General features: G+C 53.8%; 38 protein-coding genes across 38 annotated transcripts in view; 19 read left to right on the forward strand and 19 right to left on the reverse strand.

The window, feature by feature from the left end:
• Window positions 1-1,296: 1,296 nt before the first annotated feature.
• Window positions 1,297-2,902, reverse strand: CORC01_01590 (uncharacterized protein; the record flags this gene model as incomplete). Its single annotated transcript, XM_022613244.1, has 2 exons — window positions 1,297-2,613; window positions 2,687-2,902. The coding sequence occupies 2 exons, from the start codon at window positions 2,900-2,902 to the stop codon at window positions 1,297-1,299; spliced, it is 1,533 nt and encodes a 510-aa protein (XP_022480343.1).
• Window positions 2,903-3,896: 994 nt separating this feature from the next.
• On the reverse strand, window positions 3,897-4,978 carry CORC01_01591 (uncharacterized protein; the record flags this gene model as incomplete). Its single annotated transcript, XM_022613245.1, has 4 exons — window positions 3,897-4,105; window positions 4,158-4,225; window positions 4,276-4,772; window positions 4,829-4,978. 4 exons carry the CDS (start codon window positions 4,976-4,978, stop codon window positions 3,897-3,899), a joined length of 924 nt encoding a protein of 307 aa, XP_022480344.1.
• Window positions 4,979-6,833: 1,855 nt separating this feature from the next.
• On the reverse strand, window positions 6,834-7,688 carry CORC01_01592 (esterase/lipase; the record flags this gene model as incomplete). Its single annotated transcript, XM_022613246.1, has 1 exon — window positions 6,834-7,688. The coding sequence occupies one exon, from the start codon at window positions 7,686-7,688 to the stop codon at window positions 6,834-6,836; it is 855 nt and encodes a 284-aa protein (XP_022480345.1).
• Window positions 7,689-8,976: 1,288 nt separating this feature from the next.
• On the forward strand, window positions 8,977-9,879 carry CORC01_01593 (uncharacterized protein; the record flags this gene model as incomplete). The annotated part of the gene is made up of 1 exon (XM_022613247.1): window positions 8,977-9,879. One exon carries the CDS (start codon window positions 8,977-8,979, stop codon window positions 9,877-9,879), a length of 903 nt encoding a protein of 300 aa, XP_022480346.1.
• Window positions 9,880-10,194: 315 nt separating this feature from the next.
• On the reverse strand, window positions 10,195-12,982 carry CORC01_01594 (uncharacterized protein; the record flags this gene model as incomplete). The annotated part of the gene is made up of 4 exons (XM_022613248.1): window positions 10,195-11,754; window positions 12,176-12,484; window positions 12,555-12,684; window positions 12,810-12,982. The coding sequence occupies 4 exons, from the start codon at window positions 12,980-12,982 to the stop codon at window positions 10,195-10,197; spliced, it is 2,172 nt and encodes a 723-aa protein (XP_022480347.1).
• A 2,311-nt stretch (window positions 12,983-15,293) lies between these two features.
• CORC01_01595 (fungal specific transcription factor domain-containing protein) lies at window positions 15,294-17,942 on the forward strand (the record flags this gene model as incomplete). Its single annotated transcript, XM_022613249.1, has 4 exons — window positions 15,294-15,439; window positions 15,766-16,564; window positions 16,620-16,871; window positions 16,935-17,942. 4 exons carry the CDS (start codon window positions 15,294-15,296, stop codon window positions 17,940-17,942), a joined length of 2,205 nt encoding a protein of 734 aa, XP_022480348.1.
• Window positions 17,943-18,623: 681 nt separating this feature from the next.
• Window positions 18,624-20,383, forward strand: CORC01_01596 (cytochrome P450; the record flags this gene model as incomplete). The annotated part of the gene is made up of 4 exons (XM_022613250.1): window positions 18,624-18,992; window positions 19,057-19,814; window positions 19,885-20,003; window positions 20,064-20,383. The coding sequence occupies 4 exons, from the start codon at window positions 18,624-18,626 to the stop codon at window positions 20,381-20,383; spliced, it is 1,566 nt and encodes a 521-aa protein (XP_022480349.1).
• A 1,972-nt stretch (window positions 20,384-22,355) lies between these two features.
• CORC01_01597 (dynamin family protein) lies at window positions 22,356-24,799 on the reverse strand (the record flags this gene model as incomplete). The annotated part of the gene is made up of 4 exons (XM_022613251.1): window positions 22,356-22,434; window positions 22,501-22,563; window positions 22,647-22,864; window positions 22,925-24,799. The coding sequence occupies 4 exons, from the start codon at window positions 24,797-24,799 to the stop codon at window positions 22,356-22,358; spliced, it is 2,235 nt and encodes a 744-aa protein (XP_022480350.1).
• A 1,003-nt stretch (window positions 24,800-25,802) lies between these two features.
• Window positions 25,803-26,981, forward strand: CORC01_01598 (uncharacterized protein; the record flags this gene model as incomplete). The annotated part of the gene is made up of 4 exons (XM_022613252.1): window positions 25,803-25,852; window positions 25,987-26,238; window positions 26,289-26,654; window positions 26,879-26,981. 4 exons carry the CDS (start codon window positions 25,803-25,805, stop codon window positions 26,979-26,981), a joined length of 771 nt encoding a protein of 256 aa, XP_022480351.1.
• A 704-nt stretch (window positions 26,982-27,685) lies between these two features.
• CORC01_01599 (PrBiP) lies at window positions 27,686-29,435 on the reverse strand (the record flags this gene model as incomplete). The annotated part of the gene is made up of 3 exons (XM_022613253.1): window positions 27,686-29,018; window positions 29,074-29,155; window positions 29,312-29,435. The coding sequence occupies 3 exons, from the start codon at window positions 29,433-29,435 to the stop codon at window positions 27,686-27,688; spliced, it is 1,539 nt and encodes a 512-aa protein (XP_022480352.1).
• Window positions 29,436-30,694: 1,259 nt separating this feature from the next.
• Window positions 30,695-32,117, forward strand: CORC01_01600 (uncharacterized protein; the record flags this gene model as incomplete). The annotated part of the gene is made up of 5 exons (XM_022613254.1): window positions 30,695-30,766; window positions 30,850-30,922; window positions 30,978-30,987; window positions 31,042-31,934; window positions 31,987-32,117. 5 exons carry the CDS (start codon window positions 30,695-30,697, stop codon window positions 32,115-32,117), a joined length of 1,179 nt encoding a protein of 392 aa, XP_022480353.1.
• Window positions 32,118-32,638: 521 nt separating this feature from the next.
• On the reverse strand, window positions 32,639-33,092 carry CORC01_01601 (uncharacterized protein; the record flags this gene model as incomplete). Its single annotated transcript, XM_022613255.1, has 2 exons — window positions 32,639-32,685; window positions 32,741-33,092. The coding sequence occupies 2 exons, from the start codon at window positions 33,090-33,092 to the stop codon at window positions 32,639-32,641; spliced, it is 399 nt and encodes a 132-aa protein (XP_022480354.1).
• A 2,805-nt stretch (window positions 33,093-35,897) lies between these two features.
• On the reverse strand, window positions 35,898-37,829 carry CORC01_01602 (cytochrome P450; the record flags this gene model as incomplete). Its single annotated transcript, XM_022613256.1, has 4 exons — window positions 35,898-36,099; window positions 36,253-36,469; window positions 36,572-37,059; window positions 37,138-37,829. The coding sequence occupies 4 exons, from the start codon at window positions 37,827-37,829 to the stop codon at window positions 35,898-35,900; spliced, it is 1,599 nt and encodes a 532-aa protein (XP_022480355.1).
• Window positions 37,830-39,820: 1,991 nt separating this feature from the next.
• On the reverse strand, window positions 39,821-41,706 carry CORC01_01603 (glycosyl hydrolase family 76; the record flags this gene model as incomplete). Its single annotated transcript, XM_022613257.1, has 3 exons — window positions 39,821-41,385; window positions 41,436-41,540; window positions 41,595-41,706. 3 exons carry the CDS (start codon window positions 41,704-41,706, stop codon window positions 39,821-39,823), a joined length of 1,782 nt encoding a protein of 593 aa, XP_022480356.1.
• A 4,458-nt stretch (window positions 41,707-46,164) lies between these two features.
• On the forward strand, window positions 46,165-47,160 carry CORC01_01604 (synaptobrevin; the record flags this gene model as incomplete). Its single annotated transcript, XM_022613258.1, has 3 exons — window positions 46,165-46,281; window positions 46,787-47,018; window positions 47,141-47,160. The coding sequence occupies 3 exons, from the start codon at window positions 46,165-46,167 to the stop codon at window positions 47,158-47,160; spliced, it is 369 nt and encodes a 122-aa protein (XP_022480357.1).
• A 2,579-nt stretch (window positions 47,161-49,739) lies between these two features.
• Window positions 49,740-52,494, forward strand: CORC01_01605 (N-acetyl-gamma-glutamyl-phosphate reductase; the record flags this gene model as incomplete). The annotated part of the gene is made up of 2 exons (XM_022613259.1): window positions 49,740-52,371; window positions 52,439-52,494. 2 exons carry the CDS (start codon window positions 49,740-49,742, stop codon window positions 52,492-52,494), a joined length of 2,688 nt encoding a protein of 895 aa, XP_022480358.1.
• A 416-nt stretch (window positions 52,495-52,910) lies between these two features.
• On the reverse strand, window positions 52,911-54,680 carry CORC01_01606 (uncharacterized protein; the record flags this gene model as incomplete). Its single annotated transcript, XM_022613260.1, has 1 exon — window positions 52,911-54,680. The coding sequence occupies one exon, from the start codon at window positions 54,678-54,680 to the stop codon at window positions 52,911-52,913; it is 1,770 nt and encodes a 589-aa protein (XP_022480359.1).
• Window positions 54,681-55,303: 623 nt separating this feature from the next.
• Window positions 55,304-56,537, reverse strand: CORC01_01607 (fasciclin domain-containing protein; the record flags this gene model as incomplete). Its single annotated transcript, XM_022613261.1, has 3 exons — window positions 55,304-55,514; window positions 55,587-56,361; window positions 56,429-56,537. The coding sequence occupies 3 exons, from the start codon at window positions 56,535-56,537 to the stop codon at window positions 55,304-55,306; spliced, it is 1,095 nt and encodes a 364-aa protein (XP_022480360.1).
• A 2,963-nt stretch (window positions 56,538-59,500) lies between these two features.
• On the forward strand, window positions 59,501-62,193 carry CORC01_01608 (uncharacterized protein; the record flags this gene model as incomplete). Its single annotated transcript, XM_022613262.1, has 3 exons — window positions 59,501-61,613; window positions 61,673-61,925; window positions 62,007-62,193. The coding sequence occupies 3 exons, from the start codon at window positions 59,501-59,503 to the stop codon at window positions 62,191-62,193; spliced, it is 2,553 nt and encodes an 850-aa protein (XP_022480361.1).
• Window positions 62,194-64,100: 1,907 nt separating this feature from the next.
• Window positions 64,101-65,649, forward strand: CORC01_01609 (beta-1,6-galactanase; the record flags this gene model as incomplete). Its single annotated transcript, XM_022613263.1, has 3 exons — window positions 64,101-64,329; window positions 64,388-64,478; window positions 64,560-65,649. The coding sequence occupies 3 exons, from the start codon at window positions 64,101-64,103 to the stop codon at window positions 65,647-65,649; spliced, it is 1,410 nt and encodes a 469-aa protein (XP_022480362.1).
• An 815-nt stretch (window positions 65,650-66,464) lies between these two features.
• On the reverse strand, window positions 66,465-67,033 carry CORC01_01610 (FAD binding domain-containing protein; the record flags this gene model as incomplete). Its single annotated transcript, XM_022613264.1, has 2 exons — window positions 66,465-66,691; window positions 66,916-67,033. The coding sequence occupies 2 exons, from the start codon at window positions 67,031-67,033 to the stop codon at window positions 66,465-66,467; spliced, it is 345 nt and encodes a 114-aa protein (XP_022480363.1).
• Window positions 67,034-68,159: 1,126 nt separating this feature from the next.
• CORC01_01611 (uncharacterized protein) lies at window positions 68,160-68,908 on the reverse strand (the record flags this gene model as incomplete). The annotated part of the gene is made up of 2 exons (XM_022613265.1): window positions 68,160-68,186; window positions 68,498-68,908. 2 exons carry the CDS (start codon window positions 68,906-68,908, stop codon window positions 68,160-68,162), a joined length of 438 nt encoding a protein of 145 aa, XP_022480364.1.
• Window positions 68,909-72,097: 3,189 nt separating this feature from the next.
• On the forward strand, window positions 72,098-73,552 carry CORC01_01612 (calcineurin-like phosphoesterase; the record flags this gene model as incomplete). The annotated part of the gene is made up of 1 exon (XM_022613266.1): window positions 72,098-73,552. One exon carries the CDS (start codon window positions 72,098-72,100, stop codon window positions 73,550-73,552), a length of 1,455 nt encoding a protein of 484 aa, XP_022480365.1.
• Window positions 73,553-74,228: 676 nt separating this feature from the next.
• Window positions 74,229-75,511, reverse strand: CORC01_01613 (transaldolase; the record flags this gene model as incomplete). Its single annotated transcript, XM_022613267.1, has 4 exons — window positions 74,229-74,465; window positions 74,537-74,920; window positions 74,990-75,273; window positions 75,442-75,511. 4 exons carry the CDS (start codon window positions 75,509-75,511, stop codon window positions 74,229-74,231), a joined length of 975 nt encoding a protein of 324 aa, XP_022480366.1.
• Window positions 75,512-78,231: 2,720 nt separating this feature from the next.
• Window positions 78,232-80,895, reverse strand: CORC01_01614 (tudor domain-containing protein; the record flags this gene model as incomplete). Its single annotated transcript, XM_022613268.1, has 1 exon — window positions 78,232-80,895. One exon carries the CDS (start codon window positions 80,893-80,895, stop codon window positions 78,232-78,234), a length of 2,664 nt encoding a protein of 887 aa, XP_022480367.1.
• A 1,283-nt stretch (window positions 80,896-82,178) lies between these two features.
• Window positions 82,179-83,197, reverse strand: CORC01_01615 (superoxide dismutase; the record flags this gene model as incomplete). Its single annotated transcript, XM_022613269.1, has 4 exons — window positions 82,179-82,201; window positions 82,257-82,505; window positions 82,598-82,777; window positions 83,185-83,197. 4 exons carry the CDS (start codon window positions 83,195-83,197, stop codon window positions 82,179-82,181), a joined length of 465 nt encoding a protein of 154 aa, XP_022480368.1.
• A 4,662-nt stretch (window positions 83,198-87,859) lies between these two features.
• On the forward strand, window positions 87,860-93,044 carry CORC01_01616 (CNH domain-containing protein; the record flags this gene model as incomplete). Its single annotated transcript, XM_022613270.1, has 3 exons — window positions 87,860-91,300; window positions 91,351-92,016; window positions 92,070-93,044. 3 exons carry the CDS (start codon window positions 87,860-87,862, stop codon window positions 93,042-93,044), a joined length of 5,082 nt encoding a protein of 1,693 aa, XP_022480369.1.
• Window positions 93,045-94,776: 1,732 nt separating this feature from the next.
• Window positions 94,777-96,774, forward strand: CORC01_01617 (uncharacterized protein; the record flags this gene model as incomplete). The annotated part of the gene is made up of 4 exons (XM_022613271.1): window positions 94,777-95,293; window positions 95,387-95,506; window positions 95,606-95,861; window positions 95,928-96,774. The coding sequence occupies 4 exons, from the start codon at window positions 94,777-94,779 to the stop codon at window positions 96,772-96,774; spliced, it is 1,740 nt and encodes a 579-aa protein (XP_022480370.1).
• Window positions 96,775-99,256: 2,482 nt separating this feature from the next.
• On the forward strand, window positions 99,257-101,479 carry CORC01_01618 (uncharacterized protein; the record flags this gene model as incomplete). The annotated part of the gene is made up of 1 exon (XM_022613272.1): window positions 99,257-101,479. One exon carries the CDS (start codon window positions 99,257-99,259, stop codon window positions 101,477-101,479), a length of 2,223 nt encoding a protein of 740 aa, XP_022480371.1.
• Window positions 101,480-105,688: 4,209 nt separating this feature from the next.
• Window positions 105,689-105,988, reverse strand: CORC01_01619 (uncharacterized protein; the record flags this gene model as incomplete). Its single annotated transcript, XM_022613273.1, has 1 exon — window positions 105,689-105,988. A coding segment is annotated over one exon (300 nt), but the record flags the coding sequence as incomplete, so codon positions are not given.
• Window positions 105,989-106,611: 623 nt separating this feature from the next.
• CORC01_01620 (uncharacterized protein) lies at window positions 106,612-106,809 on the reverse strand (the record flags this gene model as incomplete). The annotated part of the gene is made up of 1 exon (XM_022613274.1): window positions 106,612-106,809. A coding segment is annotated over one exon (198 nt), but the record flags the coding sequence as incomplete, so codon positions are not given.
• A 1,625-nt stretch (window positions 106,810-108,434) lies between these two features.
• On the forward strand, window positions 108,435-109,971 carry CORC01_01621 (casein kinase I hhp1; the record flags this gene model as incomplete). Its single annotated transcript, XM_022613275.1, has 4 exons — window positions 108,435-108,446; window positions 108,594-109,155; window positions 109,220-109,749; window positions 109,858-109,971. 4 exons carry the CDS (start codon window positions 108,435-108,437, stop codon window positions 109,969-109,971), a joined length of 1,218 nt encoding a protein of 405 aa, XP_022480374.1.
• A 2,213-nt stretch (window positions 109,972-112,184) lies between these two features.
• Window positions 112,185-113,770, forward strand: CORC01_01622 (endonuclease/Exonuclease/phosphatase; the record flags this gene model as incomplete). Its single annotated transcript, XM_022613276.1, has 2 exons — window positions 112,185-112,366; window positions 112,426-113,770. The coding sequence occupies 2 exons, from the start codon at window positions 112,185-112,187 to the stop codon at window positions 113,768-113,770; spliced, it is 1,527 nt and encodes a 508-aa protein (XP_022480375.1).
• A 7,324-nt stretch (window positions 113,771-121,094) lies between these two features.
• Window positions 121,095-124,545, forward strand: CORC01_01623 (TBC domain-containing protein; the record flags this gene model as incomplete). Its single annotated transcript, XM_022613277.1, has 2 exons — window positions 121,095-121,517; window positions 121,612-124,545. 2 exons carry the CDS (start codon window positions 121,095-121,097, stop codon window positions 124,543-124,545), a joined length of 3,357 nt encoding a protein of 1,118 aa, XP_022480376.1.
• A 3,045-nt stretch (window positions 124,546-127,590) lies between these two features.
• Window positions 127,591-129,528, reverse strand: CORC01_01624 (uncharacterized protein; the record flags this gene model as incomplete). Its single annotated transcript, XM_022613278.1, has 1 exon — window positions 127,591-129,528. The coding sequence occupies one exon, from the start codon at window positions 129,526-129,528 to the stop codon at window positions 127,591-127,593; it is 1,938 nt and encodes a 645-aa protein (XP_022480377.1).
• Window positions 129,529-129,710: 182 nt separating this feature from the next.
• CORC01_01625 (uncharacterized protein) lies at window positions 129,711-132,107 on the forward strand (the record flags this gene model as incomplete). The annotated part of the gene is made up of 3 exons (XM_022613279.1): window positions 129,711-129,736; window positions 130,369-131,099; window positions 131,152-132,107. The coding sequence occupies 3 exons, from the start codon at window positions 129,711-129,713 to the stop codon at window positions 132,105-132,107; spliced, it is 1,713 nt and encodes a 570-aa protein (XP_022480378.1).
• Window positions 132,108-134,077: 1,970 nt separating this feature from the next.
• Window positions 134,078-134,233, forward strand: CORC01_01626 (uncharacterized protein; the record flags this gene model as incomplete). Its single annotated transcript, XM_022613280.1, has 1 exon — window positions 134,078-134,233. The coding sequence occupies one exon, from the start codon at window positions 134,078-134,080 to the stop codon at window positions 134,231-134,233; it is 156 nt and encodes a 51-aa protein (XP_022480379.1).
• A 188-nt stretch (window positions 134,234-134,421) lies between these two features.
• CORC01_01627 (uncharacterized protein) overlaps window positions 134,422-134,736 on the forward strand; it is a gene marked incomplete at both ends in the record, with an annotated part of 1,800 nt that continues 1,485 nt past the window's right edge. Inside the window, one exon of the mRNA XM_022613281.1 lies at window positions 134,422-134,736. This exon is cut by the window's right edge and continues 332 nt beyond it. Within this exon, the coding sequence (XP_022480380.1) occupies window positions 134,422-134,736 (315 nt within the window).

Below are 134,736 nucleotides of genomic sequence, written 5' to 3' on the forward strand. Positions count from 1 at the left end.
ACCGATGCCTGATAAGTCTTCAAGGCTTACTAAGGTGGACGTTGGACTCTGTTCGTGTCATTGCTTCCCTAATTGTCAAAGTTCTCGGTGCTAAATCTTCGCGATAACGCATTCGGTCTACAGCTTTCTTTTTAAGGTAGGATGGGGCTCACAGCATCCTTGAAGAAATGCCTGATCTAAGCGATCTGGGGACTGGCTCTGCCGAATGCGTCGAGAGATCCATTCCTAGAGTTGTCGATCTTAGTGTCTCGACTCTTCAACGTCTGTTCGGAATGGATGTGCACGGATTCCCAGTTACCGCAGGGCGTTTAAGAATGTGTTATTGAGCGCCGGCTTATCGGATCCGGACCTCCTCGGCGCAGAGTCAGAATTCTGCATGAACCAGGTTCCGTCAGCCAGGGAGGGCAAAGATCTGCGCTCTGTCCCTTATGACAACGTAGGAGAAGCTGCAATCTGACTCTACCGTTAATCCCATTGAAGTCAGGCCGGTTTCCATTATTTGGCCTAATTTATGCGGAAGAAGAGGTCCCATATTGATGAGTTTGCAGTTTGGTTACCCTAGATAAAACATTTTTTTCGATTGGCCGAATGGTGTCTCCCAGCCATATTTGGGTAAAACTGCCTCACTTGCCGTTAGAAACGGAAATCGGGGGAGCAAAGATTCATGTTCAACACAGTCGATGACTTAAAAGGGACGGTCCTCCTGGAGACGGTTGAGCTTAGCTTCTAAATGTAATCATGTATTCCCCCTCGCAGGGCCTGAATTTTTGAGCGGCATTGGAGGTCAACCGAGCTTACTAAAGCAGACTGCTAGAGTGTTCGGTAGAGATCGTTGCATGTGATCCTGTTGAAGGCCAGCCCACAGGTTGAAAGTGTCGACAGACGGCAGGCAGCCGGTTTCCTGAAAAGCGAACTTCCGAATCATTCCCAACCTCACAGTCATGAGAACAGGGCGTGGGGGCCATGAGCTGAGCGGAGGGTTTCCGCCGCATGTCGGCTGTGTTTACGTCCGTAGCTATGCCGCCCATGTGCATTGGAAGTTCTTCTTATCTTCGGCAGTTCCAATCAAGATACTCTGCAAACACGGAGTCTCCCCTTTCCGTGCTCGTTCCATGGAATTGGTGTGCCGTTGTTGTTGCCTCCAAATACCAGCGGTCTCCCGCACATGGGGCCCCCGCAGCTACAGGAATAACGAAAATTGAGCAGAGTGGGTATGTGAAACAATTGGGGATATGTCTTTCGCTAGCTCATATCTGATTGTGGCTCAGTCGTCGCGTTGGTAAGATATAACCCAAGTCAGATAGATTCCTTCGACTCCTTTCCATACTGCCGCAGTTCCTCCCGAATCAAATCCCAGGTTTCCTGCCTTAAGAAACCCTGAACCCAGTAGTTTCCAAGTTCGTCTTTACCATAGATCATAAATGCGTCGCGGGTCTTGTCATTGGCGTTGAGGGTGGTACCCCAAAACATGACTGGTCTATCCCCTTGCGCCGCACTCGCCGCAGAGTGCCCCACCCTAGCGCAGACCTTGTCTTTGCCCACGTCGCCCGAGGCAGCAGAGCTGCTATCGGCGGCATCCAGAAACTTGGCCTTGGTCCAGTTCGAGCAGGCAATCATTCGGGAATCCCACCTCGCGAACAGGGGTATCGTGCCCAGAGTCGAGAACCACTTGCGTGCGAGGCGCATGAGTCTGCGCGTTTGCACGTCGCCAGCCTGCTCCGTGATGGCTTGGCGAAGACGTTGAGCGATCTGTGCCGTTGTGGCAGTGGCTGCCTCCTGCCTGGATAGGATTGTCGTTGCTGGCAGCATCAGATTTTGTAGGTATGGGCCCGCGGGAGTGAACGTGTTTTCCAACCGCCGACGGACGTCAAAGACGTTGCAAATCACTGCACTGCCCCTCTTCCATGATCGTGATGACATGACAAGGCGAGAGCCCCAGGCTGTGATGAGGTCCCCGTCGCTGATGAACGGAACGACTCCACCGTTGTGTTCCTTGAGATCCTGCTCGACGCCTTGGCGCAAGTGCATCAGATAGTTGGCGGGCAGATAGATGTGCCGAGACTGTACATTCCGGCGAGTCAATATATCCCATACATAGCGAGCGATGAAAGATATCAAAGACAGACCACGGGTTTGCTGGCCTTCGAGAACGAAGTTCCCCTGTGAGACTTTCTTGTCAAGGTCTGTTCCGACGCTATCAAGCACATCGTAATGAATGCCCTGAAGAGGCTTGACGAGATGGCTTTTGCCCATCACGATGTTGGACCACGCCTTCAGCAGCTCTGATGTGCCCATGGCATCCGCAAGCGAGTGTGGAAAGGTGAACGCCACCAATGTAGCGTCTGCAAAGGACGTGATCTGGAGACATAGCAGAGGCTCGTCACTCTTCAAGTAGTGGCCGACATCTTTGGGCAGGTTCTCGGGCGCAGCGAAGACCTTGAAAGCGTGACTGCCCTCGTGCAGAGATGGTTTAGAACCTGTTGGTTTGGGCAATCTCGATGCTAGAGAGTGAGAATCGATGTCGATGTCGAGATAATCAATGTGGGAAAATCTCACAGCCGGGCGCGTTTTGCTGAAGGAGCGTGGCACATGAATCTCTAGCTTTCCTCCACTCTTTAATGTTGTAATCAGCACTGGAAAGGGGACAGTTTCTCATGACTGCCTCAATAATGGATGGAGCACTTACGGTAGCTCGGAGCCGACCTCCAAGTTTCTTCCATCCAGGCATATGAATCAGCTGGAGCAGACTTTCATGAAGCTTCCCTGCATCGAGAACTTTGTTGTAGCGAAATGTGAAGTTGAAGAGAAGATTTCGGACGATGGCAGCTTGGTCTATGAAGTGAATGGGCAGGACTTCATCTTCAACCTCGTCTCTTGCCAATTTAAGAGCTTCTTCTCTCATGATTCTTTCGTAGTTTCCCCTGCTAAATGAACTCTAGCTCTCGGAATCCTGTGAACACAATACTTTAAACCTGCAAAGCGGTATGATGGTCGTATTGGATGAAAGCAGCTTTTGTTCGTGGAAGAATGGACAGATATAGCAATGTATAGTTTCATTGTAAGCCAGACCTGGTTTGAGAAGGCCCTGCGATTTATATTGCCTCTTCGGGGTCCATGGGGGACTTTGGCATCCCCCGTGATCCATCCTCGGGCGGGCTGACTCTGGGGGCCAAAAGTCCAGCCTTGATACCATGTGGATATTCGACAGTAAAGTATCTTGACGCCATTTATGGAAAATGTCAGCCTTCCTTGGCCACATGTAATTTTTTCCGGAACCAATGGAGAACGAGATACGAGATGGGGCCTCTGGATGTGATGGTGTGATGGAGAGAATCCTTATTGGCGTTGCTACGAATTCCTCAATCAGATACATTCACAGGGCAAGGAATGTCTCTCCGAGCCTGATTCTGGTGTGTCTTTCCAATGCGATACCCCACCGACAGACACCACCTATTTGTTCTGCGCCGCATTCATTGCTCATCGATCATGCCAATGATTGCTCGGGTTTGCGAGTCACACTTTGGAGACTTCGGCCTCAGTTGAATCGGGAAAGAGAAGACAACATTTGCAACACTCTTCAGGAATAGACCCCATTTCACTATGACTGGCCTTGAAGGCGGAAATGAAGGCAGAAATGACGGCAGCCTCTGATGTCTCTTTTTCACGGATTTCAACGGGAATAATTTGGATCATTTCATTCTCAATACCACGGTAATACCTATCAATACTCACGAGGTACATTTTGAAAAGGGGAAGCCAGCCTTCGATGCGCCGGCACTTTGTCTCTGGCCATGGTCGTCAAAGGGAGTCCTACCAGAGAACGCTGCCCCCAAACTTTCCGTTGCCAACGCTTTTCTTGTTTCTTGCACATCCTAGATACTGTGTCTTTCTCTGTTTCACATCTTCCGTGTCTCCATTTCGTAATCATCTACCCTTAATTCATGAGTTGTTGGCTTCGTCAGAAGTATAGTGTCGTCGCCAGCGTAGGACTCGAAGCCCTTGATATTGTACTTGGCTGCAAGCGGGCCAAGCTCGATAAGCCCAGCAATAATGATACCGATGCTGACCTCAATTGCAGACCAGTTGAATACGGGGGCTGCGTCAACTGTAGTGTCTTATTAGCTTGTATCACGAACAGTGAAAACGTTGCCACTCACGGAGCATATCCTTCGATCCCTTGAGTTTGACCAGTGCCACAAGACGGATGATATTCGCAATCGTCGCGCTAGAATTTTGGTAAGCAGGCATATTATGGTAACCGCGGGAAGGACTTACAGTATCCCCAAGCCGAAGATCCCGTAAATGTAAATCTTCAGTCTCGAGTTCAGCCCTCGGCCTCTCATCATGATCCACGGTGAGACCATTAAAAGACCATCCAGGGTCGCCGTCACAATAGACAATGCGTATCCCATGTAAAGCTGACCCGAAAGTGGCAGGCAATGTCCCTGCGCTCCCGCGTCCAGCAACCTCCATGCGAAATCAATCGGCTGGCACTGCACGAGCAAGTAGATAATGAAGGCAAGGCTGATTGCCACATCCAAACCAATTGAGACCCAAAACAGAGAAGTTAGGATCCTCGAGCGCGATAGTCGAATAAAAGTCAGGGCAATGCTCCCTTTCATCGCAGAGGTGAGCACTACGTAGATGATTTCCAGGAAGAAGAGTACTTTTAGAGATTGGGCGATTCCGGGGAGTGTTGCTTGGGATAAGCTACCGCCGATGCCGCCCTGGACACCTAGAACCAGAAGAGCGTAAAGTGCTGCAAACGCGGCCTGCGGATGTCTTGTCAGTTGAGACGAATCGATACACGGGACAATGATGTACGGACCAGGGCAGTGAGGAGAAGATAGTCATTCGGTCGAACAGCTTTCGTGATGAAGACGCGAGTATACAGACGTAGACCGACGAAGAAGGTGTTGAGAGCCATCAATATCGCCCCCACCACGATCATAACGAGGCCCTGTTCCGAGGTCGCCATCTTGACGGTAGGGAGTAGGTGTACTGAGAAGAAAGGGAGCGAATGGTGAATGGTTTAGCGATTGTGACCGGCACACATGAATGTCTGGCTTGCTGATAAAATCAGTAGACTGCCGATACGAGGGATGAATTGTATAAGACTGATCGAAGTGCCGATGCTTTCGCGAAAAGGCGAACGGACAGATTTTCAGTGGCGATAGTTCGAAAAGGCAGTTTCTGACATGAATCCACAGCACCAAATACGAATCACGGCTACAGCACAGACCAAGGATGTGGCACACAAAGGGTCCCTTCCAAGATCAGCAATCTGGGGCTGAATAGCATTCGTATTAAAGTATCGGAGCTCGCATGGTTTCGTGTGGTGTTTCAAGACCTGAAGAAATGGGAAACCAAGAAGCTTCCAATCAACGTCTGACCGAAGCTGACACAAGCTAGATGCTAGGCCGAAAGCAACCGTCGTCCCCTGCTGAACACTGAGCAAAATGAGTAAGCCGATCGCATTGGTAGTAAAGATGGGATGAAAGAAATGCCGGTGTACGAAAACCTCATACCGAAAACGGGGACAGGATGTGCGGGCCGATGCCGTTCTGCCTCGAGGGTGTCGATCCGTTCGCATTGTCTGCCAGTGACAGGCAGCGGCACGGTGATGGGCGCCAACGATGGGCAACCACCAGAAACGCTTATCCAATCTTCTCAGAGACGTCGGAAAGTCCAAAACACACATTTGTTATATCGCGAGCCATCGTGACCTAATATTGAGTCGCTGAGACGGGCTTCCCCAATGCCATGGCCTCTTCAAAGGTCGTCTGAATGGCGAGTGTTGCGAGAGCTCGAAGAGCAATTTCACTCAAACACTTTTCATGTTCCGTGAAAACTGTGAGGCCAAACTTCATTGAACTGCAAAAGGTTACATTCCAGTTTCTTTGTTAACTCGTCTCCAGTGGACTCGGATCGATTCACACCTCTCCATCGCTAATAATACGGATGGATTGATCATAACACTCGAATACGGGACCCAATTTCTTGATTTCAACCTTAAGGCACTGCATCTCGGCAAAATATCCGTTCATAGGAACTTTGATGGGTTCCGTTGCTGACCCTCGTCCGGAGCCATGACGAAACGAGAACGTCTGATAGACTCCCTCCATGGTAAACCCGAATGGTAGCTTCATTTTGAAAATTTGTAGTGCCTTTACAATGTACATGTAGTTTGCACTTGTCTCGCTCTGTGGCATCGCTGGAGTGCTGACGTTGAACGAGTTTGGGATATGGACATCGACGGGCTGCACAGCTTGGAAGCTGACCTGGCCGTTTAAAGTAGAAGCAAGAACAATCTGGATCTTGATAAAAAGAGACACAATAGCGATTATGAAGACAAGATAGTGTACTTTTCCCAAGGATTGGTAAAGGATTGAGGGCGACAGCATGGCTGTGCAGTCGAGGGCGTATCCATCCCTGCCGATTGGTGGGTTGTCGCGGTAAGCGATCCAAGGCATATACCAGATAGCTTGCAACTCGAATCTTGACCAAAAGATTGATAACAGAGTAATGGATTGAAAGTTGGAATATCAGTTTTTACAAAAGCAGAATCTTTGTTGGGTTTCCTTCCTTGCTGTTGGGCCACACCGCCACAGATACACAAAGCTTTGTCGTGCGGTGACCAGACCATAATTCTGCTGGGGAAAGCTCGAGAAGCTTTGCGATGACTGCATGATCCCGTGAGGGGCGCGGATATGGTAAATGTCTGTCCGAACGGCTTACTCGGTCTGATGCAAACCAAGGTAAATCAGAGAAGAGTGCCAGGGAATAGTCCCGAAAGACCGCAGAAGTTGATATTGTATTACATCGTCATTAGCTTATTCCAGATATCCTGCCTGCCGCAACCACGCCTCAGCCAAAGAGGGCCATTTCGAGACTGGCAAGCCCTTGGTGTCCAACGCAAAACCGTGGGGCGCGTCAGCAAAAACGTGGAGCTCAACGGAGCCATCCGCTGCTTGTAACCCCTGCGCGAGCCGGTATGCGTTCACCACCGGCACCACGGGATCGCTCGCAGAATACATAATGAAAGTCGGCGGTGCCGGGCACGAGATCTGCTGGTCGGGTATAACAACGTCGTAAAGTTCCTGCTTCGCCGGCGGGTCGAGGGGAGCCTTGTTGGGGACGATAGTGTGCCCTTTAGCATTGGTGGAAATGGGTCCGTATCCGATGATGGCGAACTCCGGCTTGGGTACCGGTGCCCCGGAAGCAGACGCCCACGGAGCCGGGTACTCGGCCAGCAGCGCGGACGCGAGATGTCCGCCAGAGGAAAGGCCGCATACTCCCAGCCCAGCTGGCGCCGCTTTCTTCTCTTCGATGAGACGCAGTGCCTGCCTAGCATCATCGACTGGAGCCCGAGGTCCCGTTTCGGCCGTCGGGAACCGGTGGACGAGTACAAAGGCCTCGAAGCCGAGGGCGGCGAGCCAGCGTGCCACGGCGACACCCTCACGGCCCACCATGAGTTGAACGTACCCGCCGCCCCCTAGGATGAGTACTGCGCGTCCGTTGGGCTTCGTCGTCGGTTTATAGCCGAATACCCACGGTCGTGAGACTGTTTTGATGACTCCTTGGTCAATGCTTCCTTGCGGAAGATCTAGCTCGAATGCACCGTCAATAGGTTCATTGTCCCACAGCGACCATGAGGAGTCCGCCGCAAAGGATGTCGAAAGACTCATTTTCGTGGTAATACTCGGATTCAGAAGAGTTTTGGTGATTCAAGGATGGAAATAATAAGTCGAGAAATTTAGGCCCCCGCGTTTTGGCGTGGGTGAGTCTGCTTTTAAGAGATGGAGTGATGTGTCCACGATTTGCAAATGGGACTGAATCCTCACGTAATTTGAGCAGCCGCTCGGTTGGCTTTGCCCCGAGCAACCGAAATTCAACGCAATGAAGTATCACAAAATCAACAAAGACAGGTCAACCGATACTGAAACTCAGATGCCGAGCATTTCTCCTCGGTAACTCTCCTTAAAAGATTCTTTCAGAAGCACGAAAACTGTTGGGTATCATATCACAGATTATCCCCAGTCTGGCTCAAGCATTCCATTCCAGCAAGAATGCCTTCCCGCTACAATCGCGACCACCTAAAAGTTTAGGTTAAGCTAATTAATGTGAACAGGGCCTTACCCTTATATTATTCATCTTTGCTTTTATTATTAGTAAAACTATTAAAAGTTATGCTTATTAGAGGCTATAAAAAGGAGAGTATATTAGTCTCTTAGATAGCCCATTTGGATCTATTATAATGACTAGTATAGTTATTACTATTATCGACTTAAAGCGACTTGGGCTTATAGGTGTCATTCTCATTCTCGTCTGGTCACTATTGCCCCCGGGTGGATAGGTAATTCTCTGGGTTTATTGCAACGATCTAAGGCATTAATAACTTCTATTACATTACTATATCTAAACTTTAATGTTTATATCCCTCGCAGATATATGTTTATATACAGAGGAGTCGATATTGCCGTCAAGACGCTGTTTCTAGCATTAATCGGAGCACCTGATCAGATCAAGAATTCAAGCTTGGATTCCTGGGGGAACGTCAAAATCCCAAGGATCGAGTCGCTGGAAGAGTATAATCGTACAAAGAACCACGATTGGATTTCGTTAGACGAAGCCCGACAACAATTAGTATATTCCAGCCTTCTTGGAATACCTCTGGCCGGCATACCGCAGCGCCACAACACAACCTTCGCTTTGGAAACGTCATATCTAAGAACGGAATGTACCTCATGGTTCGAAGATTCTATGATGACCACTTCCGTCCACGACATCTTCACATGCACACCGGGATCTCCATGCAGTGTGAAATCAGTCTTTTCCCCATGGGGCGCATTCGGCCTAGTCGAGTGGCCGGAGGGCAGCATCCGGAAGAATACCACAATAACATTAGCGAATGGAACTGTGCTGGATACCAGACTCAATCGGTGCCAAGACCCTCAAGCACCCGCGGTCAAGCTGATGTATTACAATTTCGACGCTACCAAGGACCTGACTATCGCAAATTGTACTCTGAGCACGTCGCACGTCGAAGTCCGCGTTGCATGCTCGGGCTGGGATTGCAAACCGACGGCTATACGACGATCCACCTTGACGACGTACCGAAGCGAGAACTTTACCTTTTTGGACGGATGCGTCTATATCAAATCCTCAGTGCGCCCAGCCTACGAGTATTTTTTCAATCTTTTCAAAACTCTCACAGACAGTCAAGGAGTAGAAGGAAATCAACCATCTATCATCCAAGCGTATCTAGCTCAACCAGAGCTGGGTCTATCAGGCGGGGCATTCTGGGACTTTCCGCCGGTGCATACCGCAGATGACCAGTCGTTTTCAATTCGACTGGGGCATATCCTGAATACCTACTGGATGGCTGCGATAGGAATCGACCCGCTGCTCTTGGGTCAGACGGCAGACTATAGCAACACAACGTACTTTGAGTACGCCGTCAACAAGTCGGCACCGAAGCCGGACCCGTCCAACATGTACAACTTCTCGGAGACGCAGGCAACAGTTTCCACCCAAGTGCAGATTCTCCGATATAATAAGGGATGGATGGTCATTCTTATTATATCCACCCTCATCTTATTGGTTGCGGCAGGCATTGGTCTAGTATTGGATTTGCAGATCTGGGTTCCGCGGTTACTGATAAACGTGTCAACTCTGACTAGGTGCAACCCCAATTTTGGTGTCCCAGCTGGTGGTGGAGCATTATCAGACGAGGAGAGAGCTAAGCTCATGGCAGACATGAGAATCAGATTTGGTGATATAAAAACCGGAGACGATTCCGATGATCTGGTCATTGGGGATTGTGTAGAAACAGGAGGACATGTTTCAAGGTTTACGAAAGGGAAACTCTATATTTAATGTCATGGTGGGGTTTAGTTGTTGGGTATGCTTTGTCTTTACTCGGAGGCCTCGCCGTCGTAAAGCATTGGGTACTTTGGGTTCCATTTCAAATTAGGGCAGGTAGCTGGTGCAAGGAACGCTGTTTCGCAGGTCTCTCACCGCCTTTCACGTTGATATTATCTTTGTCGCAATTTGATTAAATGAGACGCATTTGTTAGTAAGACCGAAGCACAACTATCAAACACCCAGAGAATATGAATAATAATCATCTACGGAATTGAGACTCAACAGCAGTGCTCAGCATCTGGAAGCTCCATGTCCAGTGAGAATTACCTAGTCATCGTACAATCTAAGCCCATTCTCCTCCCGTGCCAGTCGCCTCATCTCCTCGCTCGAGCATATGAACAACTCCCAACTGGCCGCATTAGCCTGGCCCCCCACCGAATAGACATCGCCGTCGGGATTAGAGTCCATCAACGCATAATCATGCCCACAGATCACCGGGTCGAGCCACCTCGTCGTAGGCTCCTTATCGCGGACCGCCGCATCCTCACACTCGGAATTCGTTGGCATATCGACAATGTCGCGACCCAGCTCCTTGGCTCGTTGCTCCAGATAGTCGACGTAGTAGTTTCTGTTGGGACTGTTCTGCCAGTTGTGAGATTCTGTCTGCCGCGCCTGGTCCCAGAGCTCCGAACACGGCTGCGGCGCGAGATCCTCCCAGAGGACTCTGTAGTCACCCGCGATGCATGCCATGGCCACCTGCAGCTTCATATCCGGCCGGCGGCGGACGAGTTCCTTCAACGTCTCTTCCGCCGGGATCAAGGGCCACCAGATCATCGCGGGCATCTCGTATTTGCCGGGGCTGGAGGGCGTGATGTGTGACAGGTCGTTGACCATGATGGAGCGCGCCAAGATGGCGGTCTTGATGGCGCGGTTTCTCGGATCGATTTCCTGAAGCGACCACCACTTGGCAAACGTGGTGTTGTGGTAGATGCCGCGGATGACGGCCGCGTGCTCGTCGTGGAGCATCTTCGGCCGGCGGAGACGCACATAGCGTTCAATATTCCCTTCGTAAGCCGCCATCAGGATCAGCGGGTCCTTGTTGGTAGTCGGCAGATGCGAGAGGAGGGGCGTGTAGAAGAGTGCAATATGCTCAGGGGAGAGTTCCTCGTTGTTGGTCTTTTCCGATGAGGTTTCGTCGATATTGCAGTCTTCGGCGATATTGAAGTAGTGCTTGCCCCATTCCTGGTACTTGTCCAGCCCGAGTCGGACGTCCAATGAGGACCGCACAGCCGTGTCGCCGTTCATGAACGCGGGCGACGATGGGCTATCGGGGTGGGAAGACCGGGTGTAGTCGTCGAGGATTGCGTAACACACAGGCTGTCGCATTATGGTGTCGAATATGGCTTTAGATCCGTCCTTTGAAAAATTGTCTCTGGCCTCTTCCGCGATGGAGATTTCAGGCAGGAGCCCAAGTTCATCGTAGAGACCAGCATAGCCGGCGACGGCACAGGCCCGGCCGACCACATACCGCATGTCGGGGTAACGCTTTGCCAGTTCGCGGTAGGTTCCCTCGCTAGCCACGTCCGGATACCAAATGCAATACGGCTTGTCGTCGTCGGTCGTCATTTCCGGGATGGTGTTGCTCATGATAAGCCGGGCGTTGCGGGCGCGGGAAAAGGCGTTGTTGTCCGATTCTGAGCAGAGCCTCCGGACGGGCTCCGACATTGCAAAAGCTTCATTGTGCCGGATACCGTGTATCACGCACGCCGAGACCCAGTGGCCAAGGGCAGTCGGCAGCCGGTGGCCACGGAGTGCGTCCCGATGGTCGTCGCCGGGCGGCGGCCGTGTCATGAGCGCAGCGCCCATCTCTTCGAATGAAAACAGCATCTTGGTCGGAGGCACTAACAGCATTGAAGATGAAGAGAAGGATGGTTAAGTCCCTTTAAGCGTTCCAGTTCGCACATGTGTTAGTGTGAGTATCTGCAGTGCACCCTAGAAATTCAGGCGTGTGGATGCGCATGGGCGGGCCCTTAACTGGCGCGAACAACCCCTGTCGTTTCTCACGATGCCAACGGTCTTCTGTGAGTAAAGACAAGGTTTTCTAGGCACACAATATGCTCAACAAAACACCATAAAGGTATTATATGAACTGTCACGCTTATCAAAATCGCGTTCTTACTCCAAGATTCTACAGCACTGCCTAACGGCCTGACCGTCTTCAACCACCCCCATCACTCCCTGTTTAGCAAACCTGACAGGCACCGTCAGGACAGTATCCATGGCTACACGCAAAAGCGCACAAGTTTACAAAGTACTCGTAGTCGTAACTGTTCTTGTCCAGACCCGATCCCGGACACCCTTGCACGCCTGATCGCGTGGGCAACGCCGCTGCCGCCGAAGCGGACTTCGTGCAGACGCACGCGTTCTCTTCGCAGCGGTCATAGTCGCAGTTGAAGGAGCAGAGGCCCGTCAACCCACCTGACACGCCGTCTCTCACGGTGCCGCCTGTAATGGAGTTGGTAGCTGCTGTTGCCGGACACGAAGACAACGCCGAGGTCTTGCCCGTCTCGCTCTCGAAGGAGCCCCAAGACTTGACGAGACTGCTCTTCAAATCTTGCTGGCCATTCCGTCGGAAGAAACGAGCAGTCGTGCTCGACGTCAGCGGTGGGGTCGGAGACGGTGCTGACGTAGTAGTGCTGGCAGATGTACCACGACGGGTCCATGCGCTTGGGAAAGCCGTCGCTGTTCATCAGCGATGGCGGGACTCCGTATGAGATGGCTGCCACGTTGGTCTTGACGTCCTCCGTGGTCACCGAGCTGGGGAAAGCCAAGTCATCGACAATACGCAGGTGGGCCGAAAACCCAGAAAGGGGCGCTCCCGGATATGGTTGCGTCCAATCGAAGCCTGCGTAGGAAGCCACGTCTGAGCGGTTCAGAGACACAAAAGCAGCGCCTGTAGAGCAGGCCAAGAGATTTCTACGACATTGGATGCGTTGGCGAGGTATGCCGTGTTGTCCAGGTAAATGTATGACACGTCTTCCGTCCTGGCGACGTTGGCGAAGAGGGAGGCCAGTGGCAAAGCCCACGAGCTGGCCTTTACGAGATCATGCATCATGCTCAAATGCTCTGAATACGTGACAGAGGAGAATAATGAAGGCGGGGAAAAGGACGACGACTGGGAGAAGGATGAAGATGAGATGAAGGGGAATGAGGATGGGCAGAGGTGGAAAGACGCTCGGCGACCATCTTGCGGCCCTTGATATCAAAGCCTCGGGAACACTTGAATTGACAAACATCGGCCGAGGCTTTCAACTCCTAGACCTCGGAGAAATAGAACTCGGCCACAGTGAAACCCAACGTACCTTTCAAACATTAAGATAGCATGCGGTCTCCCTCAGACATCGGGATGACATGGGGTGGGGAAGGAGAATTCATCATGCTCGCAATAGAGGCGGTCAAAATGATCCCTCCAGATATCTTCAATACGACGCACAGTAACGAAGCTGTATCCATTATTCGCCGACTTGATGAACATCATCAGCGGTAGTTTATCAATCTACCAGTTGGATGAGATTTTGGCCAGCCTTGTGTCCTTGTCCCGAATGAAAGGTTTCATCCAGGTTTCATCCAGATTTTGGCCTTTAAGAATAGTCGATTTTGTTCCATGATTCCCCGTGGCCAGTTCCCAGTGGCCAGGAAGTAGGACTGGCAGCCATGATGTGCCATGCTATGATTGTAGTCGATACCGTCATCAAGGAGAAACTGAGCGCTTTCCGCTATAGTCCACTCACCAAGAGTATACTCAGTACAGCTTTACAGGGCTCTTAATCTTGACGCAGTTTATAGAGGTCTCTATTGAGATGAGTCGAAGGTAAATCTCCGAGTGCAATCAGTGTACCTAGTACAACCAATCTCATATCAAATACTTTTGGCCGGATCCCTTCAGTAACTCTAGTCTTGGCTTACTTTTAACAAATTAGCACCTTAACATGCTTTTAATTTGGAAGTATTCTCCAATATATGCACAATTATCTGTCGTGCATTCTGAAGAAGGCGTTTGGATCTTTCTTCGAGGAGTCTCAAACCCCAAGCCGCGAAAGAAGCCGACCACAAAAAGTCAATAGAGTATACAAAGCTGGGGAATTTGCAATACAGACACATGTATAAGGGACTTAGTTTAGTTAGATGCATGAATCTCTGGTCGCTCATCAGTGAAAGAATGCTTGCTCAAGGTAAGTATTCGGCCGTTTAGACCGGCTCAGCTTTCGAATGATGTCACTTGAAGCCGGAAATGAGGACTTCATGTGTAAAGGCATTCTTACAATGCCTAGAAAAAGTAGTCATACAAGCAACTTCAGGATATATTTGAAACCCCGCCACAGCTTTTCGTTTATAAACCAGATGTTTCAATGCCAGTTCTACGAGTACCGAACCTGTTCATGGAAAACGTAGGTGACAATGAAGCGTCGGAAATCTTTCCGCATTCCGCCCTGGGCCATTTCGCGTCTTCGGAACTACCGAAAATTCCGCCGCCAGCCCCGCCACCCAAAACAGTCACCAGCAGATCGTCCTGAGTAAGGGAAAAAGCTCTTCACCACGAGCTTATCTTGCTTTGAGAATTTCTCGATGCGATCGATTTGAGGTCATGTTTGACCTCTCCATGGCAATGATACCTGGCCCGGGCTGTTATTGCCCATAACCACACCTTGCTGGGCGTGTGCTATATCTGTCTAACAGGCTGCGAGAGGCATTGCCCTTGAAGAAAATGCAACCTATCATAGCCTAAAACTTTATAATACGAGAACTGAAGAAGATATGGCCAGGTTTTCCAACTTTCAATTTGCAAGAGTTTGGTTGGAAGAAACTTTGTGGACGCCTCCATGCCCGCAAATGTTAGCACAGAACCCCCTGTCCTCTCCAAGGTTAGTTCGATTAGCAACCGACACACATCGGTTCCTGCGCTTGATTCCATCCCCATACGACGTGGTGGATGGCTGCACAGCCAAGAAACTACAGTTTCTGAGTCTGTTTTTGCTCGCGGGACAACACTTATAGTTAAGGGATCAATGATAGCCTCCCACGTAGTCAACTGGTGTGACCGCAAGCCGGGAAGGATTTCGGGTGTGACGCCGGCTTTGACGGCGTAGTGGCCAAACCCCACCAAATGCCACCCTACCCCAGAGATTTAGCGGATTAAGTTTGCGGGGTGGCAGGGATTTATGTCAGCCAAGATCCTTCAAAACCCCCCGGAAACCCTCCCTCTCAATTCCGCCCCTTTCTTTCCTGACCTCTTTTATCGTTCGATTATCGTTCGATTATCATTCGATTGCCTCGCTCAAAGAAGCAGGTCCCAGGAACAGAAAAACAAGAAGACGAAGAGAGCGGAAAATAATCACGTGCTATTGCTTTTTATCTTTGATTGGAATATGGATTCTCCAGAATCTCCGCGCTCAGTCGGCGGCGGCGGTGACGGCCCGCATCCCGGATCCCCTGCTTCTCAGTCTCAGGGGAGCGGAATTGCGAGTGGCCCCAAGACCCGGACGACTCGAGGGAAATACATTTCCAAGGCCTGGTAAGAAGACCCGTGTTCGGGATTCCGACGCAAGCAAACGTTCGGCCTAAGACTGTACTGATTACGTTTTCGAAACCTTGCAGTCTTGAATGCCGGAAAAGAAAGAGCAAGTGCAATGGCAAAAGCCCTTGTTTCCGTTGCGCTCGTCAATCATTGACTTGTGGGTTGATCAATTCCATACACTGCCGACGCAAAGCGATGAAGACTAAGAGCCTCAGGTGCATACCCTGCCTCGAAGAAACCACGCAAGGACCAGGGAAGTAGCCCGTAAGTCTATTGTCTAAGATGAACATTGGGGGCAAGCGCGTTCTTTATTGACTTTCCAGTGGTACCGATGCTCAAGCTATCCAGTCCCTAAGGGATCAAGTGGCTTCTCTACAGGGAGGACTGGACCTCTTGCGTCGGCACCAGTCCCAACAGCCATCGGAAAACCAGTCGAGCCCACTGCAGACGCAGTCAGAGGTTGCACCCACAGTAATTCAGAATCTACAGGTTCCGTTAGGCAATCTGAGTGACGAAGTAGTGGACTCAGAACGTCAACCTGGCCCTATCGTCGTGGACGTGGAATCCTCCGCCAGCCAAGACGAGCCTCGGCCATCCGCCAGTTATACCTTCAACATCAGTCTCGCAAGAACACACCTACGGGCACGAGGTATCGGGACCGCCGACCACGAGCCTGGCGGGATGCCTGGATCCGTGAACCCAACTCGACCGCCATCGCCATCCATTCAAACAGCCTCCGGCTTAGATGTCGGATCAATAGATCCTTTGTGGCTCATCAACGAAGAGGAATCCGTGCGGTTATGCAATGTGTATGAAGAAGAGATTGGGATTCAGTACCCTTTTCTTGACATTCAGTGGCTTATCGAACGAGTCCGAAGCCTTTACCATGCTATGAACAGTGGCTCTCGCGTCGGGTTCGCCTTTGCTGCGATCCCGGGGCCGACAATCATAGATCCTCAGGATCTGGGTTTAGTCAAGATGGTCCTATCTACGGCTTTGACGGTGGAAGCAGGAGGCTCCAGTCAACTTGGCAAGTCCCTGTTCCTGGATGTGAGGAAATCATCACACGATAAGTTATGGGAATCGGCAAGCCTCAAGTCTACCATGCTTTACATTTTGCTAGTAGGTGGCGTTGAGTAGGGTCAGCTTGGTCAAACTTTCTAACATCAGAGTTTAGGCGGTGTACAGCTTCATGACTGGCGATGATTTACAAGCTTGGAGGCTGGTGGGTATTGTTGCCCGATGGTGTTTGGAAATGGGCCTTCACCAGTCTGCAACAATTAGCAAAACATTCAAGGATGCTGGAAAACGTAAGATGGTCATGCGGCTCTTTTGGTGTGTCTACACATTGGACCAGCGGTGGGGCTTCGGCGCGGGTCTGCCCTTCGTGATGCACAACTTTGATGTTGATCAGCAACTACCAGAGCCAGTAAGTACCTCAAAACTTGCAAATCATTGTAAGAGAGAGAATTATTGACCTCCTCAACTCCAGGATCAAGACGTGCCGTATCTCAGGGCCATGGTTGAGTACAGTCGAATCGGTGACAAGGTTTGGGCGACATCGTACAACTCCGCCAGAGCAACGGGCGCTATCCGAGACGACGAAATCTCCTACCTACTATATCGTATAGACCAATGGTATGAGGATCTTCCGGGAGACCTGAGACTTTCTCCAAACGAGCAGACTGCTAGTCCCAATATGACCTCTGCGACCTCTAGAGGCCTTCAGCGGCTGCAGCTTTTACTCCATCTACGGGCCAACCAGATGAAGATCCTTCTGCTTCAGCCATTCCTTCACTCGACATCCAGTCTCAAATCCAACAAATCCAAGATCCAGGCACTTGTCAACTTGGCCAAGGACACCATCCAGATGCTCGACTCTCTCAACAAATCAACAGACATCTACCAAAATCAACAAATGTGCTTCAACCATTTCCTCGTCTCCGCTCTAGGCGTCATCTTCCTCGTCGTGACTCTATCACCAATGGAACACGGCACTTCAGTCCGAGACGAGTTCCACATCGCACTCGATCTAATTCGTGGTCTCAGCGCCAGGTCGTATGTCTCTAGCCGGCTCTGGAGGAGGATCAGCGACCTACGACTCGCTTGGAGAAAGCTGGGATTGAACGGTCCGCAATCGAGAGAAGGCAGAGAACCTAGTTCCCAGGGCCACGCGCTAGTCACGCCACCCAACTCTTCCGGTGGTGCGGACATCCCGTCTGGGAACGTGCCGACAGCTGTCGATGATGCGTTGCGCAATCCAGAGCTTGATACATGGCAAACAGGCTCGGGTGAGCCTTTCACCGAGGCTCAGATGGCGCAGGAGTTGAATGATTTTTTCAATTCAATAGATGGCGGGGGAGACTTTGGGATTCCGTTACCCGTTCTTGGTACTGACCTTGATGGTGTTGATGCAGAGCGTGATCCCGAAGACTCATTTCTCGAGGATGATATGAACACCTCGATGGATGTGTCTCACTTATTTGTAGATATGCTATGAATTGAAGTATCTTGGACATGCAAATTCCAGCAATCCTTTTAAATCGTAGTTCCGTACTGAACATCAGTGCATCTGTCGACTGACTCTCATACCTTGTTTGAGGTAAGGACGCGCATGATATTGACAGGAGCTGATGATCGACCGGGCGTTGTATCAAAGAAGCAAATAGCATAACAGAGTCTTGCTCTTACAATATGTTCACGCCACTTTCTTTGCAGGGAAGACTGAGGGGCATGAGACTTTCCTTGAGAGCCTGATGCCGGCTAGGACAACACAGAGTTCATGCAAGATTATGAGTTTTGGCCAATTTCCTCAACTTGCAGCCTTCCCAACGTACGGAAGGCGTAATACGGTTCGTATAAAGACTAATTCCGACCAATAACCACCCCTCTTGCCCCCCCTGAAATACGCTGCCAGTCAAACCCCACGTCATAGTGTGACTTGCGCAGCCTCCGTGCAACGCCGGAATGCGACGGCGGAATTTGGAACTGCTTCTCCGACACCCAACGGAGATCTCGGCCCCCGCGATTTGTCTTGGCGCGGGGAACAAGGACGTCTAATATGATATTTCCGCCCAATGAATTATCTCTCATTATAAATGATTTTGTCAATCTAGTCTGTCGTTAACATCCGTACCCACGAAGCCGCCATCAGACTGCGCCCTGTACATCCCGCCCCATCATGTTCGTCGCAGAACTCGTGCAAGGCCTCGTTCACGAGGCGACTCACCGACCCACCGAGTTCCTCGCCAAAGCCCTCGGCGTCGCTGTGTTGGTGTATTTTATCGCAAATGAAGTCGTCAGATCCAAAGCCCGTCTACCCGCTTGGCACGGCCCAAAGGGACTCCCAGTTGTGGGGAACCTGCACCAGCTCGGCGGCAACGCCTCGCAAAAGTACAAGGACTGGGCCAAGGAGTTTGGTGCCGTTTACCAGGTCCAGCTGGGCAACCTTCCAGTCTTGGTTGTCAATACCGCTGCTGCGGCCAAGGTCATCTTCGGGAACAACTCGCAAGCTACCGCTTCACGACCTGAACTATACACTTTCCACAAGGTTTGTTTACATCGCTCCAGCAACCCGGCTTCACGATGGCAGTTTCTAATTTTTCGTGCTCCAGATCGTGGCCAACACTGCTGGCACTACCATTGGCACATCTCCCTACAATGAGTCGCTCAAGAGGAGAAGAAAGGGCGCAGCGTCCGCCCTTAACCGCCCGTCTATTGAAACGTACATTCCCCATCTAGATCTCGAGACGAGAGACTTCCTGAAAGACGTTCTCCACTACGGCAAAGCAGGCAAAGTCACCATCGACCCCTTACCCCTCGTCCAGAGACTCAGCTTGTCGCTGGCCGTCACACTCAACTGGGGAGCGCGGTTCCCCAGCCACGACGACGGCCTCTTCAAGGAAATCACCACGGTGGAGGGCGAGATCAGCCGCACGCGGAGCGTCACGGACAACATGCAGGACTACATCCCCCTCTTACGCTATAACCCCTTCTCAGCGGGGAAGCGCCACGCCGTGGAGATGAGAATCCGCCGTGATAAATACCTGTCCAAGCTCAACGGCGACCTCGAGGCGAAGATTCGCAACGGGACACACGAGCCGTGCATCCAGGCCAACGTCATGCTCGACGAGGAAGCCAAGCTCAACAATGTCGAGCTGACCTCCATCAGCCTCACCATGCTCTCGGCCGGATTCGAGACCTTCACCGCCGTCTCGACGTGGGGCATCGGGTTCCTGGCGACGCACCCCGCGATTCAGCAAAAGGCGTTTGATGCCATTCGGAAGTCGTATGACGAGGGGAACCCGTTGTGTGATGCACATGATGACCAGACGATTCCCTTCCTTCGCGCCCTGGTACGCGAGTGCTTGAGGTAAAGTTCTGATTCCATGTTGGCAAGCCAATTGACACCCCGCCACTGTGACTGACTTTTACCGGTACAGATTCTTCACTGTACTCCGACTTTCATTGCCTCGTGCTACGAACAAGGAATTCGTGTACGAGGGGAAGCTTGTACCAAAGGGTACGGTCGTCTTCCTGAACTCTTGGGCTTGCAACATGGGTGCGTATTTTTTTCTGGAATAGAGGACTCCTGAACTGGTTTATACTCACGCCTCGCTAGATGGCGAGCTCTGGCACGACCCCGAAGTCTTCCGCCCCGAGCGCTGGCTGGAGAACCCCGAGGCACCAATGTTCACCTACGGCGTCGGTTACCGCATGTGTGCCGGAACGATGCTGGCTAACCGCGAACTGTACATTACTTTCCTCCGCATGTTGGCCAGCTTTGAGCTGTCTTCGACGGACAAGATCGACAGTAATCCCATCACTGGGGCTGCTGATTTGACTAACCTTATTATTACGCCAAGCCACTACAAGGTCACCTTTACTCCTCGCAACGAAGCGGCTCTTAGAAGCGCTTTGGAGACGGCGGTCGAACATTGATGGACTTTATTTCGGTAAGTGAAACCTAGGTATGAGGGGGGCTAGGCGTTAGCCAGGCAAGAGGACGTACGTAGGAGGATGGCGAATGAACCTGCAACTCAAATTACAAACAGAGATTGGAATTGGCAGACGTCGTGGGATCCGAAAAGTACCGGTTTCGTCAAGGCACTTTTGGAGGCAAGGAAGGAGGATGTCCGTTAAGCAAGGTCTTGCTTACACAATTGAAGTCAAAAACAAAAAGAAGATATTATTTTCTAAAACCGAGAATCGAACTCGGGGCTACGCCTAACCTCTGAGAGATGAGAGGGCATCATGTTGGCCACTAGGAAACGTATTAGATTAGAGCCCCACTACCAAGACTTTTGTAGCTTTAAATGCTGAGGTTAATGTTGGTTTACGTATTACAGGATGATTTGTTCGATTGAACCGTGGTGACAAAAGGTTAATTAACTGTATATTGATCTCTGCGTGAAGTGGAAAAGAGAGGTTTTAACCGGAAGTTCGACCGTTGATTGAAAGCTGATTTAGAGGTCTGTAGATGGCCCCTGCGCTTGCGCTGACTCGAGGACGAATTGGGCTTCCAATCCGACAGAATAAAGTTAGGAGAGCCGGAAGATAGATGCAAGGGTTGACCGGCTTCTTCAACGTCGTGATGTCGTCTACACTCGTGAAATTTCCTACATCGACCAAAACAAGAAGTTTGAAAATTTCTGACCGCACCTCGTTAAGAAAGCGATGGGCATAGTCCCAAGAGTCGCATCCCCAGCCACAGTTCCGAAAGTTGCTCCAAAAGCACACAGTCACGCTTTAGACGTTTTCTACTTCTCCATGTAAACTAGCTGACATTACTAAATATTCTAAGCACTTTCACAAAGGATCTAGCTACAGAGTTTCTGTCTCGTCGAAAGTATCTGAGTGATATTTATTTCCCCGTTGAAGTATTCAAAATCTTAGACTGGAGTATTTCCAAACCCCGGAGGCTGATACTCGACTGCACAAGAGGCTATCTTGCCAATAAAAGGCGTGGCAGGAGACATCATACCACATTAGTGATCCGCTGCCGCAAGTCAACTAATACTATCTTAGTCACAATGGCCTCAGAAGGACCGGACATACAATTCTTACTCACGTTACCTTTTCTTCCTGTTTCTCTTTTCCTATGTCCATCATAATGCCGATGAGGTCGAATGTCAATTCCTGAATTAGCTAGCTCTGAATAACGGGTCTGATTCCTAAAATACACTGCGCGGCAGCCACTTACCAAGTGGCTAAGGATGCGAGACCATGTTATAAGTTGCCAGCCTAATCTCTTCAGGAGAAAATTTCTCAAATTTCTTCGAAGAACAAATGTGGCTATACCTATCTCTCGTGTTATACAGCATGCCAACACATTGATAACCTTCCCATGGAGCAAGGGGGTCAAGGAGCATTTCCGGGCTCTTGTTTACGACGGTTGCTGTCGTAAACTTTACGCGGTCTTTCTGTAGGTTAGCTGGAGAAGAAAGATTCTTATTGCCTTGATGCAATCAAAGTGCTGGTCTTCTCACCTTGGATTTCTGCATCGCTTAACCCGAACGGCCAAGTGGTCGCGGGGGTGCTTTTAGACCCAAAGGTTAAGGAACCACTTGTGCTGCCCTTTCCGAACCCACCAAAAACGGATTTGGTTTCTGTGATTCCCAGCCCTCTGAACCCCTTCTCATAACTGGATATTTCTAGCTGTTTTGAGGACCATCCCGATATCCCGTTCTTATTCCCGGAATTCGAATCAGGCTGACTTGGCTTTGGGCTAGGGGTGTAGCTGGTTCTGCCACCAAACCCGGCGGGTTCGCTAGATAAGTTGCTCCAGAGTCCGATGTTCTTTGTCGGAGAGATCTCCTCGGGCTTCGCGGCAGTTGGCGCATAGCATTCGGGAGGAGGCAATTTGACAACCACCTTAAATTTCTTCCGAAGTGGGGTAGACTTGGCCGACTGCTTAGTTTCTGTGGCTGATACGATTATAGGAGCTGTCTTTGGTGCGGATACTCGGCTCGTTTGTTGGCTGTGAGGTGTAGCTATAGTAGGTGAGCAGTGAGAAGAAAGGCTTTCATGTCAAAGCATTCAAATAATTCTATACGTACTGTTTGTGGACAATCCTCCAGTAATGTCCCGCTGATGGCTCTTCGTGGGAGTAGTGGGTTGAACTGAGGAAATGGTTATTGGGGCATGTTCTTTCGGTAGGAAAAGCGTGGAATTGTAATTACTCGTCGCAACTCTGGGTCTGTACCGGCGGCATTGATCCAGACCCTGCTTGAGCAGCTTGATATCGCTCTGCAGCTGTGTGCGTCGCGCCCGAATCTCCTCCGACTCGGCCGCGAGCTCCTCTAACCTTGCATCATCCATTGCGTTGACATCTTTCGGTGTCAGAATTCCTGGAAGCTCTTGTATGAGACAGCTCTCTAACGCCAGGTTGATCAGGTTATCAGTGAAAGTGCGCAACGCCATCTACGCCAAGTCAGTACTTGAGCTTACGGCTAATTCAGTCAATAAAACATCGATACTTACGTCGTAGAATGTTTGCATTGTTTCGATAGCCTGCCCGGTCCCAAACTCATTGCGTCGATGTGAGAGATCTGTTCCCGTGTGTTGCGAGCCTTCTGAGCTATCGTCACTCGCGTTGTTGCTGTCGGAGTCCCCCGAGGCATCCTCAAAGTCACGATCAGATTTTCTGCCGTCCATAGCTTCCTGGAAGTCAGCATCAAGAGGAAGCGCGTATCCCTCCTGAACAGGTCGAAGAAGCTCCCGCAACTTGTTCTCGAGAATCTCCTCCTTTGCATCGAAGAAAGGATCGACGCAGGTCGACAGGATGGTGGAAGTGGTACTGCAAGTGCCCAAGGGTCCAGCGACGTGCTCAAATGCCTGGTCTACGAATGCCTTCACCATGACGATGACCTTCTTCAAATGCAGCCTGGCGACGGCCTCCCAGGGTTTTGACTGTCTCTGAAACAGCGGCATAATCAAGTTCGTATTGGCATATCCGGGAAACTCGGTGCCCTGGTTCGCGGCCGCTTGCCGCTCCAATTGAGTGGTCATCTCTGACCAAGTAATTGGTTCTGGCATGGGAAGGTCGTATGGATGCTTGTAGAGGAACTCTGCAAGATGCGGTGGCATGGTCTTCTGTCTCCTACTACTAGGAACGCCAAGGGAAATTTTCTGCGATGACCCTTGCACAGTGAGAATGTGACGAATGGCTCGATTGAAATTTCGCAGGTGAGACCGCAACTTCCGATCAGTACCATCAAAGCCGCCGAAGAACGGATCATTGTAGTGGCCCTGTATGCCGTCGCGGACAAGTCTCTCAAATCCTCCTGCGATGTCCACGAGATATGCTCTCATGCTGGCAGGACTAGTCCTGGCCTGCCCTAAGCGTGCGAGCTCGGTCTCATTTTCAGCGAGCTTCCCTTGAATTTCTTCAAGAACACCTGGAAGATTCTTCTTGATTTGGTCATGAAGGACATGACTGAGACGTTTCCGTAGAGTAGATATGCCCCGATGGATTGCTGGTATAGAAGCCCAGGACCCGGATTCGAAGAACTTTCTTTCGACTACGTCCCGAGAGTCATGATCTACCTCGGATGTGCCGTAGTCTGGAAGGTTGCGTACCACATGCCATCCAAGCTGCAGGTTGTGCACTGCTTCGCGGCCCCTGATAATTTGAAGATACTCGAGTTCGTTGGGAGATCCTGGATGGAGAAGATCTGGCTTAGTAATGACCCCAAGCGTACGCTTTCTGGCGGGGTCGTGTTTTGCCGCCTCCTCCAGGACTCTCTGGTTGGCGAGCTGATTATTGGCTGAAATGACGGCGAGGATAATGCTGTTTTTCTTTTCCATATAGCTTTCTACCAGCTCCATGACGGTTGTCCTGCCCTCCGCCGACTGCTTTGCTGTCGCAGTATGGAAGATTCCGGGCAAATCGACCAGGGTCAGAGGGTATAGGTTTGGACCTTCGACCTCCAGACGAAGAACGTCCTTGCAAAATCCCCTGTTGGAGTCGGTGAGGCCCATGTGCTCTTTAGCGGCGGAGAAGACTTTGCTCATATCCTCTCCCTCAGAAAAATCGACCCTTATCTCCTGTGCAGGCTTAACATCGTTGTGGAACCGAATGGTGGCCTTGACGCGTCTTTGGGTGCCGTTTCGGAGAACCAGCTCTGTGGCAAAACGTGTGCACAAGCCCGAGCTAACGGGAAACTTGACATGGGAGATGGCTTCAAGGACAGATGACTTTCCGGATGACTGGTCCCCCACGACGATTATTTGAGGGAGATTGACGATCTTGCCAAGGCCGAGCGAAGAAAGCTTGTCGGTAGTGTCGAATAAGATGCGAGTCTCGACGGAGTTCAACTCATCGAGAGCTCCGGCATCGAGGGTAGCTTGAGACATGTTTGAGTCTACGCAAGTTGCCAAGCTGTGAGATACGGATGGCTTTGACCACTCCAAATAAAATTTCCGCGGCGACCAAGGAAATTATAAGAGTCCTCAAGAGTCAGCCCTCGTAATTGGGCTTGTTGGTTTGTTGTGTTGGTTCATTTTCGGAGGGGGCGGCGCAGCTCATGCATACCACCTAACCGCGCGCAACCTGACACAGCTGAAGTGCAGGAGATGCGGTCCAATATTTGGCCAACAAGATATAGAATCGGTCTTGAGTTGATGATCTGCTATCTCAGCCTGCAATCTTAATCGAGCAGGGTTCCGTATCCATCCCGGATCAGTCCCAGATACTCCATTCTTGATCCGTATGTTTCAATTCTGTGTGGACTGCAACCCCGGCGCCACTACACCATATCGGATGCTGTGATAACCACCGACCACCAGAGAATAATTCTAGCCCCCCAGAGTCCTCCGGAGAGGAAGCGGATTTGTGAGAGTGTGATGGGGCTGATATGAAAATTCAAATCGTTCCATTGGCTTGTGGGACAGTGGGTCAACTGCACGAAGGCGTTGCAGGGCGAGGCCTGTCTCTACACCGTCTCTATACTAGCAAGTCGGTGGGGAGGGGGGCAAAGACGTGGATAACCCAGAAGAGGAAAAAGTTGTGCATTTTGATGTCGGAGCAGATATTGGTGATAGTTGTTTGAGATCTGTCAATGTCAAGGGCCGTATTGACCTGTTGAGTGATACTTGGATCTGCGGACATTCTCAAGTATTTCTTCGACGTATGCCATGAAAGGTCAACATGCATAAACACGGAAGGCCAGCTGTCGATCTCGGGGGCCGTGTTTCCCGGCTCGTTGACACGCTGATGTCGGTGATGAATAGACAGATAACCACAACCCCAAATCTCACTAAGGTCTCCTTCACCTCACGAATGAACATATTCTCATGAGGCATCAAGGTACAGATTATATTCACTCGCGCCCGTCGCATAACATTGTGAAAGCGAAACATGAATCTCATAGCTAGCCCAATCATCACGTTGGCCCTCACTCCAGTAAGGTAGTTGACACCAACACGATATCTGGTCTCGATGTGGTTCTGCCCCTTCCGTCGCCGGATAAGAATGCTGGCGAGCCGATTTTTCTTTTCAGCAAACACGATAGTACATACGGCACGAAATGCCACGAATCCAGTGCGTCCAACGTCAAGGCCTACGACAGCCAAGGCCGCTTTCCGATCAAGATAATCGACAGCTTCAAAGACACAAACATCCAGGAATTGCACGGCCTGCGAAACGTGGTGGGCGCTTTATTGCTCCATCTCCATGTGCAGCCCATAGAGGTCACCGAAAAGCACCACAGGAGACCCATCGCTCCTCTCGGTGTGGACTCTGGAAGAACAGAGCTGCTGGAAGACCATGGCGGAATCATGGGTGCCAGAAGGTGGTTCAGCCCACGGCCGGCCGTTGACCCAAACAGCCTCCATCAGATTACAGTCCAGTGGGATCTCTCCTACTCTCCTTCGGCCACGCAAGCAATTTGGAGCCATTTCCGACCCGGCCCATCACCAAGGAAGTTACGATTGACACGATGCTCGATTCTATTGACATGGTCGGCCCGGTGAAGTGCATTCCCGCACATGCTGATGCCGCGACTGGAGATGCGTCTCCCAACGTCGGTGCGACTTTCTGGTTTGGCATACTTCCCTCGAACCTCCAAAAGTTGTCCGCGTACAGCAGCAACATTTTCCCACGCCTCTCTGCCTTTTTTCGGGACACTCAAGAGAGCTACTACCAAGCATCCATTCAAAACGTTCCCGTTGGCTTCGGCGAGACGGGATTGCAGTCCAGCAGCTTGGTCGAGTAAGACTCCCAAACAGAGACCGTGTCTGACTTTGATCTCGTGCGCCTCTTCAACAACTTGATGGTGTGAGCATGGGCTGAACTGGACCCGGAAAATGATGGGTTTGAGGCGGAGTGGTTCTCGAAAGGTCAGGCTCAACTTCTCCCTACGACCTGGAACTGGTCACCTAATAAACCATTCGCCTAAGTCTCTCTCAGATGTACACCATCTTCTTCCCTCACAGGTTCGGTCAGAGGGGTCCAGAGTACTTCCGTAACACGCCCAACGGGTTTCTGTCCCCGTACGACACCGGTCCTCATCTCAACACCGATAACACAGAACAATAATGCAGCCCAGGAGGGGGACTCTTACACCTCCTTCATTCCCTACAATTGTGGCTGGGTTTACATGGTGAAGATGGATTGCTACACCCGCCGCGCCTCTGTCTACACCGAAGCTGGCGTGTTGAGGCCTCTCGATGACGTTGTCGGAGACCTCGTTGAAAAATGTCGAAGCGGCCTGAAAATCCTGACAGAAGATTGGTTGAAAGGGATCGCACATTGGCTTTGTCAAATTAACATTGACGCAAAAAGTCATTTCCAGGATACTGTCGTACATGGGAACCCCATATGGCTTGATGACATGACGGAGGCTTTCGGTGCCAAAGAAGGTACAAGTCGCAGTGTCGAGGTTGACCAGGACATCTTGTGCTTTGGATTCGAGGTGGCAAGGAGCCTGAAGAGAGGAGTTGTTTCTGCGATTGAGCCCGGATCAAGAGTAGAGTTAAGTAGGCTTCAAAACGGGGACAGAGTCCTGCCGTTGGGGAGCTTTGAATTCTGCATGCTCGGCCCCGATCGTAAGGTTCATATTCTGGTAGAACGGGATAGTGAGACGCTCAGGTTTCGATGCGTGCCTGGGGTTTTTGTCAAGGTATCTTGTTGGCAGGTTCTGAAGGTGGAGCCTACGAACAAGTAAGAAGAGGCTGAAGCAATAGGCCGGCTTAGGACATGGTGATGCCCAAATGTCTTTGATCCGAAGTCGAAACTCGACCTTATTGAGGTAGCCGTTCAGCTGTCGCAACGTAATGTTGGTCAATCTCACTTCGACGGGTGATACATGTACCTGGCGGGCCTGGCTCTGCTCTTCCATACACATAGGCAGCCTCAAGTTCAATCTCTTCGTCACTCAGTGCGTCAACCGCGCCAAACTCATAGAGAACTCCGGAAGCACTGTCTGCACAGGACTCTATACCGTCTCTAAGACGAGCCGCCGTCTTGAGCAGAAGCCTGAACATATCGTTTGGTGCGTCCAAGAAGGCCTCCAGAACTACTTCGATCGTATGCGTTCCGCGAGGCGCAGGCGGGATGCAATCCAACCTGAGAGCGAGCAACTCGTCATTCTTTCTAGCATCTGCAAGCTCGCCTTGGAAGACTGTTATGACTATAGACGACTGTCCGTCGACAGTCGTGGTGAGATGCACGGTTCTAGTGGCCGGGAGCGACGTAAAGCGGGGGAACACCCGCAGCGCCTCGCCACCAATGGTCTCGACGAGGACTGATCGTGGGTTCAACATGAGTGCACCGACTAGGTCATCGAACCTTCCTTGTCCATAGAGATTCTCGGCAAAGACAGCGGTCCCAAAGGTTACAACTTCGTCATAGTCCAATGTGACTGGTACCCAACGAAAACTTCCTGGGTAGTCGAAAACAACACAGGATCCACTGCCGAAGTACGACCTCACCATGGATCGTACCTGTGATGCTCCTGTGTAGCCACCTACGACAACGACTTTCGCGATGTCGTCCCTAGACAGGTTGGCGGTTTTGATGACCTGGTCCATGAGGGGCAACGTCTGCTCGAATGCCTTCATCTCATTCGCATCGAACACCGAGATCCCTCGAAGCTGCTTTTGCTGTATCAATTGTCCTATCTCCTTGCCGAGGTGGCGGTCACTGATGCTAGCCAGGGATTCGAATACCCCCACGTCAAGCTCAAAGACAGATACGTCAAAGGTTTCTCGCCCGAGGTCATAAACAACGAAATGAAAATCATCATCCGACTTGTCTATGCCGTATGCAACCGCAGCAGCGGTAGGCAGTTTCATGATGCGAGGAACTTGTAATCCGATAGAACCGCCGGCTTCCGTGATGATTTTGCGCCCTTCCTTGGTGAAATAGAGCGGAACAGACACGACTGCCTGCTCAATGGGCCCAAGTGTCCAGGTTTCGGCCGTTTTCTTGAGTTCCTTGAGGATTTCCAATACCGATTCCATGAGTATGTGACCTTCGCGAGGGAGATGCGTGTTGAAATCTTCTTGCGAAATCTGATGCCTAAGAGCTCGGTGTAGAAAGTACTCGGGTTCGGTGGCGTCGCAGACCATATGACTGATTCAAGTCAGTACTTACCCTCATTAGAGAATACAGGCAACAATGATCTAACCTGGAATCGAAAAGAGCGCTTGAGACACTTGGATCAACCTGTTCGTGATGTCCCAAGTTATCTGACCACATGATTGTGGAGCCTGGTGTACATCAGTTTTGCGTTCTAGAGCCAGACTTGACGAGAAAGAAGCTTACTCTGGCCATCAAGCGGTATCCTCCTGGCGCCGCGTTGGATTTTGCCTACACTTGAGTATGAAGGCCCGAGGCTCTTCATTGTCCACCTTTCGTCAACCAACAGCGCCTGAAAACGCAGGAAACCTCGAGTGCGCCACTCACGATGGCGATGAAGTCAGATTCAAGCTCATCATCCCAACCGTTGACCTCGAATGCGAAGGCAGCAGGAAATCCTAGGGATAGCATTGAAACGAAAGCGACGAACAGACAGAAACGCGTGGCTCTGTGCCATCCTGCCAATGACGACATCTTGATCCTACCTTCATTTCGTTGTAATGTGTTGGACTTTCATAGATCATGCAGAGTCGAGAGATCACAAATGCCTCTATTAATGAAAGTGATCGTGATCCAACTTGGCTCCTCGCAAAGTCACAAGGTCAATGTAGTTTGTTCTGAACTTGCGGCGGTCAGCCGTCCTCTTTTTACGAGATGCGATGGGCGTTGTGGTCTGTTAATGGCGGTGGCAGCTGGGTGCTTAGTGAGCTGCCCGGAATGATCCACAATCAGCTCGAACTGGACAACAAAGCAACACAGGACCCAGTGATCGTACCAGTACCGTGTCTAAATATGACAGTGCTAATTGACTGACGGTCAAATGTTGCTGAGCTTCCTGCTTGACATTGGACACTGGGTCAACCAACTTTGACCGGTTCGTCTCCATCAACGTCAGTCAAATCTGTGATGCACGGTGGGCATCAGCTGTGACTTGGCCGCCGCGGAGGATACTAGTCAGGCAACACCACTGACTGCTGAGTGAGCCCGTAATCAGTCTTCCTTCTTTTCGCTGTGTGGGCGGTCTTTCTCGTGGACATGAAGTGATATAGATGGAGCTTTTCCTTCCAGAATATTGGCAACGTGCTTATTTCGGTACAGACTCACATTTGTAGCCTTGCTTGGCTTCGCAGTGGAGGCCTATAATACAACACGCAGGAAAGGCTTGTTCGTTCCGTAGAGGCTTTCAGAGATTGTCTTCCCCTTGAGGAATCTGAATCCGCAGACGGCAAGGCAACACAGCAGGGGTGTCCCGAAGTTGAAGACATCACGCTCGTAGAAAACGCTGCGGGAAGATGGATGCTCTGTTCTGTTGATGGTGTGGACGAGATTGATGATTTCCTCCCACTTGGCAAGGAACACCTTGCTGAGGCGGTTGCAGAAGGGACGACGCTGAGAACCTGAGACGAAAGCTAGCAGTCGCCCTGCCCCCGAAACGCTTACCTAGGTAGGTACCCAAAGAGTTGTTGCGGCCCACCCGGCCCCAGCCGTGCTCAGCCGCCCCACCACGGCGTCCTTATCGCTGCTGCCGCTGGTCCGATAAGGCTCTCAACGACGAGCCAGGCCTCTTCCGTCATCCTCGCTCCTGCAGGTCGCTCTCGTCCAAAGCTATCCCCCAAGGCTGTCACCATTCCCAGAGCTGAGCCAGCAAGCATGACGAACGCACGATCGGAATGACTGATCCCACGTACACAGTCTTCGTTCGACTGCCCATTCTGCGGGGCGAGTTCGTGGATCCCCCTCCGGTGAGTCCAAATGTCCATCCCGCCCGTAGCCGTCCGGGTGCCTATAGCCGCGGGACCGACGCTCATGCGAGTCCACGCTGCAGGTCAACTGGGATTCCGCCAAAGACGATGTGCTATGGAACATCCTTTCTGGCGCAGCTAAGCAGGAGATTGACTGTAAGTTGATTCTGCCATTCGACCTCGTGGAAATCGCTAACCTGTCCATGTCTAGGGAATGAACTGTAAGTCCTCCCAAGGAACCGGAACCACCCCCGTCGGGCTCACCCATCCTCCAGAGCCGCACATTTCGATGTGACTGTCGACTTCCTTCTTCAACAAGTAGCCTACTTGACCGAAAGACACACTGCGCAGCTTCGGGCTCAGGTCCGGAAAGCCACAGCTGCTGCAAAGGGCTCCTCTGCTCCCTCTCCCGTCCCCGGCGCCGAGCCACACCCGCACCAACGGACCGTCTCGGCGCTATCCATCCGCCGCGATTCGCCGCTTCCCCGGAATGATACCAGCACGCCAGCGACACCCATAACGAGCTCTCTCCGGCCAAATATCACACGAAATGCGTCCTCGGGTACGATAACACGCAACCTCGGCGGCGGCTCCTCGGCCCGCCAGAACAAGCCGGCCACCTCGCGGCCTTCTAACGACAACCAGCGACATCGCCTGTCATCGCTCCCCATCCAGACTACATCCCGAAGCCCCGAACCGACCTCGCCTGACGCAGGTGAGCTGAGCTCGCCCACCTCCTCGGATGACGAGTCCAGCCCAGCGCAATCGCGCATCATCCGTCGCCCACCTCGCTTCCAGCAGCGTGACGGAGCGGCCGATCTCGAAGATGAAGATGAGGACACCGAACCTGCCTTCCTTCAATACAAGCCGCAATCATCCAACACATCCGCACAAGACATGGGTTCGACTTTGCGGGGCGACCCCCGAAACGCCCGACGGACACCAAAAGGCAAGGAGAAGATACACCACTCGGAGACATCAGATTCGTCGACCAGTTCGCCCGCCATGGTCTCCAGGGGCCCCTCTACAGGAGATCGGCGCCCAGCTGGTCCCCTTTCTCCGCGGCGTCCAGCCGAATTGTCCGGCAAGAGTCCAAGTAGAAAAGGGTACTCGCGAGACGGGAGCGACGGCACGCCAAGTATGGGCAGCAGCTTCAGTGATTTGGATGGTAAGCTCCCCCGATGGAACCAGTATTGACGAACAATTCTAATAGACAGCAGACGCCTCGGTAACGCAGTCCGCTCTCGAGGAAGCCCTGGCGAGTAAGATGCAAGACGGCGCCATCGGGAGTAGATTCAGCATCAGCCAAGCGTTCAGAAGTCGTTACATGCCCAAGCCCGGTCAGCAGTAGCAGCATTGCGTGCATCGGAATTCCTTTTACGGTAGAACATGAATCGGCTGGGTTGAGAAGCATCTCTGGCGTTTAGGCAAGATCACGAAAGCGGGCCATAATGTCCATTTTGCTTGGTCTAGGTTAGTTATTGGAATAGGACTTGGCGTTTAATACAAATCAGCTTCCGGAAGTTTCAATTGGGTCAATTTTGGCCTCTTCGTGCTGACTAGCTATAAGGACGGCTCAAAAGACTAACAAGTCTAGGTCGAAACACACGCAGTACTAAAGTACTCTGGAGTTGGGACGGGAGTGGGATGACGTCCATCTTTCCATGTCCAAGTGAAAATCAAGCAGGCGCTATATGCTTCCAAGATCCCGATCCATTATACAGCTCATTCAAAAGCAGTCAAGGGCAAAGTCCAATCTCGGCCCAAATCCCGCGGTAGACCAAGGGCAACCAACTCATGTGTTGCTTGCTGCATCCAAACACCCAGCAATGGCGCAACGCCCAACGACTGTTTCTCGGCTTCTATACTAGCTCACACTTTGTCCCTGCTACGCAATTCGTGACTCTCGCCTCTTTCAGCTTCACAGCAGTCAGCATACGACACTGCGGGCCACCAGGGGCAATGACAACTTACCATCCGACTCATCCGTCTTCGCCCCTTCATAAGGGTCCCAAGTCTTCTTCCTCGCCGGGAGCGGTTTCGTCACCGGTCCTCCTCCTCTTCCTCCTCCTCCTCCTCGGAACAATCCCTCTTCATTTTTACGGTGCCTCGCATCGTGCAGCCGATGTTCATCATCGTCGACCCTCTCGCCGTGCTCTGCCCGGCGCCTCTTGGCCTTGTGCGCGCGGTAGAAGAACAGCGCCCCCACGACGCCGATGAAGATGGCGACGGTGCCGATGATGACGCCAATCTCAACGGGCGTGAGAGCTCGCGGCGGAGGTGCCGGCTGGGGGCCAGTACGGCTGTCTCCCTCGAAGAAAGACATGGCTTTGCGGCTAGAGAGTGAGGTGGGTGTGGTGTATTTTTCTCCCTGTGTTGCCCGTTACTGGCAGAGACCTTGGAAGGTGGTCTAGAGAGCGTTGTTTGCGGGTGAGGCGTTCGATAGCGGTCCGGGGGATGGAAGGGGGGGAGGAAGCAACCATGGATCGAGACGGGAGCTATCTCAAGGGCGGGCGTCCTGGGAGTGTTGCGCGCGCGCGGGTAGGTGAAGCAGGACCAGAGATCCGGGAACTATGTAGGAATGAAGGATGTCCCGGGAATACCAAGGCGCTTCTTCTGTCGTCCTACGACCTTTGAAATGTGATTCAAAAAGGAGTGACTGATCTCTGTTCTTGTGGAGGGAGACATGTTAAGTTGGACTAGCCGTCCGTGTCTCGACTCTGCTCAAGCTACCCCAGCTTTTTTGCTTTGCGCGGGAAGCCCCGTACGTGCCTCACCCCCCTTTCTCGAGAGAACGGGGTGGGAGTTTGGTCTTGATCCATCTACGGTTACCCCCTTCATCTTTGCTTCTGTCGCCAAAGACGGACGGCTTGGGGGAACCTCGCCAAATGGGGACCTGTCCTCCTGCGGCTAGCCGAAACGTCCCTCCCGTTTGGTGGTTTGTCGTTTGCTTGGCTTTAGATTACCTGTTAACCAACGGGACGTATCTACTCTCACCTGTCTAGTCAATCCACCGACTCCCCCCCTGGGAGCCCTGACGGAGAAAACGTGACAAACAGAAATGTAGATCGTGTTGGAAGAAGGAATATGTTGGTTTGTTTGTTTCCTAAATGGGCATGTAAGAGATGTTGGGACTTGGGTGTCCACCTACCTTTCCCCACCCAGCCATAACCTTGGATCTTACTCCCCTCGCTCGCACTCTCACCGGTCTTCAAAATCAAATGGTTCAGGACTGGTTCGTTGCGCCATTTACACCCTTTCCACGAAGCTCGATCATGTAAATCCCCTGGCTCTTTGTGTTCGCTAGCTTTAGTCGGTCCTTGCTTTCTCTTGTCTCGCTCCGGCGGGACGATGAAACTAACAGTCTTGAACGAGGGCCCTCCAAGTAGCCGAAAGACCTCCTCGAGAGACCTTGACCACAGACTCAGAAAGTTTTGAGCATAAATACAACCGAGACAGGCCTCTTTACAAAGAGTCAGTAATTGAGTAAATATTAGACGAGACACAAGTAGCTCCTGCTTGATGCCAGGCCGCTCAATATCGAATCACCTTCCCTCCGTTTCGTTGAACCCCCAGCTTGGAGAAGATCTGGTAGAGAGCTATCGAGTCGGCTACACGCATCGACTTTCCCGGTCCCACGAAATTGGTGAACGTCAAGAGACTACCTTCTCTGCTCCTCCTCCTCCTCCTCCTCTCCCAGAACGGGAGCCCTTACAGTCCAGATGCGAACCCCACTGCCGCTTGTCATCTCCCTCCAGCCCGTCACGCAACGAGACACAATCGGGTCTACTGAGCCCTTGCACGAATACGTCGGTCCCCGTCTTTGTCTAACATGAGCAACAAGTAGTCTTTTCCATGACTCGTTGGACGAGAGTTTCTCTTTGATCGTCATGGCCCCAGAAAAAAAGTTCGAAAGAGAAACGCTGGTTTAGAGAATGAGATTGAGATTGGCCATCAACGTTTTCTTATTCTCGACCAGGGGGCGGCGGCGGGTGGGCATGAGACATGGCTTCGGTTGCTGCAAGCCCTTGCGTCCGCAAACTCGCCGACCGCACATCCCGCCAAGGCATAACCAACATTAGCATGGGACCTTTTTTTCACCCGATCGTGCTGGGGGATAGATGACGAGGTGAGACTCTTTTCATTATTTCCTCGCTTCTAGAAGACATGCAATATGCACAATGGCTGCCACCAGAACCCCCACAACCCCCCCCCTCCTCATCGAGCGACGAGACTCGGCTCGCTGTCATCGCTCCTCATGAGATGAGAGGGAGAGATGTTTGAGAGATTCAGCATGTCACCGGTGCGTCCATCTGCGGGTGTGCGTGCAGAGGTTGGTGGTCTCTGGGGTCGAACCTGTCCGCGACGCATCAGTTCAGTCGGTTGGCTGCATCGCCGGGGTTGGGGATGCAGGTATCCTGCCTGCATGCCGCCTGCGCGACCCGCCGTCACGTTCGAGGCTCTTGGTGCTGCAAGATCTTTGGCAGATTGGACAGTAGGATCTTCTGGCCTTGCACAGACGAAGCCCGTTGGGCCGCGTTGACATCCTTGGCAGTCGTCTGGGTGGTACTTTGATGAGTCGAAAAGGTGTGGCATGATCAATGAAGCAAATGTTTGGTTCTTCTTGTGGCTACTCAAAGTCGAAACAAAAGCGTGCCATCTTCGAACAGCGAGATAATTAATCTAGCAAACTGCGATGGAAGTTCGGTATAGATGGAGGTGCCCTCAGGAGCAGAGCACATAATCCCAGTTAACGTACGAAGCAGAGATGGCTAGGATGAGAAAAAGGAGCATCAGAATTTCCAGCCCAAAGATTCGAGATCATACTTCAACTTGTCAATTCTGAGGGTAATGAGACAGTCTTCACAATGAGTCCTAACGCTGCTCTAGCCCTCATATCCGTGTACAACAAACACAGATGCAATCCGTGCTCAGGAACCAATACAACGGCGCTTCAAGCGTCCACATTGCAAAAAACTTCGTCTCGCACGTCCTGTTCATCATTTTGCACGCATGCAATCCGCACTGGGGTGATTAAAGCTGTAGCGCCGCGGCGGTCAACCGGCTGATCTTTACCAACATACCGAGTCCACAGCATCCCCAATAAATCCTGTGCATCGAGACGCGCGTTTTAAGCAGGCGTAAAGCTCAACAGGACGTCGTTGGCCAACTTAGTCGTGATTCCCACGGTCTGCAGCATAGGCCTCTCGTCCCTCGGTTGAATGTCTTTGAAAGTCTGCAAGATTCTCACCACAAAGTAGCTCATCTGCGTCAGGGCAAACTGCTGCCCGATACAGATCCGCGGACCGCCGGAGAAGGGGAGATAGTCCCACCTGCAACAGTTGAGTTTCCAACCAATCAGCAAAAGAAAACCTCTCATCATGGAACCAATTCCCAGGCATTGTTGTCAAGGGAGTCAAACTGGCGGAGAAATAGCAGAATGTGTGCAAAGGAGGTTGGAAGGGGGGCGGGGTTTCAAAACGTACGACGGCCGTATCTCCTCCCAGCGTTCAGGACGGAACTCGTCAGCGTCCTCTCCGTATAGATCCTTTCTCCGGTGAAGACAGTACAGGGGCCACCGCACGGGTGTGCCTTTCGGGACGAAGACGGGCGATTTCCCGTCGGGCCCCCCGCCCACGGGCAGCGTCGTATCCCGTGCTGTGCCGCGCGACATGCTCGCCACAGTCGGGTACAGCCTCAGGACTAGGTAAGCCGCAATCTCGTCAGCACTCTATTCCAAAGTTCTCCTCCCATCAGGTCTTTTCGTCGGGGAGATATTAAAAAAAAAAAAAAAAAAACTCTCACCTTCCTTGAGCACCATGTTCAGGTACTTCATATCCTTCATCTCCTCCCACGTAGGCCTCCGCCCCTCCAGCGCCTCCACCTCCACCCTCAACCTCTTCACGACGTCGGCCCGCCGGGGCAAGACCCAGAACAGCGCAGACAGCGTCGACGCCGTGGTGTCCCGCCCGGCGAGGATCATGGACAGCAGCTGCGCGCGAATGTAGTCGGGCGTCAGCCCGGGCTTCCCAATCATCTCATTGAGGAACACGTAGCCCCTCTCCGGGTCTTTCTCTGCCTCTTCGTCGGCAGACCGGACGTTGCGGATGTAGTTGTCGCAGAAGCGGTGGATCTTCTTGAGCCCCTCGTCCCATTTCTTGTCATTGTCGAGAAAGGTGAGCAGGCCGAGACGGGAGCGGATCGCGGAGCGGGTGGTGATGTACTCAAACGTCGACGTGAAGTCACGGGCTTCTGGCGAAGGTGTCGTGAGCATGTTGGTTGAATGTCCGAACCTGTAAAAGGCAGTGTTAGTACATCACTCCCTTCACTAGCCAACCCCCTTTCTTCTTTGTGAATATCCAAAAACTCACATAAAGTCAGTCGCCGAGTCCATGGTCATCATATACAACAACGCCTGCAAATCAACCGTGGCCCCGTCCTTGGGTATGTTCCCAATAAGATTACCAACATGCCTCTCAAAACACTTCAAATCCGCAAGCTGATTCCTCACAAAGCTCGGCCGCATCATCGCCCGGGCGCCGTGCCACACCTCCCCGTTGGCCGAAAAGATGGCGTCCTCCCCCAGAATCGGCACCACGGCCTCCCGCCGGGGCCCGACAATGATGAACGACTCAAACGACGTCACCAACATGGTCTTGAGGTTCTCGGGCTCGCTCGTCATGAGCACCCACCCGCCCGGCGTCTTGACCCACCACGTGTTGCCCAGCTTGCTAAAGACGTCCTGCCACCACTCGAGCAGGTTGTGCTCCTTTTGGCGGGCGAGCGAGGCGCGGGTCCAGTCGCTGCCCAGGATCGGGTCCTTGTGCGGGTACACGGGCGCCGCGCCGCAGTGGAGGGCTTTCATTTTGAAGAGGTACCATGCTTTTTTGTATAAGATGAGGGTCGGGAGGATGAGGATCGTGGCGAGGACCGGGCTGGTGAGGGCATGGTTTCCTGTGAGATGGGAGCCGTGGGCCCAGGAGAGGTACTTCTCTGCCAACGTCCACAGAATGTAAGTTCCAAGGGCAGCGGATGAAGCTGCATAGAGGTATGCTCGTGCCATGTTTGCGTCACTTTATTATTGGGTGGAAAAACCGCTCAGTCGTTGTGAGGGGGGTGAGATGAAGTGAGAGCAAAAGTCTGGTTTCGCGTCCAGCGTTCGTAGCTCTACGACCCCTCAGCAGTTATGAATGAAACTGAATTCGCAGTCAGACATTCGCTCACGTAATGTCCGTGCCGGTGTGTCCGACGAAGGCTGGTACAACATCAGACGGGGAGAGGTCTCCAATTAGCTGGCCCAAGGTTTTTGCTCCGAGTCGGGAGGGGTCCGGTTTGGTTGGATGTTCGCCTTCGATAGTCCACTGAATAAAGTAACGAGTAACCCATGAAATACGCTTTGCCTGCCATAACTGTATATCTTATAGAAAGTCTCCGTCAAGGACATGTTTGAGGTGTCCAGTCGATCACATGTGTGTGTGTGTGTGTGTGTGCACCCCCTCGGGGGGTGTCCGTCAAATGATGTAACATCGCCATCTCATAGCATCCCTGGGGGTTTCCCCTCACCTTCTCTCCAGGACTAAGCTAGCCCTCGACATATCGCCCCGTCTAAGAACGGCAGTTTGGCTACTAGTACCCAATAGACAAGCAGCCTTTACGGGAACGCTACGCTACGGCTTCCAAGCTAGTTCTCTACCCCCTCCAATCCGCCGGATATGTGGTCCTACTAGCCACCCAAGTTGCCGTCACACCCATGATTTTCCCCGCGAAAATACATCAGGAAGTTCGGCAGAAACCAGCCTAGGTACCGGGGAGCAGAACGACCGTGTAGGGCTGACCTCCAGGTTGTAAAGCCTCCTCAGCTTAGAATAAGTAAGCCAAAAAAGAAAAGGCGGCTGAAAGATCTGCCATGACGAGGAACAACAACCTCGGATATGATATTTGATCCCGCAAAGATCCCGCAAAGATCCCGCCAAGGCGACCATAATCGTTCCATCATCGTAATCTGACATGGTTACACCAACACCATCCTCGAGACATGCCCACCTCACCACCTTTTTCTCACCTTTCGTGCTCGGCATGTGAACGAATTACCTAGCCCACCATTGGCCGACTTTGGATCCTTGAGGCGGGGGGAAATAATACGACTGCTTGCGTGAGCGTGTGAGTGTGTCCGCGGTAGACCGATGGTTGCACATCCATGGGAAAAGTGTGATGTGCCAATGACAAGGGGATCAAATCTTACCAGTCGGTGAATCGAGTTGTCAAACTTCAAAGTGACAAGGCACGCTGGGAGGCCAAACCCGAGAAATGGAGCGAACAAAACCCATACAACTAACTACGTACACGTAGCTGTCTATCTGAATCCCTCTGGCTCCCTGGCTATTCTGCCATTCTAGGTTTTCCAGTGCTTTCTTGTGTAAATGAACCGCCGGAAGGCTTGGAAACTCTATCCTACGTTATTATTACCTCGTATTTGGGGCTCTCGCCTTGGAGCCAAGCTTTGTGTGGAGAGCTCCGCCTCGGATAACCGCCGCGACAAATGGCCCGACGGTCCGGCGGACGGAGTTGGATGCGGCGCCGTGCAGCCCCATCGAGGATGGCCGTCGGGGTAGCCGGGAAGTAACGCCCTTCGAAACCTAGACCGTTGAGAAGCATGAGGATCAGAGAAATATTCTCAGTTCTCATCGAGCATTGAAATCTCCCTCTCTGCCACCCATCTTCATGTATTTTTATTTTATTTTCCACTTCCTTCTTGTGTAAAATGGCTAGTAGCGGCTTCAATTACAATTGGCATCATCTATCTATATACAAGTCGTCATAATGTTGTGGGCTCTTCTGCGGCTGTAGATGCTCGAGAGCTGATTTTGTCGTTATAGCCGGCCATAGCTGTTGCGTTTTTCTCTCCAATGAATGCCAGTTGATGCCAACCCAATGCATATGTAAAATCCCAAGTATGTTCCAGAAGTCTACTCCTCCTCGCTATGAACGCCTTTGATGTTGAATGCAGTTTGCTCCTCTACCTGAATGAACCTCGACCGTATAGTGAGGCAGAACTTACTCAATCCGTGCCGATCGCTGGGATGCAATGCTGTTGCGTAACGCGGGATTTCGACTCTTCCTGCTCAATCTCTTCTCCCGAACCATGGGGATTCCTGACGGCGGGTCCGGGACTGCAGTCGTCCCGCTCATCTGAGAGAGCACGCTCCCTCGTTGCGGAAGGCCTTGGTGTCTGCTCATTATGTATCCTTTGGTCGGTAAAGGAGATAGTATTCCATTCTCACGCGAACTGCCACCGTCACTCGATGCATCGTTGTCGATCCCCTTGCCTTTCTCAATCATCTCTTCGTTCTTCCGCCTGGTAGCTAGTGCAGCAAGGCCACCGCCGCCGATGAGCGCGGAACGGAAGTCGAAGAATCGCTCCTTCATAGGCTTTTTAGACGTCTCGTCCATCATCATCCAAATAACACCCACAACCAGGAGTCCAAGCACAACCATCGTCAAGATTGCTGCACCGGCCGTGTCACCGCCGCCTAGTGGTGGTAAATTCGAGACCGCTGGGATCGTCCGGCCGATGTCGTTACCTCCAGCTCCAGGATCGCCTTGGGAAGTACCGCCAACGTCTGCAGTATGGGGTGCACTAGAAGTTTCGATGAGGTTGCCGAGCGTGATTTCGAGGGCGGCCATCTGTTGTCCAACACCCTGCATTCCATCCCAAGTACCGTTTTCGGTCCACTTCAAACCACACATGCGTCCGTTCGTGCCGCCCTTACACTGCGATGCAGCTGCGATAGATGAAGGGCGAATCTTGGCCATGATGCCGTCCGTCAAGTGCGGAGCCCATTTGGTGATGGCCGCTAGCCAGCGGCTTAGGTACGCCTTGAAGGATTGCTGGTCGAGGTTGCAGAGTCCAACCGTCTCGCATGCTACCTCCTGCATGATATTCTTTTCCTCGCCGACAAAGAAGACATCTGCGCCCTTGACCAGTCCGTCGAGTCGGTTCTTCCACACCTCGCTGCCAGTGTGGTTGTACATGGCGGCAGCACCAAGGATCATGCCGCCAGCGTTGTACGTCCATTGATACGGTACGATGTTGGTGCAGTTGTACTGAATGTGGCCACCGTCGTAGACATAATAATCGTCGGAGATGAAGTTGACCCCAACCATCCAATCCCAGGTTTTCTCTGCCCATTCGGAGTAGGACGAATTGCCGGTGTACACAGCCAGTCGCCCGGCGAGAGCGAAGAAGCAAGCTTGGGAAATGGTGTTCTTGTAGTCGTAGCCGTTGTTCCACTGGAAGATCTGCCATCTAAGTCCTCCTGCACAATGATCGGGGTCCCAGCGTGCGGCCTGGGTGTTGAAGACAGCCTGTGCCAATGCAAGCCATTGTGGCTGATCATCGGGGGGGTTGGGGAACCCATACTCGGCGGCGGACATCACAGCGAGTCCCCAAAATCCTTGATCATCGTTTCCCTCGGTACGGGTCTGGTTCTCTGGCATGTAATCGTTGTATTTACCGACTTGGTGGAGGAGACCCTGGGTGACGACATCATTCCAGGTGCTGTCGCCTGTGTAGTACCAGTAATCGATCATGGTACCCATCATAGCGCCGGCCTCCCACCCTGGCATGGTGTTAGTCGGGAGCAGGACAAGGATTCGGATATGCACTTACAGTAGTATGGATCGGGGAGAAGACCTGGGGTCTTGCCAGGTTTGTCTCCGTCGTAGAACGACATCAGATCTTCAGTCATCGATCTCGCGATGGTTTTGACATTGCCTGTGCACAACACTTGTAAGTCGAGGTCGTTCACAGATTTTCATTTGCGCTTACTGGCGTCACTTGTGTCCAGGTCGTATGCCGTGGTGAAATGGACGGTCGCCAGCAAGAAAGCCGGCAGAAGCCGGCTTACAGACCATGATGGCCGGCCCCGCAGTGCGGTCATGATGCGGGAGGTTGGAGTAGGAAGGATCGTTGGTTTCAATGAACGGACCGCATGAAAGACAGGACTGTAGGTTCAGAACCCGGGGAGGGGGGGGGGAGCGTCGATTAAGTGTCAAAAACAGAGAACGAGTGGATGCCGCAATGCTGGAATTAGCAAGCGGCCAAAACTTGAACAAGATCAAGACTTCCTGGCGTAGACCGGGCAGATGGTGCGCATGGAGTCGAGCCACGTTCGTGAGGTAATGGAATAGCTCCGATGATGTGAGCTAGGAACCGGCCGGCAAGGTCGGTTGGCGTTTTCCCCCTCCTCGGCGAGAAGTGAATTCGTATGGCGGCTAGTCTGTCCACACCACACCAAGACTTCACACCCTGGGAAAGTGCGTGTACTTGTATGCTGGTGTTGGCACGTACGTGCATGCAGGTTGAACGCCCCCCTCAAAGAAGCAGTACCACCTTGTCAGTTTCCGATGTGGTCAGGCAAGGTTTGCCAGGTTCGAAATCCAGATTCGCGCCGTCCAGGCCGAAGTAACGAGGAGGATGGAGGAGGAGCGATGACGGCGGTGGAGTTGCGCTCGCCTGCTGCTGCCTCTGCTGCCTCTGCTGCTTGACTGATGCTGCTGCTGCTGCTTCCAGGTCCGCGTCCGCCGTAGTCGCCCGAGAGAAATAGAGACGGAGGTGGGAGGAAAGAGCTGCTTCCAACCCCAAGTAAATACGAGTTTGGTCAGGAGCAGTACAGGACACCAGCAAAGACGGAACCGTTCCAGTCGAAGGACCACCAGAGGTAGAGAAGCGGCGAAGGCTCACTAAAATGGCTCCCCAGGAGCAATACGAACTTTGCCAAGAGGATCCAGCAAGACGAGATCCGCCTGCGTTTCTGGCCAAAGTTGGACTGGGGAACAACAAATAGGACAGACACCGAGGCATGAGAGCCGAGTGCATTTCGGGACTGGTAAGACTGGATAATCAGGCAATCGCGAAACCAGCTGGACAAGACCCAGTCTTACAATTGACAATGTCTCACCGTCGTGTATGCTTGTTGTGGTTTCATGATTTGATGCCGTAGGTATTTTGTGTCTTTCCCATTGCCAGTGTGCCAGTCTGCCCTGGGCTTTGGCTTTCCTCCATGCTTCTGTTCTAGCTTTAGCATTGGCAGCTGAGCTTGTTTGAACCTGATCGTGGTGCTTGTGCAACCGTCCCATCCACAGCGCGTCCGGCTGTAGTCTGAACCCTGCCATCCCATGAGCTTGGTGCTGCACCATGCTGACCCGTCGCTGGCATCCCCCCGCACTGCGGGAAGCAGGTGGGTGACGTTTCCGGACGCAGCTGGGCACCGCTGGGGCTGTTCGTTTCTGTACCGCTCTCGACCCAATGGCGAAGGTTCGTTTCGAGAAACACTAAATTATCGAGGTTTTCCGGCCTGCTTCTGCTTTCAGGGTCGGGCGGGCCCACTGGTTCGTCTTTTGATCAGTGACACTGTGGCTGCTATTGTTCGAATTATACTTTGCGCCTGGTCACACAGCCAGACGACACTTTGGTGGATTGACTTTGTGAACAGCATAGTGTATTCGTGGTGTTGGTTTACTACACTGGTTTCTTGACCGAGTGCGCTGCAACCTTGCGTGCTTGCCCAGCGAGACGGTGCGGTGCGGGCAGCTTCTGGGCGGTATGATGCCACTCGTTGGACTTCCGCTTGAATAACTTGAATGGATAACATGAATAAAACGGGGCCAGCTGACGTCGATGATCAGCAGAGCATCTGGGATGGCTAGGAAGCGACAGGGCCAATATGCCGCTGGTCACGGACTGCTGTAGACTTGGCCCAATCCGCACCCAAAGAACCCACCTAAAGAACCCACCAAAACAACCCAAAGCTGGCTGGGCCGCCGCCGCCCTGCTGCTAGAAGCCGGTTGTCGCAAGGAATAAAAATCGGTAGCGAGCGGGGAAATCGCCGTAGGCCGCTGCCAAGAATCTTGACACCGCCGAGAATAAGGTCTTGATTCCATCGGCTTCTGATGTTGTTTGCTTGGACTCTTGGAGCGATGTGATGCTTTCGGTGCAGACGATCCAAGTCATATGGATGACCGCTTTCCACTACGTTGTCGTGTCTTCTTGTCCCCTGCCGTTTAAAAGCCGTTCTGAAGCTCGTCGACCTGACGCTTGGCGGTTGCTCGAGCGAGTGACCCTATTTCCGCGAACGATTTAGCTTCATCACTTGGTCGTTCCATTCCACAAGTGCATCAGGCCAGCCGCCAGCGCGCGCCTATGGGCCATGAACTCGGAGCCGATCTTATGAAAAGGTTCGTTCATGGGCCCAGCCGTGAGTAAACCGTCGCATTGCGAACGCAGCCAGGCTCGCATTCTGAGAGGTCTTCCAAGCATTGCAGGCAAGAATGCGTGTCCATTCGACCTAGGCAACGGTAAAGCAGCATGCCAGCGAACATCGTGGTACGTGGTCCGCTTTGTCACCGGCTGCTTCGCTGGCATTGAGTCTCATCATTCCGCATTGCTGATTGCGAAAAGCGCAATTTGCCCTCGGAAAGTCCATTCCTCGGAACCAAGCCTTAGATTGTGATGTGTTCAAGCAAATTTGGCCATGCTAGCTTTCCAGTCGTGATTCGTGGATGCTCATGGAAATGAACCAGTCCGACCGGTAAGCCGATGAAACGACGTAGCGACCGTCTAGGGTTAGTTGGGATATCGCAAGCGGCAAGATCAGCTTCGCAACTTGCTTCATGGGAGGTGTTTCTGCAACGGCGACGTAGTACGTGCGGAAACGACACGGGTTCTAAGATGCGCATGAGGTTATATCGTTGCCGTCTTCGTGTTATCGACGATGGAACGTGTGCCGCAACGAGTGTTTTTTCCTGCATCCTCTTGGTCCCAGGAACAGCGGCAGACGCTTTCAACATCCACGGGGTGGTTTGAGTAGGTTGCTGTCGATGTTATTCAATTCTGTCTCCGTCCAGAGGCCAACGTCGGCTCTGACTGCGAAGGTATACCTCTTGGAATGACCGGCCGCTTTCCGTCTGTGATGTTCGCTTCTGGGATGTGACGCCACGCTGCTACGCCACAGTACTGGCCCAGATATTCTTTACGAAAGGTCCCCGCTTATAATCAAGCCACACGGAGCGGCAAATGAAGGGATCCGAGATCTCCATCGTGTTCGGGGAGAATACGAGCATCACATGGCTGGCTTTCACGTGCCGCCAAGAGGCGAAGTTGAGGATCGGATGAGATGGGATGGTGGCATGGTGCAAGTCATGGCTCCGGGGCAATTCAGTTCCGTCGGGTCCAGGCTGTGACGACCCTACAGTCCGTGGGCACCGGCTCCTTGGGAGGCGTCGAGAAACACCTTGCTGCGTACGTAGTAGAAAGGTGACGGAGCGGATGCCAAACCTTCTCAGCCCATCACATTGGGAAGGTCGGAGCAAGGTCTCCATGGAAATGGCCCTTCGGAAACAGCCTGCGTAACTACGATAATTGTCCTCTCAGTCGCAAGGGAAGCTGGAGAGGAAATGTCAGTGCTGACCCGGGGACGCTGGACGCTTCCAGATTCTTTCGTATTCAAGGAACAACCTTTGCTGGGCCTTTGTCATGTTCATGGACACCCGCAGGCAGGGAGAGTCAAATGAACAGCAGACTTTTTGAGTTGGAGGGGAGAGCCACGGCGTTCACGACGGGACTGACTGCGCATTTCCACTTTTTGCTAGGTTCCCCAGGCACCAGACCAAGGAACGTACCGCTCAGTCCGTCTCCGACCTGCTCGAAACGGCCGTTTTGATTGGTTCTCGTCAACCGTTCCACCATGCCTCTTCTTGAACCCCCCCGGTGCCCCGTCTCCGTCCAGGCGGCCGTGCTTCTCCCATCCCACCACTGGAATCACTCGTTTTGTCGCTATCGGTCGGGTCCATGGCCTTGTCGCGCGTCTCTGCGCCTCTTCCCGCCCTTTGGAGGTCCTGTTCCTAGTTTGTTCCTGTGGCTGGGTCGTTCCCAGCTCGACTAAAATTAGTGGTCCAGCATCCCCCAAGGTGGCCGTGGTTGTCCCCTTCCAACCGTCCTCCTCCCCCCCGTGCCCCCGTGCCACCCCCCAGCAAGAAACCGCAGCGCATCCCCCCCTAAATCCTCAGACGGACACCTTGTTTCGGCTGGGCTCTCGCCTCTTTTTCCAAGCCGGAGACGTCTCATCACCTGAACCTGAACTTAAGCACCTCATCAGCCCGCCTACACCCTCCAACCACTTTTTCTCCTCTTTCCCAACCACACTGCACTCTCCGACCACCGTCAATCAACAAATCGCGACCGATCTCCATCTGCATCCTCCAGCAAACTCCGAAAGTCGTTCACGTCAAACTTCAGTTTCGCTCGTCCGAAACAGGACTTAATCCACCAGCTGCAGCTGCGAGCTCCGCCAGCAAACCCCAACTTCACTCTTCTCACATCTCCGTCACCACAGCGACAATGCCCGAAGACGCCCCCTACGACCCGTACATCCCCAGCGGCCAGGCCGCAAACACGGCCAACACGCAACAGCAAGGAGGCGCTGGCGGCAATGCGAGGACTCAGGCTCTGCAAGCTGTAAGTTGCGCTGCGTTTCTTGTTCTTTCCATCGTGACGTGGTTTTCTTGGTTCGACTTTCTGCCCCGGATTGCCCGACGCCTGATGACGACGACCGACCGAGCTACCCGCCCGACCTAAGCTTTCGCCGACTACGCCAGATCGGGCTATCGCATCAATTATCCAGCTCGTCAGCCGGAGTATGACGAGAAAGGATATTGCACGCTGCCGAGCCGGAGATGCACAAATGTCCTGCTCTGCAATGCTCATCGCGTCGACGACGGTCGCCCGAAAGCCAACCGTGTTCCCTGGCCAACCCAATCGACAACAGCAACGGGGAAATCGTCAACAAATTGAAAACGATGCAATTCGACGACTCGTTATGATCGCCCAGCAAATGACCAGCAGGAACAACAATCGCTCGTAGTTTTCGTCGTGGGCGTCGCAATCAGGGGGCAAATTTGTTTCGCCTACTGCGCTCTCGGAACCGTGTCACCAGAGTCATGTGCTGATGATCTATTAATAGCAAATCGACGATACCGTCGGCGTGATGCGCGAGAACATCAACAAGGTCTCCCAACGAGGCGAGCGTCTGGATGCTCTGCAAGATAAGACCGACAACCTGGCTGTATCAGCCCAGGGCTTCCGTCGGGGCGCCAACCGCGTCCGCAAGCAGATGTGGTGGAAGGACGTCAAGATGCGCATGTGCCTGATTGCCGGCATCATCATCCTGATTCTCATCATTGTTATTCCAGCCGGTATGTCCATTCTCTATTCGAGCGCTTTTCTTTGGGATCGCGTCTCTCCATCTACTATGTGGCTCTCTAATCAATCGTCATCGTTGTAGTTGTTGCAACGCGCTAACGTAAACCCCCTTCAGTTGTTGCTACTCGCAAGTAACAGATACCACACTTTTTGCATTACACTATCCCCTTGGGATCATGGTTCGCCCTCATGATATGGAAATGAATTGTCAGACATCTCGCAGGCTTCGAGCAACCGTGGGAGACGAGGGGATGAGGCGGCACACAGGGCCACCTCTACGGGTTAATGACTTGGGAAGCGCGGAGGTTGTTCGAAATGGACTCCGATCTACTTCAACGGGTCTGCATGCAAAGGCCTGCAGCTGGCCGGCTACGGGACTCGTTCCGAGGAAGCTAGCCGCATCGGCCCCGGCTGCGGATCAACCGCATGTATGTATGAGGGATGGCAGGCGTTTGCGTAATTTGAATTCTTACTGGCCCTGGTTGCGATATCCAGTCTGGTCGCTTGTTGTATATGAATGAAGTGATGAGTCTTTTTGGACCAAAGTAACGCTGTGGGACGTTGTCTGCCAACGTACGAACTTCCCGTTAGAAGCTCAACTGCGACTACATATATTCTAGCTCATCGTTGATCACTGAACCCGGAATTCTGCGTTCGTATTCCGTTTTCTTGACGAGAGAGAAAAGCGAGACTCGACGTCGAATCCAAATGTGCAAAACTTGCTCGTTGAATCAAGAACCAAGGTTGCAGGAATCAGAATAATGGAATCATTCGTAGTCCTGCAACCGTGAGCCTTACCAGTCTAGCCTGGTCTGCCCGCTGGAGAACATGTTGAAGGGGGCTCGGCTGGGTCTGCAATCGCCTCCACGATCTCGAGCGGTGTGTACGTGTGTCGACGGTTGAAGAAGGGTCAAGGGCTACGGTAGCCAGTCGGTCTTGCATACTGCCCTGGGCCCTACGTGCTGAATAAGGTAGCAGCAATAAACCCGCGGCAGGTACGGATAAGGCGGTTCTTGAATAGTTCATCTCAAGCTCGGTGATCTCTGCACCGGTCCCCGGGATTGCATCGGAATTTGGGCCAGCTCTGGTACGGATCCGAGAAGGCGTTTAGAGTTGACAGTCCACTCTTTTTCGTTTCCACTTGGCTAAGAACGATTCAGTACCTTGGGTATGTTTTTTCATGTCTGGTACACACATTTGCCGAGCAACCTTACGTATGCACAGTCACGGTAAGGGTGTTAAGAAACAAGACACAGTCAGTGACGGTCCTTCCCCTTCCCTTCCGAACATCTACAACGGGAGCATTTGACAGATCACGGCTGTCTCGCCTGCCTCGGCTCGTGTCGGGCATGCAGCTTTTCTGCTTCGTCGCTCTTCCCCCATTGCTCCGCTAGCCCAGAGAATTGAAATTTTCAAGTAACTTTTTCCAGGGCCTGTTGGTACGGAAATGCCTCTTTTAGCTTGTGTGCAAGGGGTATAAAAAAAAAAAAAAAAAGGACATGCTGCTGCAGATCCCGGCGGCCTAGCATTTGGTGATCTGTACGTACCGGGGCGATTCCTTATCAGATCCGGCCAATAGCCGGGTGTCCACTCACAATGGGGCTCTTCCATTCCAAGGTGGACGAAGTGCCCTGTTGACAAGCGGAGATGCAGCGAGAGGGTAACGTCGTCGGGGATTGACCTTCTCGACGTTTTCTTACGTCTTGGGCGAGCTCCAAGGGGGAAGTAGTGTACAGGATATGAGAAACTACGTCAAGTAAGAAGACAACAGACAGCATTACAAAAGAGAGAAGAAGAGAATGCGCGCCGTTAATGCTCGTTAATGCTCCTCTTCCAGGGTGGGCCGCGATCGCATGTCACCGATCACCTGCCAGCTGTCAAAAAGGCGCTAATGTGCCGATGTGAGGTGCTGACGGCCGGCGACGGGCCGTCGCAGACTTCCAGTCGATGAGCAGAGCGGTACCGGTCGATTTTTTCCCTCTGGCTGGCGCTCGATCGCTCGCTCAGGTCTGCACAGTTGCTGGGTGCTCGGAGCCCCTGCCCCTCCTCCACACCTCCACCTGCATCATACCTTACCGGCTCGCTGCCCACGCACCACGCCCACCACACCACGCCCAGTCATAGTCTCGCAGGCCTCAAAAAGTAAAAAGCCTCGTCGCTCCAATTTCTGTTCCTATTTTTGCACTTTTCTCCCTCTCTCTGTCCCTTTCTGTCTTGCTCTCTCCCCTCTTCCTCGTACCCGTCACCACCCGTTATACCCCCCAGGGCCGTCAATTGACCTGGAATTTGACCATCTTGCCGGCCGCCAGAAGAGTGAGAGAGTCTCAGTCAAGTCAGACCAAGTTCGAAGCTAAACTGCCCGAGTCTGCTGTGAGGTGTTTGTGCGTGTGAGTCTTCCCTAGCCTCCCGAGGGGTCCAATGCTCTGTGAAGGAGCTCCTCGTCTTGAATTCTACCCGAACGTCTTCACTTCCCCATCTGTACCTTTCCTTGAGTCTGTCCTCCTCCACATTGCTCTCCCGCCGTTACTCGGGATGCGGACCGCAACGACAACGAGGACGAGGGAATACGATGGAGACGGAAGAGAGTGTGGACAGGAGCAGTGAACAACGGGTAGGAAAGGAACGGATTTGCACATGGACTTTTCAATTGCTGTTCTTCGCCATCGTCGCAAACCTAACTAACGATTCTACCCTCAAAAGTCCACACAGTCGCAATGCTCTCCGCAACCTCTGCCGTTTTTCGGGCTGGCGCCCGCCGCGCCGTGCCTCGTGTCGCTCGTCGCCAGAACATCGCAGTCACCAGAGTCAACAACCCCTTCCAACCCCTCAATGCCATCCGCGCCCTCTCCTCCACCGGCTCCCAATCCGAGCAGGCCAACCGCGACCGCACCCGGGCCATCATCATTCGCACACTGAGCCAGATCGGCAGCCGTCGCGAGGGCCAGCAATATCTCTCATACTTCACCTCCGTTTCATCCCAAAAGTTCGCTGTTATCAAGGTCGGCGGTGCCATTCTCACCGACTACATTGATGACCTCTGCGAGAACATCGCCTTCCTCTACGAGGTCGGCCTGTACCCCGTCATTGTCCATGGCGCGGGCCCTCAGCTGAACCGACTCCTTGAAGAGGCCGGTGTTGAGCCCCAGTTCGAGGAGGGCATCCGTGTCACCGACGGCAAGACCTTGACCGTTGCCCGCAAGCTCTTCCTCCAGGAGAACATGAAGCTCGTCGAGAAGCTCGAGAGCCTTGGCGTCCGCACTCGCCCTCTGACCACCGTCCTCACCGCCGACTACCTCGACAAGGAGAAGTGGAACCTGGTCGGCAAGATCACCAGCGTTGACAAGGCGCCCGTTGAGCTCGCCATCTCTCAGGGCTACGTCCCTATCCTCACCTCCATGGCCGAGACCACTGAGGGTCAGATCCTCAACGTCAACGCCGATGTCGCCGCGGCTGAGCTGGCCCGCGCGTTGGAACCCTTGAAGATTGTCTACCTTTCCGAGAAGGGCGGTCTGTTCAATGGCGAGACTGGCGACAAGATTTCTCACATCAACCTCGACGAGGAGTACGACCACCTCATGTCCCAGTCCTGGTGCCGCTACGGCACTCGCCTCAAGATCAAGGAGATCAAGGAGCTTTTGGAGACACTGCCACGCAGTTCCAGCGTTGCCATCATCCACCCCAGCGACCTGCAGAAGGAATTGTTCACCGATTCCGGCGCCGGCACCCTGATTCGCCGCGGAGACAAGATCGCCTTTGCCGACAGCATCGAATCGTTCCCCGACCTCACCAAGCTGAAGCAGACCCTCATCCGTGATCGCGAGGGCATGGACGCCGAGGCCACGGTCGACCGATACATTGAGTTCCTCAGGGGCACTCCCTTCAAGGCTTACTACGATGAGCCCTTGAACTGTCTCGCCATTGTTCTGCCCCCCAATGAGAACCGATCTCACCCGACTCTGGCTACCCTCACTGTCACCAAGGAGGGATGGTTGAGCAACGTCACTGAGAACGTATTCCACGCCATCAAGAAGGACCACCCCAAGCTCGTCTGGACCGTCAGTGAGGAAGACGAGAATCTCACCTGGTTCTTTGACAAGGCCGACGGAAGCTTCTCCAGTAAGGGCAACCAGCTCTTCTGGTACGGCATCGACAACCTCCAGGAGCTTGGCGTCTTGACCGACGAGTTCAACGCTCATGGCAGAGCCATGCTCGGCGACTCCAACTTGGAGGCCCGCCTCCGCCGCGCCGCCCAGACCTCAAGCCGGAACCTCAACCAGTCTTCCGCGCCTGCCCAGGCCCGCGGCTTCTCGACAATGGCTCGCCGTCCGACCTGGGCTCCGGCCGCCGCCACCCTTTCCGGCAAGCGTACCTTTGCCACTTACACCACCACCAACCCCAACCCTCCCCTGGGCAAGAAGAACGCCTCCAACGACGTCCCCTCGCGTGTCGCCTTGATCGGTGCCCGCGGTTACACCGGCCAGGCTCTCATTGAGATGCTCAACGCCCACCCCAACATGGACCTCAGACACGTCTCGTCTCGTGAACTCGCCGGCCAGAAGCTCGAGGGCTACACGAAGCGTGAAATCACCTACGAGAACTTGAGCCCTGACCAGGTCACCGAGCTCGAGAAGAAGGGCGCCATCGACTGCTGGGTCATGGCTCTTCCCAACGGCGTCTGCAAGCCCTACATTGAGGCCATTGCCGATGCCCGCAAGGCCGGCGCCGACCACCGCAGCGTCATCGTCGACCTGTCAGCCGACTACCGCTTCGACAACACTTGGACGTACGGTCTTCCCGAGTTGACCGGCCGCTCCGAGATCTACAAGGCGGATAAGATCTCCAACCCCGGCTGCTACGCTACTGCCGCCCAGCTCGGTATCGCTCCCCTTGTCGAGCACCTCGGCGGCTCCCCCTCCGTCTTCGGCATCTCCGGCTACTCGGGCGCCGGCACCAAGCCCTCCCCCAAGAACGACGTCAACCTGCTCAAGGACAACCTCATGCCCTACAGCTTGACGGACCACATCCACGAGCGCGAGATCAGCGCCAAGCTCGGCACCGACGTCGCCTTTTCCCCGCACGTCGCCTCCTGGTTCCGCGGCATCCAGGCCACCATCCACATCCCCCTCAACAAGACCATCACCTCGCGCGACATTCGCCAGATCTACCAGGACCGCTACGCCGGCGAGAAGCTCGTCAAGGTCATTGGCGACTCACCGCAGGTCAAGAACATTATGAACAAGCACGGTGTTGAGATTGGTGGCTTTGCTGTCCACAGCAGCGGCAAGCGCGTTGTTGTTTGCGCCACCATTGATAACCTGCTCAAGGGCGCGGCGACTCAATGTCTTCGTAAGTGGGATCCTTTTCACTCGTCAAGAATTCTAATGAGAGCACGTTTACTAATTTCCGCCTGCAGAGAACATGAACCTCGCTCTCGGCTACGCCGAGTACGAAGGTATTCCCACCATGTAAAGGGGATCGGCGTCCAATGATCAAGGGGGCGGATTAGATTCACAAGGCTCGGCGCGGACACTCAAACTTATCTGGAGTCAAACCGGTTCAAAAAGCATCTTGCCATTTACTTTTTTTATTCTTTTTCCAAGTAACTCTTTCCCTCTGGTTTCTCTTTCCTGCGTGGTTTTTTTTTTTTTTTTTTGGCCTCCACGTCCCTTTGGATCCAATGGGGGCTCTCAGACGTTTCTCTATCTTATCCTGCTTCTTCGGGGGACCCGGGGCGGGTCGTTCATCCGTGGACCCATCTCTCATGATGTGAGTTATGTATCCATGTATATACCGGGTTACGAGTTAAGAGGTAATTATACATATTTAAAGCATTGCTTCCTTGTCGCATTTCGTGATGAAGATGAGTGACCTTTTTTTCCCGAGTATTAAGATGTCGTATTCTCGCCATCGATTATATTTTCCTGGGAAGACGCTGCTCTGTCCCCCATCCAATTGATGTCAAATGCGACTTCCCACTCTTCTGTTCGAGCGCCAGATGTTACGGATTTATGTGTCCAACTGAACGATAACAACGCAGACGGGTTCGGTGATGGCAAATTAATGACAGCCTTGTCTGCCATAGGCAGGCCTACTCGCGTGACAACATCGTCAAAGACCGAGGAGCCAGGCCTCTGGGAATCCAAGTAGGAGTTGATATAATCCACCTTTGTCTGGAATACCCCGTATCTCTCGAGGAGGGTGCCCCTCATCAGAAAAGGGCTGAGACCGGTACGATTAGGCAAATTAGAGTCAAAAATGAAGACATAGTCTGTACTGTGGCTCCTCTGGAGGCCTACAGAGAAGGGTAAGAGCCACCTAATATGGAAGAGGACCGATCCGCAGAAAGCCCTGGGGTGCGCCACAAACTCGCATCCCTCATCGTTCCACTTCGACCAGGGTGAGGCCTCTGCTACACTCATATTCTCGGGGCACCGAAACTTCAACCTGGTTCGGAACCCTACGTTGTGACTAAAGAGGCGGATTGGGTAGGGTGAGAACTTGACCAGCAAATTCAGCTCCCGGCGGCGGAACCTGTCCCAGCGGAGATTGGGGATCGGGGCACGTTGGTCCATGTTCTCCCGGACAAAGGAGCCACCCACGACTTTGACGAGACGGACAATGATGATGTCTTCACCCTGATCACGGGATCCGCAGTATATGTAATAGCGGCGGCCGCCGGTCTCGGGCACTTCTTCCCAGGTGAGCTCGGTGAAGAGTTTAATGCTACTCTTCGTGACCTGGAGCGTCGGCCGCCTGCCAGACGTCGGGTCAATCCTCCCCTGGTGACGGTGGATGCCAAAATCGTCGGCGGACTCGGCAAGAAGACCGCTGAGAACCCTCTGGCCCTCGGTGTCACGGAACGACTGCGTCGGGGGCGGTCTATGCTCGCCCCTCTCCCAAGCAAAGATCGTCACGTCGTTGCTCTTCGCTAGGATCTCGTTCTGGAGCCTCTGAAACGCCTTTTCCTCCTCGCCGTAAAAGAGGGGCATGTTGATGTCAAAGATGCCCATCAGGCAATACGCGGCGTCCTCGATGCGGGTAGTGTCCCGTCCCGCAGCCCAGGACATCTTCTCCGCGACAGTTGTGTACGTCAGTGCGCGCTCGTCACCGCCGAGGACGTCGATGTCGATGGCTGTAACAGCATGAAGCTGCCGGAGGAGGCCGCTCTTGCTGCCGACGAGGGTCCAATCTTGGTCGTAGAACTGGACTGTCCTGGAAGCGATGAGTTCTTGCAGTGTCCAGCCACGTGTGAACCAGCGGCATGTACCTAGCTCTCTGGCACCGTCGTCACTGTAGATGTTGGTGGAAGGAATGAGGTCAGATAGCCAGACATAACAGACGTTGGCGCGCTGGTACCACTTGAACATTGAGTTTATCGCTTCTGTGAGCTCGGCGCTGCTCGACTTGTCGATGCAACAAGTGTCGATCCAGGCATACTGTAGGCCCTGTTGGCGGGCCAACGCGCAGGTACGTTGGATTTTTGCAAATCCGATCTTGTTGATGGCAGTGGGTTGTTGCCGCCCCGGGGACTGGCCCTGAATATCCTGGAAGGAAACCTCCTCTTCAGCCCATGTGTGCGAGAGGATTGCGTAGGAAGGTATGTTCCTTCCGATGAACTGTCCCAGTTTTAGGGTTTCTGTGTCGATGAGCCACATTGAGATGAGTCTGGTGTGAGGCTGACTTGTGCAAGGTGTTGAGGTATCGTTCAACTTTGGTGACGGAGAGTGTAGTCTGTGTGAGAGTAGCGGGCCGGCGAGTTAAAGTTTTCTTATTCTATGCGTAATTGAGGAAGTGAGGCGCCGAGTCGACCATCCCGAAAACGATGCCTCTTAAATATGGCCAGAGGGTGAGATGGACTTGCCATCAGGCTGAACATTGATGTGAGGGAAGTTGGTGTGCCATCCCTCTAACGCATGCTATCAGGCAATCACGCCAAGTACAGGGTAGTGGGTAAGCGCCATCCACATCTGGATCCTTTCGTGCATGCCGCCCAACGGGTGTGTTGGCCGCAAGGCTCCTTGATTGATTGGTTGGCCGATTTGGCCGATTGCCTCTTCCCAACACAGAGGTAAGGCATGGAGGAGGTGAGAAACGGGGTTTTTGGAAGCCAGATTCGAAAACCGAAGCCAAATCAATGGCGGAGCAAGGATCAATCATGGCATTATACCAGTCCAATTAAATGTAATTATGTGAGAAAAGGTAATTCTTCTCGTGGATAATATCTGCTGACCAGAGCTTCAAAGAATGAAAAGTCATGTAACGCGACGTCGCCTTGATTTTACAGGTATACCATCGCAAGGCAGCCCAAGAACCCAAACATAGCAAACTTGAGGGAGACGTCAAAACTCTTCGAACTCGACCCGGCCGGAGTAAAATTGGCAGTCGGCTTGACTCCGTCGGTGAAGGGGGCATTGGCAGCTTGGACGGCTCCGGGAAAGGCCGCCGTCGACGTGCCCGGGGCCAATTTGGGTGATGCCGGGTTGAGGACACTGTTTGTCTGTTAGAGAGTTGGGAAAAACCCTTGCCCGCGCAAGACGGGAGAGGTGTTGATACGGACGTACCTGTCCACGACGTGCATGACCCCGTCGCTGGTGATGATATCCTTGATGGTAACCTTGGCAGAGTTGGCAAAGACGGTGGTATCCTCCTTCCGCAGCGTGACCTTCTCGCCCATCAGGCTCTTGTATCCCATCTTTGTCGTGACGCCCGTGGTGAACCGGACCTGGTTCGTGAGGACGTGGTACTGCAGGATCCGAGCGAGGTCCGCGGGCTCCATCGACGCCGCCGTGGCGCCAATCGCCTGGAACGCGGCATTCGTCGGCGCGAAAATGGTGGCGACCTGCAACGAGTTGATCCCGTCGACGAGGCCGGCCTTGACCAGCGCACCCGCCATGCTCGTGAGACCCGTGTTCATGGCCGTGTCGGCGGGGGAACCGGGGACGGTCAGGACGGTGTCGATGATGTGCAGCACGCCGTTCTGGAAGGCGACGTCGGCCTTGTTGATGACGCTCATCTGCTTGTAGCCGCTAAAGACCCTGCCCTGGTCGCCCTTCCTGACGAGCTCGACCTTTTGGTTGCCCGTGACGTTGGCGGTGGGCGTCTGGAGGAGGGTCTGGGCGAATTTGGGCTGGTCATAGAACATGGCGGCCGTGGTCTTGCCGCTGGCGACGTGGTAGCTCAGGAGGTCGGTGAGGAAGGTTACGTTGGTCGCCTTTTGCGCAAACGTGGGGTCCATCTGCATCATCTTGGCAAAGGCGTCATTTGATGGGGCGAGGATGGTGATTTCTTTGGCTTTTATGAGAGTCTGGTTGAGGACTGGAACCTTTGCCAGGAGCGCTGCTTGGTGTTAGTGGTCCACTCTCTCGTCTACCTATCTCACGCAGAAGTTGGGAAGTTTCCGTACAGTTGAGAGTGCTCAAGGAATCACTGTTCGTCTTGAGCACATCGTTGAGAGGTGGAGCCGCTGCCGCCAGTGCAGCAAAGGCGAGCGTCAGGAAGCTCGTCGGCTGCATTGTGCGGGAGCGGGCGAAGGAAACGGGAAGCCAGCCCGGTAGATGAAGAAGAAGGACAGAAAGTTGACGGCTTTGATTTAGGTTCAGTCGAGGCGACGATCTCCGGGAACGAGCCGTCTAGTAATACTTATACTGACAAGTCTCAACCCAACCTTCCGGGTCCGAGAGGCGGGGGAGGCATGTCTCGACACTTTTTTCTTTTGCCAAGGTCAGACGGTTCGTATGCTTTCCCTTGGTTTACGAATACCTACCATCCTCAGCATTGCAATACGACTGCTAAAATAAGCATTCGAGGTGGGCCTTTATGGACCCGGTTTTGTTTTATGTCCTGATGCAATTCCGTCTTCTTTCATACTCTCGTTACAACCCGTTATCTGTGCTTGACTCGTAGGCCCTTGTAGATCGTGGGAGGACCCGTGGAAGCAAGCTTGACACTTCTCTCCGAGGCGCGGCCGTCCCGACGCATGGCGGACTCATCAGTCTTACTACCTACTACCTTTCATGACATCAGGCAAACAAGAGGAGAGAGACACACTGGGCTTTTGCGCCGGGAGAGAGAGGGGGGGGAGAGGCCAATACGTAGTGGGCGAATTAAAATACGTTGAAACACATCCTGACCATGCTTTTTTCTCCCCCCCTAACAAGATACGGTACGACGAAAGGTTGAGGGGAAGTGGTGGTGGATTCTCCTTCTCTCATTCGCCTGGGATGGTAGCAATTGCGGCGGTACGAAAGGTGCTGTGCGGGAGATCGACGAGTAGAAGCGGCGGGATGACGGTGAAACATGCCTCAGAGCAACAGGCGGAAACGCATCCATGCGGAGTGGGGGCTCTTCTCAGACGAAAGGGGAAAGTAGTTTTTGGGTGGGTTCTTCAGAAAGAGCGACGCGTGCTGTCGGTAGAGCCGCATCTTTTGGGAAGACTAAGAGAGGGAGGAAAGAGATTAATCAGGCCCTAAGCTGAGCTGCACCAACTTGGTAGAGGTCTTGGTAAAGGTAGTGCAAATCTAAGCCGGCGACATTGGCAAAGACCACGGGTGCTATCATATAACCCAGAAGAAGATAATTGAGTGACCTGAATCTGTAAAGAATGGAGCCAATGGAAATGGAACGCCACGGAAGAGTTCGAGGTGGTTGAGACATGCACTGACAGGTTCCAAAATGGAAAACCATGCTGGGGTTGAAGTTATTCGCGGATCGAAGCCCCGGGTGGAGATGACCGGAGTGGGTCCGGTTGGGCGCTCCCTGGTCCAAGAAGAAGCCGCGCTAGTGGTGGATGACTCAGCCAATTTTAGTGCAACTCCCAGGAACTCCTGAGTCCTGACAGACATACACCGCACCGCGCCGCACCGCCTGCAACGATCTTGTCTTGGACACCCAAACCTGCTTCCGCGGTAGCGCTGCCCGTTGTGCACCGCAGCAGCACAATGCACCGCAGCGATCCCATCTACCGCGCGCCTTGGGAGAGGCATGCCGGACTTTGGTTGACCGAGCGCATGGCTATCACGGCAGCGTCGGTAACTCTTTCAAGAAAGCTTAAACACGTTCCGTGGCCTGCAGCAGGGATCGCCCCTTCGCGTGCAGGACATTGTTGTTGCTGTCCGCCTCGCGTTGGGTTTTTTCTGCGCTGAACGTCGGTCTTCACTCTTCAGCCACGGCCGATGTCGAGACCATGACCTCTAGTCGCTTGATGAATGGCATGTTCGCACGGAAAGGAATAAGGTGCTGACTGGCACGGCGAGTTCTCGCCTTGATGAAATGAACTGCAATATTTGGTTATTCCTATACGCGGACGTGGCCTCGCCAGACCCTACCTACTCGAGGCCACGCGTATCGTTGCACTTCGAAGTCGGAACGACTTGAAAAGATGCACAAACCAGTCGGCGATAGGCACGGAGAATATCAGAGAGAAACTGCCGCTTCTTTTGGCTCTCTAAATACGATGCTTTGGCCTGGCCTTTTGTTTACAGATTTGAGCTGCCCGTTGCTAGAAGCAAAGGTGGTATCGCTATAAGCGCCGCCCTTACCTTTCCATCCTCAACTCATACCATACACTTTCGCCTTCATCTTGAGGCCTCACTATCTTCAATTGCAACTCTGGATCCTTTGAGGGATTGGGCTATTTTGCCTACACATGTTGCATCCCCACGGGGATTTTTGGCTTCGCCCACGTTTCCACCTAGCCCAGCCGTCGTATCACAACTCCCTCGAAACCCACCAAGACCTTGGCTGCTCTCTGGTGAACACGTCGCTATACTTACTCATTCTCAACAAAGCCGCCGGTTCGGCGGTGAAGCTTCCAGTTTATTCAGTAGTAGCATCACCAAGATCGACCTCGCGGACTCTCTGGATAGCTCTCATGAGCATTGATTGGCTTTAAACGGGATGCCCGATGGTGTTGACTCTATAAACCATCACGTGATGGTTTCTCGACGCTCGAGAATAGGCCGCCGCGAGATCCAAGTAAGCCCAGGATCACATCACTATGCCTCCCCCAGCAAACAATGAACAACGCATCGCCCCCTCTCCGGTCTGAAACGTCCTCTAGCCACAATTCTCGCTGCTTGTATCCTTGTTGTTTACAGTAAGCTCGTTTAAAAATCCCCATCGCCATCGTCTTCAATGCCTGGACAAAAGGGCAAAGCTGGGCCAGTGCCACAATCCATGGCACTGCGCCACACCCTCAATATCCGAAAACACGTCATCCGCACCCTTCCTCGCCCACGCCGCAGCGTGTTGCGCGTTCCCCAGGCGTGGAAAGCCTGAAAGTGTGTCCGCCTTCTTCATGGGAGGAGCAATATTAAGGTTCAGAGACGATTAGTGATGCGCCATTGTCGAGTGATCTAAAGTACTTTCATCATTTTCTCTTCTCATACTGCGAACCTCTGAGAAACCTCGACAGCTTGGGAGATCTCTTCAAACGTTCCGTCCACCTTGCGTCTGCATCGCCAAGTATTTTCCAATGATGGACACCACGCAGGAGCGGGAGCGTGAGCGTCACACAACGAGCTCCATCGCAGAGCAAGAACTGTTCTTTTCCCAATCGCCATCAGGCCAAGGCCAACCTCAGTCTGGGCAGCGGCAGCAGCAACAATCTCAGCCTCGATGGTATGATAATGCCAACGACGACTCGCCCGTCGAACCAAGGGGCGGGGTCCCGGCTGTGAACATCATTCCGGCCACGCCTTCCACCCTTCGCTCCAACAGCGTGCGCTCAAATCTCTCATGGCGGGACAGGGACGCCGAGAACCGGCAGGCGGCGGCGGCGGCGGCCGGGGCGCTCCCGGAGGTTGAGGAGGAAGACAGCATCTATGATCCACCGAGCACCAAAAGACCATCAACGCCACCTACTGAGTACAAGGTGCCCACTCACCACACGGCATCTACTTTTGACTCGCCGACTCAGACGAGGGTGGATGAAGATTACTATGTGTCGCCGATGACCGAGCCTGCTGTATTGCACAGGGACACGGGATTCACTCGTACAGACTCATTTGACAGTAAGCCAGCTGAGGTATCTTCTGAACGGTACTATAATGCGACATACTACCCTCAAAATGAGCAACCTTCTTCATTTGATAAAGGCAAAGCCGTTGAGACGCATCCGGAACCCGCGGTGCCGTATTATAGAACTGAGCACTCAAACGTCAATGAGCGCCGTTCATCATTCGATAAGGGCAAAGCCGCAGAAGCGCACCCACATTTTGAAGACCAGCCGCCTGTGCCGAACCCAAGACCAGTATCAGATATTCCCGACTTTTACGCTCAAGAACGTGGCGCCTACGGAACTACAGATCTGACAGTCCAAGAACAAGAGGACCGCGATTATGCAATGGCCCTGGCACTCCAGGAAGAGGAAGAAGACCAGTCGCCATCCCTTCCTCAACGGCACACCCAGCCGGCATGGAATAGCAACGGACCGCTCTCCTCCAATCCCTTCTCGTCACCCGAGGACCAGGATCGCGCCCTCGCGGAGCGTCTCCAAGAAGAGGAAGAGTCCGGGCCGCCGCCCCCCTTACCGGCCCGACCTCACCCCAAAGCCGTGGCGGAGCTCCTCGCCCAGAGCCAGGAACCTGCCCCATTCTCAAGAACGCCCTCTGTAGAAGGCATCATGCCGCCTCCCAAACGCCAAGGCTCGGACTTTGGCAACGACGACCCCTCCAACCCCATCCACTACAGCCGAGACCCTCACAAGCTCATCACCTATCTCGTCCCCTTCCCCAAGCCCTGGTTGGCCTCCAAAGCCCCCTCCGACACCGACGCCATGCCCACCCGCTTCCTCATCTACACGCCCCCTCCCCCGCCTCTCCAGGCGCCGCCCGAGGGTGTCAAGGAGGGCGTCAGCCACAAGGTACAGCGGAAGTGGCAGACCGAGGTCCGGCAGGCAAAGATGAGCGATGCAAAGACGACCAGCTGGGCGGGCTTCAAGGCCAAGTGTACGCGCGGTGTCGATAAGGCGATGCAGTATACCACCACGAGCAACTTGGACTACCTGGCGCGCGTCACGCCTCCGCCGAAGCCGCCCTCGGCTCTCTCGCGCAAGCTGTCCCTGAAGGGAAGGGTGAAGAAGGATAAAAAGGACAAGCAAGCTTCAGGCGATGAGAAGGAGACCAAAAAGAGCCTCGACGAGAAGAAGCGCGAGAGCTCCGACAACAGGGGTGACGCGGAAAAGCTCCTCCGCGACGACGAGAAGAAGTCGTCCGAGGATAAGGGCGCCGATGAGAGAGCGAGGGACGAGAAGAAGCGGGCCGAGGAGAAGGGCGACAGGGAGGAAGAAGAAGAGGACGGCTTTCAATCGCGGCAGGCGGAGAAGGACGAGCACGACGAGTCGATGGAAGACGATCCGGCTCACGCGTCACACGAGACCAAGAAGACGGTCGGCGTCGAGGAGATTGTCTTTGTGTACTCGCCCTCGATGAACATGACGCCCGAGGCGATGAGGGAGGAATTCATCAACTCCATGCTGCGGACAAAGTCCAAGGCGCAGCGCGACGCCATCATCGCGACCGGTCTGCTACCCGTTTCGCTGGCTATTGACACGGTCATGATTGCCGTCTCTGGACTCTTTGAGGTCAACGGTAAGCTGTCTTTACTTAACATCTAGTCTCTTGTGGCCCTTTTTACTGACTTTTCGCAGCCGTATGGGCATACTTCACCATCAAGGGCTCCAAGACGGCGCGGTCCGTCACCAAACGCATCGCCTCCTCCTCCAAGAGGCCCGAGTCCATCGACCCCGAAAAGTCCGAGGCCGAACTGGCCAAGGAGGACAAACTCCAGCTCAGCTTCAAGCCTGCTAATCGCATCGACGTACTGTCGCGGTACCTGGAGGCCGAGTGTCACCGCGTCGACTCGAAGTTGTTTCCCCGATACACCTCTTCGCCCACGGAAGCGTCAGTTCCCCCCCTCCCCCCCACACACACAGGCACCCACTTCAACCCATAGATATAAGGCAAGCTAACACACGAAAATAGGGAATGCCTAGAAGCGATCGGCTGGTCCCCGGCCCTGACGCGCGGTCAGAAGAACTGGGAAGACGAGGCGTGGGAGGTGAACGACGTCAAGGAGGATTTGAGGGTTGTGATGCACAAGGCTGCGAAGGAGTGGCGGAAGTGGTGCAATCGGTACGAGAAGAACCCGGAAAAGAGCTTGAGCAAGTGAATGAAGCATGCTTTGATTAGAAGCGCTGCATGATTTGAGCGAATACACAACATGTCCTTTTTGAGTTGGTGTGCGGCAAGATAAAGCACGTGTTATGCGTAGTTCAGCTATATATATCATCTGTCAACGGTGTGCTACGGCCGTAACTGAAGAAAGCCCGTATGCTCTCTGTTTAAACCTCCGCTTACCCATGACGCCGACTCACATGCCCAGAATCTTCTCATAACTTTTCCCATTCGCATTGGATTCAACTAAATCGGTTATTCAGCCCCATCCTACACTCAACTATACTTGTCCTGCTTTTGATCTCGGCCATAAACTTGCTTAGCTTACCACATGTTCCAGGTCCCAAGCTGCATAGTCGATATCAAGTTTCCAAACTCTACCTACGGGACGTCTATCAACGCCAGGTTTCTAATCTCGCCCGAAACAAGTCCATATGACTTGCTCCGCCTCTCACATAACACAGTCTGATATTCCCCGTCCAGACTTACGTATGCGCAGAAACGCAAGTATTTTGTTCATTCGTAGTTTTGCTGCTTCGCAAAATATTTCGAGGACATTTGAGATGGTCGCCGCCAGCCTGACGAGATGGATCCGGAATCGTTCGTTTCAGAGTAGACCACACAGTAGGGAAATGAAAGAATGTGTGATAAAGATTAGAGTGAACCGTACGTTCCTATCATTACCCGTAGGAGCCCTGGGAGGAGGTTGCGCTGTCTGCTTCCTCTCAATGCGGGAGATACGAAGCCTGAGCCTTCCAACGTGGAGGGGAAGCTCGCTGGCAACTCTTGCCCATGGTCTAGGAGTCAAGGCTAGAGCGTACCTCAGGGAGGTAAGCGATGGTTTTCATATTGCTTCACAGGCGCGGACTTTGGAGGTCAAGTTCGTTGACTCTGAAGGGGGACCAAAGCTGGTTCGCGTTAACAAGGACGGCATATCTTCTCAAGGTGATATTCGAAGCACTTCAACAGAGGCCTGCATGCGTTGTGGGAGTGAAACACCCATCACAGCTGGCTTGATTGCGAAGTAGGTAGAGGCGCGGGAAATTCGATGTTTTCAATTAATCGTGGTTGATGTCTAAGTACTTGTAGATGGGTGTATAGAAATAAACGTTATGAGCTCGAGCAACAAGAAGGGTCAACCTAATGTAAGGTACTCATCATGTCATGCGGTAGTTATTGGAGAGTATCGAGAGTAACTATCTGTGTGTGTGGATTCGGATAAGACTCACGATAATCATGGCTCTTGGACCAAAAGGTGGGAGATCAGATGACATCAGCTAGTCTCGGCAGACCACCCATTTCGGCCCGGCTCCGAAAAGCATCCTCGCCACCCGGGGAGACCGTTGGCGGGCAAAACCCTAGTGCCATCAAAGCCTCCTCTCGAGATCTTGCAATTCTTTTTTGCCCTTTCCCATCTCCACCATCCCCATGATTGAATGCGGGGTGAGCCCATGCTAGAGCTTTCTCCAAGACTCCACCAGTTCAAGCGACCCAATGCCGTCACCAGAAACACCTCGGGAAAGTCATCTCCATGTGGGGGAATCCTGGCCCTGACCAGCCCTCAAACCTTGTTTGAGATAGCTTCGGTAGAAAGACCACCGCCCCAGGGCCAGTACCAACCCAAACGTAACTTGAGAACCGTGTTGGTCGTGATCGGATCGGCGTCGACTGGCGATGCTCATTAAACACGAGGAAAACAACGTTGCGGGGGATGCGGAGCCGAAAGGCCAATGCCCCGTGGTTCCGAGCCATCCACAGTTGCACCAAGCATCTCCGATGGATGTAACGCACTTTTAAGAGAGTGCTTTCTCCTCTTCTTTTCGCCAGAGTGACCTTGTTTTCATTTTCATTCCAGCTCTGCTTCTCACGTGGGGGACTTGACGTGAGTCTCTATTTCCCGCAATGAAGGGTCTTGCCATCGCCTTTGCGGCATTCGTGTCGTCGACATGCGCGCAGTATATGAAGACACCCGCCTCGCCGCGTTATGGCTCTCACCAAGCCGTCCCGAGACAGGCTGGTAATCAGACTGGCGGCTCGTGGCCGTACGGTCCCTTTAGCACTCGCGGACGTGATATCGTCAATGCCCGCGGCGAGGTCGTGACATGGGCTGGTGTCAACTGGCCGATGAGTGGTAGGTTCAGCTTTCGAGTTGTGAGGAAGCCAGAAAGCCAGACTAACATACCATGAAGGAGAGACCATGGTTCCCGAAGGTCTGGAATGGGCCTCTGTCGATCAAATCCTCGACGACGTCGAGAGCGTCGGCTTCAACTACATCCGCATGTAAGTCCCTTTCATTCTTAGACGGGAATTACACACCACACTGCACATTCAGAATACCATCCCAACTCACACTCCTCTCAGGGGCTACTCCATCGAGATGGTTGACCAAATCTACGACCGCGCCGGCGAGGACGTCCCCCTCGAAGTCGCCATGATCACGGCCCTAGGCTTCGTCAACGGCACAAAGGTCACCAACGAAATCATCCGCCACAACCCCACCTGGACGCGTGAGACGACCCGCTTCGAGATCTGGTCCGCCGTCGTCGAGGCCGCCTACGAGCGCGGCATCTTCGTCTCCCCAGACGTCCACGTCGGAAAGGCCCAGTGGTGCTGCTCGCACACGGACGGCAACGCCTGGTTCGACGACGTCTACTTCAACACGACGCACTGGCGCCGCGGCCTGGGCTACGTCGCCAACTGGGCCAAATCCCACCCCAACATCGTCTCCCTCTCGCTCCGCAACGAGGTCCGCGAGTCGTGGAACGTGACGAACCTGTACTACAACTGGGAGACGCTCGTCGGCAACTTCTCGGCCGGCGCCGACGCCATCCACGAGGCGAACCCGGACGTCCTCATTCTCTGGGGCGGCATGCAGTACGGCCAGGACCTCTCCGCCCTCACCTCGGGCAAGAACTACCTGACGGCGCCGTGCTACAAGTGCACCGCCATCCGCGACGCCGCCCGCCGCGAGCCCAAGGTCTTTGACCTCGACAGCCACGCCTGGGCGGACAAGCTCGTCTGGGAGCTGCACCTCTACAAGATGAGCGAGGACCTCGACACGGGGACCTGCCCCATCATCGAGGCGGGCCTCTACCGCAGCGGCTTCAACGCGCTGGGCATCGACAAGCCCGCGGCCTGCAACGTCACCGACGACTGCCCCAAGGCAAGCCGGCTGACGCCCGTCATCTTCTCCGAGTTTGGCAACGCCCAAGATGATACTCTACGCAACGACACCCTGCAGGTGTGTCTGAGGGAGTACACCGTCAAGCACAAGGTCAGCTGGATGGTCTGGGGTCTCGCCGGCAGCTACCGCGTGCGGTCCGGCGCGCAGGGTGTCCCGGATACGTGGGGTCTGACAAACTATGAGTGGAACGGGTGGAACTCTCCCGAGACGATCGAGGATATCTGGAAGCCGTGGGTGAAGGCTATGAACCCGACAAGGAAGCCATGAAGCATGGCTATAGAGTACGAGTAGATCATAATGCGAATTATAATTTAATTTCAGGTTCTTGAGCGTGAGTTTCATTCAAGGGGCCTATTCTAAGAGGCAACAATAGTCAGGATGGTTTGCAAGTGCGGTGACATATACTACACGATAACAGACCACAGCCATACATTTCAACATCTGTAGAATGACTTAGTACAGATTCATGACGTTATCAGGCAATTTTACGTCAAAATATCCGCGACCAGGAAAGCAACCTAGATTTTGCAGAGTCGCCCGTCCCTTCTCTCCTTTCATCCCTTGTTTCTGACACATGGCTGGCGCCAGAAGACATCGTCTAAATCAACAGCTTTCTTAATCCTCAAAAGACGCTCGTAATTGCTGCCCCAAAAGGTATGCTGCGAGTCTTCCTCGTATGAAAGGCCCTGTACCATGTTAGCGGTAGTCTGAAAACTGCTGGTTTGGAACACCATATGGCTGCCTTACCTCGTTTAAGTAGGATCCTCCGCCCGGTGCCAACCATCGGAAGCCCTCGACTGAGTGGTAAATGCTCTTCTCGGCTTCCTTCTTGGATATGTCATTGGATGAAGTCCATCTAACGGCAGTGACTATGTGGAGGGATAATCAGCTCTAACTAATCCTCTCAATTGAACTAGCACAACTTGCTCCCGTGGATGTAAGCAGTCCTCCATGCCGAGTGTACAGCATCCCCTCCTCCCCTCGGCTTCGCGTGGTGCACACCCTTGCTGGAGACCAGAAAAGCATATACACCGCCCACATTATCGGTGGTCGTCTTCATCGCTACGGCCAGGGCTTCCAGGTCATTCGGCGGTAGCCTTGTAGAGGTCGTACATCCCGTTGCTACCCCCGGCAGTAACTGCGTTTCCTGGGGTAGTGATACTGGATCCAGCGAGCTTGAACTTATCCGGGTGGTAATGGATACCCGTCATGTGGTGCACCCAGATTGAGAGCGAGTCGGGGGCAATCGACCGGCCTAGGCAGTCGTGCTCTGTGCTCTTGACAACAAGTCTCACATTGTTCTTCCTCGCTACATCGACGGTCAACATCTGGCACACACACATACACACGAAAGAACGAGAAAATGACAAACCAAAATCGATGCCGAGCTTGACGTGCTCCGGCGTGGTAGCGTTCACGACGAATGCAGGCTATCCGTCAGGGCTGCACATATAAGCCGGGTCAGGAAGGCAGGAGTCATTAGCGAAGTTGCTCCAGACGACGGAGATGGGGTCATCGAAGTGGAGCTCGTACGAGTCCCAACGGGCCTCGACGTCGGCGCAGCGGGCCTCGTCGAAGACGGCCTGTCCGGGATGGCAGACAGCTCCCGGAGGAGTCGGTCGCAGGAGTCGTCCTTCCCCGAGTAACTCATCGAGGTAGGCCCAAGTTTCTGCCGAGGGCCAGTCAGCGCTGCCAAGGTAGGATCTGCATGTTGACTTGAAAGGAGTCTGGGGTGAGAGCCGCAGTAAAGAGTAGGCGACGCTTTATGGCGTATGACAACATAATTTTCAAGTGATAAGACTGGTAATCGAGGCTATAGTCTTACCTGGGTAGAATGATTATTTGAAGGCTGCGGCGGCATCCTTTTTTGAAGCGCCGTGATAGTCAAAGGAAGTCTAGAGCTGTGATCTCTGTGTAGCAAACAGTTCTGCTGAAGTGGCACGGAAGGATTGGGGCTGAGACAATGGGGTTGTAGCGGAGCTGTGAGATGTTGTCTCGACAAGTAAGGCGTCCGAGATGTGATGTCGTCGGGCTAAATATGAGACATCGATCTTACCAATTAAGAGATGGTTATTCCGAAAACTAAGCATCCCCCATAGATGTCGTTTATCTTTCAGCTCCGGCAAGACGACGTGTTGTCACGGTTGTGTCATCTCGCACACCGTTTATCGGGGCGCTAACGAGATCCTGATGCAGAGTGAGATTCATCTAGCCGTGACATCAACTCGCCCGTGTCAAAGGTTTACCAAGTCAGACTTGGCTGTGGCCTGGCTGGGCAATGGGCCAAACCGGAACACGCGAGCGATGAGACCATTAACATGTGTTCAGTACTAATATTTTGTTCTAGGCTGAAGTCTCAAGAGGTTTAACCTCAATCATCTGCTAATCTTGTGTCACAAACTCGTCGATGGAAATGTTACATCACGTCAGCGTTCATAGGGTAAGGTCACCAATGTTAGCATTGTCTCCACACAATAGCACCCGACTAACACTCAATTCCTCATTACTAAATGAAGAATCATGTGGTAAACTTGACAAATGACTTTGGGTGTGTATTCGTCGTTGTTGGTTCGGGGTACCGTGACACTAACGCAGACAAACTGCATGAAGACATCCAATTGGACATTTTGAATCATGTCGGCAGTTGAGTTGAGGTTTTCTAGGATCTCAACCAACCTTTTGGAACAACAATAAGGTGCATGGGGACGCATGGGATTGTTGTACTACCCTGATTGCGCACACCAAAAGCTTAAAAAAGGCTCTTCACCGATGCCGTACTACTGGATACCCAGCATCAATGCCATCTTTACGAGCACATTCATTAGCAATGATGAGGAGAGGTGCCACATCAAGGGCTCTACTCCGTCTCTGGGTGTGCAGATTCTTCGCCTCAAAGTGACACAAATCATCATCACATTGCTTTCCATTCATCCAATCTGATACCGCCTTGTATTACAGGTACAACTACCACGACCATATGAACGTATTGCATTACGCAGCATTTGCCCTTGACAAGCCTAGCCATAAACGATCTCGGAGTATCTTCAAGTCAGATACTTTCGGAGAGATCCCAGCTGGCATCTGTCAACTCGCGCAACCGCGCTGGCTGACTTACTATTCCCAGCGAGCTGAACACCCGTGACCCGTCTGAGTATTCGAAGACGTACCTCCCGGTAACCGAGCTTTCAGTCTCGCTTATAACGCGGTCCCGGTTCGTGGCAGCGACGTCGATGTATCTAAATCGATAATATTTCAACAGCTCGAGAGAGGCATACAGATTACGAACTGCGTATTCAGCATTGCTCAGGTCCATGATGCGCTGGAGGTAAATTGAATCCATCTCTTTGCCTGTCCCAAAGGTCGAGCTGGCTCTTGATGTAGTTGATTCACTCGTGTTCAGGGATATGCCGCTTGTCGGGGGAGAGGCCGGGCGTATCGATGACTGCATCTGGAGCTCGCCGTCATCGAGTTCGGCGGTCTGTATGTTGATGTCGTCTTCTTCGGCGACTAGGTAGTACGGCTGCATTTTTTATCAAGGATCGAATGAAGGATGTCTTACCACAGCCTTTTGTACCGATAATTGCTAGCAAGAGTGTCTTCAATCTGCTGTTTAGTTGGACTTTTCACCATGTGAGTACCCAGATGCAAGCTTGAATGATTTGTCAGGGGCGGTTTTGGGGCGGCAATAATACCACAGAGTGTCCGCGGTCATCTCTTCTCTGAGCTGAACTGATGAAGTCTAGTTCATCGAGTTCTTCTTTCACAAGCGTTCTACATGGTGAAATACCTCGAGACCAGACTGGAGTCTTATGAGGTTTTGACTGCGATGGGGATCTGAGGCAGGTGGCTTTAAACAGGCCCAAAAGAGCCGAAGCTTTCTCTGACTCAAGACAGAGAATTCGAAAGATTGTTACCGTGGCCGCTGTTACTCATTGAATTGAATAAAAAGAGTCGTCAAAGACGATATGTAAACTGCGTTGGGGAAACAATTGATTTCCGAAGTTTAAAAAAGAAAACTTTGACCGTACTCATTGTTCCTGCCAACGTTTGGAGTTTACTCTCTTCCACGCTGTGTCGACGGAGGCGGGCGACGACATTCCGTCACCTGCCCCAAAGAAATATCAGAAACTGAATTACTGGTTAAAGGCTTTGTATTTAGTTGATTCTCTAGAAAAAAGAACATGAAGAAGGATACAACTCGAGGGAATCTACGCTCGGGCTTGAGCAACCTTACTTGGACGACTTCTCGAGCGTGGCGGTCATCACAGAACTCGAAAAGTTCCCAAATGTCTGGCCGGTTGGCCCAATGGCAAGGCGTCTGACTACGATTCACCGTGGCATCAGGAGATTGTGGGTTCGACCCCCATGCTGGTCAAAATCTTTTGCAGTTTGAGGGGCAACTCAATCATGCATGCCTTTTTGCACAAACACAGACAAGTGCTCGAAGAGATTCTTCTTCGCTAGGTTTGTTTCATGTGAACAAGCTTAGTGGGCTGTTATGACAGACCTTGTGACTTGAGGTGTGGCGTTTTGTGGCCGACAACTCAGCCGCTAAACTCTGACAATGACGTTGTAAAGTCAGTTGCGAGCCGCCGAAAAGAGTCGTTTGCAAATGCTCCCTCCCAGTCAATATTCGGCGTAGGAAGAAAACACTTGCCAACACACACCCAGTCTGCAAGTCGTCTTAAGTCCAGAATAAGCCAGCGTGCTGACCGACTGTTTGCCAAAGGCAAGATAGGCAGGTCTTCCAACACTTTGAATGCCGAAACGAGCTTGGACGTAGCGAATTAGTGGCCGTTGCTAGCCCGGAGTCTCGAGAGCCTGCGCGGCAAACTTTCTGTTGGCCCGGACTCTACTCTTTCAGCCCCCTAGCTCGACCATTTCTTCTTTCTCAGTGTGTTCCAAGACAATTGAAGGTCAAAACCTAGCCCGCACTCTTGTCGTCTGGATAACTCGGCAAGTCCACCTTCCGACCAGGGGCTCCGCCGAGGCCGGTACCATTGCGCCAGACAGGGGGCGGATTGTTGTTCGCAGAGGAACTTGTGAGATGAGATGCTGTGCCGCAGTGACGTACCTTGGCACTTTGGTAAGGCACCACCACCCGGAGCCCTGGGAGGTGTGATACAGGAGAGCAACACAGTAATAGCTGAGGCACGGTTGTTTGCATACGAGGGGTCCCTTCGAGTCGTGGGACAAGGAGATGACGGTAAAGAGTGCGGTACGAAGAGTTCGTGTCTCAGTCGAGTCACCCAAAGTTGGTTACTGTGAACGTGATACGACCCATTACGAGGTAAACTCAGCCCTGCCGATCGTCAGCAGTAGCAATTGTGGATCACTTGGTGATTCCGTCAAGATAATAGCCTGGGTGAGGAAGAATGATGGACACCAATGCAGCATCGTGGCAGACAATTGAGCTTCAGCCCGGCCGCCCCATCCCCGCCCCGTCGTTGTCTTTTCCTGTCTGCCCCGACCAATTGCAAACCTCAATGGGAGCGAGCCCGCCCACCTGAACCTTGCTCCGCAGACTGTACCTCACTGTCTCCGTACGGATAGCGATGGCTTCCGCGTAAAGTAGTGGGTGAGGTGCCGATCAGCAAGGTGCAGGTGCAGGTGCTGGTGCTGGTGCTGACGACGCTGGCGGGACGAGGAAAGCGCCCGGCGGGAAGTCGCAGGGGTCGCCTGCCAAGTTGCGTGCCGACTTTCCCAGAGTCGCCCCCCAGATTGCACCAATTTGCAGCCAATCTGCACCAAAAATACTCGACTTGGCGACGCAAACAGCCCGCCTTGGCCTCCAAAAGAAGTGCGATGTGCCTCTTGTTTTCATGTGTCTGCCTACCTAACTCTGGTCACTTATAGGCGGTCGACGGTCAGTCAGCGGCCTGCCATTTCGGATTTCTCTTTCTTGGCGAACCTGCACGGCATCCGCCATTCATCCTTCCTCCTCCCCTCGTTTCCGCCCAGACGTCTTGGTGTTTTGGCCTCGTGTATTTTCCCCATTATCCTGTTCCTTTTTTTTCGGGGGTCTCATCGGTTGTTTGTTTCTTCCCAGTATTATTTTTTGCTCATTATTCTTTCCTGTCGTCAAGAAGACATTGGAGGCAATACATTCCGAAGACCATAATTCTGCTGGAGATCCACGCACGCAGCAGCGCACCCACCCCTGCTAGACGGCGGCGGCGGCGACGACGACGACAAAAGCCCCATTGCCATTAATCCGATAAGACGACTCGAAAAAAAAAAGTAGCGACATCCCAAATCCGTACAAACGGTCCAGAGACGTACACTTTCTGACCCCGGGGGAAACCCTTCGAGGCTGTCAAACGACCGCACACGTCAAAAAACGATCCCGTTCCGTCCCATCTCCAATACGTTCGTTCAGGCGGCGCCACAACCCGCACGCGTATACCCGAACTCGAAACGAAAGCTTGTTGCGGCTTAAGCTTGGTCGATACGACGGGAGAGGCACAACCGCCCCCCATTACGGATACATCCCCTCGAGATCCTCACACTTTTAGATCAGGGTACCTGCTCGAGACCCTTTCTCAGAAAGACGACAAGAATCCCATATCAGTGGCGGTTCACCTTTCTCCTGGGCTCAGCAAACACCCACAGGCCAATTCGACTCGTCTCAGCACATTGCGCAAAGGGAATCACAAACAGGGGAAAAGAGTGCGAAACCTATAAACATCAAAATCCACAGGGGAAGAAGATCACGATGACGTTCCCAGCTCCAGCCCACGCACGACGCAGTATAGTCTGCGTCGCAGCCTTCGTCATCCTCACCACAATATTCCTTGCGGCCGCCCGCCTCGCCTCTCTAGACCTCACACCGACCATCCGTCGTCGCCCCGCCGCTAAAAGTGCACTTGGGTACCTCTCGCCCGCCGACGCACCAATGTCCTACGGCGAGACCGCCCGCCCAGGCTTCACTGACCTCTCGGTCCACATCGCCAATCTCCCAGAGCGTCACCTCCCCTCCCGAGCGAACCCGAGCCGCAGGCTCGTCGTCGTCGGCGATGTCCACGGCATGCGCGCCTCCCTCGACAGGCTGCTCGAGGAGCTGCACTTCGACACTGCCCGCGGCGACCACCTCGTCCTCGCCGGCGACATGATCAACAAGGGCCCCGACTCTCGCGGCGTCCTGGATCTGGCCATGCGCCTCGGCGCCTCCGCCGTGCGCGGGAACCACGAGGACCGCGTGCTGCTCGCGCACCAGAATATGAAGACCACCTACGTCGCCGATGAGGACGCTCACGGCGGACCTGTCAACAAGAAAGAGGAAGATGAAGAGGAGGACGAAGAGGAGGGAGAGTCCAAAGCAGAGAACAAGGAGGGCTCCAGCACGGACAATCAGTCAGAAGAATCGTCAAGCGACAATGCCTCACCCAAGAGCGAAGGCCAGGACGAGGCCGAAGACGAGGCACCCCCAGAAGAAACCGAACCAGACGACCTCGAACCCGCAATCTTCCCCCACGGCGACTCCAAAGAACGCGCCACCGCCCGCTCCCTAACCCGCAAGCAGCTCAAATGGCTCGCCACCCTCCCCGTGATCCTCGACGTCGGCACCGTTGATTCCATCGGCAACCTCGTTGTCGTCCACGCCGGGCTCGTCCCCGGCCTCGCCCTCAAACGCCAAGACCCCTGGGCCGTCATGAACATGCGCGGCCTCGTCTACCCGCGCGAGGAGCTCCGTCGACAAGAGGCCCACCGCGCCCTCGAAGAGTACCGCAGGTCCCACACCGCCGCGCCGGGCGTCACCGAGACCATGATTCAGCGCGAGCACGAGCGGAGGAGGAAGCCCCACGATCGCAAGATTGCCATCCCCACCGATCGCCGAGGCGGCTCGAGCAGCTGGCCAAAGGCGTGGAACGCGCACCAAAAGGCACTTCCCGAGAAGGAACCCCGGACCGCCGTCGCGTACGGCCACGATTCCAAGACGGGTCTTAACATTGCCCAGTATACGTTTGGTCTCGATTCCGGTTGCGTCAACGGCGGGGAGCTGACCGCGCTCGTCATCGAGGCCTCGGCCGAGGGCGGCGTCACGCATTTTATCAAGAGCGTCAAGTGCGACAAGGACGAGGGGAGAAAGGACAAGAAGAAGAAGAAGCATAGGAAGAGCAAGAAAGGCAAGAAGAGAAGCGAGGAGCAGGGGGACGAGGCCAAGTCATAGAGAGAGAAGAGCGCGCGTCTTTCTGGTACAGGAAATTGAGGATCAAGGGAAATATCACTTAAAGAAGGGAAAAGGCGAATCAGACGGCACGGCACGGCACGTCCACGACGGACACCCCAGATAGAAGGCCAGTATACAAAAGCCGGAAAGGAGAGAAACAACAATAGCATGCATGGACTGGCTGCTCGATACTCTTGCATTTCTTAAGGGAGAAATGGATATATCTAGAGTCATCGCCAACGTCCCTACCGCCTAGAGGCATCCACTGTACGAAACAAGACGTAATTAATCCGTCTGTATCGGGATGCAACCTATAATTACTTTAATGATGCGTCATGTTACTAGGCGTTTGTCTTTAATTCAATTCACACCATCAAGTCAATTTTTGGGAGACCAATTTCTCGGATTTTTGCTACCAAGCAGTCTATCTTTGTGATTTTTTGCCTCCCTTCGAAAAAAATAAGGTGACTTCCACACACTCAGCGCCTCTTCCATCACTTGAAGCGCTGTTTGCTGGGGGTGTATGTGTGTGATGGGGGGGATTTGTTTGTTTTCCTTCTCATTAAGTCATTCTCACATCATGATACGTATCCTCCCAATGGAAAAGTGTCTCGCCCGCAGGCGTGGCTCTGCGTTTTTGTTTTTGTTGGTTCCTTTCCGCGTCAGAGTAGGCAATTTATGCCTGGACCTTCTGCTTGATGATGTCCTTGAGGGTAACGGCGTCAGCGGCGAACTTGGAGATACCCTCACGAAGCTTCTCGACGGCCATTTGCTCCTCGTTGAAGTCGAAGCGGAAGGTAGCCTCATCGTTGATGTAGGTCTTCTTCTCAATGTCGAGGCTGGAGGCCTGGGCGGCATCGAGCTTCTTGGGGACGACGGCGTCGGAGTTGAGGAGCTCCTCAAGCAGGTTGGGCTGGTGCATGTGTTAGTTACTGGGTCTTTGAAGCGCACAGGAGCGAACACGATGGTTGGTGGCAAACGTACGGAGATGGTGAGGTAATCGCAGCCGGCAAGCTCGGTGATCTCGCCAATGTTGCGGAAGGAGGCACCCATGACAATGGTCTTGTAGCCGAACTTCTTGTAGTAGTTGAAGATGGTGCCGACGGACTTGACACCGGGGTCCTCCTCCTTGGTGTACTCCTTCTTGTGGGCGGCCTTGTACCAATCGAGGATACGGCCGACGAAGGGGGAGATGAGGTAGGCACCGGCCTCGGCGGCGGCGATGGCCTGGGTGATGGAGAACATCAGGGTCAGGTTGGTGTTGATGCCGTGGTCACGCTGGAGGATCTCGGCAGCCTTGATACCCTCCCAGGTGGAGGCGATCTTGATCAGGACGCGGTCCTTGGAGATGCCTTGCTCCTTGTACAGCTACGGGTGTGTCAGCAAAGTTGCTCAAAAGGTGTCAAGATCACACTGGAGGCGAAAAGGGGCACATACGTCAATAATGTGCAGGGCCTTGTCGACGGAGGCCTTGGTGTCGAAGGACAGACGGGCGTCAACCTCGGTGGAGACCTTGCCGGGGACGATCTTGAGGATCTCCTTGCCAAACTCGACGAGAAGGGCATCGAGGGCAGCGTCGACCTGCTCGTCGACGGAACCGCCCTTCTTCTTGGCGTAGGCGACGGCCTCGTCAATCAGCTTGGCGTACTCGGCCTTCTTGGAAGCGGCGAGAATGAGGGAAGGGTTGGTGGTGGCATCTTGGGGCTTGTACTTGGCGATGGCTGTACAGTCGTCATGTTAGCGAACATCATTTGCCTTGTGGTATACTGCCACGATCCATTGGCCGTGTTGGCCGTGATGGATTGAGGTTGTAGTGGCGAAGCGGTGATCAAGAAGTCTTTTGAGAGATTTTGGGGAATGGCGGGGAGGAAGAGGCGGGGTGGACTGACAGGCAAAGTCGCCAGAGTCACTGACGACGACGGTGCCGGTGGCCTTGAGCTGGTCGAGAGAGGTAGACATGGTGATGTTTGATGAAGGAATTGTGGCGGTTGTGGTATCAAGAAGGGAGATTGACTTGAAGAGGAAGAGGAGAGGAAAGGAGGAGCAAGCAGGAAAGGGGAAAGAAGAGGACGTGAGGTTATAGAAGTAGTAGATCTTTGTTGAGGAACAAGCGCACCGCACCGCACCGTACCTCCCCCGGGTACGAGGGGTAATTTGTCCCTCATCCTCACACGCCGGGATGACGGACGGTAGCCGCCCCCCCTAGTGTGGGTCTAGAAATGCCATGTATCTGAGAGTAGCTGGGTAGCTGGGTAGGTACGGAGTACAGAGTACCGTGGGTACATGACATGAGCAAAAACCGCCGCGCCGTTCCCGAAGACGAGAAAAGCTGACGGTATCGGCTATTACCTGGTTGTGATGCTACAGAATCCGTATCCATGGGCCTTGCCGTTCAGCCCAGCACCCTTTGAGCCATTTTAACTGACTGGGTAGTCAATGCAATTTTTTCTAGAATGTTGATCAGATTCTTTTTGAGTTGTTGTTGGTTCATCTCTCGACCCCTACCGTTTTGCAGGCTTTCTGCTTCGAGTGACCTACCTACTTAGACTTACTTACATCAACCTCCGACGACCGTCCACGTCCATTTTTTTCCCTCCCGCCCACCGTTTGGCGGGGTATGATTACGTCGTGGCGACCCACACCTCATGGACGACCGTGAGTAAGGCTGTTGCAGGTCGCTGCATACCTTAGGAGCAGAGCTGTGCTGTGCAACTGCTGCAGTTGCTGCTTCAGCATTCCCCGTCGCCCGCCCACCTGCGACCCTAGCGGTAGAGGTATCCGTAAAGGAATCCAGGTGCCCCCCCCATCAACATCCGCGGTGCCGCCCCTCCACGACCCAGAATCAATCGTCATACCCCCAGTGTTTTCCGTGGAACTTGATGCCAGTTTGAGCAATGCTGCTGCTTGCTGTCCTGTGCTGCCTCTGTTTTATGCCACTTTTGATGGATCCGTTGATAATCACATCGGCGGTTCCGCCTTTTCGCTGTCGCAAGTACCCTGTCGGATATCCTCAATGCTAGCCAAGGCTTGTTTCTAAGAAATCGCTCTTTGCCCGCCTGCTGCGAGGCTGCACAGGGCAGGCCTGGAGGGAATCCGACGTACCCATCTCCATAGAAAAACGGTGGAAAATCGCGAATCACGATGGGCTCTTGCGTCGCTCAGGACAACCCAAACCCCATTTACCAAGCAACAGCCACCGTCCCTCATAGTAAAATCAAGGAAATGACATCGGCTGGAGCGTCAAAGAAGCGAACAAAATACCTTGCCCGGGTTCTTATCACATTGAGGCGAAAGAAGGAACCTGGAAAACTAGAGATATCTCAAAGGCCCGACTCGAGACAACTTGGAATATTCCACTCGTCTTCGGTGTTAGGCGATGTCAAAATTGCTTGGTCACACGCCGCCGTTCGTCATCGCCGTTCCCCCCCGCCGTCGCCGTAGATGCCCCGTCCGTTCCGGCGACTTCTAATTACTCACCTCCCTACCCTTCAGCAAGAACAATGCTACCTATTGACCTTAGGTAATGACAGACAGCTAGCTAGCCTGAGACGCTTCTTCGGCTCAGATAACCCACTCACCCACTGTAGCCGTGGCCGTCGCCCCCATCCCCTCGACATGAGTTGAAGAGGTCATCCCGCTCGAAGTCATCTCGCAAGACTTGTGTGTACTACTTCTGCTCTGTGTTTGTCTCAACCAAAGGCTTGACCCCAAGATTGCGCAAAACTGCCTTGGCATTGTGACTCAGCTACTCCTCCTAAGGAAACCCGTCCCCAAAAGACCTCCAGCGTGCTTCTCACCTTCAACCACGTGCTCGCCATCGCTCTTCATTGGCCAAAGACTTACGCCCCTTGACTTTATCCGTCAGATCCGCCCGCCAGCCGCCGCCTCAATCGCCCCTCGGTTGTTATGGAACTCGTTGGGCGGGTTATCTCTCACAACGCACCCCCATGCCACGGCCTCTTAATTCGGCCGTGGTTACGGTAGCAGGAAAAGAGAGATAGACCAAGGATATAATTAGACCAGGGGAGAAGAAAAAAAGAGAGGCAAAGCCCGTTATCGTGGGATTTTTTACCGCCACCAGTTCCGCGCCAATGTCCGACGAGCTTTATTAGCCCAACACACTCTCCTTGCCCCCCCCGAAGTCGCCCTCTTCTAGACAACCTGGAAAGGTTGACCCCCACCTTGAATTAGGAAACTCCGATTGCCAGTATTCTCTGACCTTCCACCGCCTACTCCCACGCCAGCCTCTCGCCCTCGCCATCTCGCGGACAGCGGCCAGCACATAATTATCCGAACCAAGCGTGCGATTGGCGGGCGTAGTGGAAGAAACGGAGCCTTCCTGTCCTACTCGGGACTCGCCAGGGACTCTTTCAACCGTCCGGCCGACGATCCCGACCAAACCCGCCAACGGCACCGAGACCATGCCGAGGAAGCAGCTGCGAATCCCGCAACAACTCAACTCAATGCCTTGTAGACAATCACATTACTACAGCATGTTTTGATTAGACTTCGTCAACCGATGCAATGACTTTAGTCTTGAGAAAGGGACAAGGCCAATTCGATAAGGCCTCATGCCACCCGCCTATTGATTCATACAAGGCTACTTTGAATTATGTAGTGACTTTTCGTTTTCCTAAACCGCCCCCCGAAAGACTTTTCCTAATGCCCACCCGTTGTATTTAGTCCTCCGTGATATCACCATACTCCCACATGCCGAGGCGCTCCTCCTTGGCCTTGGCCTCAACCTCCTTCAGGTGCTTCAGGTAAGCGGCGTGTTGGCCGCTGCGCTCCCATGCCTTGAGCTTCTTGGGCACCATGGCCTGGCCGTTGGCAACAATCTCCTTGTTGATCGAGTCGTTCGGGCCCGGCTTCTTATCGCCAGCGTTGTAGTCAAAGAGGGTGATGTAGCTGACGCCCTCCTTGGTGTCGACAAAGTCGAAGCTGGCAACCAGCTCCTTGCCCTCGGTCAATTCGGCAATGAAGCCAATGGACTCCGAAAAATATTCCGGCGCAGTAGGCAGTTGCAGGAATGAAAGCGAGGCGTCGATTGCCTGGGCCTTGAGTTTCTGCACGGTGAACTGAGCCTGGTCCAAAGGTCTCAGCTTGGACCAGGGCTGCTTCTCCGAGTTACCGTAGTCGATGTAGACAACCTCGGCAACCTTGGCTGCGCGGTCGTTGGAGCGGATGCGGCCTCTGTACCACTGGCCATCGGCAGAAAACTGGGCGGCGACAAAGTCACCGGCCTTGGGCGCATCACCAATAGGCTTACTGTTTGATGAGTTGAGGTGGAACTTCTTGAAGTCGTTCATCAACGTCGTCAACGCAGCTGTACCCTTGCCGATTTCCTGGATCTTGATCTTGCCGTTGCCATCAATGTTGGTGATGACAACATCACGGTAGTCCTTAGGCTTGTTGTCGTATGCCTCGGGGGTATCGTTGGTAGTTTCAACGGCCACAGCCTCCTCCTCCTCCTCTTCTTGGGACGGGTCCCAGCTGTGCCACAGTCCCTTTCTGCCCTCCTTGGCCTTCTTCTCAGCAGCAAGTAGCTCAGTGGCGTTGCCAGACTTCTCGGCGGAGTAGCGGTGGACAGATGCCAGTCCCTCCTCCACAAGCAACTTTGCCACATTCTCACGGTTGATGTACAGGTCACCGATAAATCCTCCAACCTTGTCGATGTCGTAGATGTCGACCTCGACGTCGCGCTGGTTGCAGCGGCGGCTAGCAAGGTCAATAGCCTCCTGACCAAATTCCTCGCCGTTGTCGCCTCCACGGCCCGGGGCACGAGGAGCACGAATACCGCCCAAGACCAACGTCAGCTTCACACCCTCACGGGGGATCAGGATGGTGAAACGAGAGCCAGACTTGACAAAATCAACAATCGCAGGCACCTTCTTCTGTCTTGATAGGGTGCCGAGCTGGATCTTGGCCTTTTGCAGGGACTCGGAGGCATCAACGTATTGCTTAATCTTGGGGGCCTTGCCAGACCAGATACCCTTCTTCTCCTCTTTGGCCTTCTCCTGGGCAGCGAGGAGCTCGTCATAGTTGGGAGAACGGTCAGTGTCGTCCTTGCGGTGACGGATCACAGTTGCGTAACCCGCCTCGACCAGCTCGAGACCCACGTTCTTGCCCTTCTCAGTAACTGTGGCAACCTCGCGGGCCTCGTAGTCATCGGTAGCAGGCTTTGAGCCATCAATGCTGATCTTGACGTGCTTGCCGATAATCTTCTTACGCAGGAATTCCTTGGCCTCTTCCCTGTATGGGGCCTCAGACGGCTCGTTGGTGCGAGGGCCACGGACACTGCTCAGGTTGACTCTTTTCTCGCTAGTTCCGGTCTTATTACGGACGACAATGGTATCCGCGCCGATAATCTTTGCGACAATCATGTCGGACGAGGAGGCGTCGGCCTTGGCAACGTGGTGCTGGTGGAGGCGCAGCTTCTTGCCCTGAGCCGTCTTCTCAGCAGCACGAAGGGTGGCCATCTTCTCACCGAGCATGGTAGAGTGGAAGTCGTTACATCTTGCGAGGCCCTCGGTGAGGAGAAACTCAGCGATATTCTTGTTGCCGTTGGGGTGGATAATGGCTGCCACCAACTGTCCTTGAGCGCTGGCGCCAACAATATCAACCTTTACGCGGCGCTGGAGCAGTCTCTCCTCGACAAAAGACTTGGCCTCGTTTCCAAACTCTTCAGCAGCCTGGGTCTGGCCGGTAGACTGTATCGTTCGCTCGGTGGTAGGGGTACGGACTCCAGCAAGGAGCGTCATGACCTGCACGTGCTTCTTATCCGAAAGCAGAAGTCGCACGAGCAGACGGTCGCCGCTGAGGACCCGCTCGATAATGCCGTCAACGGTCTTGCCCTTCCACTCGTTCATGAATTGAGGGCCGCCGAGGTCATTCTGGACCTGGATGTTGCCGCCGGTGCCAGACCAGAGACCCTTGCCCTCATTCTTGGCTTCGGTCTCCAGTTGGCGCAGGTTGTCGAGACGCTGGAGAATAGCTTCGTCGTCATCCTTGCGACCAGCCTCTTCTCTGACCTTCAGCCATCCAGCCTTGACAGCTTCATCGGGGAGAGAAGGACCATCCTTGGAGAGCAGGGCAGTGCCGAACTCGCGACCGGAAGGTACGGTGTAAGCTACTGTGCATTGGATCTGCTTGCCAACAACCAGTTCTCTGAGGTATTCTCTTGACTGGAAGGCGAATGCTTCATCGCCCTCCTTGCTCAGGCGAGGGGCCGTGACGTATGCGAGGGAGAAGGTCTTTTCGGCTCTAGGGTTGTTGGGAGCGGTCAAGACGAGGGTGTCGCCGCTAAGCACGCTTTTGACCTTGGCGAAAAAGGGTTTCGACATGATGGGAGAATCAAGGAGTGACCGGATGCTATTGAGAAGATATGCTATACAGGTTCATAGGTAATTAGCGCGTTGTGCATCTCAAGCTGTTTGCGGCAACCGTTGTGTGTCTCGTGCCTGCCTGCCGTCTCAGACATTCGAAGCAACAAACTCCAGGCATTGAAAGACAGCACATAAACCTCGATTGGTAGAAACAATTGAAAGGCAAAAGCAAGTTTCCATTGATGTCTGTGACTGCGGGTGCAGAAATACACCAAAGACAGAGCCATTGTGCCTAAGTGAGGCTGTCTAGGAAGTGCATGGATAGGTGCAGTTCCCCACGGGTAGGAGCGTCAGCTTCCCGCCCTCCTTGAGGGATAGCTCGATGCCTATTTGCCAGAGACAGTTGTGAAGAAGGAAAACAGGAAACTTACCGGTAAATGAGAGGATTTGGGAAGGGAAAGCGTCGAGAGGATGTAGAGATGATTTTCGGGGGGGAGAGAGAGAGAGAGAGAGTTGGGAGGAAGGGATTGACAAGGCCGATTGTTCGACCAACGTTCGACAGTCGTACCGCCTTTTTGACAGCTTGCCTCAATTTCGCCCGGTCTCGAGCAAGCAAGTGTGGGGAAAGGAGTTCAGGGACCACAGTCCACACAGAGGCAGGGGTATCAGCTCGCCTGTGGCCAGTAGCAGTGGCGGGAGGGTCAAGCGAGAGCGGGGTTGCAGTTACCTTATGTAAGGTGCTGTTGCACTTGGGGTTTTGGTTGCTGAGGATAGCTTCCCCCCTTGAATAACAACAAAGCGTCGCTTGACTGGTTTGGCCATTGAATGAAGAATTTATACAAACCAAACTACCTTTCAACCTCTCAATGGTAGCAATTGTTTCTTCTAGTTCGTTTTTACAGAATTCGATATCTCTCAAGCAAACCAAAGGGCGAATGATATACGTACTGCAACTATCACTAAAGATAGACACCATCATGCCAGTATTGGCAGTGTTCACGTCATCCTCTACCCCTCACAGTGCAAGGACCCAGCCCCGCCACTCCCGCCGAACCTTCAGCTTCAGTTTCGATGCTAATTCACCACCTTACGAATTTGGATATATAAGTTACGATGATTTTTTCTCTTTTCTTTCGTTATTTTTGAATGTCCTACTATTGATAGAGGCTAAGTCTCCCAATTTTCAGCTGCCTCCGACACTGTAGACGAGCGTTGCAGAAAGGAGCGTATGTAGAGCTTTGTAACCCCACCTCTGATGGCATTCAACCCAAAGGAGCTCCTTAGGGGTACCAATGATGAGCTTAGTTGGAGATACCAATAACACCTATGATTGATCATTAGTATTTCCTGTCTACTAGAGAGGGCTGGATTGTACAAACCGCAGGCGGGACGGGGACCGGCGTTGCCAGTCTTGAGAGACTCCTCGTTGTCACCCTTGCCGAGGTCGTCGGTGCCGCCGTGGACAACGACGGTGCGGCCGATGACGCTCTCGGGGCCGATCAGCTTCACGTGCTTGTCGGTGACGGTACCCTTGGAGTTGCCCTGGCCATCGGTCTCGATGTTGCCAAGGTCACCGACGTGGCGGTTCGCGTCCTCGGGGGCACCGTGAGTCTTGTTGTGGGGGTTGACTGCAGCGTGCCGTGATCAGCCCTTATCTATGTGTATCCAACCCCGAGACGTGGTCTTCTTCGGACCTGTCCACCCCCTTGTGAATACTTACAGTGAGGACCGGCAGAGGTGCAGCCGTTGGTGTTGTCACCGAAGGTGTGGATGTGCATGCCACGCTTGGCGTTGGCGTCGTTACCGGTGATGTCCCAGGTGATAGTGGTGGGAGCGGACTCGGACTCCTGCTCAAAAACGACGGAGCCGGTGACCTTGGAGTCACCACGGACGACAGCGACTGGGAGCGGAAAGTTAGCGAAATGATTCAATCCCCATCTCGAAAAAGCTGCTCCCTTTCCAACCTCCCCCCGAGCGGAAACCCTCGTCTAAGCTTTCCCCACGACGGGAACGACGGGAATGACGAGAACCACTTGGATTTGAACCAAACGGATCGACAGCAGCGGCGCAAGGAACACCAGGATGGAGTCGATCAAGCTTGAAGATTGGCCAGCGGCAAGCTGGTTCCCAGTCGTAGGCACGTCGCGGAGCCATCAGGGTGTTTGCTTTCCCACGTCGTTCCAAAACCCGCTCAATCCAGCGCAAATTGGATGGTTGGACTGCGTTACCCCTCCATCCCGGCACCGCGGCTCTGCACTAGGGCAACGGGGATGGTTGGTTTCCGGGTATATAAAGAGTGACACTTACCAGCCTTGACCATTGTGAATGATTTGTGTGGTTTTTTTGTTTTGAATTGGTTTCGTTGTATCACGAGTATGTTGCTCAAGCAGAGGATGTTGAGAAGGAGAAATGAAAGGTCAAAGTGTAAAGAGGGGAAGAAGGGGAAAGTACCTTATGGAGTCTCTGAGACGGGCCAGCTGCCCAGCCCAGACCGGAGAACACTGGAACACTGGGGAGAAGAGACACACAACACTGGTGAAAGGGGCGGGCACCGCTTCCACAAACTCTGTGGACGCCCAATGAGGACGAGACGTTGTATTCCGTTGCAGGAATAGGCACAATTCGGAATTCCGAGGGAATGAAGCTCGCCTCGCCTCGCCTCGCCTCATCTTCCCTGAGCCTCTGGGGGACGCAGCAGCACGGCAAGGTTGCTCGTCTTCTCGCCCGCTGGCTTCCCCTGGTGTCCGGCCTGTTTCCCCTCCCTCTCCGATTCTGGCTACGGTCCAAGTCCCGATGAAGGGCCAGCAGCACGCCCAGCTTGCGCTTGGATGGTGGGGTAAGCTATTGCCCCGCTCGAACATTATCTCATCGCCGTCATCTTGGTCGAAGTGGGTTCAGGTTGAGCTTCGGGAGCAGCTGGTTGGCTGATGGTGTAGCAGTCTTCTGGGATGCTTACAAATAAATGGATGGTGCAATGCGATGGTGAAGCGGAAGGCACTGCGGGAACTCGTCAAGCTGCTCGGTCCATTACGGTACTTTCTTGCTCCAGCTCCGCGTTAGCACACGCCGTCTCTGTACAGAATCATTGTCCAAGCCATGCGGAAGAGGGCCGATGCTCGGCCTGCCATGTCTTGAACGCGCGCGCGGGAGTGCCACAAGTTGCGAAGAGCCACTCTGACCTAAAATCTCCCGCCAACTGTGGCTTGAGCCGCGACATCCTCCGTGAATAATTCCTGCAGAGTCAGCGGCGCCGTCAGCGACACGGCGCACCTCATCGTCCGAAAATGCCGGGAGTGGCTTGGGCAAGGACACTCGAGAATATGATAGGCCTCGAGGCCTCTTCACGTGGTATATAGTCTGCGAATGACAAGCCTTACTGTTCTGTCACGACAATTTGGGAGGCAGCCAGCTTCGTTCAATGACTCTGTGGTAATAATAGCCGACTCGGTACCGTGCAATTGGTCAACGGCACACCGCACCACATAAGGCAGTCAGATTGGGTCGATAGAGTTTAGGTGCAATGGAGAGATTCAGCCATTATCCGACATGGGCTATCCGTACACGTTATCAGCGCTAGCATGGAGCTCTGGCCATATGCCTGGCGGGGTCGTTTCGATGCCTCTCTCGTAAACGACTTCTTTGACATCATGACTGGATTCCAAGGATCGTAAAGATGTCGACGATGAAACATCTTTGATAGACAATAATGATCTAAAGCAACAACCTGCTCTGCAATGCTCCGGAGGGTGCCGGGGGTGGTTGCGAACGCCCATAAGATCGTTGGCACGTCGATATGTCAAGGTCAGTATTCACAACTACCATCCCTGGCAGCTTAGGTCAACCTCGGCACGTTGCGAGAGATACACTACACTACCTACACGCGAATTGACGTCCGCTTGGCCAGCACCGGCTGGTTCGGAACCAGCTGCACCCGTACGTGTCGAACAATGAATACGGAGTCCCAAAGACGGACGAGAGCGAGCAGCTGGAACTAACCTGAGGCACAAGGGGCATGCCTCCTGCATGAATCTAAACCATCCCACCAGTCAAGATTGTCTCTTTGACGGCTCGGGAATGCTGATGACTGCGGAGACCAATCCCGTGGCGCCGTGCCCTCAGATGCAGTCAGCCCTACGGACCAGAGCTTACGGTCGCGGCTTGCGTTAGTTAGGTGACCCATCTTTGCGGCCTTCCCTCGTCATGCTGCAGTTCAGGATGGCTGGCATACGAAACCGCAAGATGCCTAGGGAGATGCCGTTCAAATTGACACATCTCGTTTCCAGAGACGTTGGGGCCACCTACTGAACGAGACAATGAACAGTCTAGAGCCAAGGAGACAGATGGGCCAAGACTCAGCGACGCGCAGGTTAATAGCGATCCCGGTGGGACACGTGGTGTGAAATAGTTCCATTGATCTTCTCATTGTCATGCTTGCAGACGTACAGAGGAATTCCAGGCCAACCTCAGTCTGGGATCGGTGGACGAGAGTCGCAGCAAACCCCTTGGTGGGATTTCGAAATCGCACATTCCACCGAAACAAGTCTTCAGCAAGCGCATTTTCTGTGTGACCAGGAACGGAAAAGGTTACCGAGAAACGAGACAATAAAGTAGCATGCGGATCAATTGGACATAACGCGCATCTTTCTTTTTCTCGTTTCTAAATGGACGATTGAAGAAGCTGGGAGGCAACGCCCCCTGTCGGACATTGTGGGAGAATAGGTATACAAGGATGGGGTCTGCTAGCAAATTAATATCCACCCGGCAGGGACCCCGAATTGTAGGAATTTTCCGTTCGGCCAGGTTTTGGAGATGGTCATCCAACCGTCGTGCAGCCCGCTGCCCCAATGTGCGTCTAGTCGAAATACGAGACTCAAAGGAGGTGGTATGTGGGATGGGGGGGAGGGGAGGTGGGCTGCTTCTGGGATCAAATGAGTACCTAATAGACTTGAAGTACCTCTGTGCTAGATATTCATCCCCCGTCAGGTAATCAGTACAGCAGCAGACGCCAAAGAATACAAAACCAAACAGATGAAAATATAGTGGTGAGGTGGCATCCATGATCGATGGTGAGAATGTCGCAGGGCAGAAAACGAAACAGGTCAACGTCCGCCATTGGCCCACGGCCCCCGAGTACTGTTCCAGCTTGTCCTTCGTGTCGGTACGGTCAGTCGTAAATCATACGTACTTGAGCCAATTCATGATTGGCATTTCAGAGTGGGCCATTGTGTTCATCCTGGGACCGAAACGAAGTAAAGTTGACGGAAAGTTAGACTGGGAACATCAGACGGCCACTGAACTCACGGTCCTCAATGTCTGAGAGTCTCTCATCACTGTTGCCCGGGCTTGCCGTCTATCTCAGTGCATCAGCAACTCCCAGTCTTCTTTCCCTCTCTCTGCTCTCATCTCTCACCTCGGATATTTGGAAAAGGGCGATGAATGCAGAGTGAACAAGACTCAAAAGAGTAGGTACGTACTCGCTCGTACCTTAATTGGACGTATCAGTCAAGTCCGCCCAGCCCAGGCCAGCCCACCTCGATGCTCGAGTGAAGCTGCACATGTACCTTCCCACATCAACTTAGCCGTGGTGGTACCTCACTGCCTGAAGGGTCCAGTCGACGTCCTCGATCATCTTCCCCATCCTGTCCGTCCCAGTTCACTCTGGTGCGGCCAAGCCAAGACTCTCCCGGCCCAGCTTCAATTTCTTCTTCACCTGGGCCTTTCACAACACATGACGGCCGAATTGCCAAGTAACTGGCTTGGTTCTTCTTCTGGGCAGTGTATTCCTGTTGGTGCCTCACATTTTGGTCCCAGCGCCGCTCCCACACCCGCACCCACAACTTCTCATCAGGTACGGATACCTTAACCTGAACTTTACCGAACCCAATTCATCATTAGCGAAAAGAGAGGGATGCGTCGGGTAAATCTTCTTCTACTCACCTAACACTACAAAGCGACCGACACGAAACCATCGCACCCCGTCGCCTGGCTTGAGAAAGGGTCCAGTCGGCCAGTCCACGCGTATTTCCACCCGGTCGCCCACCCCGCAAACTCCCACGGGGTCAGCCATCGAGGGAGGGTAACAGCGCAACACACAACGAACGCGGACTGCGTGCGACTCGACCTACTAGTCTGGGGAGCGAGAGATAGCGAGAGGGTGGTTCAGCAAAGACCTCAGGGAGACCAACACTATCCTAGAAGAGGAATTCAGACATCACTTCAGGATTCGCAAGATTACGCTGCCCTACACTGCACCACTACCAGCCGCAAGCCAAACCCGACGACTCTGACCTTGCAACTGGACTCCTGTGACGACCCTCCAGCCCCGTTCTTGTGGCTTGGTTTTCGCTCTCGCCGCCAGGCAGACGCACCGTGTCGCACCGTGCTATTCGTTGCTTCACTGCTTCACCTCTTCTCACCATCCCACCCAGTGACGGTAGGGCTCTTTTGACAGCACCCGACCGTATTTTCTCGCGCGACTTGTATTCAAAGTTGCACCCTTCTTTTTACCTGACGCCCTTTCAGCTGCTCAACGCCCCGTTTGCCGCGCGAAGATCGCCTTGTGCCAGCCAGTCTTAGGCCAGATCAGCCCGACAACCTTCTCCAAATTGCCGTCGCCGCACATCACTGCCCTGAGGGTAGGCCCGAAAGACGTCAGTCCTACTAGGCCCGCCTGCGCCGCACAACAGCACCACCCACGAGGCTCGACCCGCGACCACCCGGACAAACAACTGTACAACTTGCCAACTTTCACTTTCCACCCTTGGCACATTGCCAAACCTACGAAGATAGTCTCTCGTGTATAGACGGACCAGCGAGCAGCGAAACCGCACGGTATAGCGACCAACTCTCCGATCGAGCTCGCTACGAACAGATGCAATCGAGCATCACCCGGCTTTCTGCTTAGGTCGATGTAGCAGCCTGCCGCAGAGGCTGATTTCCAAGACCAGTCACATCGTCGCTGTTCCCGTCCTGCGCGATCACCATGTCTTTCCGAGGCGACGGCCAGCGCCGTTATGGCCATCTTCCCCCGGTGCAATACCCCACACCCGACCAGTCGCAAGATCAGTCGGCTTACCTCGGGCGGCGGCCGAGTTTCAACAATGGCGATGATGCCGCAATGTTCGATCAGAGCCGAGCGCAAGCTCGTGGTCATCAGCAGTCCGCCTCGAGAGGTGAAGATGAACTCTTCCTAACAAGCCCGACAACTTCAAGCCATTCTGGAGGCCGGCACAGCTACAGCTCAACAAACAATGCGCTCTCCGGTTACCAGCACCAGTACCAAGCTTCGTCGCCTCCGACGTCTTCGCATTCAAGCTACAACCCCCAAGCCTTTGCGCGGACGCCGTCGACGGCGTCGGCATCTCTCCCGTACCACCCCGGTCCCCCGAGTCGATATGGATCCGCCGCTTCGCCGACATCATATACATCTCCAACGCAACCTAGCTACCAGCCGGCAGCCTACAACCCGGCTGCGTATGCGACCACGACAGCTCCTCAGCGTCAACCGACATACTCCGGCTACAATAACTACAATCAAAGCTACGGCTCCCCGACGGCTCCCCAGTCCTCCCAGGGGTTCGGCCACTCGCCCACCTCCTCGTACCAGGGCACCTTCCCATCCGCGCCATCCGCGACTTCACCGGCACCAACCTATGATTCGACTTTTTCGCAGTCTTATGGCAACAACTATAACTCCTATGCGACAAATGGTAACAGCTCAGCCGCGTCGTACGCTTCGGACAACTCACAGACACCTTACCCAATCCAATCGTCGATGCCCGTCGGACCGAACTACGCCGATTCCTCGTCCTTTTATAACAGGTCTGCGCGATCGGACTCGGCAGCATCCCCGATTTCGTCTCCGCAGATTCAACAGCAGCACTCCCCCGGCTTGCAACGACATCCCACCAACGCCCCTCTCCCGAGCCGGCCGATGGAAGAGCCTACCTGGGACCCGAGCGCTATCACTCCCACAGACGAGGACCAAGCTCAACTACAAGACTCTCTGCTCCAAGACATCGAGGCTGAGTTGGGCGGTCGGCACCGCCCCATGCCAATCAACGGACAATTCTCCGACGACGAACTTCAAGGACTACGGCGGTATAATTCTGACCTTGCTACCGCCGGCATGGCACCGTCCTCGAACGCGCCGGCTGCTAACAGGACTCCAATCCCGACGTTCGATTACGACGATGACGACGACGATCCAGAGGGAACTGCGGGGGTGTTGGCCATGCAGCAGGCGGAGCTGGACGACAAGAGATTTAGCAGCGTTCCATTTTCTTTCACCGAGCCAGTCGCCATGAACCCTCTCCCACCACCACCTGAAGAACAGAGCGATGATACAGACTATGGCGGGATGGACTTGGGTGCGCTTGCTGGGGGCTACCCTGGGAATCTGGCATACGGCAGTGAAGTCGGCCCAACACCGGCCCAGGACGGATCCCGGCCGCTCCCCAACCCCGACGACTACGATGTTTCTCATGAAGCCTACGAGAGGGCCCCTGCTTTCCGAGATGCGGAAGTCGACTATGGCGGCACGGGCGGTCTGCAGGCACCGTCTGCTCACCGGCTAAGCTTCGACGATGGCGATGAACACGTGTCGCTTCACTCAAAGCAGAGCGGCAGCGAGTCGCCGTACAAGGAGGACTATCCTGATCTCTACTATCATCCAGGACTTTCCAACAGGCCGCTTCCGGCGCTTCCCCCAGGTCCTGGTAGCGATACAAGCTCTCTACTTTCTGTTCACCCGACAACTCGCAGCTACCATTCCCACTCGCTCAGCACCGACTCGCGAACACTACATGATGGCGGCTCAGACTACCACGGCGGAGGCTCTACCGGCCTGAACTCACCATTCCCGGAGCGATCCATTTCCCTGTCGAGCCACAGTCACACGCCCCAAGTACAAGCTCCGGTTCGGTCACGGACAGATGCCGCAGATGAGAGGAGAAAGATGGCCCGCTATCAGACTCAACAACAACAACTTGCGGCACAACAGGGCCTGCCATACGATGGCTATGAGTCGGGTACGCCGTCATCGATGACATATGACATGATCACACTGCCTAGCGGTCGGAAGAGGAAGTTCGTGCCGTCCAAGCTTACTTCTAGCGATATCAGGAGATGCTATGAGCCTTGGGCTCTTAGCGGAATCGCCGCATGGATTCGCGAAATGGCTGATGGCGAACCGGACTTGAAGCAAAAAACAGTCGAAGAGGCATTGCTCAAACTGTTCACAGAAAAGGTCCCTACCATCAATGTTGCCGATGCTGAGCTTCTCAGTACCCTCGTCTCACAGCTGATGTTGGACGCTGGAGTTCTTGTCCCAGAGGAAGAATGGGTCAAATTCGGAAACGGTACAATATCCGGAGTCCTGCCGCAACTGACGGGGTATGGCTGTTATGCTCCCAAGTTGCATGACGACGACTCTCAATCCGGGCGCTGCTACTCACATCACTGTATGAGGACACTCAGAAAGGCCAACCTAGATGATGTGCTTCTTGATGAGGTCAAGCCGGCGGATTGGAATGTTCACTATAAGATACAGGAAGCTGAACTCGCTGAAAAGCCGAAGAAGGAGATTGAGCGTCAGCACGTTCTCCACGAGATCGTCAACAGCGAAGAGTACTTCGTCAGTCAGCTCGAGGTTCTCCGTGTACTGTACCGAGATCATCTGCGGAACTCTCAGCCTCCCATCATTCCACCCAACAAGATCGATAAGTTCCTTCAAGTCGTGTTTGGAAAGGCTGATGCCGTCCAGCTCGTCAACAAGGACAACCTTCTTGCACAGCTCAAGTATCGCCAACAAGAGCAAGGCCCCTGGGTCTCGGGTTTCTCTGATCTTTTCCGTGAATGGATCCGGAAAGCCAAAGACGTCTACATTGACTATGCATCACAATTCCCGTACGCAGAGTACATGGTGCGCAAAGAGTCTGACCGAAATCTGCTGTTCCGCAATTTTCTGGAGCAGGTCATGCGGCACAAGCGCTCTGAGCGCTTAGGATGGCAACATTTCCTCAAGACCCCCATCACGCGCTTGCAGAGATATTCTCTGCTGCTCGAAACCGTTGAGAAGAAGACACTTCGAGACGACGAAGAGAAGGCCAACTTGGCAAGGGCAATCGCCGAGATTCGCAATGTCACAATGGAGTGTGACACGAAGGTGGCCGAGATGCAAAAGAAGGTTGAAATGATGGAACTAAATTCCATGCTCGTTCTCAGACCCGGTTTCCACTCGGTCCTCAACCTTGACCACCTCGGCAGAGAACTTATCAAGCAGGGCGATTTGCAGAGAATGGGTTCCAAGGGTGTGAGATGGGTCGACACGCATGCCTTGCTGTTTGATCACTACTTCATCCTTGCAAAGGTTGTGAGTCCGAAAGACGTCAGAGGCGAGAAGAAATACGACGTGTCAAAAGAGGTAAGTTCTCTGTACCATCGAGGAAACATCGATTGATGCTGACGTTGTAGCCTATCCCTATGCCTCTACTTTTCCTTGATAGCATGAACGATGACCCCATTTCGAAGCAAAAGGGCATCACTGCTCCTCTGGCTCGCGCTGGCGGCGCAGGTTCGGACCCAAGGTTGAATCGGATCGCTGCTAACGGCACTGAGCGTCCTGGTCTGGAACATGCCGCAACCAGCTCCTCGATTGGGTCGACATCAGCAGCCAGGCTTACGCCGACATTGTCTAACGATCCTGAGGGTAAGATTCTCTACCCTTTCAAGATCAAGCACTTGGGCCACGAAACATACACACTGTACGCTACATCAGCTCAAAGCCGCGCGGAATGGGTTGAGAAGATTATTGAGGCCAAGACACGGCATGCCAAGGCTTTATTCTCTCAGAATGCCGAGCCATTCCGCCTACGTGTGCTGGCAGACAGTGCGTTCGTTTATGATGCAGCTTCAGCTGTCGGCAGGCAACCAGGCGTTCCCATTCGCGGAACCCCTCTGGACCGAGCTGTCCGGGAGATCGAGGAAGTTTACGGACCTGGCAGAGGGCCAGCCCCCGTGTGCAGAGCCCAGGTCAACTGTGCTTGCGGCTTCAACGCGTTTGGCAAGTCGATCGTTGCCATTGGAACAGACTATGGCGTGTACATCTCCGATGCCACAAATCCCCGCGGCTGGATGAGGGTAAGTTGAAACAAACCAGCGTATAGCCCGGCTGATCGCTAACGAGCCTACAGAGCGTACAAACAAACAGAGTGACACAAATAGCTGTCCTGGAAGAGTTTTCTGTCTGTCTCATCATTGCGGACCGCTCTCTCATCGCTTATCCTCTCGATGTCATTGCGCCGGTATCGAACTTCCCTGCCCCTGCTCACGACAACCCGAGGAGAGCGCCACAAAGATTAGCAAAGGATGTTGCTTTCTTTGCCACAGCGCGCATGAAGGAACGCATGTTGGTATTCTTTAAGCGGAAGGAAGGCATGCACAACACCTTCAAGGTACTCGAACCTGTCTTCCAGAAGGCGTCGGAAAAGAGACCTCGGATATTCGGCGGCCGCAAGGGTTTGGGAGGCAGCACCGACTCCTTCCGCGACTATGACGAATTCTACCTCCCTACAGAATGCTACTCCCTCAACCTCTTCCAGAGCTATATCGCCGTATCAACGGCAAAGGGTTTCGAGTTGCTCACCCTCGATAAGAAGCAGACAATGTCTATACCCGACCTGAAACAGCCCGCTATTGCGAACATTGCAAGCAGGATACGGGATCAAAGACCTCTAGGCATGTTCAAGTTGAACGATCAAGAGTTCTTGCTGGCGTACGAGGACTGTGCCGTCTACGTCGACAAGCACGGCGATGTGAGTCGCACTTTAATTATGGAGTACTCGGGCAAGCAGAAGAAAGCTACAAGCGCGACAATGTATGGCCAGTACCTCCTCCTTTTCAATGGAGACTATGTCGAGGTACGCAACGCCGAGAACGGTCGCCTCAGACAGATCATCGCCGGTCGCGACGTTAGATGCCTTGACTTCGGCGTCAGAGGCCCCACTGGTGGCAATGCCTCGGCCTCACAGAACAGTTGGCTCGGCGGGCAGACACCCGCAGGAGATGATTCCAAGGGAACGGTCAAGATCTCCATGAGCCACCCGGAACAACACGGCGTGCAGGTCGTTCTTGAGATGCTTCTCAACGATGGACATATGGAGAAATAGAATGGTGCGGTGGTTCATATCAGACCAGATGCATTGGGGATGCCACGATTGATGAGAGGGACAGTTTGCGCGTCCCATGATTGGGTTGGCAGTCAAGGTCTCCTGGCATATTTCACACCTTTGGAAAAAGTGGCTCAGAGAGCCGGTTTCTTTTTCGTTCTCTTCGTCCTCGGGCGAGGCGTTCCTGACTAACGAGTACGAGTGTGGATATGATGCTATGCGCGGACCGCAAGGCGTTTTGGGTCGACGAGAATCATGAAAGGGTTTTTGCACGCGTTGGAAAGGGGTGGCAGCGGCGGCGGCGGCGGACACGGCGGTTCATGTGCTTCCCAGGCCACGGCCGGGATTTTACCTCTTCCTCTTTGTTTGGTGGTCAAGTAGGAGAATTTTTTTCCCACTGATATAGCCTTGGGATGTGCAGTCCCCGTAGAAGAGGAATATGACGATTTTGACGTTGGCTTTCCAGTGTTTACTGGTGTCTTCTTGTTAACTCGACTCACTTTGGTAGCTAAAGCGACCCTAGATCTGTGCTAGTCAACACAAGTAGGTAAACTCAGACTTGTAATGTGTACGGATTGTTGAATTTGATCAGATCTGGCGGGTTTATTACCAAATTTCTGGCAAAAAAACCTACATCAGGTGGATTCACCTTTGACACAGAAGGGGCTGATGGGAGAGACTCTTGGCTTCGAGAGACGGGTACTTTCTCTGCCTCTTTTTCTGTCATCTGCCTATTGCCTAGGTGCTTACCCAGACGGGTAGGTGCAAGTAGAAGGTTGCTCGCTTCTAGGAGGGGACGGTTCTTGGCAGCATATACGTCAGCATAAGCATCGGGCGCGCGGACAAGCAAGGGATCACGCAGGTAAGCCTGTCGGATGGGAAGGTCGACTTGAAGACATCGGCCGCCTGCTTCGGGCGTAGTCATAGACAAATTCGTACTTGCTGTGGAGGCGTTGTTTGCGCTCAAAGGAAGTGGAAGCTGGGTTTGGTGCAAGTTTCTATCACTCTTCCTTTTCCAAGGGGCATGACTTCAGTGTCCTTCTCGGGTAGATTTATTTCAATTATGAGCATTGGGAAGTTGACTCAGCTTTGGTCAGAAGAAATAGGAGGTTGAGATGAGGTACGTCACTTGGGCTGCTTGTTGTTGTGGATTCATCTTTCCGCTTTTCCATTGTGTACTACGCCTCTGCAGTATTTCTACCAAAAGTGAGCAGAGAATAATGTAAATCAGTCCTCAGGAGTCAGGAAAGAGAGTAAATGGCACTCTTGGCGTTCAAGTGACGTTCCATTTCCGCGCCCGGGTTCCGTGGGGTCTGAGTCGAGGTAAGGCTGGTAGGCCGGGATACGGCGGCGGGCGAGCGTCAAGGGTTCGGATCCTGCTTCGTGCGACCTGCATGTTGAACGAGGATGTTGAACGCGCCATGCTAGGTGTGGAAGGTCGGCGAACTTCTAGACGCGTGAGCCTGTCTACGGAGGTAAAGAGAGGGTGAGACAATTATCTGGAAGTATATAAGTATGTTATTGCTTTGTGAATCGCGAGGACTGGGTAGCGAGTGAGAGGTAGGAATGAAACGAGTGACTGAAGCACCACTCTCGTTCTTGATCACTCGGGTGGTGATAAGTTCTACGTACGAGCAAAGACTTTGGTTTCACACCCGACGTCGTTCAGCAGACTGACACGAGTTTGTAGACGGAACACCACAATCCGAGACACGACCAACTCGGCCGCACAATGCGCTCCTCACTCACCCTCCTAGCTACGGCCCTCGCGGGCCTCGCAACCGCGACGCCGTACCAATGCCCGCCCTTTGGCCCCGTCCTTCCGCAAGCCAAGTCCCCGAGCACCCACCCGGCCGTCCGCGCTGCCATCTCCACCTTCATCGCGGCCCTCGAGGCCGAAACGGCAGCCTATAACGGCTCCGCCGTCTCCATCGGCGTCAAATATGCCGCCGAACCGGCCGATGCCCCGCCGCTTGTGGACTTCCACTTCACGCCGCGGGACCGCGACCCGCAGGGCGCGCAGATCGTGGACGGGAACACCGTGTACCGGCTCGCGAGCGTGAGTAAAGTTTTTGCGGTGCTCGCGGCGCTGCAGCGGGATGATGTGATTCGGTGGGAGGACTCTGTTGCAAAGTATATCCCCGAGTTGAGGGATGTGCCGGAGGGGCGGAGCGCGTTGGATTATGTTGATTGGGAGGATGTCACTGTTGAGGCGGCTGCTGTGCATATTGCTGGGGTCGGTGCTGATGGTAAGATCAAGATGAAGATCCTCCCTGCCGGCTCATGTTCCTGGGCGGATTGGGATGAGGGCATTGTAGCTGACTTTTTTTTGACAACGGTAGTCATGACGGACGGCGCGGCGTATCCTGGCGATTGGGAGTCCCTTGGGCTGCCTCCTGTCTCTGAGGAGGAGAAGCCGAAGTGCGGAGGCTTTCTGGGTCTCCCGGGCTGTTCGAGAGAGGGTAAGTGAATCACGAGATTCGAGTAAATCCCAACTGTGGGAATTCCAAGTTCCCGTAGGGAGCCTACCCCGGTAACTAACACAAGTGCAGAGTTCTTAGACGCCATGAAGAACCGCCGACCGCCCGTGTACCCCGCTTACCAGACGCCCGTCTACTCGAACTTGGGCACGACTCTCGTAGGCCTGGTTGTCGAGGGAGCGACGGGCAAGTCCTTTGAGGAAGTGTTGTTCGAGTCCATACTAAAACCTGCGGGTATGGTCAACACCACGTACGGCAAGCTGCCCGAGAATCTGGAGACGCTGTTCATCCCCAGCAACGACACGTACTTTAACTTCACTCTCGGAGCTCTGGACCCGTGAGCTCACCCAGTCTCAATCCCAGCCATATCCACGTCGGATCACTAACATGGAAATCTCCACAGGGCCGGCGGGATCTACTCGAGCACGGCCGACATGCTCAGATTCGGCGACGCGGTCCTCCAGAACCGCCTTCTCAACCCGGCCAAGACGCGCAGGTGGCTCAAGCCCTCCGTCTTCACCTCAGCACCGGGCAGCTTCGTCGGCAAGCCGTGGGAGGGCATCCTCTCAGACAACATCACGGCAGACGGCCGGCTCGTCGAGCTCTACACAAAGGGCGGCGACCTCATCAGCTACCACGCGGGGCTGGCCCTGGTCCCGGAGCACGGCATAACAATGTCGATCCTCGTCGCGGGGCCCGAGGTCAGCGCGGCCGCCTTCTCGTACTACACGCTCAAGATGAACGAGCTCCTCCCGCCCCTCCTCCGCGCCCTCGACGAAGCGGCGCGGGACGAGGCGCGGGCCACGATCGCGGGGACGTACGCGGACGCGGTGAGCAACTCGAGCCTGACGGTGTCGTTGGACGACGGGTGGGGCCTCCTGCTGGAGGACTGGTACATGAAGGGGTTCGAGGTGGTGCCGAACCTGAGCCGGTACGTGTTTCTCGGCGTCAACCTGACGGATCTCCCGCCCGCCACGGGCCGGACGGCGAGGCTGTACCCCACGGGCTTGGCCGAGGGCAACACGACGGCGTGGAGGGCGCTGTTTGACACGTTTACGGCGGAGCAGCGGGACGCGATTGATGATTTGTTCTTCTTCCCCAACGCGTCGTGCGTGTCCTGGCTGTCGATGGACCGGACGACGTATGACTACAAGGGGCTTGATCACTTTGAGTTCACGTACGGCGAGGACGGTAGGGTCGAGAGTGTGCTGCCCAAGCCGTTTAAGCTCAGCTTGAAGAGGGTTGACTAGGCGGGGGTTCGAAGAATTTGAAGGGGTGATAGTTTGCGTATCGTCTAAGTACTCTACTGAGTTTGAGGCTTTATACGTGTTTCTGAAGAGCTCTATGGGAAGTGATGAACAGACGACACATTGCCAAGCGGCACATCACCTTTCCATCGACCTCAAAACTGGAACAAAACAGTTGGACCTTGCGTGATAGGATTATAACAACCTATTATTTTGTCGAATTTTCTGTGTGGGCCTGCCGGTAAACGTACGATAATGTCGGGCTTCAGCATGGACTAAGGTAGGAATAATCTTTTCGAAGCCTCTTTTTGTACTTTCCCGGTCGCCATTACTAGTAGATGACAGGAATGGATGAATCAACCAAGTTCTCATAGGCCTTGAATTAGAGACCCTTGCTGCTTTCCCTCATGCTGATGACCAGCTTGCTGTAGAATCGAGTGTTCTGGCACGATTAGCAAATGAGAGTGGTACGAAATGTATTGATGCCGACAATTGTGCTTGAAGTTTATCCATCACACACAGGTAACTCTATTCTGAAAGATACTCAAAACTTCAGACCTTTTAACATTGTGCGGATGACTCCTATGAGCCAGAACTAGGCGTTTCTGGGCAGTTAAGTTGTGAGAATGCAACCCATAACCTCTGTACATGCTGGAGAATGGCCCAGAAAAAAGCTACTTTGCATAGGAGTCTGCTAGATAGAGATCTTCATCCGCGAATATATTTTTGTCTTTGGACCATTTTCATAGAAATCAGCTTGAGGAGCAAATTCTCCAATATGGCAATCTCGTGGAAGATGCTCTGCATAGGGTAGTGCTAGGTAAGGTGATGAGTCGATTTAGTCAACATATACTCAATAGTCGCCCTTCCTGCCTGGCACTTTTTGTTGATTCCCAGTAATTGGCATTGAGTACGCTAGAGAAATTGAAGAAAAATAATGGGCCTCGTCGTTTGTGAGCTTTATGCTTTCTGTAAGATATACCCGCCCACACTTGACTAGTTGCAGGCAGTCAGGCGGTCGACGCTGAAGTACAAACTGAAGTCACGACGAACAGATGCTGGCGTCATACTATCTGCCGTCCTCGCCGATCGCAGGAATGGAGGAACTCGGACTGACTTTATAGGACTCTTAGGGAGTGGCTGCGATACACCCACGTGCCTGTTCCTCTTCTCCTGCGATTATGTTTGGGCTGTCTGCCACGATGATGCAGTGTAGGGGGTTATCTGCTAGAGCACCCAACAAGGAAGAAAATAGTCTGGTACGGCAACTAAACTTCCTACCATTATTTAAGCATCGGCAGTGACATGCATTGACGAAAGGAGACGGGAAAGCGGCACAAACCGCGAGCAAAATCCCAGGCGTTAGGGCATCGGCTCAGCTCTAGAGAAGCTCAAGCTGTTGGCCCCCCGATCATCCACCTCAGTCATCATCAGTTGCACAGCAAACAAACCGTCAGTTTTCCATATTCAGCTCAGCCCCCCCTGACGACGGCCGCGACGACATATCACCAATCAAAAACAAAAGATCGTCCCTGCAGGTCAGAAGCCCTGTCATTCTCCCCTTCCCCATCTGCCCATCTCCCCAGGCTTCCGCTTCAGCTGGGGCTTCAATATCCCCATCCGTATTTGCATCATTCCACTAATAAACCAGCTCTAGCAGGGGTGGGTTCATTGGCAACCAAGGGCAGTGACAGGCAGCAGACTTTCGTCCCAGTCCCAACGAGCGGTGTCCTTCACTGCGACCACGGGAATACTGTAGAACAGGGGTGGAGAGTCCATGGATCCAGAGTAGGATCAAGTGGGTTGGGGGTTCAGTTGGTTCCTGGAATCCAGGCTCCAGCTCCAGCTCCGGCTCCAAAGCCTGAGGGTAATTCGGCAGCGCTCGGGGACTTTTTCTCTTCTTCATTTACCGTTTACGTGTAATATCCTTGACGCAACTTTATTGAACTCAATCGGGAACCCGTTGAAATTGAATACACACGGATTTGAACCATTGAGAAGCGACATTGAATTCTTCCCCCGGACAATGGGTCGGTGGACCGGCCGTAGCAGGTGTCCGAACCCGAACAGAGGCTGGACCCAACAATGAACTAACATCCTCGTGAACGGTTGAACCGGGGTGAGGATGAAGGTTCCAGGGGCGGGGAGGCGAGCGAGGATCTTCAGGTTGCACACGCGAACAACGACCAGCTACCATCAGAAGCTAGGCCGAGAAGAGTAGAGGGCGCTGCGGCTGTGTGGGAGGGTGATCCATAAGGCTAAAAAAAAATAAACCTTGGCTCTTCCTCCCAACCACTTTCCGATCTCTCACTCTCTCTTTCTCTTTCCACTTACTCAACCCCTCATACTAATTACCAGAAACGTATCTTGCCTCGACTTGTGGCGGGAGGGAACTCACGAGGGGGGCAGCAGCAGCAGCAGCAGCACACACTTGGTTCGAATGAGACTGCAGAAGCAGCAGCGTCGGGCAAGCCCAGACGCGACAATGGGCACCGGCCAAGGAAACCGACCCTCGAATCAGCAGCAGCAGCAGCAGCAACAGCAGGCGCCTTACCCACCGCAGCAGCGATACTACGTTCAACAACCACAGCCGCCGCAACCACAACCTCAATATCAACAGCAATACCAACCATACCAACCGCCGCAGCAAACCCAATACTACAACCCTCCCAGGCAGCCTCAATACGCCTCCAGGCCGACTTCTCCTCAACCACCACATCGCAAGCCAACCCAGCAGCAGCAGCAGCAGCAGCAATGGCAGTACCCCGCCGCCCAGCAGCAATTCCTCGCCGAGCTAGAAGTCCCAGCTTCAGTCCCGAGACCGACATCGACGTCATCACCCACCACCACCACCACCACCACCACCACATCAACCCCAGTGCCGAGTGCCGGAGCAACACAACATGGCCCCGTCGCCTACGAGATGCCCGCTGACGACGCCGTCGCAGTCAAATCCGCGACCCATCAAATCCCCAGAAAACCGCACAGGATAGCCTCCGCCTCTTCCGTCGCTGCAGCATCATCAACATCACCACCTCCGGCATCGCCTGCCGCAGCCAGACCGGAAACCAAACACGACGACGACCCAGATCAACAAACGGGCCAGAAGCAGGCCCCGCCGCCCCAGCCTCTTATCCAGGCGAACCCATGGGGCTTCTTCCTCGAAGACGACATCCCCCCGCGCAACACCCACTCCGCCACGCCGAGCAAGGATGACGCAACCCCGGAAGACCAGACGCTGTCGGTGAAACCGCTGCGCATCGTAAAGACCGGTTCTACCGAGGAGTCTAGCGGGCAGGCAAGCAGATCTTCGAGCAGTGTCGCGGATGATGTGACGCCCCCTCAGCCGCTGCAGTTCACAGCAGCAGCGCCGGCAGTCCAGGGCAGCAATGGCTCCGACTTGTCCCAACTAGCTCCGGCACCGTTAAGGCTCGCCCGGCCGCAGTCCCCGGCTGCGCAACCACGTCCATCCCGGTCCCCAAGTCCGGCAATCTCTACCGCTCCGGCCCCCGAAGCATCCAAGCTCCCGTATCCCGCCGAAGGTCCGTCCATCCCCACAGCGGACTCCCACCCTCACCACCAGTCGGGGCCTCAAACGACGCTCCCCTTCCATATCCGTCCTGCTGGCTCCCCTTCACCTGTCTCCCCTTCCTTCGCGCCCTCGCACTTTTCGCCGTCGCCAACGGGCATCTCGGCACCGCATCCACAGCTACAGTCGCATCAACACCATCCGCAACAATCACAACCTCACCCCCAACCCGCCTACACCCAACCCGCCTCCGTATCACCAGTCATCTTACAGTCCGTTCTGCCGCCAACCCTCCCCGTGAGCTCCTACTTTCCCCAGCAACCCTCCTACGCCCGACAGGAAGCCATGTCACCCTCTCTCTCGGCCCATCACAGCCCAATAGCGTCCACATCGAGACCGTCGACGTCGCATGGAGCCTCCCAGGCCTCCCAACACTTCTCAGACCAACCCTACGCATCTCCTCCGCCTTCGTACAACCAGGCCATGTCCCAAATGCACCTAGCAAACACCTCGCCAACGCCCACACAGACACAATGGCTCCCTCCATCGCGACCGCCCCCTCTCCAAAACCTATCACCAAACCCAGCCGGCGTCCCGCTACCCCTTAGCCCTCCGCCGACGCAGTACACCTACTCTCCCACCAGCATGGGCGCCCAATCCCTCTCTCCTCTGCAACAGCAATTCACAGGCTACAACATGCCGCCGCCCCCGGTCCGCCAACCAACCTACGTCAACGGAACCCAATACTACCAGCCGCAGCCGACACCGACACCCCCACCCCTCCCGCCTCGCAACTCTCCTACCATGCCGGGCACGCCGCACACGGGCTACGGCGCCCTCACACCCTACGGCGGACCTCCTCCCCCAACCCGGCCAAACTACCAAGCCCCGCCACCGAAAGCCGAATCCCGCCTCTTCAGCAGCGCCACGGCGCGGAAGCTGCTCACCAAGACGACCGAGCTCGTGGACCAGACCATCACGCCCTATCTCCAGGATAGCCGATACTACCGGCCTCCCCAAAACTGGTACCAAAACCAGAACCAGAGCCAGAGCCAGTTCACGCAGCAGAACTATCAGTACCCGAACCGGCCGTCAACATCTCAGGGGCAGCAGCAGCAGCAGCAGCAACAGCAACATTACCAGCAACAGCAGAGCTACGCCCCTTCTCAACGTGTGTAACTCGCATGATGCGTCTCTTTGTTGGGCTGCGAGACTGACAAAGTGATGTAGCAACGTATGCAACTTCCCAGACGTCACATCAGAATCAGGGCGTGACTCGTCCATCCTGAAAGGGGGGTAAAGCTGCATTTGCAAGCAGGAGTTGACAAAACAACAACAACATGGTTTGAATGGGGCTTTGCCGTCATGCTGACGAGGACTTCACATTCGCTTCATCTGCAACTGTCAAGCCGCCAGAACTACGCATGTTCAGGATCAGACTCCCGTGAAAGACTTCAGTGCCAGCACACGACGTGCCGATGGCCTGCTCGCATTTCCGCGGGTTTAAGGTATCTCGAACCAGCTTCCTAGAGAACGGGTTTGCCCATAAGCAAAGTAGAACGACGGAGGCACAGCCACCGGATACTTCTGAATGCTCAAAGCCGGAAGTTTTACCCTGGTGGTGCGTGGCCGTTGGACCGAGCGAGACGCGCGCTTGCGGGGATGACGTCCCATGCCTCCAGGATGTCGGCGTAAGCCACGCGACTCAGGATCTGACGCGACAAGTTACGTCCCAAGCGAGTATGGTTTTGGGCTCCGACCTGACGACGTAGTCATGCGGCTGGCTGAGATATATACAAACCTGATGTACTGCACCTTGAACTCTGCTGGAATCAAGCTAGTGCAACGTAGACATTGGGTACCATGACCATGGAAGACGATCGTCCTGCGAAATTCCGCGTCACACTGTGAAGTAAGAGTACTTGATGTGAGTCTGTATCTCCAAGCCAGTCCTTACCTATGTCCAAGAACCTCAACACCGACCTGAAGGGGTGGGTTATCCGATTCCCTTGGACTTAGGCAGACTAAAGTGATCGAGAGGCCTATCAACAGTGTTAATACTGAAGCCCATTTACATGATGTCATTGACAATGACCCGAAGATCAGTAAGAAACTGATACAACGCGCCCTGTCAGCGTCATGAGCTTCAACGTTCATGCCTACTCGTGCCAGAGTGCGCGGTACCATTATGCAGGGCCCAGCAGCGATGTAGGGCCATTCCGGGAAGACCGAGCGCAGTGCAGGCAAAAAGATGCGCAAGAAAGCATGGAAGCGGCCTCGAGATAAGGTTGACATAGGAATCAGGCGTGGATTGGGTTCCTCTCTAGCACCTTCGCAAGCTGTGCCCAGGAATTTCTTCCTCGGTCGGTGCCCGACGAGCGGGATAAAATAAAACTCTCTTTCCTCCTACGTGTCGCGTGCCGCGCAATGTTCATCTCAAGTTTCGAGGTGCGGAAATGATCCGTGTAGAGTTGGGCGTCAGTGAGTAGTCTGCTTCTTGAAAGGCTGGCAGATGATCTGGCAGATGAGAAACTTCATTCTTTTTTCATTTGCCGAGGGATATAATCTGACAATAACCTCGCTCATCCCATCCTTGAACCTTGTCGGCTGCCGGCGAAAGGAAGAGGTGACCTCGGCGTTGGAAATAAAGGCACACGTAGCCGTTACAGACCGGGCGAGAACCCCCGGCCGCACTCAAATCGACCCCATCTTCCCGGTGATCCGGAAGGATGGCAGAGGCGCTCGTGGCTTTGTGTTGCGGCCCGGAGCTTTAGTGGATGGTCTGACGGCGTTTCAAGGCCCTTACACCGGACATGGGATGTGACTAGATCATACACACCGGAAATCCAAAGGCAGCTTGAGGAGGCCGAGAGTACTTCCCGCGTCAGCCGCCGTAATGAAAGGGATTTCCGTGATGGCTCGATTGGCAGGTTTCTTCCATCCAGTCGCGCGAATCAACTTCAGATAAACCTGCTGTGAGAGGTCAGACAATGGTTATCCCGTTACCAAATTCAATGACATGCAGCCGCCGAGATCTTGTGACCTTGGTGTCCCAGTCAGATGGCTAGAAGCAGACAACATCAGGCAACTCGCAGATACTCGGTGAGGACGGCGCCAAGCACCTCCCAAAGCCAAATGAACCAAGAGGCGGGGAGACCAGGCGATCGAAGGGCGGTGATGTGATGGAGAGGGCCCATTGATGTAGTCCGAGCTGCGGGTGGATTGGCTGACGGGGGAAGCCCGAAAGGGATCGGCACTGGCCAGAAGCGCATCGGCCTTGAGGTTGAAGGGTGTCCTCCCACAGTAAGCTCTCGATTACCCGGCTTTGCGGGGGTCTTGGAAGCATCGGCAACAGTTTGCGAATCGTCAAGCACACATCAGCCTCTCTGCCGCGACATTTCATCATTGAACCATTTTGGTAAGACGGATGTTGTTTGTGGACGCGGTTGCTGGTAACAGTTCCAGATCAATACCTCAAAAACCTTTCTGAACAATGGAATTGCCACTCCAAATCTTAGGCACCCTCCTACAGGCTCTGGTTGCCTCGCGGTTGGTTGGTGTCAGAGTCCAGAATTAATAGCTCTGCTGACGCTGGACTGACAGGTTCTGGGGAGAAACAAAAGCATTGATCTTTCGGCGGGGTCTAGATTTCGGTAGTCTGGGCATCTCAAGGGACAAAGCGAAGTGGACGCCCGTTGGCCTGTAGAAGAATAAGTGAGATTCCTGAACCGACACTACGGAGACGGCGTGATGGATTGTCTCCTGTTTCGAGACGTGCATGCGGCCCAATGTATCGAAATCTTGCCGAGGCGCACCGTAGCGCCGCTAACGGCGGTGAGCTTCCAGAATGTCATCCACCACTTTTCTCGAACGTCTAATTTAGGACATAACTATGCAAGTCACTGGAGCTGCCCCCCGGGGTTTGAGGCAAGCTTACGGATACTCCCAACTAACAGCCGAGTACGGATAGAGATGGGAAGAGGCATTTGATTGCCTTTCCGAGGCGGCCTCCTAAGGTCGATTGTAGCTATTACCACGCAGCACCTATTCAAGGCCGAGAAAGCGCAGGTGTTGTTGCCGCCACAAAGTCGTGGCTCCTTTATAAAGGTGGGTGAATAATAGATACCTGGTCAAAGAAAATTATGCTGCTGGATGGCGGCTAATGTTGATTGCCAAACAAACTAGGCGCCTTGTTAAATGCCAGTATCATTTGCAGTAAGGTAGTGACAGACGACGGACAGCCATTCTCTGTCGCGTAAGTAGCCTCTATCGGTTACAAATACCCGCGATGCCTCAGTCAAGTCTGATGGGGGGAGAGAGAGAGTGTGTGTGTAGGTGTTCGGGGTTAGGGCCCAATTACTCGGAGGCAGAGCGAAAGAAACGCTAGGGATCGTTGTCTAAGGTTTGGTGCCCAACTCTGACACAGTTGGCTGAATAGGACGGTTCGGACGTCTGAGTCGCGAGCTTCGGCCAAGCTGAGGGCAAAATCCAGATTTTGGCTGTCACTCACGGCGGAAATTCCTGATCAGTAGACAGCGATGCCGGGAAATGCTGGCTTGTTTACTCAAATTGCCATGCAACCTTGCAGGGCCTTTGACTTTGTTCGTTGTTCGGGGCCGACCGAAAGACCTGGACAAAAGTGACGTGGGCGCCGTCGAATAGCTTCCATGGCGTTTGCCCCGACGCCACAGCGTGCTCCTCTAGCGCACGGCGCATCTGAAAGACGGCAAGGCCAGAGATGAGATGCTGTCCACGATGGGCGGTTGCATTACAGGCCTTTGCCTCTCTCTGGTGCATCGTAGGCGAGGGGGCGGAGGGTCCGACAAAGATCTCCCTTAATGCCGCCCCTTGAGGGAGATCCTGTACGGTTTTAAGGAGGGAGGGCCAAGGGAGGGGGCTTGGGGCATCGGAAGATGATATCTCGGATGCCAGCAGCGACATCCGAGGGGCCGTTTTTGCATGACCAAGGAGGTGGCACTGTGCCGGTTCTAGCAAGCCTTCGAGCCGATGATTATGCCATTCATTCAATGGTGCTGACTTGACATGGCCAATTTTTCGGTTTGCATTGAGTTGTTATGTCAGCTTCAGGCCGGAAGGATATGCCCCTGTACAGCACTGAAAATAGGTATCTCGATCTTGCAGCGCTGGTGCCCTCGACCGTCCGATTTATGACTGGTCTTCTGACCGACAGTCTGGAGTTATTCTTCCTTGGGGGTTCGAGCGTCGTGATCTCGTTGCGGGGGAGACGACTAAGAGCGGTGAGGCTCTCGCTGGTCGGCGATTAGCGCATCCTACCTACTCTGGCGGGAGCAGTGTCACCTGAGGGATAAGTAGACGCTGGTAAATGCGGCAATGCCAAATGATGGGGGGTTGATATTGGTCCTGGAATTATATGGCGACTCCCGTTGGAAATTGGCGTGACAATGGCCGTGTAGTCGTAGACTGGTAATGTTCCAATTGATGCTGATACGCAAATGGCAGGATGAGTTGAGAAGTCAACAAGGTTGGCTTGCAAGGGCGTACGCCCGTTGTCTCTAGTTGCTTGCGGACCGTCGTGGGAAGGCATTGCTTCAGGGGGGTGGTTCCGGCATGGATCCTGAAGATGTGGTTCGCGCTCTGCGCGTAGCCCGGCGACAAATGGATCGTCGTCAGCTGCAGGTGATTTTGGTCGGATTGCAGCCTGGTAGGTTACCTATCTCAAAAGCCACTGGGTTCCGTGGTGGATATCGGGTTGCGATGACGGAAGCCCTGGCTATCTTGGGAATGCTGAAGGACAACCAACTGTCCATCTGCTCGAAGCCTCTCCTGACAGTGTCTCCATAACAAAGAGCCTTGAGTCCGGATACCAGGTCGTCTTGGAGGAAATTTTCACAGAGTACAATGGTTTGAGTGGCCAATCCAGGGTCCTTTGCCGCCGTCAGGTGTCGCCCCTCTGGCATCATTCCGTGTCATTGAAGGCCCCAATCCAGCATGTCCAACTCACGTTCATTCCGTAGACTGGAGGCTCGTCTTCCGAATGTAGCGATTCGAGACAGGGTTCCTGGGTCTTGGAGAGACGGGGTTGGGGGCGCCTGTAGCGGTTTTCAGGCTCTGGAATTTCCCCCTTGGGGCGGTGGAACGTTGGGCGGGTGGGCCGCCGTAGGACTAGGGCTGCCGAGGGGCCTCAAATGTCTCGACCAGGTATTTCCCCGTCGTTGTCCAGTGACCCGGCGAAGAGACGTTGGTTGCATTGAATTGCATGGCCAGTGCGGTGTTCCAATTTCAAGATGGCCTCAAGATGAGGATGAGCTGGTGCTTGGCCAGACCACATATCACCCTACTTGGGGCTTGGTTGACCGGTCACTGGTCAGGTTGTGTCGAGTGTCGTCGCAACTGTAGTGGTTGAGCCGCCGCGGTCGTGTTTGTATCATTGTGTCGGTATGCTGGTGTGCCTTGGTAAGGACCGTGGTAAAGCTGTGCCTTGGTGAAGTCGCACTAGGCTCGCTTTCTCTGCCGGTGTTTCTTTTGATATCTGGGGTGGTTTGTCCAGCTGGTGAGTGAGGTGAGATGAGCTAAAGCGAAGCGAAGCGACCAGGGCATGGCATCTGCGACAGGCGCAGAAGCAAAGGAGCTCGGGAGGCTCTTTGAGGTCACAGACGGGCAAAATTCTCGAGGCGAACAACTATAGGTAGACAGATGCTTTGTGATGATGGTAGTCAAGCCAAGGCGAGAAGTTCAGACTGTCGACTGGGCAGGGGACGATGCCCGAGGTAGGTTACCTTAAGGTACGCGGGATCCCGTCAAGTTGACGACTGCAGGGACGGGTAGCCGCGAACCACCAACGACGCTTGCAAAGGTACTCTCTGAGATACCGTAAAATTCCTTATGTAATGCCGTGTGGGAGAGGGGATGGCCAGGTAGAAGGCAGGTATCCGGACCTGGGACTGGAGGGCAGGAACTTGGATATGGTACGTGCCTCCCTCGGCAATAATAGCGTGCAACAGCGTGTACCTGCCACCGGATTTCTGACCGAGGTGGTACCTTTCAGGCTGCCCAAGGCACCTACCCAAGGTACCTCCCTAAGGCAGATCGTCTCCTTCCATTTATGCCTTCTTTTCCCCCCGTCCAGTCTCCGTGTCCTATTCAGCACCCAGCGCTTGTCCGCCTCAGTGGTCCGCCGCCCGCCGCCCGCTGCCCGCCGCCAGCCCTCCTTCGCACCTCGCGCCCTTACCCAGTCTGCCGCCTGAGGTGGTGGTCCACGCCCGCGCCTGCTTCCCTGGGCTTGTTCCGTTTGCCTTGTCGCCTCCACTTTTGGGCTCCCATCCCATTAAGGTACCCTCCTCCCATCCTCCCATTCTTCCTCCCTCCTTCTTCTTGCTCTTCCCTTCTTCACCCCACGATCTCTATTGCGAGCCCTTGATTGCCAAAGACCGTCCCTGTCCCTCCTCTTTGGACACGGCTTTCGTTAGCTTTGGAGACCCTTTTCCAATTTCAATAGCATCAATTACAAATCACACCCTCCCGCCCCCATCATCGATCCATCAACCCATCCACCCCTCAGCCCATCTCGACCTCGAGCCCATACTCACTCGGTCGGCCTCTTTCGTCACAGGTACCATCAAATCACCACGCACACGACTTCCTCCGCAGAGCACGTCGACTCGTTCCTCCTCTCTCGATATCAAGCACGCGCGAACTCTCGACAGGTAAGCCTCTTTTCCCCTTTTTGCTGCATCCCTTCCCAATCGCCTCGATCCTCAATCCATCAACAATCACTTACGGCCTCGGACCACACACCCCTCTGCTTGCGATTCACTCTTCGTCCGTTTTGCCCAGCCTAGCCTCGGGCTGACCGTGGGTTCTGGTGGTGGATCCGAGCTTTGCCTCATTCAATCTTCTCTTCCAAGGCCTCGACCAACTCTCTCCACTCCTCAAACTACCACCTCCCTCTCCTCACACAACGTCCTCGCCTACGTTCCACCGCCTTAACGTCACAAATCAAATACCTCTCCTGCCTCATGCATCAATGCTAATCTCGTAATTCAGGCCAGCCCATTGCTCCGCTGTCAAAAAAGTCTTTGACTCGTCGGTCGACAACCCAACTACTTCGCCAAAATCTGCATCCGAAAGGTGCAGACTCTACACATCAGTCAAGATGACCACAATGGTAAGTGAATAGCAATGGGATGACTTGGTTGAAAATGGGATACAGCCTCACCAGGAGCTACATTACACACCCTGGCTCGAAGTGCTCGACCTCTTCACTGAGACGCTCTCCCCCGTCGTCGTTGTCTGCGGCTAATCTCGATGACAGGATCTTCGTGTCGGTAACAAGTACCGCATCGGTCGTAAGATCGGTTCTGGTTCTTTCGGTGACATTTACCTTGGCACCAACATCATCTCCGGCGAGGAAATCGCTATTAAGCTAGAAAGCGTCAAGGCCAAGCACCCCCAGCTTGAGTATGAGGCCAGAGTCTACAAGTCCTTGGCCGGCGGCGTCGGCATTCCCTTCGTCCGTTGGTTCGGCACCGAGTGTGATTACAACGCCATGGTGCTCGATCTCCTCGGTCCCAGTCTGGAGGATCTCTTCAACTTCTGCAACCGCAAATTCTCCCTGAAGACTGTTTTGCTTCTTGCTGATCAGTTGATTTCCCGCATTGAGTACATCCACGCCAAGTCTTTCATCCACCGTGATATCAAGCCCGACAACTTCCTCATGGGCATTGGTAAGCGTGGCAACCAGGTCAATGTTATCGACTTTGGTTTGGCCAAGAAGTATCGTGACCCGAAGACGCACTTCCACATTCCTTACAGAGAGAACAAGAACCTTACCGGAACCGCCCGCTACGCTTCCATCAACACCCACTTGGGTGTCGGTATGTTGTCTATCCGCCCACCTCATCATGTTCTATTTCCCCGTGGCCACTGACAACTTTGCAGAGCAATCTCGCCGTGACGACATGGAGTCCTTGGGCTACGTGATGCTCTACTTCTGCCGTGGATCTCTTCCCTGGCAGGGACTTAAGGCTGCTACCAAGAAGCAGAAATACGACCGCATCATGGAGAAGAAGATGACCACCCCGACCGAGGTCCTCTGCCGCGGCTTCCCCAACGAGTTCGCCATCTACCTCAACTACACCCGATCCCTCCGATTCGATGACAAGCCCGACTACAGCTACCTCCGCAAGATCTTCCGTGATCTGTTCGTCCGCGAGGGCTTCCAGTACGACTATGTCTTCGACTGGACTGTTTACAAGTACCAGAAGAATGCTCAGGCAATTGCTCAGGCTGCAGGAGCCACTCAGGAGGAGGATGAAAAGGCGCGGGCATCTCGCACGAATGCCGCTACTGCTGGTCAGCCGACCCCTCAGTCTGGCGCTAATAAGCCTAACGCCCTTCCCAGCTCGCGCCGCAAAGTGATTGAACGAGGATCTGGTGCTGGTGTCAACACCCCAGATACCAACCGTGCCGTCGGTGGAAGTGACAGGATGTGAGTTCCCGCCCAAGCAGCTCACCGACCGCCGGCTGTTGAACCTGTTGCTGACAAACGCATGCTGACCTAGTGGACAATGATCTAGTTTGCGCTCGGCTACGAAGGGCGCAAGTCCAGCATATGGTTCAAGTTCCCATCTGCCGAAGTGATCCTCGACGGCGGTAATCACATGCTCTCTGTCCAACACGTTGGAGTATGACCAGACCGGCTCACTGGCTTTATTCCATCCGTGGCATGGCTCCCAGACATCACGATTGGTACGGGTTCTGCTCACCAGCAGGGTCAATTTGATGATACGCCTTGCCACGCGAACTGGTCGCATTCTCCTTACGCATTCTCAACTTCGTTCTTCGACATATGTGGGTTGATTTCTACGAATGACTCGATTCTTCATAACAGGACACTCGATTTCACAGACGCCCGGTAGATCTTGCTGCCAAAGCTCTATGGTTCGGTTTCCATGGTAGGAAGAACTCGAACGGCACTTCCGGTACCTCAACTTTTCGAGGCGCCATCGTCGGGCCGCACCGCGAGACATTCCCCCCACACCCAACTTGAGTGCCCTGGTTTTCGTACCTTGCACCTGGTCGTTGCGTTGGAGCTGCGTTCACCGACGGTCTTTCCTTTTTTCTGTTCTATTTCTTCTACTTTTCTTTCGATTATGCGCATTACGAGTTGATTTTCATTCGCGGCTTCGCACTTGGTCAATCACGCGTCGAGGCCCGCTTCTGGGGAGGTATTTAGGTGAGGGGTCGACAGCAAGACAGAAACCTTTGCAAAATGTCGAGCCTGCCGGCATGGTCTGACAAGATTTGCGACTCTCAACAAGTCGGCAAAAACACCAGGCGGCAAGAGGACGACAATTGCAAAGCTAATGAGGAAGAGTCTGGCATCTTTTCTTTGACTTTTGATTCGGTTCGGTTGGTTGGGAATCCGTTACTCAGATACTGCACGAAGGGGACACCAGGGCTGGTGACTGGTTGCCTAAGCTGGTCCCCGGCAACTATTATGTGTTCTTGGGGGCGGTCTGGCAACGTGCTGGGATATCGACAATCTGTACATGGCTCCGCCGGTGGTCAGTGTAGATGGTTGTCCTCAGGACAAGGGTGCTCAGACTTTCCACACTGCGCCTCCATTATCCACGGGCTTTCACCGGCCTGGCAAGCTTGCAACATGATGGAGGCGGAGCACGGGTTATCGTGGGCTTGTCGGTGGGCATCGGGACCAACCAAAGTACGCATGGTAATTTCTCAATTTAACATTGTCGCGCGAATCTTGTCTCCTGGAACTTGTGAATCTGGCGGTGAATAACTTGGTACACTTAATTACGATGTTACAGAGTGCTCCGAAGAGGAAAGGCCGCGCCCAGGTCGCTACGACGACTCCAAGAAGCAGTACACTGCAATAGCCAGAGTCATCATCTTCCATGACGGGGGAACCTTGACTTAGCATGCTATGTCCTGAACAAAGTGGATGTTCAAGTTTCCTATGCTTGGATGTGAAATGCGAAGCGGTGGTTTGAAGTCATGAGACTAGCTGGCTCTATGGGTCAGGCGTGGCCTCGCTCGACTCCATATTGCAGGGCACGTATGATGGACCAGCTAGCTGCCTGCATGAAGCGCCAGAAGCAGTACCTCATGTATGTCGTCAGATGCAAAGTATATCCATTTTTATTTTTATCTGTATCCGTATCATCGCGACATATTCCAATCGGACTCAGTAATGTCGTGCATCACGATAAAAGTTTATTTTTTCATCGCATCATTCGCACCCAAGTTGACCTACGCTATCTGTCAGGTCACTACAGCACTATTTCCAGGATTTTGGATGGCATTTGTTTACTACCTCTCAAGTCAACTTCATAATTTCACCATCACCGTCCGTCTGAAGTCGGGTTTAGCAACTTCTCATTGTGAGTTTTGGCAAAAACCAAGCTTGGAAGCGGGGCATTTGGCGTTGAGCTTGTCTCCTTAGGTTCTGATCAATGCAATTTGAAAGCTACTGGGCAGCTACCGGGCAGCTAGCGCGTGGCTGAGTGTTGACCGCACTTGCAACTGCTTCGTAGGCGATCCTGCCATGCCATTTTGGTGAGCCCGGTCAAGGACAATGTCAATGGTTTTAGGACTTAAGTCGCGTGCTCTTGTCAAACTTCGTAATCCTCGTTGTCCTTCTTCTCCTTCATCTCCTCCCTTATTTTTTCCTTCTCCCAACAACCTCTCGGTTTTGTGAATCCCCGCTTGTGACTTTTCACCCGGTCACATCGATCTAAGCAACACTCTACTGAGCATTTGGGAATAGAGGAGGGGTATCCGTACAGAGCTGACTAACAAGGTAAGCCACCTCTAGCCGAGTAATCCCAGCACACACCAAATCGATAATCGTCATCGGCGCCTGTTACCTCCGACAGCTAAAATGGCGACCCTTGTCGACGTCAACTCCACCGCACCCGCCGACAAGATGGCTCCCTCAACGCTCGACCTGTTCATGTTGACGTTCAATTGCGCCAAGAAGTTCATCGACACGTCCGTTTTCGCGTCAAACCTCCACACGGCTTTCCAGCAGAGTGCCACCCCACTCCCAGAGGTTGTTGTCTTGTGAGTGGCCCTCGTGATCTTGCACTCCTCAACACTGCTAACCAAGCACGTCCTCCAAGCTCCCTGCAAGAGGTCGCGCCGTTATCGTACTCTTTCATCGGCGGCTACTTTCTCAGCCCGTACCTCGCCCGCTTCGAAGAAGCCCTGAATCTTGCTGCTACCAGATACACCAACGAAACCGCCCCAAACGACGACAGTCACGATGAAGCCGACGACGAAACGATATTGGTTAAGCCTACCGCTCCTACACCTGTGCGGCCTTACACTCTGGTCCGGGCTCGCAATGTCGGTATGACGGCCATCATGCTCTTTGCACGGAACCCCGAGTCAATTTTGCGTGTGCAAGAGGCAGAGGTGGGCTTCGGCGCTGCAGAAATGGGCAACAAAGGCGCTGTGGCACTCAGGGTCTTGTATGAAGGCACAATGGTCGACGGTGGGAAGAAGGAGACGGAGCTCACCTTCGTGGCTACACACCTTGCGGCAATGGAGTGGAATCTGCCCAGGCGAAATGCCAACTGGGCAACCATCATGCGTGGCCTGACATTCGAGAACCCAGAGGACATTCTGCACCCGAAGAAGAGCAAGCCCAGTACCCCCTCTGCACAGGGAGAGAGCCAAACCGACGTTGCCAGGGATGAAGCAGTGCACCTCTTGCATGACGAGCATCACGCACAGACACTTGCTCTCCAGGAACGGCTACAAGAGATTTCTGTTTTCAAGCCAAGCTCCCATCTTTTTGTCGGTGGCGATCTCAACTATCGCATCTCAACAACGAGTCCGCCACCGATGGCAACGTTCCCTAGTCTCGATCCCGAAAGCGAACACCATTATGCTCACTTCTTTGCCTTGGACCAGCTCACAAGAGAACGCCAGGCAGGACGTACTCTGCATGGCCTGAGTGAGGCGGAGGTCAAATTCCCTCCGACCTACAAGTACAACGTTCTGCCCCCGGACGACACCCGCCTAAAAGTTGATGGCGTGGAGGACGTGCCTTGGGTGTTTGCGCCTCATCGATATCCCGGTTGGACGGATCGCATCTTGTACTTGGATGTCCCCTCTTGGATCAAGACCAAGCCTCAAAAGGTCGACGTCAAGGCCTACGACGCCATGCCTGTAGTCCGCAGCTCGGATCACAGAGCCGTGTACCTGAGAGCCGCGGTTCCGCTACTCACCGAGAAGGAGCTTGTCCGTTCATCGACAGAAGCTCCAGCGTCCAATGCGGTAGATCCTCGCCTCGTGCTCCCTGTAGCCATCGATCCTGAGGCCTGGGAGAGACGTGCGGCAGCAAGACGGAAGGAAGTTCTTGTTGGCTGGAGCATGTTTCTGTGGTCTACTAAGCAGGGAGCGATAATACTGGCCACGCTGCTGGCCGTGGGCGCAGGTGCTTGGTGGCTGAGCCAGTGAGCATGAAAGAAGGCGATTCGTATAGGAGCTTGATGATACGCTGGCCTTGTTTGTCGTTTGGAGTTTCAAGTACACGCAAAAGACGGCTCTTAGCGATGGAGGGTTGAAGGACCGCGAGCGGATTTGGCAGGAGCGCAGCATTGATTACACAAAGCATGAACTCGAATTACGATAGACTCAATTCAAGACGTTGGTTTCGTGTACTAACAACCTGTCAACTTTGATGTTGGGTGTCAGGGGCTCAGTCTCATCGAGGTATTTTTTACTAAGCAGAATACACACCAATCGAATCCAGACAGAGGGCCAGCAGCTTCTTTAGCTAACTCATCTTGCCATGAACATTCCAACATGTCTGAAAGGGAAACATTGGGTCAAGACATATCCGGCTGACACGAGGAGCGAGTCAAACTGTTTCCGACAGACAATCGTCTTTCGTGTGACCTTCGTCAGCGGCGTCCTGGCGTCTTACGGGGTTTCCAGGCCGCCGGGTCGAGAAAGGGGGGGGAGAGGGGACTTGGGACGCAAGGGTCATCCCGAGACGAATAAACCCCCCTTTTTGGCAGCTCTAGATGAGGGTTTTTCATGTTCATTTTGGGAAGAGTTCTCCCTGGAAGAGAGAGGGAAGGAACAAAGAAAGGGGTCCCGAATCCCGGTCCGGCTCGTCCGTTGACTTCTCACTATCTGAAAAAAAAATTTGAAAAATAAGGGCCGGAACTGCTCCGACCATGAATACTGCTCACCTACCAGTCTTCCCCTTTCGTATCCGCATGTGTCTGCAGAGGGTGCCATCTGGAACGACATCAGTTGAAGAAGACTGCTCTTTGGACTCTGAGGCTCAGGGGTGGGGGTGTTATGTTGGCTTGGCATTTCGTGACTTATGACCAATTCTCGCGATTCACTTGCGTCTGTCAAATGAGAACCTTTGTATAAATTTTCTGTGGCGGCCGGCCGGAACTCTGCCCCGACAAAACTAGTTCATACTCACTCACAAGAGTCTTAATGGTGCGCTTGGAAACCCACTTGACTTCCGAGTGAACGCCCTGGACGTAGGGAGTACATACGGAGTCGAGTCCCAAGACAGGGCAGTCATTGTCAAGACGATGCGAGGTTCGTTTGGGCGACATATAAAGGGTTAGCTGGTCCGATGAATCGCCGGATCGAGGCGTAAAACCGCAGCCCCAATTGAGCGTGTAGAGAACTGTTCTTCAGCCTTACACCTACGCCGAACGTCAAAGGATTTTTCGAAACGCACTAGGCTGCTACAGACAATCGAGATGCGGCGTGCGACGAACGCCGCGATCCTCGGAAGCGAACGGGGGCCGTGCCACCTCAACAATGAATATTTTCATCTGTGTATTGGGGCTTGAAATTGGTACTTATTTCAGGAACTGCCGAGCGGGCGAATTGGCACCTTCGGAATTCGGGAGAACTTTTGCAATGAGGAGACAGCGGTGCATTGGGGCCTAAAGTGACATAATTGTCGGGCACTCGCCGCAGTCAGGCACGGGCGCGACTCATGTATAGGATCAAAATGTAAAGGAAGCAGGACGCAGGCCAAGCCGCATGCCGCTGACGAAGGGCTGATGAGGATCTCGGTGATGTGTTTCTGGTTGGCTGATTGCTGGCATACCAAGGTCTCCTAGTCCTGGGAAATATCAGTTCTTGGCCAAACTTTCTTGGGAGCGGGCGAGTTCATGGTGTAGTTTTTTAGCTCGGCCATGACGAGATGTTGAAATTCAGTCGAGGTGATTGCATTGTTGGGCTTGAGCGAGCTTAGTAGAATGGCTATGCATCCCAACGCTGTGTGAACAGCCGGCGGTTGATTTGCTAGGCCCTCGTGGAAACGGCTCAGATTGCGAAGCCGAAAGCATGTCGTGCCGGATGTTCGTCGGGAAGAGTCAATACACGAGCTGAGGGCGGTGGGCGAGAGGTGGGATGAGATCGAAGCGTTGCGTCATAGCCGCCGATAAGAGTCGCTTGCATGCAAGGTGTAACACTAATTAGGCCCTTTCCCTCCCCGCGGGACCGGATACCGCATGGCCTGGGCAAGATCTGGCTGACGAAGAGAGGCAGCCCTGTGTGAAACTAAATATCTTGGATGCGACGAAAGCCTCGGAGGAGGGGCATCAACGGCTGTTGATTCAACAGGAACGCCTCAAGACGCCGTCTGCCTAGTCCAAGACTGTATCTGTCAGTTGGGTTTGCGTCTCCTTTCATTTGTCTTTACCGTCTCCTCATCGGCTTTTAAGCGTCCGGAGGCCCCGTCAGAGCCACTTTTCATTCGCGTTGGCAGCCACATTTGCTACGCCACGGCAGCGTATGCCGGTGGAAGCAGGGCATGATACCACCGCCCCTTGTTCGTGGCCGATGGAACGCCGTATCAAGATGCGCGCCACCGAATGACCGGCAGGACGGAGAGTGAGCAAATATAGAAGAGCATACGGCAAAACTGAGGCCCACGCGAAACCGGGAGACGGTCCGCTGCAGTTCGGGCTCTGGATTGATGCGATGGGCGGGATGGGTGTCTCCTCCTTGTTGTCTCGGAAGGGATCTATATGTTACATCTGCCAAAGGGCCCTTGAACGAAGAAATAGCCGACAGTCCTTGGGCACATCAGGGTTTCGGAGATTTACTCGAATGCGGGAGTCGGGGGCCGCCAGAAACAAGACGGGCGGGAGTAGCTAATCGTAAACGACATCGGATTGAAAGTAATTTGGCTCGGCTGATATCAGCAAGTCCGAGTCCAGTGGTCAACAGGGGGTGGCAGGGCTCGCAGGAAGAGGCGAACGGACCAGCAAGAAATGGAAGGGGCGAGGATCCCGTAATACTGCCGTGGTGCGAGCTGATTAACAGAGCTGAAGCGGTGCCATGTGGGGGTGACGGACAGCCTCCGTAGCTGACGGTTCCAGGCGGATGTTCCAGACGGACTTGTCGAAGAAGAGAGGAAGAGGAGTGAAGCCGAGGCGGGCCGAGTCGAGACATGGGCTGAGGCCCCGGATTCCCACCTGGTGGACTGGACGCCATTCCCAAGGAGGAAAGAGTATGTCGGTGGTTCCGCTGGATTACACGCCGCACCCGCTGCAAAAGCTGCATAGTCGAGACTTGTTTCTCCATCGACTCTATCTGGTCGGCACCGCGGGTGGCTAATGAGGTAGCTGTGGATTAGGATTGGACGGGCTGTGAGGGAGTGAGAACGGCGACCGAGATGTCAAAGTGCAGCTGTCGGTGAGGTTGCAAGTGCGGGTTAAAGGAGCGACTGACCCATCCACACAATGCGCATCCACATCCACACGGCCTTCCATTGCCCACGCGGTGAAGACAGGAGGTACTTGGGATATACCTTGCCTCATACCTACGCCGTGGGTAGTGCCCAAGCACGTGCCAAGGTATCATAACGTATCTTACTTGCAAGGTGGGCGGCGTGGGAGGGTACCCCCGTGTTGTCGGGTAGCAAAGAAGCCAAGAACCCACGCCTCTTGCCTGGCCATAACGTGGTGTTCCACGTCCCATCCCGGCAATCACAAGTTAAGGTGCAACCCAGCAAGCAGCCAGACGCACGGCGTGGTTGTCGTGGTGCCCCTCCCCTCCCGGTCCGCCCCATAAATGCTCCAACCGTAAAGTATGTAGCTGTCTATTCTGTTGCCTTTCGTCATTGCCACGGCCCTTTCATCTGAAGGTTTTCCTCTCCCTGAAAGCTGAAAGGCCCCAAAGGTCACCCAACGAGAAGAAGACGCACTCTCTTCCCACCGCATATCGAACAGAGACAGAACAGAGACAGAACACACAACACAGAACACAAAACACATACGAAGAGAAGAACGATATTATACCCTCGCCCATATCAGACGCCGCGAACCGTACTCGGCTACCTTACCTCACCTTGTTTGTAGCAGTCAGTTGCCCAAAGGGGACAAACAGTGTCTCCCGCCAGCTCCAGTTCCAGCCTCCGAACCACATCGATCCCCAAATCTGGGCCTAGACTCAGACCCAGCACCAGACGAAGCCGGGCCCGAACCGAACCCCTTTCCACCACCACAATTCCCATTGACCACTGACGAGACCCAACGAGCACCACATACCTCTCTCCCTCCGTACCCATCTTTCCACCTCACGGCGCCTGGATTGCCTTGTACTGTCTCAACTCACCTCGACCAGCTTTTCGGGCCGCGACGGTGATGGACGACGTGCTGCCCAGCTGAGCGATAACCTTACCAAACAACCTCCCAGACCCGAATCGAACTCCTCGGCTCTTTATGACGGGAATATCGGCCATCAATAAAAAACTACACAATATGGCGGCCACCGTTGCGCATGCGAGTCCTCTGCCGAATCAGGTCGGTGGAGGATTGTCCAAGATGATGGGCAGAGGCAGTAGTAGTAATGGCCACCCTCAGGCGCAACAACATTCCGACGCTGGAGCTGGACCTATTGCAACCCGGAAATTGTCTCCTCAGGACTTCCGCGTCGTAAGGACGCTTGGAACTGGTCCGTTTGCACCCCGTTGCCTGTGTCTCTCTGCACCTACCGTGTCTCGGAAGGCCGTTTGCTAATTATGACTACCGTCACGTAGGTACCTTTGCTCGAGTGTGTCTTGTGCGCCCAGCGAATGCGACTGAGGAGGAGCGCGATACTGTCTTTGCTCTGAAAATTCTGCGGAAAACAGAGGTCATCAAGCTTAAACAGATCGACCACGTTCGTCACGAACGTCTAATTCTCGGCGATGTTGCCGGCCACCCCTTTATCACGAATCTCATCTCCTCTTTTACCGACCGCGACCACTTGTATATGCTGCTGGACTACGTCCCTGGCGGCGAGCTGTTCAGTTATTTGCGCAAGTTTCGGCGCTTCGAAGAGGAGACGGCGCGCTTCTACGCTGCAGAGATTGTTCTCGTGTTGGAGTACCTGCACGAGCAGCAGGGCCGCGTTGCCTACCGTGACCTCAAACCCGAGAACCTCCTTTTGGATGGGGAGGGCCACATCAAGCTGGTTGACTTTGGCTTCGCAAAGAGGTTGAGCAATAGCGCGGGCCAACCCATCGAGACCTACACCCTCTGCGGCACTCCCGAATACCTCGCCCCGGAAGTGATCCATAACAAAGGTCACACGACAGCGGTGGACTGGTGGGCGTTGGGCATTTTGATATATGAGTTCTTGACGGGATACCCACCATTCTGGCACCAGAACCCGATTGAAATATACAAACAGTGAGTGGTGCAGAGGCCGGCCGGCAGCAAAAAAGCTTTTTGGTCGCAACCACTAACAGATTATGCAGAATTGTCGAGAAGCCTGTCATGTTCCCGCACGACCCGCCAGTGTCGGCCGAGGCCCAAGATCTGATCAGATCCTTTTGCACGGTAGACCGATCCCGACGACTCGGAAACCTCAGTGGAGGCGCCGCCAAGGTCAAGGAGCACCCCTTTTTCCGAGGCGTCAACTGGGACGAACTGTACCATCGACGAGTACGGGGCCCCATCATTCCACCGATCAGATACCCCGGTGACGCGCAATGCTTCGACATCTACCCCGAGGACGACGGCAAGAGGGAGCCGTACACGGACGACATGGTCCAGAAATATGATCAGTATTTCAAGGATTTTTGACACAAGCTTTCTCGAATTTTGCGACACATCATTGTATGAATCATGCGCTCGGAGTTGTTTTGCTTGGAGAAGTTGGTCTCCGTAATTCTTTGCATGCTTTTTATGATACTCCAACTTGTAACTGTACTGGATGCGATTTGGCAGCGAGAATCAGGAGAATGAGCCGCCCAGTCAGCGGCGCTCGAGAGACAGAGCTTGGACATGAGGGAAAGAGTTGTTAGGCCTTGGTCTGGGATATGCGTGTGAGGGATTTTTTGTTGGTCAAACCCCCTGGATGGGCATTGCTGGGTGTTGTTCTTTTTATCCCATTTCACTCGAGTATTTAAAGGCGTTGCATTATGGATGATGAATCAGCCTGTCAGCACCAGGGGCGATTCTGGAATTCAGGAGCCCTATCTTCCAGAGGTAGGAGTTACTCCGACGAAAGAATAGAAGAGAAATTCCGCATGAGACAGTGTCGTCATGAGCGTCGGTTGTTGTCTCTTCTTGTTACCCCAGTGCCGTATGCGAGCGAATTGCCGTGCTGATCAGAAAGAAGCAAGTCGAGAGACAAGAGCAGCTTGCAAGGTGCAGGTTGACCGGGTTATCTCTGCGCCCAGTGAGCACTCCGATTCCTTGCCATAACAGCACGGGGGAGTGTCTCAGCTCCTTGGGAAGCTAGCCGACTCAGGCATGACACATGCTCATGGGTTGTCACTCTGGTGATGGGCCAATCTCACGTCACCTGGTCCAGGCGATGCGCTCCCTTTTTCAGACTCATCTCACTTGTATCTCAAGTCAATTACAGCTGAGGTCCAATATGCGCGCGCGAGAGGCTGACGAGGCTGTTTATCAGATGAGTTACAAGAGTGTTATCATAATTACCTGGCCTGCGGCAAGCTAGACTGGAATGTCGGAAGGGGGATGGATGCCATCATATCACTGAAAAGGCAAAGTAGATCAAGGGATTGCGAACACAAATGTGATGTGTATGACATTTGCCTGAATAAGGAGTCGGGTGAGTTCAATCGGTGAGATGAGAATGAGACTGACGAAGAGGTGGAGCGTGGTGACCTAAGGATGGCCGGACAGGCGGGTTGCGAATAAGGTGCAGAGGGGTAACCCCTCTGCAGGGGACTGCCAGGCTGCGAACCGCCCGCTAATCATGAGGTGCCTCCCGTGCAGTCCGATTAGGGGTAGCCATCCTCAGTGACTGGCCGACTGGGAGGTGGGAGGTGCGAGCGGTGCAGGTGGGCTCCCACGGCTGCAGGTCACTAGCAGTTCAGGTAGGGCAGCCGGGCTCAGGAAAGGTAAGGTGGGTACGTACCGCGACCCTCTGGGCATGGACGAAATCCTTGGCGGGAAACCTCCAACTATCCACTCCATTGCATTCAGCTCCAGTCCCGACTTCTGGCGCGCAGCTGCTTACTGCTTCTCTCCCCATCAACTCATCCAACGAAATCCCACTCTCGCCGAACACCAAATCGAACCCTGCCTTTCAGCCTCGAGGCGTACAGATGCTTCAAGAATCATTTTCTCACTTGCTGTGACGCCAAACCCCCTTCACTTCTTTGGCAGACAGCACCCTTTTTTGGGCCCGCCCCCTCCCTCTCCCGGGCCAGCGAGTCGCCGACCAAGAGCCATCCTGCGAATCTCTAACCATCCGGCCCAAGCCGAGCCTTCGATCCGCGGGTCCCATTTGATACCACTCCCCGACATGACCAGCTGAGTGCATCAGCTTCAGGATGCTCACTCTATCCAGCCTCGTGCAGAAGGCACAGCAGTTGGTCGACCCGACCCAAGGGCTCAACCTGACCAACTCCGACAAGAACCCATCCAAGTCGTCGCTGTTCCAGAACCAGTTCCGCCTCCCTAGTACCCAGACGCCGCTGTACGAGATCAATGCCGAATTGACCATCCCGCCCGCCAATGCCACCTATGGAGGCAAGGACCACGACCGAGGCTACCACTATGCTGGCAAGCTACACCTGTCTGAAGGCTACATGTGCTTCTCCACCACCCCCTCAAGTTTCGTCCAGGGCGCCAGCACCTCAACAAGCTCTGCCTTCACTGGCCAAACACATGGTGGAGGACCCAGTGGGAATGGCTTCACTTTTCCTCTCTGCGCCATCAGAAGAGTAGAGAGGTTGAACAGCCAGACCTTCCAGGTACGTTGCCCCGAACCCCGGGTGGTGACATTGACAGCAGTCCGTGCTTCTTCCCCCGCAAGGCTTTGAACTGACATACTGCTCTTTCACATAGTTTGCCTTGGCGATTACTACTTGGAATGGCATCAATCAGCAAAAAGATAAAGACAAGGACAAGGAAACACCCTCCGACAAGGACAAGAAGGATGTTAGGGAGCAAAGGATCACAATACATCTTGCCGGCACCCGCCAGGGCTGCGAGCGCTTCTGCGATGGTCTGAAGAAGGGACTCAGGGCCGGCGTCGGGAATGTTGGTAAATACAAAAAGGTTACCGGCGAGTGCTACTCTGAGTACCTCCTCAGATCCGACGACAAGAAGAACGCGAGTCCGCCCGACGCTGGCCTTGGCATGCTCTTCCGCTACCCTGGAGACCCAAAGAAGCTGCGTGACAGGGCCAAGATGCGCCTCTGGGCCGAATACCTGCGCGACAACGGACGAAACATGACACTCATCCGCCAGCCCACCTTCCACAAGCTCATCCGCGTTGGTCTGCCCAATCGACTGAGAGGTGAAACTTGGGAGTTGACGTCCGGATCGATCTATCTCCGACTCGAGCACCCGACACTATACGCCGAGACCCTAGCCAAGTATGAAGGTCAAGAGTCTCTCGCTATTGACGAGATCGAGAAGGACCTGAATCGAAGTCTGCCAGAGTATCCTGGGTTCCAGAGCGAAGAGGGTATCGGTCGTCTCCGCCGCGTGCTTACAGCTTACAGCTGGGTGAATCCTGATGTCGGATACTGTCAGGCCATGAACATTGTCGTCGCGGCATTGCTCATCTACATGTCCGAGACCCAAGCCTTCTTTCTGCTGTCTTCAATGTGCGACAGGCTCGTACCAGGATATTACTCGACAACAATGTACGGAACCCTGCTAGATCAAAAAGTCTTCGAATCCCTTGTCGAGAAGACGATGCCTATCCTGTGGGAACATCTGGTAAAGAGTGACGTCCAGCTTTCAGTTGTGTCGCTGCCTTGGTTTCTGTCACTATACATCAACTCGATGCCCTTGGTTTTCGCTTTCCGAGTTTTGGACGTCTTCTTCGTTGAAGGACCGAAAGTTTTATTCCAAATAGGACTCGCCATCTTGAGAATCAATGGCGAGGAGCTTTTAGATGCCACAGATGACGGCGCCTTCATCTCCATTCTCAAGGGCTACTTTGCTCGTCTCGACGAGTCGGCACATCCCAAGTCGGAGAACCCGAAGCTCCGCGCTGTAACCAAGTTCCAAGAGTTGATGGTGGTGGCGTTCAAAGAATTTTCAGGAATCACCCACAGCAGCATTACAGACCTGCGGTTGAAGAACAAGGATGCCGTGCTTAGCAACATTGAGAGTTTTGCAAAGAGGACGGCTCTGCGAAACTTGGGCCCCGACAGCAAGCTCCTTGCCGCGGAGGAGCTAGGCGCCTTATACGATCGCTTCTATACAATCTTGTACGAGAGACAACAGCGAGAGAGCATTATTCAGCAGGAAAAACAGCGTCGTGCAAAGAACGCACGGCCTAGAGCGCGAGATGTGTTTGAACCCAATGACGAACACGTCGAAAAGGGACGAGTAGCCCTTGGTGCCAGCACCAGTCTGATGGACTACGATGCATTTAGAGAATTCCTCGCCAACATGGCAAAGTGGGCCATGTCCGACTCACCTACAACACCGCGCCGCGATACATTCGCCGATAAGGACAGAAACGCCTACACAAGCCGTCGCCAAAATAACGGTCTCCTTTCCCCATGGGGCTCAGGTCCAGAACCTGCCGACCATGAGTTCATGCAGCAGCTGTTCAAGAAATGGGATGTCAGCGGTACCGGCGCGTTGACTCTAGCTGATGTTGTGTCAGGCTTTGCGAGAATCAAGGGCAAGAAGGACATCATGGGAACCATTACGTATTTCTTTGAGCTCTACGACGATGATGGCGACGGCAAAGTTGACCGCGAGGGTATTCTGCGCATTTCCGAAGCCCTCCTCTTCTTGTCAAGAAGAGGACTCGAGGGCACATTGAGCCCAAGTGCTTCTACGCTCACGCTCAGCACGCCGACAGGCCAAGGCAGTGAGCCAAGCTTGCCTGGTATCTCAACCAACGAAAGATTCTTAGGCAGCGTCAGCGCGTTCATAAGAAGATGCTTCGAATACGCCGACCCGGACCACCCGAACAACAAAATCCACGAAGAAGAAGAAGAAGAGATCAAGTCCGCGGACAACAGCAAGGCTTTTGCCATCGGTGACGACGACGACGATGAAGAAGACCTCCTTGCCATGGATTCACCGCCTGGTAGCCCAAGCAAGGCGAAGAAATCGTCGTCCGAGTCACTATCATCACCAGCTGAAGACAAGCCTCCCGTCGCAGGTCGGTCACAGCGACGTGTCTCCAAAGCGCAGTCAGAAGCGGCGAACGCTGCTCTGGACCCAGCGAACCCTCTACACATGACACTCCCAACGTTCCGCATGGTTGTTCTCGCCGACGAACTTCTCGAGCAATTCTTCGAGTCGTCTTTCCCCGCCTCGTTCCACCTCATCGAGGGCCTACCAACGGTGTCTACACCCACTTCGACCCTCACTACCTTTTCCAGTCTTAACTTTGGACGTGCACCCGTCGCACCTCTCAATCCTGCAGCTCAAGGGGCCACTCGTGGCTTACGTGGCGTGTTGGACAATATCGTCACGGACGGAATGCGTGTCGCTGCAGAAGTTCGTCGGAGGATGGAAGAGGCTCAAAAGGAGTTGGAGAAGAACGCTGTGCCGGGACAAAGAGAAGAAGACGAGGAGGACGATGCGGACATTGGAGTCGAAATCGGCATCAGAAAGGGAACGGCCGGCGGAAGCGCGGATATCGAGAGACGTAGTGTGCGGAGCGAAGACCGTGACCTGCTCGACGGGGCAGACGCCGAGGCCGGTGCCAACGGTGGCGGCAAGGAAGGCCAACTGGTGGACATTGAGCCCACAAACCGGAGCGAGACGAATGCCAAGGGTGTTGTTGAATTTGAGGGCTGATCGACGTACTTACGCACGCAAGCACCGCTTGCGCGACCCGTTGAGGATACGGCAAGGAGGTGGACATGGCCAGACCCCACATGACGGTTTCGAGGCAGGCAAGGAGCGGCAGTTGTCCGGAAGCTTTGGGAGGAATGCAGTGGAAATGAGGGAGGACGGATGCGGTACGAAGTCGCCCTGTAGCGAAGTGGATGGACGGGTGATGGTTTCCCTCTGGTTGTGGTAGAAGGTATTTGTGGGGATCAGGACTATACCTGTCGACGTCTTATCACGGGATCATGTTTGGGATTGTATTGCCTCTGCGGCTAGAAGACATGGTCACTCAAATATAAGATGTTGTCCATTGAAGGCCCGGCGGTGTCAGTGCGTCCAAGTGGTTTGTTCGGCATGAAGAGCACGCCCGTGTGCAGCGCGCCTGTTCAGACCTGATGACAAGCCATCGCCGACTGAGCAGCATATCGCCGCAAGCCATGGTTGTTGATACTGACGGAATTTCTAGACGCGTTCGACCTCGTAGCTTAGGTACGTAGTGCGATTATGGGAGCCGTCGCCCTTGCTTGATTTCGAAGCCGACGGTCATCGATGAAGGGTCTGGCACGGAATCGAGGAGAGCCCTACAGAAGCTTACAGCAAAAGCAGATGAGAAAGGCTGATCCGCAACGCCATCTGCATGGCTCGGGAGGCACTAGAGTTTGGTATAAAGTTTGTCGTGGGAAGTTCGCCATCGTTTGCAACCAAACTTGAGCACTAAGGGGCGGTGGCAACGTGGGGCTCTTATGCATCATCGATATCAGCCAGCCAGCCAGCCTTGGAGAGGGCATCTTGGACGACAGAGACGGGCGGCACTTGGCTTGCTGCCTTTGCCGATGGGATGGGAAAGAAGGGCAGGTCAGTGTTGTTATGTCTTGACAGTGATATTTGCGTGGAGAGGCTAACGATGCCCCGAATAGCGTGAGGGAGAGCGCGTTTCCAAGGAGGAGGAAGCAACCGAAGCAACGTGGCTTACGCAGGGAGAGGACGGGGCATGTAGTCCCTCCTCCTGTTCTTGCCCTTGGCGGCTTGGCCAGGAGCTGCCCAGGAGCTGCCGAGGGTAGGCACACGAAGCACATCACAAAGTAAGGTAGCAGGAGCTGGAGCAGTGGCATGTAAGGTGCCTTAGGTAAGGCAAGTTGGAATGATGCCACTGGACCCTTTCTTTCCCTCTTGGCCTCAAACGGGCAGATGCGCCCTCAGCTCCCACCACTTTTCTACGTCTCTCGTACACATCCCTCGACTGGCCGCCACCCCAGCAGCGTCACTCCACATTCCACCACCTCGACGCCTCGCATTTCCTCGGTCGGCGATTTCCCAGGAGCCTGGAATTTCCCGACTCATGGTATGCCGGCCGGCGTGCCCTCGTACGTTCCGTCGTTTGCTTCCGTTTTCAAGTTTATTTTCGCGTGTCACGACCTCCACTTTCGCCCACTCTGCACGACATGGCCACATGTTTGTGTAACCCTGGTACACTTTCTTGGGCCACGAACCCATGTCGTCCGGTCGAATAAGCGTTGGTTCAGGCATTCGGAGGCCGTTGGTTGCACAGGGACAACGACTATCACCCAATATGAGTGCCGCGCTGAAGTTTTCTCGTTCAGTCAGACCTTTCCGCTCATATTCATGAGAGACACTGGTGCCTCTTTTCTCTGAGCAAGTATCGATACGCTCACACTGTCCACGCAAACACACCATACAGACTTGTACGCTCGTCAGTGGGTTATCTACTCTTTGGCCCACGGCGAACTGTGTGAGCACGTAATGCATGCATCGAACGTCAGGCCACTATTCCCGCTCCGTCCCTCGATCAACGATAGCTCGTCCCCCCTTCTGCATTCCACATATTGCATAGCTGAGCTTCTGGTCTCGCGCTTCTGTGTTTCTTCCCGCCGTCGCACAAGAACGGAGAGGAAAGTATGGCAGCGGCCGGCATTCTCTCAGTTGTCCCACACATTTTGCCTTCCACACCAACGACAAGTCCTATCAACGGGGCCCGGGTTTAGGCTAGGCTAGGAGGCCATCGCCGTTCTCGAAAACGTGCTTTGCATCATTGCAACAAGCGGCTCACGTTTAATTGTCTGAATTCAGCCGCAGGAGAATCCCCGCTACGGCGAGGAGGAAAAAATGATGGATGGAAATGTGTAAAGTGGCCACGGCTCTTGCGAGACATCGCCAGACCATCCGGTTTCCTGGCTCCAGGACCCATTGCTCGCCAACGCCCCTTCGCCCTTTTGTCTCTCCTCCGTTTCGACTCCGGAGTGGGAGTGGTGGCCGTCCGAGATGGAAGCCAGCCCAGACATCCACATACGTCGGCCGAGTACTGCGTGGGAGGAATGACTGGCGTTCAGGAGAAAAGCGTCGCACACGGCTGGACTTGAGAATCGTCATTTCACGCATTCCAGATTCCTGGGACGAGCCTATGCTCTCACCCAGCAGCCCTAAGGTGGAAGGGAGGCGGGAGATACAATGCCATCCATGTTGATGGAAGAGGGCAAGAGGCGACAGGGCCGGCATTCTTTGCCCACACGACGAGAAGCTTTCAAATACGGCCATGATTCTCCCCCAAAAGTGCCCGGTTTCCTGTCTCTTCCCTCACTGTACTTCGACTCACACTCGCTTCTCCTTTTCGTCCGTCTTACCTGGCCTTCCCGGGGCAAGTTGGGCAGTCATTCGTTCCTGTAGCTTGGTTCTTGCTCGCGCTCTTCACTCGTTAGGGTGATCGACCTCCCTTTGGCCTCAATACCCCTCTCTCCTCTCCAGCCTTGACTTTGCTTTTTGGCTCGCTGGTTCTCACCAGGGTTGTTCTTTGAAGAATACCGACAAGATGGGTTGGACGAAGCAGGCGGCCATATTGGCCGCAGTGTCCCTGGCCGGCATTGGTCATGCGCTTGACGCCGCTCCGGCTGGTAGTTGTTTCGCCCCAGGGTCGTTAACCACCAAAAGCGAGGTCATTACACTCATGACCCAGGAGAAGTGTAACACTTTCTGTCAGGGGAGCACCGTCTTCGGTATCTACGAGTCCGATGATAGTGCTAGCCCTGTGGAGTACACCTGTTCCTGCGGTGGAACCCCCCAAGGAGTTTCCTCTATCGCCGAAAGCAACTGCGACACGGCCTGCCCTGGTGATGGGTCTGGCACTGAAAACTGCGGTGGTACAGCTGGTGAAATCCACTTCAACGTCCAAGCCATTGCCACCACCACCACCTCGACGACCTCAACTTCCTCTTCCACTTCCTCGGACACCTCAAGCCAGTCGACCACGACTGATACCTCTACTACGTCGATCTCTACGACTTCGACGTCTTCTAGCAGCGAAACGTCTAGCACGGAAACGTCTAGTACCGACACCTCAAGCCAGTCGACCACGACTGATACCTCTACTACATCGATCTCTACGACTACAACATCTTCTTCTAGCAGCGAAACGACTAGTACCGACACGTCTAGTACCGACACGTCTAGTACCGACACGTCTAGTACCGACACGTCTAGTACCGACACCTCAAGCCAGTCGACCACGACTGATACCTCTACTACATCGATCTCTACGACTACAACATCTTCTTCTAGCAGCGAAACGACTAGTAGCGAAACGTCTAGTACCGACACGTCTAGTACCGACACGTCTAGTACCGACACATCCAGCAGCTCCGCGACCACTGCTAGCCCGACGTCAGTCTCTACGACCACAACGTCTTCTTCCAGCAGTGAAACGTCTAGTAGTGAGACGTCTAGTAGTGAGACGTCTAGTACAGAGACGTCTAGTACCGACACGTCAAGCAGCTCCAGCAGCTCTGAGACCACTACTAGCCCGACGTCAGTCTCTACGACTACAACGTCTTCTTCCAGCAGTGAAACGTCTAGTACAGAGACGTCTAGTACCGACACGTCCAGCAGCTCTGCGGCCACTACTAGCCCGACGTCGGTCTCTACGACTACAACGTCTTCCTCTAGCAGTGAAACGTCTAGTACAGACACGTTCAGCAGCTCCAGCAGCTCTGCTGCCACTACTAGCCCGACGTCGATCTCCACTACTTCAACGTCTTCTTCTAGCAGCGAAACGTCTAGTAGCGAAACGTCTAGTACCGACACATCCAGCAGCTCCAGCAGCTCTGCAGCCACTACTACCCCGACGTCGACCTCCTCTTCGTCCTCTAGCATTTCCAGCAGTGACACCTCGAGCCAACCCACCACAAGCATTTCATCGTCCTCATCCAGCAGCTCAAGTAGCTCAAGCATCTCTAGCAGCGATTCTTCCAGCCAGTCGACCACGACTGCCTCGCCTACGAGCAGTGGCAGCTCCAGCTCCAGCTCCACTACTTCGCCTTCAAGCAGCGGAAGCACCACCTCCACCGGCTCCTCTGCCTCTTCAAGCTCTAGTAGTTCCCAGAGTGACACCTCCAGCCCCTCCACGAGCACCTCCACCGAAACTTCTTCCTCAGCTGAACCCAGCTCCACGTCTGCTACAGCAAGCACCAGTGGCTCTTCCAGCAGCCCGGTGTCGTCATCGACTACCGCTGCCGATACCTCAAGTTCCGCTTCTACCACTGCAGCTGGTTCTAGCACGTCAACCACTGCCCCCGTTACCACTACGGCGTCGTCCTCAGTTGGTTCCTCTATCAGCTCCTCCAGCTCAGTCGTTTCTGATGCCAGCTCATCCTCTTCGGTTGCCTCTGTCGCAAGCTCTTCTTCTGCTGCCGTTGACAGCTCTTCCTCTGCTACCGTGGTCAGCTCATCCGAGACACCTGTCGCCAGCTCTTCGAGCTCGGTTGCCCCTGTTTCCAGCTCATCTGCGGCATCTGTTGCTAGCTCTTCAAGCTCGGCTGCGCCTGTTGCCAGCTCAGCTTCTTCGTCTGCAGCTGCTCCCTCCACTACTTTTGTTCCTTCCTCATCGAATGTCGCTTCATCTTCTGCCCCGGCTACGACTGCGGCTCCGTCGGCTTCGTCCATCGCTGTTCTCAGCCCCAACCCGGTGCCTTTCTCCAAGGCCCTTGAGATCCAGCCTGGTGAAGCCGTTGTTGTTGAGCTTTCGAACACTAGTGGTAACCAGGAGACTTATGTTGTTCAGTCACAGGGCTGCAGAGGTGTTCCCGCTGGACAGTCGCCTTTCGAGGGCACCGTCAACCCTCCCAATGCCGGTACCGCACCTACCTGCGCGGTTGCTTGTGCTTCCCAGGGACTGCCGCTCACCACCGTCATCAGAGGCAACTGCTTCTGCGGTTCTGTTCTCAGGAGTCTGCCTCTTATCCCCGCGGAGCAATGCGCTTCTGCTGCGAGCATGCGTCGTCGCAGCTTCTTCAGACGCCAGGCTGGCACTGTTGACCCGGCTACGATTCTGAGCGTGACCCCTGCAAACCAGGTTACCCTCGCTGCTGCCTCGACTACCTTGAGCTCATCCAGCATTGCTTCTCTCCCTGTCAATACGGACACAAACCTCGTCTTCAGCCCTACCAACACTGGAACCTCTGTTGCAAGTGTCGCCTCAACCTCTGGAACTTCCACCGGAACCTCTACTGGCGCTTCCACCGGAACTTCTACTGGAACTTCCACCAGAACTTCTACTAGCTCCTCCACTGGCTCTTCCACTGGTTCTTCCACTGGTTCTTCCACTGGTTCTTCCACTGGCTCTTCCACTGGCTCTTCCACTGGCACTGCTTCTGGCACCACCTCCGGAACGCCCTCTGGCTCCACCCCCAGCTCCGGCTCCAGCTCTGTCACTAGCGCCGCAGCCTCTGCGACTGACTTCATTCTCGCCATCGTGGGCGGAAGGGCACCTACCAGCACCGGCAGCTCTCTGAGCTCTTCCAGCACCGCTCTCTCGTCGTCGAGCTCGTCTACTAGCAGCAGCAGAAGTTCCACTGGCTCAAGCTCTTCTGGAACCAGCTCTTCTAGCACTACTTCCAGCAGCTCGTCCTCCGGCTCGACAACACCCGGCTCGACTACCACCAGCACCACTTCTGGCAGCTCTTCCTCGGGTAGCACATCCTCGGGCACGACCTCTTCTGGAACTTCGTCCAGTTCTTCCGGGACTACCTCCCCGTCCCCGTCCAGTAGCAGCAGCTCGTCCAGCTTCTCATCCTCCAGCTCTTCCACCTCGTCTAGCTCCAGCAGCAACGGTACCTCTATACTCACCCTGAAGAAGCGCTCCATGCCTCTGATGGCGCGCCAGAATGGCGCCACCACCTATGTCGGTACCACTGGACAGACCAACCCTACCAACTGCAACCAGGCTTCTATCTTCAGAATCGGCTCTTCTGGCACCTTAACTGTTGATGGTGTTGCTCTCGGTGTCAACCCCGGTACTCCTTATATTGCTCTACGTGCTGGCAGCACCGGATCGATCACTGCTACCTTCACCAATACCAATGGCAACTTCGCATGGACCAACGGAGCTTTCTTTAACAACCAGGCTGGTTTCTGCCAGGACAACAGCGGTCAAGTTTACGCCACTTTCCTGAACCCCGCCGTTGCTGGTAACGTCCCGGCTGGCTGCACTGCGATCTCCTTGAGCGCCACTCCTCGTAAGTAAAGCCTCATATAGTTATCAATCTCGCTGTTAACACCTTCTCCTAGGCTCTTCCTGTTCGGCAAGCGGCACCACTACCAGTCTTCCCACAACCCTGCCTACTACTGCCGCCACCAACTCGGCAACCACCACTGCCAGCTCTGTCCCAAGCATCTCTACCCTCAGCCCTGGATCGACCGCCACCTCCAGCCCGACCACCACCGCTCCTACTGTTACCGGTGGCTCTACCATCATCAGCGGTGGCTCAACTTTCGTCACCGGTGGTTCCACTGTCGTCACTGGCGGTTCTACTATCGTCAGCCCCACCACCGGCCCCGCTGGCGGCTCGACAACCGACAGTACCGCGGCTGCAGCCACCTCCAGCATTGCTCCCAACCCCGCGACCGTTGGAGGCTTCTCTCTCTTGGGATGCTTCGCCTCGTCCAGCAACTTTCCCACGTTCGTTCTGGCCTTGTCTGACCCGTTGTTGACCCTCGAGAAGTGTACCGCTGCCTGCCCCATCAGCTCTAGACTGGCTGCCCTGTTTGGTACCGACTGCTACTGTGGTGACATCATTGACAACACTCTCACCGTCCTTGTTCCCGAGGACCAGTGCAATACTGTCTGCCCTGGTAACCCTCTTCAGCGCTGCGGTGGTCGCGGTCCTGCCCTCCGCTTGGCCCGCCGCCAGATCCCGACTGACGTCCGTCTTACCGTCTACGTACGTCTCGACGTCTCACCGCCGGTTGTTTCTACTGTTACCAGCATCAGTGTAAGCACCGGCGCCGGTACCACCGCGTCTGTCACCGTCGTCAACACCGTCACCCAACCTGGCACCACCGTTACTGCGCCGCCAGTTCCTACCAGCACTGGCCCCAACATTGCAGGCACCCTCACTCTGCCTCCCGGTCTGTACACGGCTGGCGCTGCCCTGCCTGGTGGTGAGGTTTGCTACGTCGTTACCCGATCCTGGTTCATCGGGCAGACGGCGCTGCTGCCTGCCTTGCCCACAGCTACCGTCTGAATGTGACTTTTCCAGCGCTGAATCATGGAGTCATTAGCATCAGATCTGGTTCACATATTGACCGGGGAGTTCTTTACCACGGCTCATGGGATTGTGTGTGAAATTTGTTCTTACTAGCATGGGGGAAGGGAACAGTTACGACTTGTATGAACTGTACCACTGGGTAATGTGGGAGATAATCTGTATTTTTTTTGTCTTCTTTTGTCGTGGACTTGGTTTAGGATAATAGATTATTAGGACCCCAGTGTTTGATCATGCCACAAATCGTTCATCATGCTCGCGGTACTGCTCCGCACAAGTTCTACAAGTGACTCCTGTAACACGCTGGTGGTCCTTTCCTAGAAGCTGCTCTCCACGCAGTGCCATGGGTCACCGCCATAGCTCAGCTAACCCGTTCATTCAGGGAAATTTCCGCCCTGTCCTCATCGGAGTCCTCATCGGAGTCCTCATCGGGGCGAGGATGCTTCCAACTCCAACCTACAAAGAATTCCCGTGTCTCGAATGAGGTATTTTCTGGAACAGGTTGCCGCTCTTGGGCATCTAGGGATGGCCTCGTCTGGCATGAGACGGAAGAGGATGGATGCCTCCTCGCCTCATTGTCTCGGGTGTTTATTTTGCTGTTGGAGGATGCGGTAATGTGACTTGATATAATAGTTGATCAGCTGGGCCACTCAAAACTTTATTTTGACTCGGTACAGCGTGCGAGAGTCTGGTGTAGTGGAACTTTAGGGGGGACGAGGGTGGGCGAAAGTATATTAATGTTCCTCATCAGAGTGCCTTTGTGTTTTTTCGCCGCCATCATGTTGTTCCATTTGTAATCCACCGAGGCTAGCAAGGAATAGAGAATGGTAATTGAGTCTGATTTTGTGAAGGGTGGGAACTTCCGTGGCTATGGTTGTGCCCCGTCTCCGCCTCTGCAGATGCCTCATGGCTCTACCGTGGTTCGACGCGTGAATCAATCATACAACCAGCGACAACGTGACTTTTATTCTCCTGAATAATATTCAGAGAGTCCTTCACTTTACTCACCACGAACAACGATACTCATTTTGGCAACGGATCACATCATCGCAATTGTGCGCCCATACCGTGGGATATGAGTTCAATCATCGATGAGTAAGGTAGGTCACCATCACTTTTTTTTGACGCTCAGTCAGTATCTGCCGAAAATGCCGTTGTTGACGGACGGTTGCTTGTTGTCTTGGAGACACATTGGGATAAGACCTGCTGACTAGGTGACTGGACAACGACATTCAGCCGTTCAACCGTTATCGGAACACACTACACGGAATACATTCTCACTTGACTTTGATTCACGTATCTGTGTTCTCGACAGCTTGTTCAACAACTTAGGCTTTTCAACGCTGTGTGTTTGTCACTGTTGTCGAATTTATTCTGTTCCGGCGGAGTTATTCGCCCGGTGACTGCCCCGCTTCTCCGATCCGCGACTTCCCCGCTCCGAGTAAGGCCGCCGGGGTGGCGGCCACCGCCACCAATCACCAACAACAATATTCCTCTCAACCCCTTGCATATCATTGCTCAACTCATCCTATCTGTCCAATTCTAGATTATATGCATAAAGTCAAACCCGACTCCGAGACCTGCCAGGCCGGGAGACTATGAGGGTAGAACACTTGACAGCTTTGCCCAGCGTCAAGTCCTCCTCTCTTCCAATCTCCTTGGCAGGTCCATGTCGTATGCGGCAATACGCTGTGCCACTGTCATCCCCGCACGCGCTCCCTGTGCATCACGCGGACATGCGAGTGAGAGGAGTAATGAAGATCTCTGTCGCTACCGTCGCTATTCAGGCCATTCCCGCGTTTCTTTGCTGTCACCTTCCGGTGCCCCAACCAACCATTGGGTTACATTACACATCGGACAAGATCTCTTGATCGGGGTCTGTCACCGTCTTGGCCCTCTTCTTTCAATGCTTCTTCTTCCTTTCTTGGTACGCGAGAAGTCTCCTCTTGATGAAATGCAACTGCGATACAACTCAATGTTCCTGGCCTGTTGATCTGCGTGACGTTGGACCTGCCATTCAACCAGGTTTTGCGTTGAGAGAAGTGATTGTTTCCCGGCATCACATGAAAGCTTGTCCACGGCCCGCGGCATTTGTTCTGTTATAGCGTCTGACAATCCGGTCTTGTAGAAATGGCGATGTACATACGTGAGAAAACGGCCGTTGTTATAAGTGAACGACAGGTTCATCCCCAGCTCAAGGTTCCTGAGCTCTTGCCCTCCTAGCCGGGGACTTTGAGCTCGTATTTCCCATCTATAAGTTCTTAACACGTGCGGCACAAGCTCCCTGGCGACCATGCTCTCCGTACGCTCCCAGTGCCTCCTGGCGATGCTCGCATCAAGCATCGTCAGCGCGGCACCCTACAATACCTTCGACGGGCCAGGCTTTCCCGCCTGCAACGAAGTTACCGCAGTCCACAACGCAACCAGCGTGGATGAAATCCAGTCCCTTGTCAAGGATGCCATCGCCTCCGGCCAGAAGATCCGTGCCTCGGGCAAAGGCCACATGTGGTATGACACAATGTGCTCCGACGACCCGAACACGGTCATCATTCGCACCGAAGACGTCAATGATATCTCCGAGTTCGACCTCGACGCTGGGTCCGTGGTG

Source organism: Colletotrichum orchidophilum, assembly GCF_001831195.1.
Source record: "Colletotrichum orchidophilum strain IMI 309357 chromosome Unknown Scaffold_8.1, whole genome shotgun sequence".
Classification (NCBI taxonomy): domain Eukaryota; kingdom Fungi; phylum Ascomycota; class Sordariomycetes; order Glomerellales; family Glomerellaceae; genus Colletotrichum; species Colletotrichum orchidophilum.